This window comes from Aquarana catesbeiana, linkage group LG02 (genome assembly GCF_042186555.1).
Source record: "Aquarana catesbeiana isolate 2022-GZ linkage group LG02, ASM4218655v1, whole genome shotgun sequence".
NCBI classification, from domain to species: Eukaryota; Metazoa; Chordata; class Amphibia; order Anura; family Ranidae; genus Aquarana; species Aquarana catesbeiana.
In genome coordinates, this window is record NC_133325.1 from 472,516,790 (window position 1) to 472,660,968 (window position 144,179).

General features: G+C 44.0%; 1 protein-coding gene across 1 annotated transcript; it reads left to right on the forward strand.

The window, feature by feature from the left end:
* Nucleotides 1-1,022: 1,022 nt before the first annotated feature.
* Nucleotides 1,023-66,991, forward strand: RSBN1 (round spermatid basic protein 1). Its single transcript, XM_073615710.1, has 7 exons — nucleotides 1,023-1,633; nucleotides 27,728-28,407; nucleotides 37,790-37,927; nucleotides 51,338-51,480; nucleotides 51,985-52,152; nucleotides 52,521-52,629; nucleotides 63,457-66,991. The coding sequence occupies exons 1-7, from the start codon at nucleotides 1,210-1,212 to the stop codon at nucleotides 63,820-63,822; spliced, it is 2,028 nt and encodes a 675-aa protein (XP_073471811.1). The 5' UTR covers nucleotides 1,023-1,209; the 3' UTR covers nucleotides 63,823-66,991.
* The last annotated feature ends 77,188 nt before the right edge of the window (nucleotides 66,992-144,179 follow it).

The following is a 144,179-nucleotide window of genomic DNA, read 5'->3' on the forward strand; positions in this document are numbered from 1 at the left end:
TAAACGTTCCTTGAGGAGCAACAGTGTACATGAGGCCTTACTGGACTTCTTTAATACAGAAGAGACCTACTGACAGCTCAAAGATCCGAGCCTGAAAGTATCGGTTTCAGGTATTGGTGCATTTGCATGAGTACCGTTACTTGTGCAAATACTCAATATCAGTACCGATACTAGTATCGGTGCAACCCTAGTATGATTCTGGAGAAAAAAAACAATCATTTTGTTCTGGTCCCATACAAGAAAAAATTGGGAGTTTGCCTCCTTCTGAAGGTTGGAATTGACTGTTGAAAGTTGTGTATGCACAGAAAATCGTTTGATCCTACCTCAGACGAAAATGTTTGCCTGATTTTCTTAAATTGTGTACGAGCCTTTAGAATTTACTAGCCTAAGATTTTTTTTTTTTAATTGTCAAAAAAGAGGGGGAAAAAAATGTTGAAAATGCATAATCAAGAAAAAAAAAAAAAAAAAAAAGCATCTAAATGCACATGCAAAAATGCATCCCCATGCACAAGTCCCTGTAGAAATGGCTGTGTATATAAGTGGGTGAGGAAGCGACCATCGGCTGGGACTGTAAATAGAGCATCACCAGCACGCCATGGATCTCCAGAATGGGTCCAAAGCTTTATTCAGCGATCACATCGTTACGATGAATTGAAATGTTTCGGAGCCACGCAGGAGACCCCTTCATCAGGCATGTGTCACAGGGGTCCTGCATGGCACTGTAACAATGTCATCGCTGAATAAAGCTTTGATTGAGATTGATGTGAACCAGCCCGGTAAATGGTCTTTTTCCTCTGACAGATCAAGCAGTCTATGTAGTCATTGTAGTGTGTACTTTCATTGCCCATACAGACAAGGCTAAGCAATGCCGTCAGAACTGTGAGCACACACACGTTGCAGAGCCCCAACAAGTATCCGGAAACGAAGGCTTTTCTTTGGAATGTAAACAACCGGCTGCTCAATGGTTAATTTAGGGGCGTCAGATGACGTCAGAGGCTCCGTGCACTCAGGCACGATCTCCATCCTCGGACTACAGCTCTCCTCACCCGACAACTACAACTCCCATGAACAGGCGGGGCACTGCGCATGCGCCTCACCTGAGCTCCGCAGCCAGCGATGACAGGAGATACTACACCTCCCACAAGACTTAGCGCCGCGCTCATGCGCTCTGTCACAGGTCGGGCCATTTAAAAGTCGTCGTTAGGGGAAATGGCCGCGCAGCTTGGTACGTTCGCCGAAGAGAGGGACAAAGCCAAGGCAGGCCGTAAGAAGAAGCGGAGGGAAGGTTCGCCTTGTTCGGAGAAGAAGCGGAAGAAGAAGAGCGAGTTGGATGGCGGGGACGGGCCGAATGAGAAGGAGGCCAAGAAGAGGAAGCTGGCCAATGAGTCCCACCACAGCTGTCATCACCACCACCACCATCATCATCACCACAAACACCACCATCACCACCATGGCAAGGAGGAACTACCTCCCCCCGGCCTCACCAACACCACCATTATCCCGGTCCCTGCCATCAGCCCGGCCCTCCTCACCCTCACCCACATGGACAGGCCCCGGGACAAGAGCAAGAAGAAGCACCGCACCAAGAAGGAGAATGGCGGCGGGGAGACCCCCTTAAGGACTGTCAAGAAAGGTGAGAGGGGGAGGGGACGACTGTGCACATGTGTGCTGAGATACACAGGGGGGCGTGTGTTACATTCTTTATATGTATGTGTGTAAACATAGGGTGTTGGGGGGGGGGGGGGGGGGGTGTGTGTGTATATATATATATATATATATATTATTATATTATAGTGTGTGTGTGATATGGCTTGGGTACCAGGTGTGTGTGTGTGTGTGTGTGTGTGTGTGTATATATATATATATATATATATATATATATATATATATATATATATATATATATATTTAATAAATGTGTGTGTTTATGGCTTGGGCACCAGGTGTGTGTGAAGGGGATGTCTATATACCATTGGGGTGCTGTGTGTTTTTTTTTTTTTTTTTCTTTTTTTTATTGATCTGTATAAATTAGGGGTGTGTGTTTTTATATCGTATTTTTGGTGCCAGGGGTGCATATAAAAAGTTGGGGTTCTATGTTTGTATGAAATGTGTGGAGGAGGAATGTGTATATTAATTTTGGGTGCTGTTTTTGAAAAGGGGGTGTGTCTGTCTGAGGGGTACTACATTTGTAGAGAGGGGCAGGATTATTCTGTCAGGCACTGTGTATTACAGGTGTTTCCAGATGTTAGAAGAAATGGTCTTTAACCACTTCAGCTCCAGGCCTTTATTCCCAGTTCACACTGGTACAATGTGTGAAACCCTGCGATTCAGTGCCAGTTCCCGCATCGCACCTGACTCGCACACTGGTTCGCACTGAGATCTGTGAACTGCTCTGGGTGTCAATGTAACATTAATGACACCCCTGGATCACAGTGAGAACTGTCAAATGGTGCAGGAATCGCGTCGCATAGGTGTGAACACCCATGTAATCCGATTCCAGTGTGGACCAAAAAAGGGTCCTGCATCATTTGTACTTGTATGGCTGAAATCGCATCTCCATCATCGCACAAGCGTGAACCCAGCCTTACTGGCACGAACCCCCCCCCCCCCCAAAAAAAAGTGTGTGTATGTGTGTGTGTGTGTGTATATAATATATATATATATATATATATATATATATAATTTTTTTTTTTTTTTAGTGTGTGTGTGTGTGTCACACAGTATCTGCTCAGCATTTTTCAAACGCAATTTTGTTCTTTTGTTTTTTGTTTTTTTGTTTTTTTGTACAAAAAAAAAACACACTTTTTTTTTTTTTCTTTTCTTTTTCTCTTTGTAAAAGATGATGTTGCGTCAAGTAAATAGATATCCAACATGTCATTCTTTAAAATTACGCACACCTGTGCAGCTGTGAAAAAGGATGTCAATTTTACGATCCCTAGGTGACATTTTAACCACTTCGATACCGGGCACCTTCCCCCCCTTCCTGCCCAAGCCAATTTTCAGCTTAAATGAGAATTGCCCAGTCATGCTACACTCTACCCAAACAAGATTTTTATCATTGTGTTCCCACAAATAGAGCTTCCTTTTGGTGGTATTTGATCACCTCCTGGGTTTTTTTATTTTTTGCTAAACAAGTAAAAAAAAGACCAAAAAATTTGAAAAAAAAAAATTAAACATTTTTCTTTGCATTTGTTATAGAAGTTTGTAAATACGCTTTCTCCTTCACTGATGAGGTGGTACTAATATGCAGCACAGATGAGAAGGCAATGGCAGGCATTTTTAATGGACACTGATTGGCATCCCTGGTGGGCATGGGTGGCTACCCCTGGTGGGCTCTAGTGGGCATCCTTGGTGGGTCTGCACTGATAATCAATGCGCTGTTTATCAGCGCAGACCCCCCCCCCGTCAGGAGGGAGAGCAGCTGATCAGCTCTCCTCTACCTGCGTCTTGTCAGTGCGCATAGAGGAAAAAAAACAATAAATGGCACTTCCTGTTTACAATGTGATCAGCTGTTATTGTACACAGCTGATCACATGGTAAAGAGCATACGTCATAGGCTCTTTCCTGAGATCGGTGATGTGGTATGTCAGACTTTTTTTTAAATAGCTCTGCTGACATCTGGGCAAATCAGAAGTGATGTCAGGTCACCGCTTCCAGGTTACCATAGCAGAGAGCCGATCAAAGCCGATCCTGGCTTTGGTCGGCTGTCCAGCCAACTGGTGGAAGTGCCAGCTGGGTCACTCAGGTCTCCCAGGGAGATGGGAGAGCCCAAGACAGCCGCCGGAGGGGGAGAGGACATTCCCTCCCACTGCTTGTAAAAGCAATCCAGCGGCTAGTTAGCCTCTAAAATTGTTTTTGCGAGGAAGCCCACCGCCAGCTCTAAAAAAAAAAAAAAAAAAAAAAAGTGGTACCAGGGTAATGCCTGCAGCTGTGGTTAATGTAACCCTTCAGGCAGACAGCACAAATGGGATGGATAGATGGGTGTGTATGAATGGTGGGGATAATAATAATTTGATCCTCTGCAGATTTTGTAAGTTTGTAACTTTTGTAAGTTTTACAAAGAAATGAGGGGTCTATAATTTTTATCGTGTATTTTAAATGATGGAGACAGAATATCAACCAAAAATACAGAAAAAAAATGTGATACAAATGTTATAAATTGAGCTGCAGTTCAGTGAGTAAAATAAGTATTTGATCCCCCTAACAAAACATGACTTAGTACTTGGTGGAGAAACCCTTGTTGGCAATCACTGAGGTCAAACGTTTCTTGTAGTCGGTGACCAGGTTTGCACACATCTCAGGAGGGATTTTAGTTCACTCTTTACAGATCTTCTCTAAATCCTTAAAGCAGAAGTACAGCCAAAGCTTTTTTGGCTGTACTTCTCCTATGGGTCACAGGAGTGCAGTTCGTTTTGCACTCCTGTGATCCGTCTTCAGCAGAGAGCGGGCTCTCTCTGCTGATGTCAGAATCGGTCCAGGCTCCGGTGTCCTCAAGACCAGAGTTGGGATCCGCCCAGATCCCTGGACCAGCACCCGACTCAGCCTTTCAGTAAGCCGTCCCACCCCTTCCACAGCCCAGAACTCCAGTGAGTGCGGAGGGACAGAGCAGAGAGCTCCACTGACTGGCAGTCAGAAGGTCTCTGCTCATGGAGCTGTGAGAACGAGCGATTGGTTCTCAGTGTTAGAGGTACCGGGGGACAGATTCTGCATCGGATTGATGCTGCATCCACCTAGGCAAGTATTATAACAAAAAACCCCATACATCTCTTAAGGTTTCTTGGCTGTGGCTTGACAACTCAAAATTTCAACTCCCTCCATACATTTTCTATAGATTAAGGTCTGGAGACTGTCTTAGGCCACTTCTTGACCTTAATGTGCAGGAATATTCCTTTATCCCATTGTTTTGCAAATCTATGTACACTAAAAACTGTATAATTGAATCGGTTCTAATAGCACTGTTTTACTAATCTGACAGTTTATTATTCTAATAGGAAACCTTCATTTTGTTTGAAATATTAAAGATTCTAACTACCAGAAAGAATAAGTCCTTACATTTAAAGAGCGCCTGTCATTTCAGATCCATCATGGCAGCGCCTGTTAGCGGGCATCCACTCACCTGCTGCCACCACATCCCTCCGCTTGTTGTGTCACATCACCAGCCGTCCCATTAAAGTGAATGGGACTGTCGGTGAGTCAACAGCGGGTCAGAGGAGGAGCCGATGTGGGACACAGATGACAGTTGCTCTTTAAAAATTATGATTTTTAAATCGAGTTGATGTAAATGAAGCCTCACATGTGTGGTTTAAATGTCATTAGCATATGCAGGTGCGACATGCGTATGCGTTTTCTTCTGTGTGCGAGCTCGCAGGGACGCTTTAAATTTATTAATTTCGTTTAATTTTAATTTTTTTATTTTTACACTTTCCTTTTAAATTATATTATTTATTTTTTATCACTTTTATTTCTATTACAAGTAATGTAAACATCCCTTGTAATGGTAATAGTGCGTGATCGGCCGCTTGTGGAGAGATGTGGGGTCTGGTATAGATTAGGAGGGGACACCCCCACGCCAACATTTTTTTTTAAATAATAGCACGGGTTTCCCCCACTCCCCCTCAAAATCCATACCAGACCCTTATCCGAGCATGCAGCCCTGTAGGTTAGGAAAGGGCAGGGATGAGTGAGCACACCCCTCCCTCCTGATCCATACCAGGTCGCATTCCCCTTAACATGGGGGGGGGGGGGGGTTTGGAGCTCCTGGCTCCCCACCCCAAAGCACCTTGCCCCCATGTTGATGGTGACAAGGGCCTCTTCCTGACAAGATGGCTCTTGTATTTTTTAATAAAGGACTTGTCAAAAACTGGCTCTTGTTTTTCTTTACATTTCACTGCTTTTTTGGCGAATGAGTAGGGGTACGATGTACCGGATACCCATTCCAAATTCCAATAAGCCCCCCTGCCCGCACAACCACCGGCCAGGGTTGTTGGGGAGAGGACCTTGTCCCCATCAACATGAGGGCAAGGTGCTTTGGGGTGGGGGGTGGGGTGCAGTGCCCACCCTGCCCCAAAGCATGCCCTTAACATGGGGGAGAGGTGCTTTGGGGCAGAGCCCATCCTGCCCCAAAGCACCCACTCTCCCATGTTGAGGGCATGCGCTCTGGTATGGTTCGGGGGGGGGGGGCGGGGGGGTGCTCTCTCTCGTCTGCTCCTTTCAGGGCCAGATTAAGGATCATGGATCATGGGCCTGGTGCTGAGGATTATGGTGGGGCTTTTTATTTTAAAAAAATTTAAAAATGCAAACAATTTTTTGTTATAACAAATAAAATTTAAATAGAGAGAGGGAGGGGGAGGCAGGATGAGAGATAGAGGGGGGATTAGAGAGAGAGATGATGTGAATGAGCATGCGTGGAAGTGACAGCAACACAGCCTGGCCAAGGCAAGTGACCGAAGGCACAGAACCCGTAAGGAAGACTGGGTGAAGATGGAAAAAAAGTTGCCCATTCTAGAGCTGGTAACATTGAGGATATTCAATATTTTAAAGAACTGTTTTTGTGTGTAAGAGGCATAGGGGAGGAGTATGGATGGTATAAAAGTGGGAAGTATGTGCAGGTGAGGGAGAGGAATGTGGAGGGTATGCCAGTGGGCAGTATGTACAGGAGAGGAGTGTGGAGGGTATGATGGGGGCAGTATGTACAAGAGAAGGAGTGTGGAAGGTATTCTAAGGGTGGTTTGTACAAGAGAGGAGTGTGGAGAGAAAGATAGTTGGCAGTATGCCCAGGAGAGGAATGTGAGGGTATGACATTGAGCAGTATGCACAGGAGAGGAGTGTGGCTGGTATGACAGTGGGCAGTGTGTACAGGAGAGGAATGTGGAGGGTATGACAGTGAGCAGCATGTACAGGAGAGTAGTGTGGAGTGTATGACTGTGGACAGTATGTACAGGAGATTAATGTGGAGGGTATAACAGTGGGCACTATAGAGGAGAGAAGTGTGGAGGGTATTACAGTGGGCACTATGTATAGGAGAGAAGTATGGAGGGTATGACAGTGGGCACTATGTACAAGTGAGGAGGATGTAGAAATCTGGGAAGGAAGAATGTAAAGGTTTTTGGAAGGATGTTTAGGGACTGTGTAGTGGCTAAGCAGGCCATAGGCCATACATGAATCGAAATTAAGCAGAGACCAGCTATAGTCGATCTACGTATGGGCTAGCTGGTTGTACACAAGTCAATCTATTAATCGACTTAAGTACAACCAGCATGTCAGGTTTTTCCCAAAACAATCAGTGCTGCCAGCTATAGTTAGCAACACTGATCATTGTAATGTGTGGGTAGGGAAGGCTCCCCACTGGCAGAACACAATAACACTGTGGGAGTGATTCCCCCATCCATAGGTCAGCAGGTGAGAGGGTGTGTGGGGACAGGCTGGGGAGAGAGGTCTGTCAGCAGGGGGGAGTGAGGTGGTCATGGAGGGATATCAATCTGCGGGGGGGGGTAAGTGGCTGGGGAGTGGCCTGGTTGGTGGTGAGCGTGAAATGGATGATGTGTTTCAAGGGAGCATCGCAATCTGATTCTTTAACGATTAAGCGTGCAGCTCTACTATGAATTTTGCTTTTGAGCAAGTGCCAGACCCTTTGGTCTGGTATGGATTTGGAAGGGACACCTACACTCCAAAATTATTTAAAAAAAAAAAAAAAGGCGTGGGGTACCCCCCAAAATCCAGACCCTTATCCAAGCAAGCAAGCCTGGCAGGGCCGGTTTAACATAGGGGCTCTATTGGAGCTGCAGGTCCAGGCCCCTTACATTAAGATAGGCCTATTTAAAAGAAAAAAATAAAAGATTGACTTTGAGGGTTGTCGCTCGGTGACCAGGGGTCACATAGTGCCCAAATTTAGGGAGTAGGTAACTGAAGGTCTACCCTACTAGTGGTCAAAATTTGGGGCTCCTATCATCTATGGTCCTGGAGATACGGGGCTCCCTGCGCAGCCTGTCAGAAGCTACATACGGAGCGGCCAGTTTAAATACAAGCTGGCACACTCTGTTTGCAGCAGACAGGATGAGCTCACAGTGCCTCTCCTCACTTCTTGTCAGAGGCACTGAGCTCAATGGACAACTTGGAGACTGCAGAGTTTAACAGGAAGCACCGCCTGTCAAACTCGCCCCCTGCACATCTGTCCCACCCCTGCACCCCCTGCACATCTGCCCCCCCCCCTGCACAGCACATCGGCCCCACCACTGTACCCCCTGCACATCTGCCCCACCACTGTACCCCCTGCACATCTGCCCCACCACTGTACCCCCTGCACATCTGCCCCACCACTGTACCCCCTGCACATCTGCCCCACCACTGTACCCCCTGCACATCTGCCCCACCACTGTACCCCCCTGCTCATCTGCCCCACCACTGTACCCCCTGCACATCTGCCTCACCACTGTACTCCCCCCCCCCCCCCCCCCGCTCACCTGTCCCACCACTGTACACCCCCCCCTTGCTCACCTGTCCCACCACTGTACACCCCCCCTGCTCACCTGTCCCACCACTGTACACACCCCCCCCCTTGCTCACCTGTCCCACCACTGCACACCCCCCCCTTGCTCACCTGTCCCACCACTGTACACCCCCCCCTTGCTCACCTGTCCCACCACTGTACCCCCTCCTTGCTCACCTGTCCCACCACTGTACCCCCTCCTTGCTCACCTGTCCCACCACTGTACCCCCTCCTTGCTCACCTGTCCCACCACTGTACCCCCTCCTTGCTCACCTGTCCCACCACTGTACCCCCTCCTTGCTCACCTGTCCCACCACTGTACCCCCTCCTTGCTCACCTGTCCCACCACTGTACCCCCTCCTTGCTCACCTGTCCCACCTCTGTACCCCCCCCTTGCTCACCTGTCCCACCACTGTACCCCCTCCTTGCTCACCTGTCCCACCACTGTACCCCCTCCTTGCTCACCTGTCCCACCACTGTACCCCCTCCTTGCTCACCTGTCCCACCACTGTACCCCCTCCTTGCTCACCTGTCCCACCACTGTACCCCCTCCTTGCTCACCTGTCCCATCAGTGTACCCCTTTTCTCAACGAGAGAGAAGAGAAGGAGCGCACCAGCCTTGTGCATTATCTTTTATAAAAATATTTATTGAATAAAATGATAAAAAGAAATGACTCACAAGCAATTGTAGAAGAAGGCAGAAAATGCACCGACTGACAGCATGCGGTCAGTAAGATGAGCGATACCTTCCAAGGGCCGTGGAGGAACGCACAAGCATCACTACCAGCTGACGCGTTTCGAAGGGAACATCCCTTCTTCAGAGTGAACCCTCCTTCAGCAATCCCTATTTATGTGTGTCTGAATGTCAGGGTAAATTAGGGGCCCCTCCCTCTTATGCCCTTCAATCATATGGGCGTGAAGATCAATAATAAATGAAGATAGAAAGATAAATGCATAACAAGAGATCAGTACATAAATAATATTAGATGAGTGAATAAGTAAGTAAATGAATAAATGATGTTGATAGGGAACTACCCAGGATGGAGGCAGAAGGGACCATTGATGGTTGATTGTGGCATGCTGCGCACATAGAGCGCAGAGGTGACATTAGCATGAGATGTGTTGCACATAGGTAGGGAAACCCCCCCTCTCATGCTAATGTCACCTCTGCGCTCCATGTGCGCAGCATGCCACGGTGTTCTCTTCGAAACACGTCAGCTGGTAGTGATGCTTGTACACAAGGCTGGTGCGCCCCTTCTCTTCTCTCTCGTTGTCTACTAGGATTCCCCGTCCTTGAGGGCAGCAAGGCCTGTATCGTTGTACTACCTGTCTGGTGAACCACTTGTGCGCAGGAGTCGTTTTTCTTTTTACCCCTTTTCTCATCTGCCCCACCGCTGTACCTCTCGGCACATCTGCCCCACCGCTGTATCCCCATGCTCTTCTGTCTCACTACTGAATCACCTTCTCATCTGTCCTAACACTGAACCTATCTGCTCATCTGCCCCACCAATGTACCTCCTGCACATCTGTCTCGCCTCTGCACCCCCTGCTCTCTTGCCCCACCACTGTAACCCCCTGCTCATCATATATAAATATAATTTATAATTTTTTTTTTTTTTTTAGCAGAGACCTTGGAGTATAAAATGGCGGTTGTTGCAATTTTTTATGTCGCACTGTGTTTGCGCAGCTGTCTTTCAAATGCAATTTTTTGGGAAAAAACGCACTTTAATAAAAAAACAAAACAGTAAAGTTAGCCCAATTTTTTGTATCATGTGAAAGATGATGTTATGCAATGAGAATCGTGATCTTTATTCTAAGCAAAAAAAAATTGAGATTCTCATTTTGGTCAGAATCGTGCAGCTCTAATGCATAAATGTGAATTGAGCCTAAGGCACAAGGAAAGAGAAAGCAGAGGTTGTATTTGCAAAGCTGTCAGCCTCTAAGTTTTTGATCCATTATCCTATAATCAAAGTTTTTTTGTTTTGCGGATCTATCCTCAATTTCAGCTTTTTAAAATTCTAGCTGGAAAACACTCTTCTCTGGGCCTTTCTTATACTAATTTCACTTTGTTATTGGGGTCATAAGACTGAAGTCTACATGCTATGTAAGTCTGCATTGCTTATATGTGAGTGACTGCTGTGAAAACTGACCATCTCTGTAGTAATTTGCGCTTCAACAATGATAGCAGTGATCTTCTGAATCCTGCTGAGTGGCTTCTCCTTTTGAACACCAACCCTGTGTGCTCGCTCAGCACTGCCGCCATTCACAGAACTACCCCTTTTTATTTTATTTTTTTTCAGTTTAGTAAAGTGCATGTAACCCCCCCCCCCCCCACACACACACACACACACACACACCCCCCCCCCCCCCCTCACCTCTCCACCTTGTCTAATCAGAATTATGATACCCAAATTATCAATAGGTACCTTTTACAGCTCCTCAGTTTAGAGTTAACTGTGAATGACGGATTTAAAATGATTGCTCTCTGTGTGCAGCAATGCCCAATATCTACAATCGTTAACATACGCAAGTGTGTCCTAAGTGTGCATTTGTGTGCATGCAGGGCAACAAGGGTGCTTTTTAAAACATATATATTTTTCTTTTTTAACTCCTTGGCCCTGGCACCTCCTGGCCCTTTTAAGGGGTTTCAGATGCCAGGGGGTGGGGCGAGGTTTATGATTATGTAACTGCCCTTATTGGTGGTCACACGAGCTCCCGATCGCAAGCACTGTTTTTACTTAAATTTTTTAATGTCACGAGGTAAAATCAGCCTATGTGGGAGCATTGGGCAGGGCACAGGTCCTCTATATGGAGCCATTATGTGTCTATTACAACCCTAATGTCTCCCCTGCCCTCTACTCCAGTGGAGCACGCATAAGACTGTGCTTGCTTTGCTGTTTACCTGGGTTGAGAGCTCGGAACTGGTAATGCTCAGAGCTGAGCACTTTTGGGTTTCATTGATGGTTTGACAGTTTAGTGAGAGCACAAGCAAATGTGAGAATTCATTCATGACATGCCTTGAATATACCTATATTTTTTTAATTTAACCACTTAAGGACCGAGCCTCTTTCTGAGATTCGGTGTTTACAAGTTAAAAAACTTTTTTTTTTGGCTAGAAAATTACTTAGCACCCCCACACATTATAGATATAGATGTGTGTGTGTATATATATATATATATATATATATATATATATATATATATATATATATATATATATATATATATATATATGATATATCTATCTAATTTTTCTTTTTCTTTCTAACACCGTAGAGAATAAAATGGCGGTCGTTGCAATACTTTGTCACACCGTATTTGCGCAGCAGGCTTACAAGCGCACTTTAAAAAAAAATTTAAAAAATACACTTTTTTAAATTAAAAAATAAGACAACAGTAAAGTTAGCCTTTTTTTTTTTCTTTTTTTTTTAATATTGTGAAAGATAATGTTACGCCAAGTAAATGAATACACAACATGTCGCACTTTAAAATTGCGCCCGCTGGTGACAACCTTTTACCCTTAAATGTCCATAGGCGACGTTTAAAAACTTCTACAGGTTGCATGGGCTATAATTATTGCTCTCGCTCTAACAATTGCGTCAATACCTCACATGTGTGGTTTGAACACAGTTTTAATATGTGGGTGCTGCTCACGTATGTGTTCGCTTCTGCACGCAAATTACTGTTTTTTTTTTTTTTCTTATTTTACCTTTTGTAAACATCACTTGTAATAGAAAAATGCATGACAGGACCTCTTAAATATGAGATCTGGGGTCAAAAAGATCTCCGATCTCATATTTGCACTAAAATGCAATAAAAAAAATAAATAAAAATGAAATGTCATTTGGGGGGGGGGGGGGGAAGGTCTCTTTTAAGAGCTGTCGGTGGAAGTGACATTTTGATGTCGCTTCCGCCCTGCATACCACACACAGAAGAGGACTTGCTGCTACCGACGGCTCCGGTAAGCGTCGGAGGGCACCGGACCACTTTTATCTGAAAGTGGACTGCCCGCTGAAGAAGAGGATACCGGGGTTATGGCAGCTAGCTGTTGCAATAACGACGATACCCCTCTTCAAAGTACCAACGGATAACGACGGCGGGCGGCCTGTAAGTGATTAAACTAATCGATGGCTTTAGTTCTACTTTAAAGGAGTATAGCCAAAGCTTTTTTTGGCTATAATTCTCCTATGGATCACAGGAGTGCACTTCGTTCTGCACTCCTGTGACCTGTTTTCAGCTGACAGCGGACTAAAGCCCGCTGTCAGCTGGCGTCACAGAGACGGTCAAGGCTCTGAAAAGATCCTGCCCATATGGTCGAGATCCAGCCAGAATCTTGGACCGGCAGCTGGCTCAACCTCTGCAGCCTTTAAACTGAGAGCTGAGCGATCAGCAGTGTTTGATCGTTCAGTTCTCAGTCTGGAACCCACAGGGGACAGATGCAGCATTGGACCGATGCTACATCCACCTAGATGAGGACAGGAGTGCATGCCTGCTGGCGGCTGTGTGTGTCCATAAATGCCATGTCTCTGCTCCCTCATCACAGAAGTTTGACAGCAGCTGGAGCCTATGGCTTCTGTGAAAGCCTGGGAACTGCTCTGGATCAAAGACATGAAGCCAGGTAAGTGTTTAGAGATTGGGAGGACAGTTGGGCGTTTTTTTACCTTGATGCATAAACCTTGATGCGGCTTTAAGGAGTGTGCTGCGCTCAGAATGCAGATTTAAGGAGTGTGCTGCGCTCAGAATGCATGGTTCAGGGGGGGTTGATGTGAAGAGTGGTGGAGGACACTGCTCTAGGGGTGACCCTACCCATAACGGTGTTCTCTGCTCCCTTCACATCATGTTTCCTATAGCAGTGATATCTAGCCCCCCCCCCCCTCCCTCCCATAGCAGTGTCCTACCTGCTTCCACAGAGGCGACCGTGAGGCAGCACAGTTCTGGACAGAGGGAGAGAGCTGGCAGAGTGACTTTTCATATTAGCAAGCTGGTGATTGGTTGCTTGGGACCACCTTGTGTAACTGTGAGAAACTCAGTTAACTCTTTGATCGTCCCTGTGGTTAACCCCTTCCCTGCCAGTGTAATTTATACAGTAATCGGTGCATTTTTTTTTTTTTTTTTTTAGCACCAATCACTGTATTGGTGTCACTGGTCCCCAAAAAGTGTCACTTAGGATCAGATTTGTTCACCGCAATGTTGCAGTCCCGCTAAAAAATGCAGATCGCTGCCATTACCAGTAAAAACAATTAAAAAAAATTCAAGTTTTTTTTTTTTTTTTTAAAGTCCATAAATCTATCCCGTATTTTGTAGGCGCTATAACTTTTGCGCAAACCAATCAATATACGCTTCTTGCGATTTTTAACAAAAATATGTAGAATACATATTGGCCTAAACTGATGAATACATTTTGTTTTTTTTTCTTAAAAAAAAAAAAAAAAAAAAATATATATATATATAAAAACAGCCTTTGGAATACAGAGTAAAAATAAATATCAAACTGTTTTAAGTTGTCATACAAATATATATTTGAAATTAAATCTTTATTTTGTGGCAATAACATGGTGTGGGTGGATTTCTGCCAGTCATGGGCTGTCATACCCCTGCAGCCTGTGTCTTAGTATAAGAGGGAGATGAAGCCTCCACCAATCTACATGTAATATCCTGCCCTGTTGTGTTTAGCTGGTTGGTGAGCATGTAGGAGGAGGGAGGGAGGGAGTGGGCTGGCATTTACCACTGTGTATACGCCCACATATGTCTTTATAGTCAGGAGGGCTGCTCGGATGTGATGGGGAGGAAATGCCCAGCATAGAAACTCACTGAAAACTGAGCATTTGCAGATTTGCTGCCACTAGTGCAAAATCTCTAGCTGAATTTGGGACTTAGACAGAAGGTGGAGATAGAGAGCAGCAGGATCAACCAGGTTTTTTGCAGAATGCAGAAAATGAACTGAGTATAAACAGCATGTAACACACCATTTATTGATAGTGGTTGTGTTTTTTTTGTGACCCTTTTTATACCTTCTTGGATTATTCTTATTTGCAAATGGTCAGAGAGTTGAAATGCTAGAACTGTCTGCACTGATAATGGTTACTTTTTATATTCTGTCATATTTTGGTGTATGACATATTCACTTGCTGAGTATGTAACTCTTGACTGTGTATGTCATTTGGCTTTGGTTTTAACAGGACCACACGTTCTTGGTTTGTAAGAATGCCAAATAAAGCATCTTATTTTATTGTATACAGAGATTAGAAGCATTGGCTATGGCTTTCTAGGGTGATAAAAGAGACGAAATAGGCCGTAATGAGATTGAGTTCTGAGCCACCTGGTATAGTGTGTGTGTCCTTCATATTGATCCGATACCCTTGGCTTTCTATTCCGGCAAAGTGTTTAAAAATGTCATGTTTTTCAGCTGTACCTAGATAAATATGAGATAACGACTTTTGGTTGTTCTTGTTTTATTATTGTTTGGTAATGTTTTTCTTTTTCTAACCCAAATGACTGATAATTTCCAGCTCTTTGACTGGATTGCCTTGTTTTTTACTGTGACAATTACACTCTCGGATCCAAGTTCTACGACTAGAATGTGATGTTTACACTCCAAATCCCATCCTACGCAGAAATTTTTCCTGCTCTGGGACAGCCATCTAAACAGCAGATTGAGAGTCACTGGAGCAGGTTAACCCTTTATACACACAGTAGCTTCCACCATGTGTTTTATGGGTAATTTCACCTTTCAGTTCCTGCAGTTCTGACCTTTTTAAAGAAAAGGTCTGTATCACTTGCTGCTGTGCCCAGACAAGGATATAAAGAAGTTTACAATGTGGTAGCTCCCTATTAAAGTGGTGTTCTGCCCCCAAAAAAAAATTAAAAACCAGCAGCTACACATACTGAAGCTGCTGGCTTTTAACAATAGGACACTTATCTGTCGTGAAATCCAGCAATGTTGGCACCGCGGCTGATGTTTCCATCAGCTGTCAGGTCCTGCCGCCGCCATTGCGGGTGCGGGTACTCGGCAGTGTAGCCTTAAGGCTTCACGCCGGGAACCCTACTGTGCATGCGCGAGGCACCCGCTCCTACTGGTCCGGCGACAGGGAGAGGAGGAGGGAGCCTCGCGATGATGTCACGGGCCGCGGCCCGGACTCCCGGAAGTGGGAACAGGATATCCTGCCCCCCCCCTCCCCACCCAAAAGGTGCCAATTGTGGCACCAGAGGGGGAGAGGAGACAAATGAGCGGAAGTTCCACTTTTGGGGAGAATTCTGCTTTAAGGGAAACCTTTTAAGGCCCCTTTCACACGAGGCGGACTCTGCTTCAATGGAGTCCACCTCTGTCCGCCGGCTCAGCGGGAGATCAGTCCGTTGATCTCCGCTGAGCCGAAGGATGACAGGTCCCTCTCCGCTCATTGAGTGGGGAGGGGCTTGTCAGGCGCCGCTGCCGCCTATGGAGGGATCGGATGAAAACGGACAACATGTCCGTTTTCATCAGATCTCACCCGATCCGATCGCGACGGACCTGGACGTAGGGCCATCTGTCTGCTTTTAGCGGATCGGACCGGGTGGGATGTCAGCGGACATGTCTCCGCTGACATCCGTCGCTCCATAGGCTAACATGGAGCGCCCGTTCAGGTCCGCCGCCAAAACTGACAGGCGGACCTGAACGGTCCGATCGTGTGAAAGGGGCCTTAATTTATTATTTTAAAGGGCATTTATAGATTTGTTTAATGATTTTGTAAATATTGTTTCAACACAAAAAAGGAAAATGGGGCAACAAAAGTATTACAAAACTGAAAATGGCAACAGTAAAATAAATAGAATTAAACATGCAAGGTTTGCCTAGACCTCAGTCCTCAAATACGCCCAACAGGCCATGTTTTTGGAATTTCTTTTAGATAAAATAGCTGTCCAAAATACCAAACCGTTGACTGACTTAAAGCACCTGTGCAAGCTAAAGAAAAACCTGCAAACATGGCCTGTTGGGACTACTTAAAGCAGACCTTCAGTCATTTTTCCATCTATTAAATCCTCTGCCCTTTTTTTAACTTTGGATAGTACAATTTTTTTTTTTTTCTGCCAGTAAATACCTTATACAGCCTACTTCGAGTTTCTTGTCTGGTAGAAAGCCTAGGCTTATGACATCATGCACTGCGCTCTCTCTCATGAGAGTTTGCCATTAAGGGAGGGGGGTGAGAGTCATAAGAGGGCCAATGGGAGCAGCAGAGCTGGGAGTGTGCCTCTGTGTGTAAATCCAGGAAATGAACAGGCAGCAGCTTTAGCTGCCTGCAGTTTAAATGGATGCCGTGGAGAAGTGGTGGAGGGAGATTTCTGCAGCATATTTGGCAAGTACAGGATCACTGTATATATGAAATATGCAAAGTGGTTGGAGGGAAGCTTCAGAATGGCAAAGGTGTTTTATTACAAATGTGAGCAGACTGCAGTTCCTCTCTTAACCTTTATGCTGCCAGGCCCTGTGCTCCATTTTGTACACTCAGGTGGCCAGACCATTTTTGCAATTCTTCCTTTCTTTTTTTTATTTTTCACTTATAGCTTTCAGAATTTGTGAAAGACCCCCAACACTATATATTTTCTGAAAACACATGATCAGTAGAATAAAAGGAAGGTGCTACTGATTTTTTTAGACCCCGCGGTATTTGCACAAATGTTTATCAAACCAACATATTTGCAAAAAATACACGAAAACCATTATTAGCAGATAACACAGCAAATTTGACAAAACTCCTACTGAATATAAAAGCTTAACCTGTATTGAGTTAATAACAAATATTTGTTACTTTTAAATTGCGCCTTTTTCTTTAATCGTAGATCACGGGACACAAAGCCATAGTAATCACTAGGTTATAGGCCACCTTCGGGTGCTGGACACTGGCACACCCTAAACAGGAAGTTGCTCTCCATATATAACCCCTCCCATACAGGGAGTACCGCCATTTTTTCACCAGTGTCTTGGTCACGAGTGAAGATGTGCTGTGCTGAGCTCTACTGGAGCAATGCTTGCTGGGGCAAGCTATGCAGCCGGATCCATTCAAAGTGTCTTTTTGGCCGAATTGAATGGTACCCGGGCCTTGTGTCCAAAGAAACGAGGTTTTGCCTGTAACGCTTCTCTTTTTAGAGAGCTGGACCCCGAGATCCAGTGCTTTGGTATTTTCAGCCATAAAGTTTTACTGGCGGGGTGCTATTACGGGTCCAGGAGTGTGGGTTCCCCGAGGGTCCCGGCTCCTGAAGGTTTAACGGAACCCACCGTGAAGGGGGAAGATTGGGTCTGTTGGTTAGTGGTAAGGTAAGTGGAGTTTTTCTAAGGAATCTTAAATTTTCTTATGAAAAAAAAAAGTAAATGTTGTCATGCCTAAGAGTCACCACTGGGTGCTGTATAGAGCACGTACCTTTTCATGCTTTCCTCAGAGATCATGCTGTGTCAGGAAGCAGCAGGCTTTCCTCCGGCAAGCAGGCAGACCTCTGGTAAGTTTAGGGGGGGTGGGGTGTTTCTTCCACCAGACACCCCCCACATGGTCAAAGCTCTCCTCCTCTGCCTGGAAAAAGGAAAGCTAAAAACGATCGGCATGCCGCTCTGTTTTCCTACCACCCCTGCACGGTGGCTTGTCTAGGTCTCCTCCTTGCCATCCCTCCCTCACACACAAGCCGATCCCGTCGGATCAGAGGCCCACGCTCGCAAACTCTTTTGAAAGAGAGAGGGGGCGCGATGCAATGGAGGGGGCAGGGCTTAGCACAGCGTTGGCGTCCTCCAACGTCTGGCGCAGGAGTGTGTTTAAAAAGCTCAATTTTTGCTGCTGCAATTTGTTGGGGGGGACATAAGCAAAAAGGGGCATGTAAGGTTTGGTGACACAGGCATTCCTATTGACACATTTACTGTTCGCATCAGGCTGAGCGTTAATAGCAGCAGAAGTGGCTGGACTATTGCTCAAAGCAGTGGTTGCGATTCTTCTGGGTAGTACCTCTGCATTTATGCATCGGGCTATGGTCAGAAGGGGAGGTAGAAACACCCCAAAAGAGGGCTAAAGGGATCTTCCTCAAGCCTTCAAAGCCTAAAACTCATCTCTACAATGTATATTTTACAGTTACTAAAGCACTGATATGTAAGAAAGTCGTGACCCGGTGTTTACAGTATACAATACACAGTGCATACAGTGAAAAATGAGAAAATCAAATAAATAAGGTAAAAAAATTGATAATTCAAATATGTATCCAAAATTCAAATTAAAAGTGACCGTAGGAAATAACCAAATGATTAAAAGCTGCTCTTATGGGTAAGTGCTCTAATAACCACTCAAAAACAATAAATAATAAATATATTATAAGTGCGCTAATAATCAACTACCTACTAGAAAATGTATATCCGTGAGAATAAAACCAATATGAAGACCCTTAATCAATACAGAGAAATAAGGATAAAATACAATGCCCAAAAATTGAATATCTTGTTGTAGGTGTCCAATGTGAAATAAATTCAAAACGTGAGAAAAAAAAATTTATACCAGCATAAAAAAAACAACAATCTCTTCAAAATTGGAAATGATTATCTTCAGTTAATCACAAAAAATTGCAGATCAGCCCTGTATAACACAGGCTAGCTCTATATTAAGGTGAAGTTCAGCATAAAAAAACAGTCTCTTCAATAAAACACTTGTTTACTAATCAGCAAATGGGAAACGATTATCTTCAGTTAATCACAAGAAAAAGTTGCTGCACAGATCAGCCACGCATCTCACAGGTTAGCTCGATATTAAGGCAAAATACTCCCAGTTCGTATTATGTTATGCAGAGAAAAAAGAAAAGAAGATATCATTGCGCAATTATCATATATATGTACACAGTCCGCATCACCAAATGACTCACATAGTACAGGTTTAAAACAGGCGCTTCAGAAGCAATCAGACCGCAGTATGAGGTTCCGCTCACCAGGGAGGAGCCAGTGACGTCACCTGACACATTGTGTGAACGGTGAGCGGAACCTCATACTGCGGTCTGATTGCTTCTGAAGCGGCTGTTTTAAACCTGTACTATGCGAGTAATTTGGTGATGCGGATGCGAATAAAGTTCGTAACTTTATTCAGGGGGTGACACTGCTTAATCTTCGGTTAGGTCACCCCTGAACCCTTGGGACTTGAATTTAGTTTTGTCTGCATTACAAAAACAGCCTTTTTTTTGAGCCGATACGACATATTCCCTTGGCCCTTTTTGACAAGGAAACTATTTTTTCTGGTAACCATATCTGCTGCATGAAGGGTATCAGAATTGGCTGCTCTTTTTTGTAAAGAGCCATATTATTGTTCACAAGGATAAGGTGAACTTGCATCCTCATCCTAACTTTTTTACCTTCATTTTTTTTTTTTCCCCAGAACCCTGTTCTATGGAAGAAAAATTACCACATTCTCTTGATGTGGTGAGAGCAGTCAAAGTCTACGTAAAGGCAACTGATCAGATTCGGACAACGGATGTTTTGTTCGTATTGCCTGAAGGTCCTAAAAGAGGACAGGCAGTATCGAAATCTACTATTTCTAAATGGATTCGACAAGTAATCGTTCAAGCTTATGGTTTAAAGAGGTAGATTCCACCCTCTCAAATCAAAACGCACTCCTCTAGGGCTGTTAGTACTCCGTGGGCAGTGCATCACTAAGCCTCCATGGCTCAAATCTGCAAGGCCGCAACTTTGTCTTCAGTCCATACATTTTACCAGATTCTATCAGGTAGATGTAAAAAGACATGAGGATATCGCCTTTGGGCGTAGTGTCAGCAGTATAACTCCTCTAGTCTCATGTTGCCCTAATTCTGTTGTGTCTCCCTCCCCTCAGTTGGCATTGCTATGGGACATCCCACATAGTGATTGCTATGGCTCTGTGTCCCGTGATGTACGATTAAAGAAAATAGGATTTTTATAACAGCTTACCTGTACTTCAAAAGAAAAGGATTTTACATCACGGGACACAGAAGTCCTGCTCCTCTTTCTAGTATACACGTGCTTTGCTACAAAACTGAGATACTGCCGGTATGAGGGGGGTTATATATGAAGAGCAACTTCCTGTTTAGGGTGTGCCAGTGTCCAGCACCTAAAGATGGCCTATAACCCACATAGTAATTACTATGGCTCTGTGTCCCGTGATGTACTTCAAAAGAAAAGGATTTTACAGGTAAGCTGTTATAAAAATCCTATTTTTGCAAAATGGTGAAACCTGAACGTACGTAAATATCCAAATTTCTCTAAAAATCTGAATGTTTAAATTTTTCCCTTACAGCTTTCAGAAGTTCTGAAAGGCCCCCAAAACCATATATTTTCTGAAAGCACATGATCAGTAGAATAAAAAGGAAGGTGCTACTGCTTATTATTATTTATTTTTTTTTAAGACCTTGCGGTAGTTGCGCAAATGTTTATCAACCAACATATTCGCAAATAATACACTAAAACCATTATTAGCAGATAAAAATACAGCTAATTTTACAAAATTCCTGCTAAATCCTTACTAAATATAAAAGCTTAACCTGTATGGAGTTAATAGATAACAACAAATATTTGTACATTTTAAATTGCGCCTTTTTACGAAATGGTGAAAAACAAACGTATCCAAAAATTTCTCAAAAAAATCTGGAGGTTTTTCATTTTTCACTTACAGCTTTCAGAATTTGAAAATATCCCTTAAACTAGACATTTTCTAAAAGCACATGACCTGTAGAATAAAAAAAAGTGCTACAGATTTTTTGGGCCCCACAATAATTGCGCAAATGTTCATCATATCGCTATTTTTCACTAAAAATACACTAAAATCATTAATATTGCGCATAAAGACAACGTAACTTACAAAATTCCTAATAAATTAATATGCCACATGTGAACGATGCTTTAGTACTAAAGTGTATGCCCATAGAGGGCCATGTTTACCCGCACAGGGATGCACAGGTGTTCCGTGCAGGCAGTCCCATTTTATGTCAATTGGGATGCAATGGCTGCACAGGCATAGCTGCCGTTCCCAATCTGACATCCGTGTGGGTACATGACCCCAAACGCAGACAGTGTGAGCTCAGGGACATGCATGTGGACCTACATGGATGTAAAATTGGGAGCAACAGCTCAGCTCATGGAATTGCTACATCCCAAATGAGATCAATGGGACTGCCTGCACAGAGAACACGGAACACCTGTATATCCCTGTAAAGGTACTCTGTGTATGCCCTGTGTGAACAAGGCCTTAGGCCCCTTTCACACAAGCACACCAATCGGGTCTGCCTGTCCGTTTTTTCAGACGGGCCCCCATTGTTCTCTATGGAAAGACTGATGTAAATGAACATGTGTCTGTTTACACCTGCCTGAATCTGATCCAGACGGATGGGGATTCCATTCCCCATCCATCTAGCAGACCGGATCAGATGGCATCCAATGGAAATGGACAGGCTGTCTGTTTCCATCTGACCGCCCCATAGAGAACAGCGGGCTGTGTCCGTTTCCGCTCCGTATCAGCGGAGCAGACATAGACCTGTCATCCGCTTGCTCAGTGGGGATCAGCAGACAGATCCCCCGCTGAGCAGGCGGATCTGCTTGACCGAGTCCGCTCCATGTGAATGGAGTCTTACCAGGATTGGCCGGTCCATTAGGGGCGCCACCCCCCTGCAGGGCCCCGGACTCGTATGTTTGTATGAGGTTTTTTTCCCAAGCCACATCACATGATTAGATCCTGAGGCTCTAATTGGCTTGTAAAAGGTTGGGCTTGGGGCGCAGAGAATTGCAGCCCGGACCCACCCACTTGTGACAATAGCGAATTAAAATTCGCTATCGTCTTTCAGCTTCTCCTCCTAGCCAATCAGGACGGATCGGTTTGGCCGGGAGGAGAAGCTGAGGTATCCGTGGAGTGGTGAGTGCAAGGGGGGGCGTCGCCGTGGAGGGGTGAGTGCGGGTGGACCTGGGGGGGGGGGTGGTAAACACATGTTCGCCAAGCCCCCCTAAGCCCAAACATCACCCGCACCGCTCCCCCGCCGTGTTCCCCAGCCTCTCAGTTTATCGTAGCATAAGCTGTGGCAGAGGAAGGAGGGATGCTGCCGGAGCAGTGATGGATCGGTGGTGCGGGGGCCGGTATGGGGGGCTGTCTGGGTGATGGGGGGGGCGTACACCTGGACCACCCAAGCCCCCAGCAGCACCTAAAGCCGGTGGGAGCGGCAGAGGGATGCCAGCTTATGATGGTGGCTGCGGGGATCAAATTGGGGGGGGGGGGGGGCAGTGCTGGGGGGGGGAGAAGGGGATTGAAGGGGATAGGAGAGGAGAGTGGGGGGAGTAGTTTTAGGTGGAAGGGAGGTGGAGAGGCAGGGGACAGAGAAGCGGTGCCATGGATGGATGGGGGGGGGGGGAATGGTCACATTAGGGGTTAATGACTCTGATCAGCGGGTTGTAGGTTGGAGTCTGCTGAACAATTCTGATATAAGCTTATGGTCATTGAAGTGACTATAAGCTAATAGGAGAGGGAGAAAGGAGGTTCGTACTCCGTACTGACCTGGCCACCTGCAGGCCCTTTTGTAGGTGTGTTCGGAAAGGGTTAAGGACCAAGGTTAAGACCCACTGGCCTAGACTATGGTTCTGTGCCGAGTCTAAATCACTGGCTTTCAGAATCCTCAGTCTCGGTATCCTTAAAGTGTTACTAAACCCACAACAGTAAAATCAGTCTGTATATGCAGTAAAGCATGCTTGTTATACTCACTGTGGAACCTAATGGGTTAATCTTCTCCATTGTGTAAAAAGGCTGTTTGATCCTGTCTTCTCTGATCCTCCAATTTTACTGTCCCAATCCATCTGCTGATAGAACAGAGCCCTAGGATGCACTCTGCAAATGCTCAGTTTGGTGTGTATTGCTAGAGAGGGTTTTTTTTTTTTTTTTTTTTTTTTTCTTCTTCTTCGGGAGGGTGCATGTGATCAGCACAGGGTCAGACAGTCTCGTAGGACAGTCAGAGGAGAATGAAAACTCCTACTACAAGCTTTAACCACTGTGTGTGTTTCTGCACTTCCACCTGCAGGGAGCGTGTGTGCTGCTGTGATCATTCACAACTAAGGATGAGCTCAGGCGTGTTCGCAACCCGCACGTGCAGAGCCCGCCAGGAAGTCAGCACTGCACAACGCTAATCACAGGCAGTGAGACATTTCCCGATCTCTGCAGCTGTGATTAAGCTCTGCGCACGTGCGGGTTGCGAACACGCCTGAGATCCTCTTTATTCACAACAAAAGCCGATCTGCAAGACCGGGCACTTGATGTCCTCCAGCACCTGCTGATTGTTGGTAAAACACACAAAACTAAGTTCTGCCTATGTAAACAAGGCAGATCTCAGTTCTGACGCGGGAGGGATGGATTTTGTGCTCCCACAAAGCAGGGAACAAAATCCATTCCTTTCCTTAGTAAAAGCACCTAACACATTACACATAAACATCAGCTAGGCACACTGTTAACCATTTAATCTCCCTAGATGTTTAACTCCTTTCCAGTCAGTGTCATTAATACATTGACCATGCATATCTGTAGCACAAATCACTGTATTAGTTTCACTGGTTTCCACAAAGTATCAAGTGTCAGTGTCCAATTGTTCGCTGCAATATCGCAGTCCCGCTATATGTCGCTGATCGCCACTATTACTAGTACACAATTCCATAAATGTATCCCATAGTTTGTAGACGATTGTGTAAACCAATCAATATACGCTTATTAGGAGTTTGATCTATCAAAAAACACATAGCAGAATACATATTGGCCTAAATTCATGAAGGAATTTGAGGGGTTTTTTTGATAGGTTTTAGAGCAGAAAGTAAAAAAATATTCAAGTTTTTTTTTTTTGTTTATAGCACAAAAAATAGACACAGTGATGATCAAATACCACCAAAGAAAGTTCCTATTTATGGGGGAAGGATTTACAAATTTTATTTGGGTACAGCGTTGCATGACTACACAATTTTGGTTAAAGTAATGCAGTGCTGTATAGCACTAAAATGGCCTGGGGGGTAAATCTTCCAGAGGTCAACTGGTTAACCAATGTTTTGCTGGATACTAATAGAAGTCACAAGACTGCTATTTACTGCTGATGAGTTAATGTTTAGCAGTTTTTATATTTACTAAAAAAAAAAATGCATTTCCGTGTACTGTACGAGACCAGATATAGTAATTGCAGGGTCCTGGGTTTGGTAACAATTTAATAGTTTTGATATCAACTGAGAATTTCCGAGCAGCAAATGCAGCTCTGGTCCTTGGAGAATTCATTACAGAATCAATCCAAATCAGTGTGTTTGGATTGTGTAATGAACTCTCTAAGGGTCTGAGAGATCTGCTGAAGGGGCAGGAATGTTTTATTTTTAACAGCACACCCTTACTGCCAACTATATGTAATACATTATAGCAATCGACATATTGCCTTTTAGGTCCTTTGTTTGATAGCAGGTGGTTGTCGGTTTATTCCAGCAATTTATGGGCTATGACTATGTGTCTGCTTTCTGTAGTCATGAATCTAGTTGCCTGATCCATTGTGCACACCAGAACTACTGGTGTTGCCCAGGTACTGTGGGGTTTATGAATAACATCTATCTGCAGCATCTTTTTGGCCTCCCCTGGTTTCCCTGTGAGACGGTTGGTGTTCCAGAAGCTCAACTTGCCTGTGTGGAAGAGAGGTGTGAATTGATCTTTAGGTCTGCTTTTGAGTGTCCAAAAAACAGCGTCTAATAGTGGGTCTGTCTCTTCCTGTTCAGGCTGGTTGCAAACTGGATTACATGCTGTTATTTTATTGGTATGTTTATAGTGGAAACCTTTGGCGTCTACCATTCTACCAAATAACATCATTCGGGCATGGTTTGTTTGGATAAGACCCCTCTATATGCTTTGTGTAGTTTGCTGTGCCACATAGGAAGTAGAACATACCTCTGACCCATGTTGCACATCAGCCCTCTAGCATTGCAGTCATATCAGCATTTTTGCTTGTCCATTTTTGTTTTTTTTGGTCTTGGAACCTTAGTATGTAATCCCTGACCAAAACCTTAGGACCAGCAGGCTTGCCCTCCAAAGTCTCTCAGATTGGTCTAAAGCTGGCCATTCACTGCTAAACGAGGAGGATGAGGAAATCTTGACCCTTCCCTACCATCAGCGGTTGCAGCTCATTGGCTTCTGTCTCTGAGTAAAATTTTCCAGCACGTCCCATCAATTTCTGCTGCACTTTCCCATGTAGCAGGGACTGCCACACATTGATACTTGACCAGTCCCTCCTGAACCAGTCAAATTTCAGTCTGTGTTATAGCCTAAGCGTCCCCTCACTTTCCTTCTGTATGGGGGTTGAAATGGCGAAATGCTTTTGGGGCACTTCTCTGTAGGCAAATTGCAAAGAAATGTCATTCCCAGTTCTTTGTCATTCCCTTCCTTTCAGCTCCACAAACAACCTCTGGCTTTCCTTTTAGGAGATCTTCTGGATCAGAGTTCTGTTATCTGTATCGGAGCAAGAATTGGGATGAGTTTTTATTCTCCCATGTTGATAGTGAAGACGTAGTCAGGGAAATTTCTTTTAATTCTCGATCTCTCAGTCCGTGATTGTAAAGTCTCCTTGTTTTGAAAAAACAAAAAAGCATGTTATACTTGCCTCCTATGTGCATTGGTTTTGCACAGGGCAGCCTGGATCCTCCTCTTCTTGGGTCCCTCTTTGCTGCTCCTGGCCCCTCCCTCCTGTCGCGTGTTCCTGTTGCGTGCCCCCCACAGGAAGCAGCTTGCTATGGGGGCAGCCGAGCTGCAGCTCTGTGTGTCTATTCAGACATGGAGCTGCTGTTTGGCCACACTGCCTCTCTCCTGATTGGCTAACTGACTTTGTCACCTGCGGGAGCCAGTGACGCTGCTGCTGTCTCTCAGCCAATCAGGAGAGAGGCCGAGGGACTCGTGGACAGAGATGGGGCTCAGGTAAGTATTAGGGAGGCTGCAACACACAAAAGGCTTTATCTTAATGCATTAAAAAAAACAAAACCTTCTGCCTTTACAAATCCTTTAATCACTTAAGGACCGGAAGAATTTCCCCCTTAATGACTAGGCCATTTTTTGCGATGCAGCACTGCATTGCTTTAACTGACGATTGCATGCTCGTGCAACGTTGTGCCCAAACAAAATTGACGTCCTTTTTTTCCAACAAATAGAGCTTTCTTTTGATCACCTCTGCGGTTTTTATTTTTTGCGCTATAAACAAAAAGCGTAAATTTTGGGGAAAAAAAACAATATTTTATACTTTTTGCTATAATATGCAAAAAAAGTAAAAGAAATTTCTTCATCAGTTTAGGCCAATATATGTATTCTACATATTTTTTGGTAAAAAAAATCGCAATATGCATATATTGATTGGTTTGCGCAAAAGTTATTGCGTCTACAAAAAAGGGAATAGATTTATAGCATTTTGATTGTATTTTTTTTTTTTCCTACTAGTAATGATGGCGATCTCCGATTTTTAGCGGGATTGCGACATTGTGACGGACAGATCGGATGCTTTTGACACATTTTTGGGACCATTGGCATTTATACAGTGATCAGTGCTATAAAAATGCACTGATTACTGTGTAAATGTCACTGGTAGGGAAGGCGTTAACACTAAGGGGTGATCAAGGGGTTAAATGTGTTCCCTCATGTGTGTTTCTAACTGTATGGGTATGAAACTGACTAGAGGAGGAGACATATCGCTGTTCCTACTTAGAAGGGGCAGAGGATCTGTCTCCTCTCCTGACAGAATGGGGATTTGTGTGGCCACACACACACACACACACACACACACACACACACACACACACACACACACACGTTCTGGCTTTCCTGGATGGCGGACATCGCGGCCACACGCATCGGGTCCCCTGCGTTGCAGCAGGCGTGCGCCTGCTAGAGCTGTTTAAAGGGCCGACGTACAGCTACGGCGATTCTTGGGATTGTGCCGACCTGCCGCAATATGACGGTGGCTGGTCGGCAAGTGGTTAAGCAACAGACGTCATGTGATTGCTTACAAAACATAAGATAAGGCATTGTGTGTATGTATATATGTATGTAATAATTACACGATGTTGCCAAAAGTATTGGGACGCCTGCCTTTACCTACACATGAACTTTAATGGCATCCCAGTCTTAGCCCGTAGGGTTCAATAATGAGTTGGCCTACCCTCTGCAGCTATAACTGCTTCAACTGTGTGTCTATGGGAAGGTTTGACCATTTTTTGTAAAGTGTTTTAATCACTTTTTACCTCTTTCACAGAAATTCCAGATGAGAATGGCAAATCACAGAAAATACTAAATGACGATAAAGCTTTCCTTCTTAAAAAGCTCAAGAAAAAGAAGAAAAAGAAGCATAGAGATGATTTAAGAGTAAGGCGGCTGAAAATGTACAACAAAGAGGTCCAGACTCTGTGTGCTGGACTGACCCGCATTAATCAGGAAGCCCTAGACCAAGCCAGTGTAGGAGTAGAAACAAACCAGGAGTCCTGCAGATACCTAAAAGATGAACAGCTTTGCCGATCAGACCTTGGAACTGAAGAATACAGAGTTCCTCAGGAGGTCCAGATGCCCTTTGCATCTCATCAAGAGCACTGTATCCGTACCAGTATCTTAAAAACAGAATCTCGGTTCAGCAGACTAATGCATGAAGAGAATCAGTCAAATGGTGGAGCCCCAGTTTTACATGCTTACATGGATGAACTTTCCTTTTTGTCTCCTATGGAGATGGAGAGATTTGCGGAGGAGTTCCTGGAAAAGACTTTTAATGAAAATGACAAGAATGCATCTTACTATGCCTTGGCCATAGTGCACGGCGCAGCTGCTTACTTGCCAGACTTTCTGGACTACTTTGCTTTTAACTTTCCAAATACACCAGTTAAAATGGAGATCCTTGGCAAGAAAGACATCGAAACAACAACAATTGCAAACTTTCATGCACAGGTGTGTTGAGCCTATACTTTAGAAATGTGAAATTGCTGTTGAAAGCTTATTTAAGGGTAAGGTGCATAATTTGAATGGCTTGTGTTGCACATCTTTCTGGTTATTTGGTTAGTCTGCAGGACAGAATAGTTAATGTCCTGGGAGAGTAACCAGTGTGCCGGAAAGCAGCTGGAGCCATTTTAGAGATGTTTCTATTGGTAAAAGCAAGAGGGTTTTGAATCCTGTTCTGATTGGCTCAAAGGGTTTTTTTTTTTTTTTTTTAATTATAGCTGCATAGAGCTACTAAATAAATTAGTTCAGAAATATGCATTGACCAATTGTTAGTGTTCTTAATTGTGATTCTTTAATTGAAGTGACAATAAGGCTTCATGTACACTGCTGCTGCTGGTAAATGGACGTTTAGGAGCAGTTGGACGTTTTTTCCAGCTGCCCCTGAACTCTCCTATGTTCTCTTATCAGTACATAGGGTCCTGTATAGTAGTTTCTAGGCAGTTGAGTTTAGAAGCATTTTTTTGGAAAGCAAAAAAAATGCGTTCTGGAGGGATGTTCAGAGGCATTTGAAATGCCTGTAACAGCTTGTAAACGCAGTAACTCGCATTTCGCCGTGTTTCATTTACAGGCGTTTTTAATTTTTGACTATTTGGAAAAAAAAAAAAAAAAAATGCTTCTAAAAGCAAACGTTGCTAAACGCAGCATGTAAATGCGGCAAAACTGACGTTTTTAAACATTGGTTACTATCTCTCAAGTTAAATCATTCAGGAAAGGTTGGAAAATGTTCCTAGAATAAATTTAGTGATGTTTCTGGTACATTTGTTCTCATATCGGCCCCTAACTCAAATTATAAGGAAAACGTCAAACTCTGCCCTAGGATATGCAGGAGCATTTTTTTTCTTCTTCTTTTTTTTTTTGTTTTGTCATCCTGTTCCTCAACCCTTGTTGTAACTACTTAATAACTTCCTAAAGGAATCGCTGTCACTTGTGAATCCATCCATTGTATCAGTTCGGGCTCATGTACACTGCAGCTCAGAAATGCCTGATTTTATAGAGGTTTGAGCTTTTTATTTATTTTTTTTACCTCCTTCTGCCACCTCTAAACCCTCCTTCATGTTAGCCTACGTGTCTATGCATGTATAGTACTGCAACCACTTGCCGATGCCCCATAGCAGATTTACTGCTACAAAGCGGCCGCGCTGTGCAGGATCACATATGCGACACTTATTTGTAACAGCAGAAGTCGGTCAGCGGGGGCCAGCCAATAGATGTCTGCCAGCACCCGCCGGTCATGTGGAAGTGACACGGGACAGCAGATCTCTATTCTGACAGGGAAGTGATGGACTTTCTTTCCCTGCAAAGGAATGCAGGGAATAAAATCCATCACTTCCATTAGTAAAAACTCCAAGCATAGTACACAAACGCTGGTTGAGGCATACATTTAACCCTTTAACCGTCCTATGTTTAACCCCTTCCTAGCAAGTGGCATTAGTACAGTGACAGTGCTTACTTTTTAGCACTGATCACTGTATTAGTGTCTCTGATTCCCACAAAGTGTCACGTGTCAGAATATCCACTGCAATAGTCAGTTTTGCTATAAGTCGCTGATTTGCCACGATTTTACCACCATTTTACTGTGCGTATGGTGTGTTTCATAGGTCATGTGACTCAAACCGCATCACAAAAAAATGTTAACACCACAACGAAAGCGCAACGGACCATTGTGAAGATACGTTTTGCTTGCGCTAAATGTGCCAATAACGGCTGACAATAAATTAATATTCATTTAAATTTATAATATTAAAAAGTCGAATAAAATACAATTTATATATAAAAATATATATTTTTCTAAACTAATTTTTTAAGTGCATCCTGCCTCTTCGGTTTCGGCACCAAAATTTCCATTCGGTGCACCTCTAATATATACCATAGTTTGTAGACGCTCTCACTTTTGCGCAAACCAATCAATATACGCTTATTGGGAAGTTTACCAAAAATATGTAGTAGAATATACAGTATCTCACAAAAATGAGTACCCCCCCTCACATTTTTGTAAATATTTTATTATATCTTTCATGTGACAACACTGAAGAAATTACACTTTGCTACAATGTAAAGTAGTGAGTGTACAGCTTGTATAACAGTGTAAACAGCGACCCGACTCTCAGAGCTCCCGGCCAGCGCGCACGCAATGGCACGGCGGGGAATTCAAATGGACATACAGGTACGCCCATTTGCCCAGCCGTGCCATTCTACCGACGTACATCGGCATGCGCCGGTCGGGAACCGGTTAAAGAGGAAGTAAACTCTGATGAGTTTTACTTCCTCTTTGTTTCCCTGCAAAAGTAAAGCATAGTGGGCTACTATGCCTCGCTTCGAAGCCTACGATGTCCCCAATTTCCTCGCCTCCATGAAGCTTCCATCTTTCACCCTCTTCCTTTCGGGTATCGCGGCTCCGGCGCTGTGATTGGCTGGAGCCACGATGACGTCTCCAGGCATGGCACGATCTGCTTTAGAAACAGCACGATCGCCGTTTCTAAAGGTTTCTACAGGACGCCTGCACCGTTGTTTACGGCGCATGTGCCGTAGACATCGGTGCCCGTCTCTTTTGCAAATATCTCCTAAACCGTTGAGGTTTAGGAGATATTTCGAGCACCTACAGGTAAGTCTTAATCTAGGCTTACCTGTAGGTAGAGTGGTTGTAAAGGGGTTTACAACCATTTTAACCCTCTTGGGCATGGAGTTCACCAGAACTTCACAGGTTGCCACTGGAGTCCTCTTCCACTCCTCCATGACGACATCACGGAGCTGGTGGATGTTAGAGACTTTGCGCTCCTCCAACTTCCATTTGAGGATGCTCAATAGGGTTTAGGTCTGGAGACATGCTTGGCCAGTCCATCACCTTTACCCTCAGCTTCTTTAGAAAGGCAGTGGTCATCTTGGAGGTGTGTTTGGGGTCGTTATGTTGGAATACTGCCCTGCGGCCCAGTCTCTGTAGGGAAGGGGATCATGCTCTGCTTCAGTATGTCACAGTACATGTTGGCATTCATAGTTCCCTCAATGAACCGTAGCTCGCCAGTACCGGCAGCACTCGTGCAGCCCCGGACCATGACACTCCTACCACCATGCTTGACTGTAGGCAAGACACAATTGTCTTTGTACTCCTCACCTGGTTGCCGCCACACACGCTCGACACCATGTGAACCAAATAAGTTTATCTTAATCTCAGACCACAAATCATGGTTCCAGTAAACCATGTCCTTTGTCTGCTTGTCTTCAGCAAACTGTTTGCGGGCTCTCTTGTGCATCATCTTTAGAAGAGGCTTCCTTCTGGGACGACTCCAATGCAGACCAATTTGATGCAGTGTGCGGTGTATGGTCTGAGCACTGACAGGCTGACCCCCCACCCCTTCAACCTCTGCAGCAATGCCTGAAGCACTCATATGTCTTTTTCCCAAAGACGACTTCTGGATATGACGCTGAGCATGTGTACTCAACTTCTTTGGTCGACCATGGCGAGGCCTGTTCTGAGTGGAACCTGTCCTGTTAAACTGCTGTATGGTCTTGGCCACCATGCTGCAGCTCAGTTTCAGGGTCTTGGCAATTTTCTTATAGCCTAGGCCATCTTTATGTAGAGCAACAATTCTTTTTTTCAGATCCTCAGAGTTTTTTGCCATGGGGTGCCATGTTGAACTTCCAGTGACCAGTGTGAGAGTGAGAGCGATAACACCAAATTAAAAACTCCCCATTCACACATGAGACCTTGTAACACAGAGTCACATGACAACAGCACATTTACACTGTTATACAAGCTGTACACTCACTAATTTACATTGTAGCAAAGTGTAATTTCTTCAGTGTTGTGTCATGAAAAGATATAAAATATTTACAAAAAAATGTGAGCGGTGTACTCACCTTTGTGAGATATTGTATATTGGCCAACATTTCATAAAGTTTTTATATATATATATATATATATATATATATATATATATATATATATATATATATATATATATATATATATATATATATATATATATATATATATATATATATATTTTTCCAAACTTGTCCACCTTTTTTTGTTTATAGTGCAAAAATTGTAAAGAAAAAAAAACAGTGCTGATCAAATACCACTAAATGAAAGCTCTATTTGTGGTTTGTGGGGAAAAAAGTAAAACATTTTATTTGGGTACAGCGTTGCATGACCACGCAATTGTCCTTTAAAGTTAACAGCATGCCGAATCATAAAAAATGGCCTGGTCATGATGCAGGGTAAATTTTCCAGAGGTCAAGTGGATAAAGTTGTGTTCAGGAGAGGAGCTTTTGAGCATAAACCATACACAGGCTGAAGGAGGGAAATACATATATAACAGGCTTCCTGCAATTTATACAAATCTCCCGCTGCAGATATTGTATTCTGACAGCTGGCTGTCAAAATACCATAACTATGCATCATTTTGCCCTGCTCTTTCAGTTCAGTCTAAGGATGTTAAGTGGGAGAGTGCCAACAGGGCTATTCACAAAGCATATTTCAGCTGGTTCCTGATGACCCTGCTCAAACTTGCTTCATGTACTAGTCATTGTAGCCCAGCAGGCATGTGATCAGATTAGTAGGTAATAGAACAGTATAAAATTGCTCTGTATATTGTCTGCGTATAAACTTGGCTTAGTGGTGGGCAGTCCACATGAACAATGCTTAGATTAACTGAATTCTTGACTGCTTGCCAATTTTGGTGCTCATTTATATAATATTCAATAGAGCTGCACGATTCTGGCTAAAATGAGAATCACAATTTTTTTTGCTTAGAATAAAGATCACGATTCTTGCGGTGTAACCTCATCTCTCACATTATACAAAAAAAATTTTATTTACTGTTTTGTGCTTTTGTTTTGTGTTTTTTTTATTATTCATTAAAGTGTATTTTTTTTTCTAAAATTGCATTTAAAAGGCCAATGCGCCAATACAGTGTGACTTAAAATATTGCAACAACCGCCAATTTATTCTCTAGGGTCTCTGCTAAAAAAAATATATATAATGTTTGAGGGTTCTTAATAATTTTCTACCAAAAATACTGATTTTAACTTTTAAGCAACAAGGGTCAGAAAAAGGTTTAGTGTTTTTTTTTTTTAAAAAAACAAAAAATAATTTTTTTAACGCGCCCTGTCCCGCCGTGCTCACGTGCAGAAATTAACGTATACGTGAGTAGCACCCACATATGAAAACAGTGTTCAAACCAGACATGTGAGGTATCGCCGCGATCGCTAAAGTGAGAGCAATAATTCTAGCCCTAGACCTCTCCTCTGTAAACTCAAAACATGCAACCTGTAGAATTTGTAAAACATCGCCTATGGAGATTAAGGGTAAAAGTTTGTCGCCATTCCACGAGCAGGCGCAATTTTGAAGCGCAACATGTTGGGTATCCATTTACTTGGTGTAACAACCTCTTTCACATTATAAAAAAAACTAACTTTACTGTTGTCTTACATTTTTGAATTTAAAAAAAATATTTTTTCCAAAATGCGCTTGTAAGACCAGTGTGACAAAGTATTGCAACAGCCACCATTTTATTCTCTAGGGTGTTAGAACCCCCCAAACATTACATATTGTGTTTTTTTTTTTTTCTAAGTAATTTTCTAGCAAAAAAAAAATTATTTTAACTTGTAAACACCAAATCTCAAAAAGGCTTGGTCCTTAAGTGGTTAAAGGGGAGGTCCGCCCACCCCTGCAAAAATTAAAAGCCAGCAGCTACACATACTGCAGCTGCTGACTTTTAATAATAGGACACTTACCTGTCCTGGTGTCCAGCTGTCGGGTGCTGCCACCACCATTGCGGGTAAGGGAACCCGGCAGTGTAGCATTATGGCTTCACGCCAGGCCTCTACTGCGCATGCGCGAGGCACAGCTGCGCTCTACTACTGGCCCGGCGGCAGGGGGAGAAGGAGGGAGCCGAGCCGCTGACGTAATGCGATGCGGCCCGGACTCGTAGAAGTGGGGACAGGACAGGGGGGAATGAGGGGAAGTTCCACTTTTGGGTGGAACTCCGCTTTAAGTGGTTAAACTGCCCTCATTTACAGACCAAAGTTAATCCCTTTGATCTAAGAACAAAATGTTACTTTGTTTATAGTTCTCTCAGATGTTGAGATAAACTTGGCAGGCTGCCTGGATTTTTTTTTTTTGGACAGCTGTCAGAAGTGAGCATGGAACTCGTGGAAATGCTGTTTTAAGATCCGGAGGGGGGTAGAATCGCAATTTCGATTGGTTAACGATTAATCGTGCAGCTCCAATATTCAAGTTTACTCCCAATTCTTGGAGATTGAAAATTAAACCGCCTTACAATCAGGAAAGAAGTTACTTCTTAGAATCCCCACTGGAACATTATCTGTGGGCATTATATTGTTTCTTTTGCTTGACAAATACTATCCATACACTATAGATTTACCTGCAGGCTAAACATGAGAAATCCCAATAGATTCTTCTTTTCCAGGATAATGGCATGAATAAGGGGAATCTTCCCTGCTGACTATCGTATTCTGACAGCTAGCACCTGTGGTTGTCAGAATGGTTACTGCACCCTAATGATTGCAGTCACTGTTTGGCTGACAATTTCCCTTCTGGTTCCTTTGAAAAGGACAGTTTGAAAAATCTACTTTTGTTGAGTTGGGTGGTACCAATAGGGCCACCCACAGCTTCAATCACTGGCTAACTATTGAATCAGATTTTCTTGTTTGCTTTGTGGTTTGTTCCATTCAAACAGCATACCTAAACAACTGCCCTTTTTTGTAGTTTATTCCTTGGACCAGGATTATACACAAGACTCAGTTTGTTTTGTTTAAAATAACTTGCAAAGAACACTTAAGGAACAGATTGGGGAGAGTCACTAAAACTGGAATACAGTGTCTGGTGCAGCTCTGCATAGAAACCAATGGGCTTCCAGGTTTTATTGTCAGTTTAATTGAAAAAGCTGAAGTCAGAAGCTGAATGGCTACCATGCACAACTGGACCAGATTTGGAGTGCTCCAGTTTTAGTAAATCTCCCCCATTGCTTTAAGGCTTCATTCACACAGGTGCATAGACCAATTCCTCTGTACAGAGTGTTGTATATGTAAAACTGTGTAATGACAACAGGATTTCTGTGCCGGCAGCCTGTCAAAGCCAGACACAGCAGCAGTTCAGGCAGATGTCACTAGAATCACTATAGCTGCTGCATCTCTACGTGTTCATTTTGTCAGACTGGCTGCATGGAACATCTGTCATTCCCAAGTGCACAAATTACAACCCTCCACATGTGAATGAAGTCTAAAAGTGCAATAACATATACTTTACAATGTACAACCCAAGCCTTGCTATGTTTACCGCTTTCAGGCAGACAGTGTGCACATTTGGTTTACAACTGATAATAAACATCTGCCAGTACAGACAGGGTTACTTGTGGTAAACAGGACTTTCCAGCCCCTTTTTTTTTAAATTACTCGGAAGGGGAAAGCTAAGAGATTTCATAGGATTTATCAGTAAATACAGTGTATTCAGCAATTTTTAAATATGTATTCTTGAACATGCGGATGGGGATGTTTCGCATTCGGTGATCAGATGACGGTTAGATGGAAACGGACAGGCAATCCATTTTCATTGGACCGTCCTACAGAGAACGACAGGCTGTGTCGGCTCTGCATCAGCGGAGCAGACACGGACCTGTCATCCGCCTGCTCAGTGGGGATCAGCAGACAGATTCCTCGCTGACCAGGCAGAGCCACTTGATTTGAGTCCATCCCGTGTGAAAGGGACCTAAAGCTGGGTTCACACGTGCTGCTGCAGTTTCAGTGCAGTTCTGTTCACCGGTATAGGTGCAAATTTTTACCTGAAATCGCACCTGAATTGAACCCAGAATCCCACGGGACCCTTTTTAAAACCACACCGCGGCCGCCCCGCACATGTGTGAACCGGCTTTATTGAAAAATCGGTCCAATTCACATGTTATGGGAATTGGATGTGATTAAAAACGCAGCGAATTTGCATATATATGAACCAAGCCTTAGTGATCACACCAGCGCGATTCAGGGAACCAGCACGATTCCAGTGCCAGTTCCCGCATCGCATAGAACTCGCAGGCAGTTCACATTGCCCTATGCAAACCGCTGCAGGTGTCAATAGAAAGTTAATGAAACCCCCAGATTAGTTTGCATATCGCAGTGTGAACTATGAATTTGGACAGGAATCGGATCGCATGGGTGTGATCACCCATGCGATCTGATTCTGTGCAGACAAAAAAAGGGTCCTGCACGATTTTGGTCCGAATGCGCTGCAAATTCAGCCATACAATCTGTTCACACCCATGTGAGTGAGTTCTATGCGATGCAGGAATTTCTCTGTATGGCCAGCATTAGATATCCGTTCCCATCTTTTTGAGTTCATATGTTTTTTGTTTTATGTGTTTTTTTTTTTTGTTTTGTTTTGTTTTTTTAACGAAACTATGCAACTAAAACAGAAGGGAAATTATAATAAATTACCTGCTTTTGTAGCCTCTGTTATTATGTACTTTATGTGCACATCATTTGCAAAGGAGAAGTATGGCCAAAGGTATTTTGGCTCTACTCCTGTAGGTCACAGGAGTGCATTTCGTTCTGCACTCCTGTTACCCATTTTCAGCCGACAGTGAGCTAAAGCCCGCTGACATCACTCAGCCGGTCCGGGCTCGGTAAAGAGTCCGACCATAGGGTTGGGATTCACCCAGATGCTTGGACCAACATCTGGCTCGGCGATCCACTTAAAGGCTGAGCCAGTCACTCCTGCCCTCTCCACAACCCAGTGCTCCAGTGAGCGCTGAAAGGGCAGAGCAGAGAGCCGGTGACTGACAGTCACAGCTCTCTGCTCAGAGTGGAAGGTGGGAAGGGACACCTGAAAAACAGAACATTCCAGAATTTGTTTTCTAGCCTGTTGAGTTCTGTATTCAACGTAATATACATGCAATGTGCAAAAACCCCCTCCTAAGTCATTGTCCTTATCTTAATACAAAATGCCATCTGTACGCTGCTGTCTCAAAAGACCAGGAGGGCTGTTTTTATGAACCATGCAAATCTTCCTATTTTTAATAATGATTCCTAGTGGTTATATACATTTTCTAAAAAGGTGTAAATCTTTCATTTTTATAAGCTGAAATTCTTACCATACAAGAAACCATAAAAGCTACTGCTGGTATGTGTAAGCAACTGATTGAAGCATTATGAAACTTTTAAAGTGGTACTAAAGTCAGTGAATTATTGCTCTGTTATATGGAAACCTCTAGAAGTGTTAATTGTGACTAAGCAATATCCTGAGAACAAAAGTTTTTCTTGACAGATAACCAAATCAATAAACGTCATATAGAATTTTTTTATCAATTCCTCTTAGGTCAGCAGAACCTACTGCTGTGGCACATACAGAGCTGGTCCAATGAGACAAATCAGCCTGGTTGGAGCAGTTGATGAAGAAGTTGGAGATTTTTTCCCAGAGTTCCTAGACATGTTGGAAGAGTCTCCATTTTTAAAGGTTAGTTTGTCATGCACCTCATATCTGACTTAACCGATTGACCTATATTTTTAAAGGGTAACTCCACTTTTGTGGGGAAAAATTAGCAAATAAAGAAAAAAAATAATATAGCGTATACAATTGCGACGCAAGTCATATTATATTGAATGTAAAAATGACCTTTCCTTTTCATTCTGCAGCCACTGTAATTTTCTGAGAATGCATTGCAATATGGATTCCTGGAGTTGTTCTGTACACAGAGGGTGTACTGACCACCCCCAGAAACATTTCCTGCTTGTGTGATTGGCTCACCAATTTTCCCAGAAGTCTGCCTAAGATACAAGTCAGATTTCATGCATCCCCCGCAACAAAAATGTCATTTTTGGTGAGACACCTCCCAGTGTGAACACGTCTAAAGGGATGCAGGCCCAGCAGATTTCCTCATTAGTGCCCTGCAGGTGCACACCTGATAGATGATGATGAAACCACTCCCATTAGACCCGCTCATCACTGAGGCTCAGAGCAACATACAGGGATTACTTCAGAATAACAAAAGGTTGGAATCTGCAACAAAGGTTGTTATAATCTCTGCAATCTACATAGATCACCCAGGGGGGAATGTTTTTTTTTTCTCAACAGAAGTTAAGAAAAAAAAACATTCCCCCCTGGGTGATCTATGTAGATTGCAAGGATTATAACAACCTTTGTTGCAGATTCCAACCTTTTGTTGTTCTGGTTTTCCACATGCTTTTATTTGATTCTTGCTGGAGATGGGAAAGCGAAAAAAATACAAAACGGAAAAGTTGGAAAAAGTTTTTTGTTTTGAGTTTCTTTGGAAAAATTGTAAAAAAAGTGTGTGGAATATGTTCTTTTACAATGATAAATATTATATCTGTATATATCATGAAAAATTTCTGAGACTTTATGTAAAGTCTTAAATTGCATGTTATCTCAGCTGAAGACACACAATTCCTGGAATACAATTCAAGTTACACTAGTTCTCAATGCAGTTCTCAGACAAGAGAAATATGATTTTCTGCCATTAGGGGGCACTGCAGGGGAAATGGTCCAGTTTAGTTTGCTTGTGAGTTCCATCTTGTACCTCCTACAGTTGAGTGATTTTTGGTATACAGTGGCTGATAGTTTCTGTCCTCTCAGGCTTTAATTGATGGGCGAGAGGGCGAATTTGTCTGACAAATTATTTTATCTTTATAACCTTTAAGTAATTCCAGTTAATGTTTTCTACCATCACCACATAATTTTGTACCTATAGTCTGGTCAGTAAATTGGTTTTGATTTTTCTCCTCTCTGCTGCAATTTGCAAATATTGTTAGAAGAAATATTTTCCAAATGCTGCAAGGATGACAAAACAAATCCTTGCATGCCAGCAGTGACCGAGATACACATACCCGAGAGTCCTCGGCTTTTCTCGGCGCTGCTTACAGTCCCGCCCATTGGGCGGGACTGTAAGCGGCGCCGAGGACTCTCGGGTATGTGTATCTCGGCTCCGCCGAGTCCCTGCAGTCTCGGCGCCATATTTGAATTTACACACGGTTGTGTATGTCGGCAGGGATCGCGAAGATCCCACAAAGCTGCACTGGGGCAAAGCTGCACTGACAAGGCTGCAATGGACACTGGGGCAAGGCTGCACTGACAATTCTGCACTGGGTCAAAGCTGCACTGACAAGGCTGCAATGGACACTGGGGCAAGGCTGCACTGACAATTCTGCACTGGGGCAAAGCTGCACTGACAAGGCTGCAATAGACACTGGAGCAAGGCTGCACTGACACTGAAAAGGCTGCAGATGGACACCGATAACGCTGCATTGATGGGCATTTTAATGTAAGTTTTTCTTCCTTAAAGCGGGGGTCCACCTATCTATCGTTTTTTTTTTTTTTTTTTTTTTTTTTTTTTAGTTCATTCACAAACTTTTCTTCTCAGCATTACATACTCACATATTGTGTGTAATATGTCCGCCTGTGTCAGATTTCGTCGGAAAGAATAACTTATATTATTCACTGCAGGCGGTTTCCATCTTCATTGTGGGCATTTGAAGCCCACAAGCATTTATTTCCTGGATGTGGTGAATGCTCCCAGCATTCACCGTTCATTCCCGCACATGCTCAGTGGCATCCTGGGAAGCCTGAGACTAGCTCCCAGGAGTCTGGGAGAGGCTAGAAACACGCCTACTCCCATGGGAGGAGAACCAGGAAGTGCAAAGAAGAATAGAAAAATAAAAGGTAATTACGGCGATTTAAATTTTTTTAAACGGCATGTCAGCATCTAGGCAAGGAAGAGAATACATACAGATATTGTTCAAAATTTGGGTGGAACCCCGCTTTAAACTTTACTCCTAAAAGTTTTTTTTCCTTAAAATTCCCTCCTAAACTTGGGGTGCGTGTTATACGCCGATAAATACGGTACTTTATGCAATTAAATGAAGGGGACCAGAATGAAAATGTGAGTAGCTTTTCCCTCCAGAGTTCTCATTCCAGAAACACTTTCTGCTGCTTCTGGATCATCACAAAGTGTTTATTCACCAGTAGCATCTTCAAGTAAGGAAGTGTTTTAAACCATAAAGCTACGGCACACTAAATTTTTTTTTTTTTTTTTTTCCGCAGGGCAAAAAACTGCAAACAATGTGTGGGCGCCCCCCCCCCCCATGGTTTTAAAATTTCTGCAAAGTTTACATCTCTAGTTATTGTTACTTTGAATGTGGCTTATTTTACCATAATTTGTCCTCAACTATGCTGCTTTTCAGTTGCATGCTGTCCTGTGTTGCCAGTATTGTAAATAGGGCTGTTAATAGACCAACAAGTTTCTAGGGACCTTGCTAGCAAACCATTATTAACCACTTGCCAACTGGGCACTTGTACCCCCTCCCTAACCAGACCAATTTTCAGCTTTCAGTGCTCTCACATTTTTAATGACAATGACTCAGTCACACTGTACCTATATGAAATTTCTGTCCCTTTTTCACACAAATAGAGCTTTCTTTTGGTGGTATTTAATCACCACTGGGTTTTTTATTTTTTGCGCTATAAATTAAAATGACAGAAAATGTAGTTTCTGTTAAAATTTATCAAATTAGGATGAGCTCTGAGTTGGCACGGATGAGCACTAAACATCCAGCCCACAGCGCTGGTGTACAGATCAGTGCGAGGAAAAGGGAGGATCTGAACCAGACATGCTCCGGTTTGTTGACGAGTGATCGCTCCGTAATTGGACGTAGCGATCACGTGATAAAGGGCCGCTCTCATTGGCCCTTTACCCTGATCCATGATGCACCGGGTCCGGAAGAAACTGGCCATCGCGGACACTCCCGGGTGCGTGTAATTTCAGGACGACGTCCCTGGACTTTTTTTTTTTTTTTTTTTTTTTTTCCCAAATCACCGCCATAGTCGGTTCGAATCTCAACCCACAGTGTAACTCCTAATGCATGCAATGCAAAATGCTCATTAGTCGGTGACCCCATTGAGCAATGACAAGCCTCTTTGAAGCTCCTTTATTCTGGGACGGTGTCCCAGAACAAAGATTCTAATTTGGTCCACAAGACCGCGGCGTTGTATGGTGATGTTATTATTATTACACAGGATTTATATAGCGCCAACAGTTTACGTAGTGCTTTACAACTTGAGGGTAGACAGTACAAATACAATACACATTAATACAATAGGAATCAGAGGGCCCTGCTCCTCAGAGCTTTCAATCTAAGAGGGAAGGTCAAGAGGTAATAACTGTGGGTGATGTGCTGATTGAGAAGATAAATGTACAGTTGTTAGGTGGGGGCCAGATAGGCTTCTCTGAAGAGATGAGTTTTCAGGGATCGTCTGAAAGTGGATAAAGTAGGAGAAAATCGGACAGATTGGGGAAGAGCATTCCAGAGGATGGGAGAAGCTCTGGAGAAGTCCTGAAGGTGAGCATGGGATGAGGTGACAAGGGAGTTTGAGAGCAGGAGGTCTTGGGAGGAGCGAAGGGAACGATTAGGTTGGTATTTTGAGACTAAGTTAGAGATGTAGCTGGGGGCCAGGTTGTGGATGGCTTTGCAAGTTAGTATCTTTAATTCGGTGACTGAGTTGCAGCCAATGGAGGGATTGACAGAGGGGTATAGCAGAGGCTGACTGGTTTGTGTAGTGGATGAGCCTGGCAGCAGCGTTCATGATGGACTGAAGTGGGGAAAGCCTATTTAGAGGTAAGCCAATGAGGAGGGAGTTGCAGTAGTCAGGGTGGGAGATGACCAGGGAGTGGCTTAGAAGCTTTGTGGTGACATTGGTTTGGAAGGGGTGTATCTTGGAGATGTTGCGGAGGTTGAGGTGGCAAATTTTGGATAGCGATAGGATGTGGGGCCGAAAGGTTAGTTCAGAGTCCAGGATTACACTTAGGACCTTGGTGTGCGGGAACACGTTGATAGTTGAGCCGTTGATATTGACAGAGAAATCAGGGGAAGTGGCACCTGAGGGAGGTGATATCATTAGTTCAGTTTTGGATAGGTTAAGTTTGAGGAAGTGATGTGACATCCAGGCTGATATGTCTGCTCGTAAGTTGGTAATGTGTGAGGAGACAGATGGAGAGATCTGGGGGGTGGAGAGATAGATTTGGGTGTCATCAGCATAGAGATGATATTTAAAGCCGTGGGAGGCAATCAACTGACTCAGAGGGGTGGTATAGATTGAGAAAAGAAGAGGTCCAAGAACAGAACCTTGGGGGACCCCAACGGAGAAAGGAAGAGCAGAGGAGGAAGTAGAGTTGTAAGTGACACTGAAGCAGTGGTGGGATAGGTAGGATGAGAACCAGTGAAGAGTACAGTCACGGAGACCAAAGGAGTGGAGTTTGAGGAGGAGGGGGTGGTCCACTATGCCAAAGGCAGTAGAGAGATCCAGGAAAAGTAGTGCAGAATAGTGTCCACTGGTTTTAGCCGTTAGTAGGTCATTTGAGAGTTTATGGAGAGCAGTTTCCATGGAGTGTTGAGGGCGAAATCCGGACTGAAGGGGATCAAGAAGTTTATTCATGGTCAGATGGACGCTTAGTCGGTTGTAGACCAGTCTTTCAAGAAGTTTGGAGGAGAAGGCGAGTAAGGAGATGGGACATAGGTTGTTAAGATTGGTGGGGACAAGTGAGGGCTTTTTAAGTATGGTGGTGACTAGCGCATGTTTTAGAGTGTTTGGGAAGATGCCACAAGAGAGGGAGAGGTTGAAAATGTGAGTTAGAGAGTGTATAATTGAGTCAGGGTGAGTGTAGCATTTGCGAGGGAGCAGGATCCAGGGGGCAGGTGGTTAGATGAGTGTTAGATAAAAGTTTAGCAACCTCATTAATATTAGCAGGGTTGAATGAGGGAAGTAATGTTTGTATCTGTGGACATGGAGTTGTTGCATGGTGGAGGTTTTTGCACATGGGAGATCTCCTCATGAATTGTATCAATCTTTTTTTTTTTTTTTTTTTTTTTTTCTTTTTTTTTTTCCCTTTTCTTTTTTTTTTTTCAACCACTCAGTTACCTTGATCCAGAGACATCTTTCAGATTGATGGTCATATTTGTCTCTTGCTAAGTCTCATCATTGTGGCCTTTTTGACTTTTCTCTTGCTATATACATTCCATATATAAGTGATTACTATTATACCAAAGTGTAACATAACAAAAAAAAAAAAAAAAAAAGCACCCGCTGTATACGTCCCGTCCAGCCGGCCACACAGTCTCTTGTAGTTTCAATACGTGGTTGTATATTGTTGCTTTTCAATCTAATAAGGCCCCCACCCCACAATAACCCACCCTAATTGTTCCAAGGCACACCTTATATCAAGCTATTGTTCTTTTCATTATTCTCTCTTAGTTTCAAAACTCTAGACTATGCTTAGTACATCATCTCTGCCCTGATAGAAAGATAGTTGCCCTCGGCACTAAGGTAACACTAGTAAGGGGCATGGCACTGCTTGGACCCACGGGTTCCAAACTTTCACGAACGTGTTACGATTGCCTAGCCTTGTATAGAATGTCCTTTCACTCCATATTGTGGAGTTGACCGTTCCGACCCAAGTTTCCGGAGTTGGGGGTGTTCTTGATTGCCAGGCTTGTGCAATCAATTTTCTAGCCTGGAACAAGCATCTTGCTATTGCTACGGCTGTACTCCTATCGCTCATCCCGTTGTTGACGTAGCCCAGCACACAGGTCTTAGGATCAAGCTCTAGGTTAACTCTAAACGTGGCGTTTATTTTCTTTAGAATCTCGGTCCAATACCTGACTAATTTTGGACACCTCCAAAACATGTGGATTAAGTCGCCTGTTCCTCTACATTTAGGGCACTCATCGTTGATTCTACAGCCAAACATAAACAGCTTTTTTGGTGTATAGTAGGATCTGTGCAGCAACATCAAGTGGGAGGCTTTTTGTGAGGGAGAAACCGACACCTCTGATCCAAATTCAAGAATCCTCTCCCATTGTTCGTCCGTTATCTCCCCCACATCGGTCGCCCATCTGCCCCTTACCCCTGATAGACTCGCCCTTGTATTTCTTCTCTTTGTTAGTTGGATATATATCTCTGAGATTAAACCCTTGGTGGTCTCTGATTTGATTATTGTTTGTAGTAGTGGGGTTCTACACCATATTGGGGGTTGTCTACTGAATTGCTTGCTTAAGGCATGCCTAATCTGTAAATAACTATAGAATACCTGGTTTGGCATCCCATACTCTTGCCTCAGATCCTCAAAAGATTTCAGTGTCCCCTTCGTATAGTTGTATCAGCCGGCTTACCCCGCAACTTTCCCACATCCTGTTCTTGTCGACTGTTAATAGTTCGTGCAATTGCTTGTTGTTCCAGATTGGCGCGTATTCTGAGATTCCTTTATACCCCATTATTTTCTTAGCTGCCTGCCAAACCCTGGTGATCATTTTAAGTGTCGGGATTTCCCCTTGCAATGAGTCTGCCTCCAGAGCTCCCACTAATGAGCTGTGTGGATTCCCCTGTAGAACAGTTTTAACATTATTACTTCCCCCTGTCTCAGTGTCGCATCCACCCAGTTGTTGTAGCTGGGCTGCCAGATAGTAGAAAAACGGTTGAGGAACCCCCAGTCCCCCCTCCGTGTCGGGGCGCTGCAGTTTTTGTAGGCCAATCCTGGCCTGTCCTTTTTTCCATATTAATTCCCTAAATAGGGATTGAATCTTTTGGAACCACTTCTCTCCGATCCAAACTGGTGAGTTGTGGAGTAAATATAACAACTGCGGCATCCAAACCATTTTTATCAGGTTGGCTCGGCCCGCCACAGACAGAGGGAGTTTTCTCCAAATGTCACATTTTCTCTTAAATTTTGATAAGAGAGGGAGCAGGAAAAATATAACATCGTCTGCGAAAAGCGCTATTCTCTCTTCCCTCCCTTTTCTTTGAAATCCCTGTATTTCAGTTGACGATCTCACCGCTTCCGCCAATGGCTCCATAGCCAAAACAAACAGCAAAGGAGATAAGGGGCACCCCTGTCTTGTCCCTCTTTCGAGGGGAAAACTATCCGAGTATTCGCCGTTTATCTTGAGCCTTGCCCTTGGGTGGTTGTATAGGATTTTTAGCCAGCTAATAAATACGGGGCCAAATCCAAACTTCTCTAGCACCCTCCAGAGATATTCCCACTCCAGGCTGTCGAAGGCCTTGGCAGCATCCAAGGACAATATAGCTCTGGATCCCGCATTATCTGTTGGTACCTGAAGGTTCAGATAGGCCCTTCTGATGTTTATGCTAGTGGACCGACCGGGGATAAACCCCGATTGGTCCGGGTGCACGAGTTTCGCGGTACATTTGTTTAGTCTGGATGCCAGCACCCTTGCAATGATCTTGACATCTGTACACAGCAGTGATATCGGTCTGTATGAAGAGACTTCCGATTGATCTTTCCCCTCCTTTGGGATCACTACTATGTCGGCCTCTGACATTGATAGGGGCAGCCTTCCATCCCTGGTCGTCTGCTCTAGCACTTTTAGGAGCTCCGGGAGCAGGACCTCCCCATATTTCCTATAAATCTCCAGTGGCAGCCCATCCGGGCCCGGAGATTTCTGGCCTGACAACTCTGCGACTGCCTTCTGTAGCTCCTCCAGGGCCAGAGGAGAATCCATCTCGCTCCTGTCTCTCTCCGAGAGTACGGGCAGATCTACCCCTTCTAAGAACCCGTCCATCTCGCGCTGGCTCAAACCCCGGCGCGATCTATACAGGTCTCTATAGAATATAGCGAAAGTTTCTAGGACCTCGGCGGGATCAGATGTAATCTTTCCAGCCGATGTTTTAATTGAGGAGATGGCCGGTGAGAATAAGTTAGACCTGGTTAAGAGAGCCAGCATCCGGCCTACTCTCTCTCCCTCACCAAAATAATTTTGTTTCTGAAAAAGTCTCTTGTTCTCTACTCTTCTGTTGATTACTTCTTTATGCTCTTGTTGTTTATTGAGCCAAGTCTTCTGTTTTTCCGGGGTTGGATCCAACACATATTGTGCTTCCGCTTCCATGGCTTCCCTGCTGGCCCTCATCTCCCAGTCCCTTGATGTTTTCTTTACTATAGCAACCTGCTGGTGTAGTAGCCCCCTAAGGTATGCTTTTAGGGTATCCCACACTACCCCTACTGGTGCTGTACCTGAGTTGAATGTTACAAACTCTTTTAGCTTGAAGGCTACTTCTGCTGGGCTGCTAATCAGGTCCAACCATAGTGGATTTATTGTCCACCTTTTCTGGCTAGATCTGGTGCTTAAATTAAAGGTCAAGGTCAGGGGTGAGTGGTCCGATATTCCCCTCGGTCTATACTCTATATTTCCTATTAGTCGCAGGGCTTCACTGTTGCCCACTGCCATATCTATGCGCAAGAGAGTAGAGTGTGTCCCTGAGTAGCAGGAATACTGCCGAGTATTTGGATTGTGAGATCTCCACAAATCGCACCATCCAATCTCTTTGAGAAGTTGGCCTAGTCGTCCCTCTGGTACCCTTTCCGTGCGGATTACGGGCGGGAACTGATCCATGTTGTTATCTAGGACTGCGTTAAAGTCCCCCACTACTAATTATTGGAATATCCACCATACTATCAACAAACTCCAACAAATCCAGCATGACCTCTGTTTTGAACGGAGGAGGGATATAAACATTTGCTATCACCAGAGGTTTACTCTCCACAACGCAGCTCAGGAAGACATACCTTCCCAGCGTGTCTATCCTGGCTTCTCTGCAGGAAAATGAAATACCTCTCTTAACCAAGATACTCACCCCTCTTGAATAAGAGGTATGAATTGAGTGGTACTGTTCTTGAAATTTATTACTCCGAACATGTAGTTTAGTTTCATTAGTGAGATGGGTTTCCTGCAGACAAGCCAGTTCAACACCATAGTCTTCCATCACCGAAAACACCGCTGCCCTCTTAGCAGGGACACCCATACACCTTATGTTCCATGAGCCTATTTTTAGAGTTTTAAAAGGCATCTAAGAAAACAAAAACAAAAGAAAAAAAAAAAAGAAAAACAGAAACACGAGAGAAAAAAAAAAGAAAAGGAAAAAACCCCCCCCAAAAAGTAGGGGCATTTCGTTTGTGCAATTATATCTGTAGAACTTGCCGTCCTCTCTGTGGTTGTGATAATAAGAAAGAGATAAAATAGATAAACAAAAAGGGTGAAGGGGCGAGGTCCCCCACATCCAGGGACTGCTCCACCCCCCCCCCTAGTGTCACTTAGCTGCAACCATAAACAGTATGTGCACATGTGCTTTATTTTTATAAACTCCCTCCTCCTAAATACGTGTACCTTTCGTTTTCGTTTTCGTTTTCCCCAGTAACTAACCCTATAATTCACTGCAAACCTCCCTCCCCCCAACTACTACCTGACCCATCCCCCTTTTCCCCACACCTTTTTTTTTTTTATCCCCCCTCCTGCCTAGCTAGGCTTGCCCTTGGGGCTGTGCTTGTGACCTTTTTCCTCCCTCCCAACCATTCAAGAAAAGACTCCCTATTCATATACTGACCAAATACTTTGTGACATACTTCCAAACTCCGCCCCCCCTCCCATGGCCCAACTCCAAAACACCAAAACAATACTTAAAGCATATATACCTAGTGAGGCCACATCCTTCATCCGTGCTTCCAACCAACACACCCCCCCCTACCCCCCCTCCCCCGTGCCATCCGCTGTATACTACAAAAAGAAAAAAAAAGAAAAAAAGAAAAAGAAACATAATAATTCAACCGGCCTTATGCCACCCCTAGCTCTGCAGGTTCACTTTGTTGTCTTTGAGCCATTTTGTTGCCCCTGTCTTTGTATCAAAAAAATGAGTAGCCCCTAGGGCAGTGATGCGCAAACGTGCTGGATACAACAGGGCATATTCAATTTTATAGTCTCGTAACTTGCGCTTAATGTCCCTAAATTCGGCTCTTTGTTTCTGCAGGTCTGGAGAGTAGTCGGGAAAAAATAATATTTTTGCCCCGTTGTGCAGGATTTCCCCCTTCTCTCTAGCCCTGCGCATCAGTGTTACCTTGTCTCTGTAATTTAAAAATTTAATAATTATTGATCTGGGATACCCCCCTGATGGCGGGGCTCTAGTTGGCACTCTATGGGCCCTTTCAATAGAGAAGAGGTAAGAAAAGGTTTCCGTCCCAAATATTCCCTTAAACCATTCCTCCATGAACTCTTCGGGGTGGGGACCCTCACTCCGCTCCGGTAGGCCCACCACCCGCACGTTGTTCCTTCGAGACCTATTTTCTATTTCCTCCATTTTAGCTTTATGCAGGTCAATCTGTGTTTTCATTGCTTTAAGCTCTTGCTTCCATGGAGTCAAATCATCCTCAACCTGACTCAACCTCTCCTCTAATGTGGTTGTTCTAACAACAGTCCTTTGCAGTTCCTGGCTTACTGTAATTAGCTCCTCCTTTAACCCCTTCAGTTGGTCGCACAAATCGCTTAGGGAGGCTTTACAAGAATTGACAGCGCATAGAACATCTTTCAGTGTGGGTTCCACTGTTAGTGATGTATTGTGCTCGGCGACGTTACTGCTCGCAGTTTTTGTTATGTTTGTTGCCGTCGGCCCCTTTCCTACACTCTTCCTATCCCCAGTGCCCCCCACATGGGATTTCTCCTGCTGCTGAGGGATGCTTCTAGATGGTGATGATGTAGAGGGGTGCGCAAATTTTTCCAGTTTGGCCGCTGCTGCTGCCTGGCTCCCCTTTTCTTTAGATGTACGAGTCATTTGAGAGCTAGTATTCTCCTGCTGCTGCAGCTCCTCTCCCTTTTTTCTAGTCATGGCTTTGTTATATAGTCTGGGGGGGAGCACTTACAGGGGTCTAACAGCTCGTCGAGTTGACCTTTCCCTTCCTTTTCTCAGGTCAAATATTAACACTGTCCCAACAATATCTTTCTGGTGTTCAGCTGCTACTAGGGCTAACACCCAGCCTGATGTACCAGGTAGTTCAACTTTATTAGGTTGTTATATACTTTGCCATAAATCAGCATCTACTTTAGTTACACATCCCACCTCCAACAAGCAGGATGTCCCTCTCCCCCACTGGGATAAGCCTCCGTTCAGTCACAAGTTAATGCTGCCTGAGCCTGAGCCCCTCCACTTCAGGCAGCAGTACAGCCCCCAGAGGGAGAGGGAGAACAGTCCACCTCTCAGATAGCCAAAATGGTTAATACCTTGGTGCTGCCGGACTACCTGGGCAGTACAGGGACGCTCCCAGTGCTCGCTCCTTCTGCTGTCTATCGCCGCCGCACGCGTCGGAGCCGTTACCCTGGCAAACCTCTCAAGCACGGCCAGTCCCCACGCTCCTCCTCACCGAGGGGGGTCGCCGGCGCCGCTATCTAAGCCGCAGCGTCGATGTTCCGGCGGCACACACCGATACAGGCGGGGTTGAAGGGAGTCAGGCAGCCGAGCAGTCCATAGGCTTTACCGCGGGAAGGAGCGCATCTAGCTGGGCTTGATACACAGGCTAGTGCGGATGGTCACGGAGGCGTCGGGCCAGGGAGAGATCTCTAACACCACCTCTCACTCCCACATCCGGTCACGCCCCCGAATTGTATCAATCTTAGTTTTTAAGTAATTGGCGATCTCTTGGGCAGTAAGTGAGTTGGTGGGTGGAGGCAGTGGAGGACAGAGTAGAGTGTTGAAGGTAGAGACGTGGACTGGATGAGAAGGTGTTATTGAGTGTGATAAAGTAGGTCTGTTTGGCAGTGTGAAGGCAGGAATAGTATTTTAGGAGGGCAGATTTATTATGTGTGAAGTCTTCCTGGAACTTAGTCTTATGCCACAGATGCTCAAGAGCGCGGCTATGTTTTCTGAGACTTTCTGCTGTCATCTGTTTGCCAGGGTTGTAGCATTTGGGTCCTAATTCTGCGTGTAGTGAGGGGGGCAAGCTTGTCTAGGGAGGAAGACCGTGAGCTGTTGTAGATGAAAGTGGCTAGGTTGGGGCAGGACAGGGGTGAGATTTTGTCATAGAGGTGATCAGTAGCAGAGTAGAGAAGAGATGGGTTGAAATGCTGAAGGTTTCTACGTGTAACTGTTAGGCGGTTGGAGGGAGAGGAGGTGGAAGACGGAGAGAGCAAAACTAATAGGGTAGTGATCAGAGTGGGAGAGGATTGTTGGAAAGGTTGCACGGAGTGCACAGATAGGAGAAGACAAGTTCAAGGGTGTTGCTGTTGGAGTGAGTAGGAGCCTGTATCCATTGCTTCAGGTCAATCAATGAGTTTAGACTGAGAAGTTTAGAAGTAATAGTAGTGATAATGTTAACAGGGATGTTGAAGTCAGACAATAATTGTGGGGATTTCAGGGGAGAGAAAGTAGGGTAGCCAGGCAGAGAAGTCATCAAGGAAGGCTGGTTCAGGGGGCTGGTAGATGCTTTTAAAGTGCTGGACTGTTCTACTGGATGGAGAGAATGGCAGGAGATTGGGACCAGGGGGGTGGGTGAGTTGACCTTTTAATTTTGTGAAAAGGTAAACTAACGCTTCAACTATATACTGTTTTTGCTATTAGACCACCACGTATGGCAGACTTTGCTGTTGTCATTTTGTTGTGTGTTTTTGTTGGCTGCCAGCAGCCAATTGGCAACCTTTGCCTGTGTAGTAGAAGAGAAATAATTTATGACATGCCTGGGAATTCACAGCAAGGAGATGATCATGTGCAGAAGAGTACGTTTCAATAAAAGAATCAAAATGAGAAAAATGTATTGCTGGCAATTAAATGACTGAACTAGGTGTACTTCTGGTGCCTGGGTAACCTGGGCTGAAATCTTGCATGAAACAGAGGATGAGATTTTATTTGGTGCAAATGTTATATTTAGGCATCCCCACACAGTATTTTAAACTACTGTGTGATGAATCATTTACATGGTAGAAAACGTCAAAGCTTTTTAAAATGTCTCATGTAGTGACACCACTGTTTTTAATTTTAAAGCTGCTTGTGAGAATTCACTATTTTGTAATGTCATCTTTGTGTTTACAGATGACTTTGCCATGGGGAACAATGTCTACACTTAAACTTCAGTGCAGATCACAAAGTGATGATGGCCCAATTCTGTGGGTGAGGCCAGGAGAGCAAATGATCCCCACAGCAGACATGCCAAAATCCCCATTTAAACGTCGAAGGTAAGGGGGTGCGTGTTTTGTGATCATCCATTCTGTTATTTGAAGGGCTTTCTAGATTGAATGTAGAATTAATAAATTATTTAGGCAACTGTCACACTGGGGCGGGGGTGCGTTAGCGGCAAAGCGCAGTTAGTTTTAGCGGCGCTCTACCATTGTTTTAGCGGCCTCTAGCGGGGCGCTTTTAACCCCCGCTAGCTCCCAAAGAAAGGGTTAAATGCACCCGTGTTGCGGTGCTGCCGAAATGCTTTTTATTTATATAAAGCATGAAATAGTCTAAAGACTGAGGGAAAATGCTACTGCTCCTGGCAAATGTTTTTCCATTTAAATCCCCTAGCCTGTATTTGATTGTGTAAAAGGGGAAAGTTCATTACACATAGCAACTGTGGTGTGTGTGTGTTTGGTTTTCTTTTTTTTTCTTATTTAATTCAGAGCCCTACATTCAGTTTATAGGTAAGTAGGTTCCATTTAACTTATGTCCTTTTTTTTGTTTCCTTTTTGTTGCAGATCGATGAATGAGATAAAGAACTTGCAATATCTGCCTCGCACTAGTGAGCCTAGAGAGGTCCTCTTTGAAGACAGAACAAGAGCACATGCAGATCATGTTGGCCAAGGTTTTGACTGGGAGAGTACAGCAGCTGTAGGGGTTTTGAAGGCCGTGCAGTTTGGAGAATGGTAAGATCATTTTGACCTTGAAAGCTGCATATTTTGATATTATGCATATTCTGTCAATATCCAAAAAAAGTATCAACTGTTCTTCCAACACAGCATTTGAGTTGTATAAAACAGGGGCTCAAAGCTCAATAACAGGCCGTTATGCTGCATAAATGGTTATAAAAAAATAAACACTTTGAAGAATCTGCATGAACGTATTCAGTTTGAATAAGTAAAGACTTCTTTATACCCATTCTGTATTTTATTAACTTGAACAGAAACAATGGTATGTGTCTGATATGGACTCTGCTACATCATAGTAAAAAAAACAAACAAACTTGCAGAACAGTCTTGGTGACTTTTTTTTTTTTTTCCCCATTTACTGTCAGGAGTGATCAACCCCGCATAACCAAAGATGTGATCTGCTTTCATGCAGAAGACTTCTCTCAAGTTGTGCAGAGGCTACAGCTAGATCTCCATGAGCCTCCTGTGTCCCAGGTAAAGTTTTAACTCTATATGATGCTTTTCCATGGATAGTATTATTATCTAAAAGTGGTTTGTTTCCTTAAAATTGCAGGGAGAACATTTTAGACATGATGTGTAAGCTGGACAATGGTGACCATGCAAATTAAGGAAACCTCATGGATGTTCATTCTCTGGATATCAGTCAGTTGGTTTCTTTCCCTGACTTAGACCGGGTTCACACTACAACGGCCTGCGGATCGCACAGGAGCGCTGTGCGTCCCTGTTGCCCGTTTCAGGGACGAATCAGGGCCGATTCTATGCCTGAATTCGGCCCTGAAACGGAGCCAAAGACGCACAGCGTTTTTGTGCAGTGCGCTCCGCAGCCGCCCTGGAGATATGTGAACCGGCTCCATAGGGAGCCAGTCACATTCTCCTGCTATGCGAATTAGATGTGCGGAAACGCACATCTAATTCGCATAGGTGTGAACCCGGGCTGATTATCGCTGCTGCTGCTTTTCCTGCTTCCCAGGGGTGGTGGTGATTTTAGGGATATAGATGTTCACAAACTTGATGTAAAATATAAAGTGGAAATGCAGGCAAAACCTTTTTTCTTAATCTTTCATAAAGGTTCAGAAGGAATTCCAAGTCAAGTGAGTTAGGTTTTGACATACAGGAGATTGGGCACTGGCTGACAAAAGTTGTTAGTCAACCTGATATAACCCATTCCCATCATGCTTTTTAGATTCTTGCTAATCCTAAGTGAATGGCATGTCTTGTCTCCTTTTGAGCAAAGCAAACCCATTTTACTAGATATTTATTTGGTTTTATTTTTTGTTTTTTGCAGTGTAGTATGTAGGCCACAGAGTGCTTTACAGGTCTGCCAGCATATCCTGTCCCTGAAGACTCCCTGAGGAATATGTACAACTGCGGGAAAAGACTCTGAATTCTAATATACATTACGGAGTCCTGTACTGACACTCTTCTGTAGTTGCTGTTTTGCTGCCACATGGTACTCTCCAGACCACCACTGCAGCAAGTTATTGGGCCTTGTTCCACCTTTTAATGGAGCTGGGCCTGTGTTTATTGCTCCTGCTATTTCCCCTTTAGTGGTTAATGCTTGGAGACTAGTACTTTGACTCTTCCTTGTTACAGACACTCTGTTACAGGGCTGGTACTGTTTTTTTTTTTTTTTTTTTTTTTTAACTTCTGTTGCATACAACTAGCCTAGTTCTACCTTGCAGCTGTTGGGAGCATGCTCAGTGTAATGCCACTGCGTCACTTAGGCCTATGTGCACATGCTCAGCCTACTGCCACTTGAGGCGTTCTGGTGCTTGCACAATAGCTATTCTTGTACTATTCTGACCTAGGCCTCACAATCTGTAGCAGTTGCCAGGGCTTGCATGATTATGCAGATTCCCACATCCTTAGCTTGAAGTGCCTCCTATCCACAGCACTCCCAGCAAGAACCTTGCGATAGGTTTTTCCTTGCTACTGCTTTATAGTGCGAGTCAGTCGTAAAACCAGCCCAACCAATAGTTGGGTTTTAATACCCATTTAGTGAGCATTTGAACTGTTTACATACTGCAGTATGTCAGATCATAAGCACACAGTAAATGGTTCTGAGGGCTCTTTCCAGGTCACAATCCACTGATCGCTTTGGAATGGTTTGCTGTGTCCCTGATGAAGGACCTAATGCCGACAGCCTGGATCATTATCTCCTGATTGAGTCTTCAGGCTCCTCCAGCCTGATTCCTACCCCTGCATTGTCCAGGGAGGAATTGTCTGTGGTCATGTCTGACTTTATGCAAAAGATCACTGCAATGATTGCAGACTCAGATGTAAGGTACTTCTATGCCATCTCCTCCAAGAGCCTGTATGAAACAAAAAAGCCACTCCAGGTTAATCTCCACACCCATTTGTCAGGTGCTAGCCCAGCTCACCTCACATGCTGTGTAATATATGGAAATGATTCCGGACGGCTGCACATCCAGTAATCCTTTTATTGAAGCTTTCATATGACAAGTGGTTGACAGATGGAGCAGGAGACAGAGGTAGCATTTCGCACAAAAGTTAGCGCTTAGGCTTCATGTACATGGGACATTTTTACAACCTTTCCTGAACGATTTAATGTGACAGTAACCCATGTTTAAAACGTCTGTTTTGCAGCATTTACATGCTGCGTCTGCATTTTAGAAGCATTTTTTTTCTTTATCAAAAATGAAAAATGCCTGTAAAAGAAACACGGCTAAATGCGAGTTACTGCGTTTAGAAGTTTTTGGCGCTTGAAATGCCTCTAAACTCAGCCTCTGAACCCATTTTTTGCATTCCCAAAAAAAGCCTCTAAACTCAACTTGCCTATAAACGACCCTGTGTACATGTACTGATAAGATAACATAGAGGAGAGTTCAGGAGCAGTTAAAAAAATAAAAATTAAAAAAAATGTCCAACAGCAGCAGTGTACATGATGCCGTCATCCTTCTCTGAAACTACTCCCTCTGCTTGTTGGGATCAAGATTGTGAGCATTCTAGTGATTTCATACCACACTGTACTAGCCAAGGTAGATGTGATACTTGGACCTCAGACTCCTAGCAGAATTGCGGGCTGTGCCATATTGCGCAAATATTTTGTCCAAGGAACGGTTTCCCACCCTTGCTGACTTTAGCAGCGTGGTTGTGGAAACCTGGAGCCTATCTTTATCTATCTTTATTGTACATCATGGGACACAGAGCCACAGTAATTACTGTATGGGTTATATGGCATCTTCAGGTGAAGGACACTGGCACACCCTAGACAGGAAGTTCAGTTCCCCATTTAACCCCTCCCCTTACCGGGAGTACCTCAGTTTTTTCGCCAGTGTCTTAGGTGTTGGTCACGAGTAAAGATGTGCTGTGCTAAGCTCCACTGAAATATTCCTTGCTGGGGCAAGCTATGCAACTGGATCCATTCAAAGTGTCTTTTTCAGGCCGAATTGAATGGTATGGAAAAGGAAGTGTAGCGCTTAAAAATAAAAATCAATGATAAAATTCATCAAAAAACGTTTGATCAGCATAAAGTCCCTTTTAAGGTGTCTTCATATAGGAAAGATAGACCATCACCCAATAGTACTGACTCTTACCATCAGTGTATGGGGTATACACTTTTAAATATACTGAATAACGGCACGATCGATCCTTCCTACAAACACTGTTCCACTCCACATGCAGTTAAAGCTGCTCCACCTCATGTAAGACCATAAGGGTAAGGGAATCAACCCACATCCAGAAAAGACCTACTGCAGGCAAGCTCCAGTGTGTATATATATATATATATATATATATATATATATATATATATATATATATATATATATATATATATATATATATATATATATATAATATAAAGGAAAGCTCATTGCGCAATGATCAATACAAACCAATTTATTGAAGATAAAAATGTATCTACTCACATTTAATGTAGGTAAAACAGGCATGTAGAAACGTCCAGTGTTTCAAACCACTAAGATGGCTGCCACATCACCGCCCACGATCTGCATCACACGTCCCAGACTTTACCTAACGTTTCGTCACCAAAAGTGCATCATCAGGGGCGTGTGAGACTTCTATTTATATAGTATTGGCAGGTGAAAAGGGCGGAAACATAAAACGAGCAAAATACCAGGAAATTAATGTAAAACTCAATATGACCCAGAAGTGCTCAATACAACCCAGAAGTGGGTTTGTATTTGGCGCAACAAATCCCTGTACGAATTGAATGGTACCTGGGCCTCGTGTCTGAAGAAACTAGGTTTTACCTGTAACAATTCTCTTTTTAGAGAGCTGGACCCCGGGATCCAGTATTTGTTTTTTTTCAGCCGTATTCCTGGTGGGGTGCTTTACAGGCCCAGGGCTGTGGATCCCCCTATAAAAAGGGGGCCCGGTCCCTGAAGGTTTTTTAACGGAGCCCACTGTGAGTGGTGTGTCAAGAACAAGGGATCCACTTGCATGTGGAACAGATGCGTTAGTGACCCCGTGGGATCAGTTCTCACTGATTTATGCATTCCCTCCTATTCTGCTGCTACCTCGACTTCTTCGCCGGATCAAACGGGAAAGGAAGTCGGTAGTTCTTGTGGCCCAGAAGATCTTGGCATGCAGAACCAGTGTTCCATCCTACTTTACAAACGCTAAATTTAACGGTTTGGCTATTGAAACCCACATTCTGAAGAATCGTGGGCTTTCAGGCTCAGTGATATCTACCTTGATTAATGCAAGGAAGCCAGCTTCCAGAGTCATTTATTATAGAGTCTGGAAGGCATATGTTTCCTGGTGTGAATCCAGGGGTTGGCATCCTAGGAAGTATGTCATAGGTAGAATTCTTGCCTTTCTGCAAATGGGGCTAGAGATGAAACTGGCCTTGAGTACTATCAAGGGCCAGGTCTCTGCCTTATCGGTATTGTTTCAACGTCCGCTTACTTCGCATTCTTTGGTCCGAAGCTTTATACAGGGGGTAACGTGGCTTAATCCACCGGTTAGAGCACCCCTGAACCCTTGGAACTTGAATTTAGTTCTGTCGTCATTACAGAAATAGACTTTTGAGCCGATACGACATTTGGTCCCTTTGACAAGGAAGCTAGTTTTTCTAGTAGCCATTTCTTCTGTAAGAAGGGTAACCGAGTTGGCGGCTCTTTCTTTTAAAGAGCCATATTTAATCATTCACAAGGATAGAGTAGTATTGCGTCCTCATCCTAGCTTTCTGCTAAAGGTGGTTTTAGGTTTTCACCTAATCCAAGATATTGTTTTACCTTCATTTTTTCCAGAACCCTGTTCTAAGGAAGAATTGTCACTACATTCTTTGGATGTAGTGAGAGCAGTCAAAATCTATTTGAAGGCGACTGTTCAGATTCGGAAAACAGAGTTTTGTTTGTCTTGCCTGAAGGTCCTAGGAAAGGACAGGCAGTGTTGAAATCCACTATTGCCAAATGGATTCGGCAAGTAATTATTCAAGCTTATGGCTTGAAGAGGAAGGTTCCACCTTTTCAAATCAAAGAAAGGAGCGGGGGGAGGGAATTAAAAAATACTGCCTGTGTCTTAGGCTGTCACTCACAGCAATGGGGAGTATAGTTTTTCGAAGTTTGTCAAGTTTTTTTCTCACTGAACAATAAGAGGATTGCTCAGAGATGGATTAACTCTGTGTGGCAAGACTGGGCTCAAATGATAGGAAATCTGCAGTATGATATAAAAAAAAAAAAAAAAAATTCGTGTTTACATCCACGTTAAGCTATCTGGCCTTATTCATATCCAACCATATGACGCTGGGGTTGCAGAACAGTAATTACTGTGGCTCTGTGTCCCGTGATGTACTCCAAGAAAAGGATTTTACAGGTAAGCTGTTATAAAAATCATATTTATACTACATTCTTACAAACTAAAAACTAGCTATTTGGGCCCCTCATGCTCTAAGCAGCTGGTTCTGAAGTACCCAATGTTTTTAGCTAGTGTTCTCAAATAAAAAAAAGTGAAACTTCATGGGAGAAATTAAAGAAATGGGCAAACAGGCAGAATTTTTAATGCATCTGTCTCTTCTGCATTACTGTTGCCTGCCTATCCACCCTTGTACAGTGAGCTGTGCGTGTACAAATTTGGCAATGCTAAGCTCACTGAACTCCTGGGCATGCACAGGAATGATGTCATCTTGGCCCAGCCAATAAAACTGGCCAATAATTGATACCTTAAAGCAGGCTGCCTGAACATGTCGGCAGCTGGCGGGGGGGTTTTGGGATGCTGCATCGCAGGACTGAAAAATTGGCTTCCCTATGCACACAAGCAAGCAAGATGGAGGAATCCTCGCTGGGACATTGTACTAAGACGGGGGACTCCTCCACTGTCAGAATAAACTGATCAGAGGCTACAGCCACTAATGTGAGTTTTCCTGGTGGACTTCTGTTGAACGTGGATGTTCATACACTGATCAAAATTTGGCCTATCCCTACTGAATCACCCAAATTTCGATCCATCTATGCCCAAGGGAAGCCATCCCCATGTATCAAGTCTCTCTAGTTCAATATCCACTAACACCTGCAGTGTCACTCCTCCTCATGGACCTGTTACCAACAGCTTGGACAGTTGCCCTGTGCTTAAGTGCTTGATACACTCCTTAGATTTTTCCTTAGCTCTGTTGACTGTGGCCCCCTCCTCAGTCTTATCTAGGAATAAAATATCTAGGAATAAACTATTTGCTCCTGCAAATGTTTTACAGACTCATTGAGGAGGTCTTTATCAATAAGTTGGCTATACCCACTGTTCCAGCAGTGTCACGCTTTAGTGTAAAGCACTAACTATTCCTGTTGCGGATGCACCAGTGTTTAAACATTCTATTGACAAACGTTTGGTAAACTTTCCAGATCCTCGTTTCTTTATCAGGCCCTACATTGCAACCTGCAATGAATGTAATTACTGTCAGACTTCAGGAGAATGGATTAGACGCGTATTAAAGGATCTGGCTTCTCTTCATACTTTTTTTTATTTTTATTTTTTTTATAGAGAGCTTGGACCATATGCTGACAGCCCACAATATTAAGTTGATGGATTATTTGATATTGCCAGATTTCCCAGTTTAGTCAACCTGTGCATTTGTGGAGAGCTATTTGGTTTTAAATGCTGTTCTGCAGAATGCCAATGAGCGTTTACCTTTTAGGAGTGAGCATCTCTTTGGAGACACCCTCATTAAAAACAAATTGTTGGGAATAACATACTCATTTGTTCTAGCTGAGGAAGCCCAAGGTCTGGTTTACTCTGATGCTATTTCAGATGTGACTTGAGTAGCACTAAATCGCATGACAATGATCAGAATATTGCTTTGAATGGTGCCTGTTCACATCAAGGCAGTGGAGCTGGGATGTGATTTGGCAAAGGGTCCTGTGCTACTTTGGTGTGATTTGGCCGCATTAAATATATGCAGACCACACACAAAACCCAACCAAATTTACAATACATAATCAAATTGCATTAGTGTGAACTGAGCCCAAGTCTAGTACTAAAAATATTAGAGCCTATCATTTGGTCTGTCTTCTGCACGCAGCGTTCCAAGAGGAGACCAAGTTCAGCTACAGACCTCTAAAACTCAATGTTCTCACAGAGAACCAAGTTATCTTTGTCTGGTAGCTCAGGAATCCAGCTCTGGGGTTGGGGAAAATCCTTCCAATGCCTTGGAAGATCCTGTAGGGCTGAAGAGGAGTGCCTTTGTCTTGGGACTTGGACGTCATGCTAATCCTGTCTTCTGATCAACACTCTGGAACTCTGGTCATCTCTACAGTGACGGGGGTTTACCTCATTCAGACTTGGTTGGATTACACCATGGTAATGGCGTATATCAACCATCAGGGAGGCACCAGAAATCTTGTTTGGCAAAAGATGGCGAAAATGTTCTGTTTCGTCAACTTCGCATTCAAATCTTGTCGGCTGTTCACATACCAGGCATGGATAGTTGGCTGACAAGTTGCCTCAGCCAGTAATGTTTGGACCCATGATCAAACTGCTCGAAAATGTCCTGTGGGCTACCATTGCACGTGAAAAGCATACTTTGCCTTGTGCAAAGAAAGGAATATTTTTTTTTTTTTTTTCTTTTTTTTTTTTTTTTTTAGAATCGGCCTGAACCATCAAAGGGCAAATCTTGGCGTTTGAGATTCTATTCCAAAGACCGTTCATCTGCTATTGCTTGGTTAAGACGTTCTGTACATTGTCTCGTGTAGCTCCTCTATGCACCCACTGGTGGCATTTGGATTTGGTTTTGGTTCTGTTGGCTCTTCAAAGAATGCCTTTTGAACCTTTCAGGGACATTCTTCTTTCCACACTTATTTATAAAATAAGTTGCATTCTTTGTTGCCATCACCTCTGCAAGGCATTTTTCTAATCTGGCAGCCTTTTCTTGTAATTTGTCTTTGTATTAACAAACACATGGTGGTAAGACCTAAGATCTCCTTCCGTCAGAAGGTAGTTTTATCTTTTAACCTCATCTCAATCAGGACAGTGTCTTCCTGTCTCCTGCCCCCTGCCTAGCTTCACTACATCAGAAAGTAATGAAAGAAAAAAAAAATACTGTATTGCCAGCTTAAAGTGGTTCTATTAGCTCAAGGTTTTTTACCTTCATGCATCATACAGTACCTGACCGCGAGATTGTGTTTCCAGCGCGATACCATCACGCTGGTTCTCAGCGACCGGGTACTGTGCATGTCGCGCTGGCTCGCTCATCGGAAAGGAAAACTTTTTTTCCTTTCGCGATGAGTGACAGGCAGTGCTGACAGCTGTCTGGTATGAATCCTGAGGGGAAAACGCTGCGCCAAATTTTAAATAAAAAACCGGCGTGGGTTTCATACCAGGCCCTTATGTCTGGTATGGATTGTAAGGGGAACCCCTGCGCTGAAAAATCGGTGTGGGGGCCCCCCCAAAATCCATACCAGACCCTCATCCGAGCACGCAGCCCGGCCGGCCAGGAAAGGGGGTGGGGACGAGCGAGCGCCCCCCCCCCCCCCGAGCCGTACCAGGCCTCATGTCCTCAACATGGGGGGTGAGTGCCTTGGGGAAGGGGGCGCCCTGCGGCCCTCCCACCCCAAAGCACCTTGTCCCCATGTTGATGAGGACAAGGGCCTCTTCCCGACAACCCTGGCCGTTGGTTGTCGGGGTCTGCGGGCGGGGGGCTTATCGGAATCCGGGAGCGTGACCCCAGAGTCCCTGCGCATGCTGGGACCGTGACGTCACAAGGGGGCGGGGTCACCGCCTATATAAATGGCTCCGCAGCTCGCACACAGCATTCCAGCTGGAGAGAGCGTCGTGTCAACATCGGAAGAAGAGAAGAAGCGCGACAAGACAGCGGCAGCAGACCGGGCCCCTCGCTGGCAAAAGAGCTGGAAGAAGATAGCGGAGGGGCCCGGGAGAAGAAGCGATGAGACAGCGGAGTGGAGGGGCCCAGGAGAAGTCGGAAGGAGACCCCAGAGCTGCCTAATAAATTATTCTTAAAATCTGTGTACTGTGTGGTTTTTTTTTTTTTTTTTTTTTTTTTTATTGACACTTTTTTTTTCCCTAGGTGAATGGGTAGGGGTACCATGTACCCCATACTCATTCACATAGGGTGGGGGACCGGGATCGGTGGGCCCCCTTATTAAAGGGGGCTCCCGGAATTCCGATAAGCCCCCCGCCTGCAGACCCCGACAACCAACGGCCAGGGTTGTTGGGAAGAGGCCCTTGTCCTCATCAACATGGGGACAAGGTGCTTTGGGGTGGGGGGCCGCAGGTCGCCCCCCAAGGCACTCACCCCCCATGTTGAGGGCATGCGGCCTGGTACAGCTCAGGAGGGGGGGAGCGCTCGCTCGTCCCCAACCCCTTTCCTGGCCGGCCGGGCTGCGTGCTCGGATAAGGGTCTGGTATGGATTTTGGGGGGGACCCCCACGACGATTTTTCGGCGTAGGGGGTTCCCCTTACAATCTATACCAGACCTAAGGGCCTGGTATGCCCCTGGGGGGAACCCACGCCGGTTTTTTATTTAAAATTTGGCGCGGCGTTCCCCCCTCAGGATTCATACCAGACAGCTGTCAGCACTGCCTGTCACTCATCGTGAAAGGAAAAAAGTTCCTTTCCCGATGAGTGAGCCATCTCGGCGCTGGCTCCCGCGACGGGGCTCACAGGTGCCAAATCTCGCGGTCACCTACTGTATGCATGAAGGTAAAAAAACCCTCTGGGTGCAGGCCCAACCAACCCCCCAAGATTACCTGAGCCCCATCTTGATCCAGCAATGTACATGAAAGCAGTGGCTGTCCTAGGTCTGTCTCTGCTTAATGGCTTACACAACAATGGGAGCCATTGGCTACTGCTGCGGTCAATCACAGCCAGTGAGGCAAGAGCGGGGGTGAGCTTTGATCTGTGTGTGAACGGACACAACACAAGAGGCTTGCTATGGGGCACTCTGCAAGGGGGGAGGGGCCAGGACCACTGGCAGGGGGACCCAACAAAGAGGATTGGGGCAGCTCTGTGCAAGATTATTGCACAGAGCAGGTAAGCATAACGTGTGTGTGTTTTTCTTTTTGCGTGGGGAAAGATTGGGCTGTTGGTCAGGGTTTTATTGCCATTTGCGTTAGATTTTACTATTTACTCCACTTCTTGTCAGGAGTGCTTTTAATTTGTTTTTTGTTTTTTTTTTTATCTCCATGTATACAAATGAGGGTCTATTCACACACGTTTTCCCTCTGACATGTTTTCCTATAAGGCCCCTTCCACGGAGTCCGCCGGCTCAGCGGGAGATCTCTCCGTTGATCTCCGCTGGGCCGGCGGATGACAGGTCCCTCTCCGCTCACTGAGCGGGGAGGGGCTTGTCAGGCGCCGCTGCCGCCTATGGAGGGATCGGATGAAAACAAACAGCATGTCCGTTTTCATCAGATCTCACCCGATCCCATCCGCCAGCGACGGACCTGGACGTAGGGCCATCCGTCTGCTTTTAGCGGATCGGACCGGGTGGGATGTCAGCGGGCATGTCTCCGCTGACATCCGTCGCTCCATAGGATAACATGGAGCGCCTGTTCAGGTCCGCCGTCAAAACTGACAGGTGGACCTGAACGGTCCGATCGTGTGAAAGGGGCCTAAAAACAGTTGAAGCACATCAAAATACTTGCTGATGTGTACTTTGCATTATTGTGACCGTTGCAGTGCACTTTGTATTAACTATCAGCATGTGTTAATGTGTTTTAATGTGTTTCTATGGTTTTTAATGGAAAACGCATCATATGAATCCAGCTTTAGACTGTTGTGTGTGTGTTTTTGTTTTTGTTTTTTCTTTTCTTTGATATTGTTTTTTTAATAAAACTTTTTCTTTTTTCTCTGCCCCCCCTTTTTTAGTGTGTTCAGTGGGTGGATGAAGCAAAGCTAAATCAAATGCGGCGAGAGGGAATCCGGTATGCACGCATTCAGTTGTGTGACAACGACATCTACTTCATCCCTCGCAATGTTATTCACCAGTTCAAAACCGTATCGGCAGTGTGCAGTTTGGCATGGCACATAAGGCTGAAGCAGTACAGCTACAATAAGGAAGGGGGACAGCCTGCAGAAGCAGACCACAACTCCACTGAGGCTCTTCCAGAAACTCAATCCACCAGTATAAAAATAGAGCCAGAGGAGACTCCCCTCTCTCTAACAACACAAGGACCTTTTGTAGCACCAACTCCTTCCACACAAACCCTTAACACTCACCAGTCAGATTTGTAGATATGATATTTGGAAAATTTTATTTTGTATTCTATTTTGTTTCTTAAGCCTATTTTTTAAATTTTGATGTGAAGTTATAGTTTTATAACGGACTGACTTCATTCCTGTAATTTCCAAATACTCCATACCAGTTTCATAACTTTCAATACGAACAGCAGCAAACCATAAGTGAGAAGGCTTGATGTTAAGAAGAGCAATTTTACCTTTGTAAAGGTTATAACCTTGGAGAGTCGCAATGGCAGATCTTTCAATCTTGTGATCCTTTTCAAAGGCATGGGCTTAAATGAGAAGCACTTTTACCTATCATTTATTCTATGGCTATATTACTTTTATAACAGACTTGGATGTACATGGTTTCCTTCCAAATTTGCGGTGGGACTGAATTCATGACTTGTGAGAAGATGGACTATTGATTGAGCACTTGTTTCCTATGTGTTTTTTGTTTTTTTTGGTTTTTTTTTCCTTCTTTGTAAATGGCACAACTCGTTTGAATTTCCATGAACTATGACTGATCTAATTTTGTACACCGGCAACATCCACTAGACTGCTTGCTTTGTATATGTTTATTTTTTATGCAGATTTTATTTGGTACTATAGTTTCCAACACATGTAACTGTCCTAGCTTTTTTTTGTTCCCCCTCTAGGAAAATACTGGTTGGCACAAAGCCATAATCCTGTATTTTACTTTTTATTTTTGTATGTATTTATTTTTATATGCCTGCCGTTTTTAATTTATGATGATCATCAAATGAATCAAGGACACACTAGCAGATTTCCAGCACTTAAGGCATTCACCCCTTTTTTCTCTTGTTTAATTTGAATGAATATTTTCAAACCAGGATTTACTTAATCCTGCTTCAGGCAACAATTTGCTCAGTGCAGTGTATTTCATTCAAAGTCAGGTAAATCCGTTCATGTGCTGAAGTTTAAATAGGAGATTTATCAGATTTTTTTTACTATATTGATGTAAATTTTAATAGTTATTTAATAGTCATTAGTGACATGATGACTGTAGCCAAGATAGAAATGGTTTTTGGACTTGCTTTAATGTTATGCTTCTTAATTGACAAAATTATTCCATAATATTTTAAGCATTTTTCTTTAATTAAAAGATTGTTGTATGGTAAGTGTGAATGTGTGCAAATTAGTGGCTAAGAAGAAATTGTCTACTTGATGGCCAAAATTTCCATGTATTTAGAATTGGCAATGTCTACTAACCAATAAAATGTGATGTCTGCAGTTTTACACAGTCCTCAGGAAATGGGTAGTTTGAATCACACAAATTTTATTTCAATTTGGGTCCTATATGGTTCTTGGGGCTTGTTCGCACTTGACTAAATTTTTAACACTCAACAAGCGTTCTTATGGCGTTCACATGGGTGTCAGGCAGGCGTCAATGAGCTTTAGTATGGGCGTTAGACAGGCATTAAAGTGGAGTTAAAAATGCTCCCCAAATGCCCTATGGGCAGTTTGGAAGCGTTTGACGAGCATTACCATAGACTTGAATGGGAGGTGTTGAAAGGCTTCAAATGCCTCCTGACTCAACATGGGGCTTCAATTTTTAAACGACAAAAACGCTTAGTGTGAACCGCACTATGTGCAATCTATTGTAACTTGTGCATAGGCGTTTGAGGGACCTTTTTTAATGACTCTCAAATGCCTGCTCTTAATGCCAGTGTGAACTCAGCCTTACTGAGGCCATATTGCTTGAGAAATTCAAATAGAAGGTCTGAGTAATGGGAGACCATGAGGCAAAATTCTAGTCCTCTAGACCATTCTGAACAATCCCTGATCTCCCCAAAACTGAAATTAGGCCCATATGTATAAAAGTGAAGGAGGTGTAAGTATTGCCTTATACATAGGAAGTCGCTTTTAATTTTAAACCTTGTCTAGAAAAGTAAAGGAGTGATTAGTTACTTTGAGTAACATGTTGACAAACTGTCCTTCATTTTATTTACATATGGGGCAACCTTTAAAATTCAGAATGAATGCTTGGTAAACTTGGAGAGAGATTTTATTTTTAATGCTAGAATGTCAGCACCCCTGCTTGTGAATACACTGCAGTTGTGATATTGCTTGTTCATAATCTGGTTAGCTATGAAGAGTTTACAGTGCACCGATATGAAAGTAAAACCGAGTGGTGTGTATGAAAAGACACTTGGGTACCGCTATTACCAGATACCACTATTACTATCTGCTAGTAGTCTATAATTACTCTGTATTTTTACAGAGTTTGTATTGGCAATATGTAATACAGTGGTCAACTCTGTGGCATTATGTAAGCAGTGCCATCCGTTTGGCTCTAGAGTCATCGGCATGGCATTATGTAATGTGGAGGGGACTTTAGCTTCACTGAGTCATTTGTATTGTTATCATGTAATGCAGTGGGTCCACTTTGGTTCCATTTAGTCACCTGTGTGACATTATGTAATGCGGTGGGGTAATGTTATCTCTCTAGGTTTCTGAAATCTGCCAGATCTAAATCTGGGTTTGGGTTAGTCTCCTTATACACGCAGTGCAGAGGAATTTCAAGTTGGTAACAGGTTTATTTTAAATGATGTAATGAATATTGTTTGACCTTGTCAGGTTTTGGGAGATTAAACCAACAGGATTGCCTCAAATGGGGAGGAATTTTAAATCTGTTAACAGACACTCCGTTGAAAACAAGCACAGATTAATGTCTCTATACAGAAAGACCTTGCAGGATGTTAAAAAGAAACAAACTACTTGTATTGCATAAATACAAACTAAAAAATGCAATAAAAAGTGCAAGAAATACCCAGATTTTGTTTTTTTTTGTTTTTTGTTTTTTTTTTAAATGACTCCCACTTCTGTTTCACTGCTTAAGAACTATGAACCATAACAAATACCATGATCTTAATGATAAATTAGCCTGCTGTATGCACTTAAAAGTCTAAATGCTTAGGAATCTTGAATCAAACTTCCAGCTGTTTTGGAAGGGCTGAGAAACTCAGAATTGTAAGCATACATGTCAAAAACCTCTTGCAATACAATGCGAGTCAAGTGAGCTGTAGCATTTTAAGTTGCCAGTGGCATTCGCTGGAAAGTTGATATGATTGTATACAAGATAAAGCCAAATAGATTTTAAGCATATGGGTCTTAAATGATCTTTATTTTCATTTTCAAATTAAATGGATTATTGTAAATACTTTTGGTGTCTGGCTTTTTGTTTTCTCCTATGCATGTGCTGTTCATAAACAGACCTTTTATTACTTGATTGGCTGCAAACAGAGTGCAGACTTAAAACCCATCTCCAGGCTAAATGGAGGTTTAAAAAGCAGCTCTGCAATACTTGTCTTGAATCCTGGGCTGCCCTGTGCAGTACTTCTTTCCCACAAGACGGTCCTCAGTCTTGTGGGAAAGAAGGAAAAAAAAGAGAAAAAGAACATTCCACCTGGGTGATGTACATTGCAAGGACTTTAATAACCTTTGCTGCAGATTACTACCTTTTGTTATTCTGAAGAAATCCATGTGTGTTTGTGCCAAGTGGGTCTAATGGGAGTGGTTTCATAATTATCAGTCAGCTGTGGCAGCTGCAGGGCACTAATGAGGAAAGCTGCTTGGGCTGCATCCCTTTAGATGTGATCTCCTATTGGCAGTATCTTGCCAAAAATTACATTTTTGTTGCAGGGGATGCCTGATATCTTAGGCAGACTTCTTGGAAAATTGGTGAGCCAATCACACAAGCAGGAAATTATGTTTCTGGGGAGTGGTCAGTACACATTCTGTGTACAGAACAACTCCAGGTAGCCATATTGCATTTATAGAAAATGACCTGCTGCAGATTAAAAAGGAAAGGTAATTTTTTAATATTCAATTACAATATGACTTGTATCACAACTGTAAACGTTATATTTTTTTCTTTGTGCTATTTTTTTACTCTTCAACTTTGCAAAGAATACTCCTTCACATGCAAGTTAAATAAAAACAGCATTTTTGCTTGTACATGATTGGATGATAGAAATCAGCAGAGCTTCCCCTCATTTAAAAGCTTCCTCTCAGATCTTGAGAAAATGCTCTTGTAGTGCACAGTATATATCAACCTCCCCATGGTTTTCACACAACTTTCACTCAGGATTCACACATTTAACAATGTATCTATCCTATTAGAAAAATGTAAATCCTGGGTGAACAGTGCATGAAAACCTCTATGAATAGAATCTTTTTTTTTTTTTTTCTAAGTATGTGTGTTGCTACATGCAAAAATGCAAAATTAAAAAAAAAATATAGGGGTGGAATAAAACTCTGGTTAATTTTTTTTTTTTTATGTGTTCTGCTGGCAAGATTTCCTTTTTACTTGCTTTCCTAGGAACTGCTGCAGGAGGAGAGAGAAAATCCATCTAAAAAGCAACTCCAGTCTTAGGCAGTTGCCACCTGAAAAGATGTCTCATTGGAGGATTTTGCCATGGCTCCTGTGACCGCTCTAACATTTTGGATTTCCTATAACCTTCTTTTTCACTGTTAGGCTCTATACCTCTTTCCCAGTGGAAGTTAAAAATACATTTCTTAATCCTACAGGACACAGGCCAAGTAATCGTATACCTTGGGTTTTTGGTGCCTTCAGACGATTGGACACTGACAAGGCTTTTGAGGACATGCCCTCCCCTATATACCCCACTCCCCGAGTCAGTTTTCTTTTAGTGTCCTTAAGGGAGGAGAGGTCATCACCTTAAAGAGAAATCACTCTTTGCTTAACTAGTTTATTTTATCTTCAGATTCTTCAATCAACTTCATTTTCTTCTAAAACAATAGAAGCAGTGCACTTTCTGTAAAATTTTCTGGTCCCCATGCAGTGGGGACAGCCTGGAATGTTACTATGGGCACTCACCTGGGCACTTTGTGCAACTTGTGTAGTAAGCTACGGGGTCCAGTCTGTGGTCTATCCCTATGGAATCCTGCCCCTGAAGGCTCTACAGGGGTATTCCCACCCCTTATAGGAACCAGCAACATGGGCAGGTAAGACCAGGTCGTCCTGTATCTGATCATTACTGTAAAAACTGGGGCTGTGCTAGGCATGTATTCACCACAGGTGTGAATGCACTCTGCCAGTGATTACAGGAGAGAACCCCAATGGGGGGGTTCCTGCAAGTAGGATGTCCCATTGAAAGCAGTGGGAGGCTGTCAGCATTCACAGCTAATAGTGCCCATTCCAGGGACTCTACTGTGTAACCAAAAGCTTTTGAACTACATTCTCCAGAGAGAGATTGCCGGGAGGAGGGGAAAGAGCTGCATTTTCTCAGGCTGTACAGAACATAACTTTTCTTGCCATGAGGGAGACCAGAGAGTGCACATCACTGTCCCAGTGTGTACCATCACTACTGCATATCAGTGCCCTGAGGGAGATTTAGAGTGCTGAGTTTAGGGATGCCAACAGATCATCACCTGGGTGCAGAGTAGGGAGTGGACTAATCGCTGTGTGTGACTGGATGGTGAGCTGGTGCTGTGGGGATTTATTATTTGCTGCTAGAGCTACTAATCCCTTTTAGGAGCTGATAATACAGCCATCTAGTAGCCTTATTGCTGCCTGCAGGCTCGACTGGGACTGTTTTTATGTGCACCACAACTGGGCCCCAACGCTAACCAGCTGAAGTGTTAGTACTAAAGGCTACTTTATAGCTGCTACACAGAGACCTTTACCTATTGCTTATGATTAGAGGTACCTTTCAGCGGACATTACACCATATCCTAGCCATTCTAAAGCTCTCTCTCAACTATTTATGACGATGTTCACATTGTAGTTAATGCTTATATGCACTGTTGCTGATTGCAGATTTTTGGGTTGATTCTGGGTCAGTGGTATAAAACTCTATTATAAGTTATGGTACTTAGGCATAGTGATTATACTGTCTAGGAGACTGTGTTAGAACCTACCTTCTGTATGCTCATTTATGGTAAAACCTCCATTCCTTCTGACCCCTACCAATACATTGAATTAATTTACCACTAAACAGTCTTGTTTCTATTTCCTGGTGTTATTTCATGGCTAGGTTAAAGGTATATTTACCCATATTCATATACGTGCTTGTAGTAATTTTTATGCAATCCATTGTATGAGGGGCTGAGGTTGTTCTTGGAGCCGTGGTGCAGAAGTGAGCCCAAATTACCAAGCGGTTCTTTTTAAAAATAGCACTGCACATGGGGGTTTCTTGTCTGGGATATCTCTGTTCTGCAAGCAAGTTACCAGGACAACAAGCCAGAGACTGCCACCATCAACCCTACCACAGCCACTGAGATCAGATCCGCCAAGCAGTGATGGCATTCATTCCTGATCAGAGTGTTTAGTAGGACGCAAGTGGTTCATTGATCTGGTTTTAACCACTTCCATACCTGACCTATTCTGGCACTCCTCTCCTACATGTAAAAAATCATAATTTTTTTGCTGGAAAATTATTCAGAACCCCCAAACATTATATATTTAGCAGACACCCTAGGGAATAAAATGGCAGTAGTTGCAACTTTTTATCTCACACGGTATTTGCGCAACAATTTTTCAAACACGTTTCATGATTTAAAAAATTACAAAACAGTAAAGTTAGCCCAATTTGTTTTGTATAATGTGAAAGATGCTGTTACGTCAAGTAAATAGATACCCAACATGTCACGCTTTAAAATTGCGCCCACTCATGGAATGACGCCAAACTTCGGTACTCAAAAATCTCCATAGGCAACGCTTTCAAATTTTTTACAGGTTACATGTTTAGAATTACAGAGGAGGTCTAGTGTTAGAATTGTTGCTCACGGTCTCTAATACACGCAGTGATACCTCACGTGTGGTTTGAACAGTGTTTACATATGTGGGCGGGACTAACATGTGCGTTCGCTTCTGAGCGTGAGCTACCAGGGACAGGGGCGTTTTTACATTTTTTTTTTTTTTTTTTTTTTTTTTTTTTTACACTTTCTTTTACATTTTTTTTTTTTTTATCACTTTTATTCCTATTACAAGGAATGTAAACATCCCTTGTAATAGGAATCATTTGTGACAGGTCCTCTTTATGGGGAGATGCACGGTCAATAAGACCCTACATCTCTTCTCCAGGCTGGAAAGCATGAGATAGGGAAAAAGAATCCACAATCTCAAGCTTACCAGCTGCGGCCCAGACGTGACGTCATAATGTCGTGCCCGGGCCTCCGATGGTCATAGAGATGACTGGTGACCATCTGGTCACCAGAAGTCTCTATGGTCGTCATCCGGCGGCGGCCGAACCTTTCTTCAGGTCCCCGATGTCACGGGAGAGCCCGGGTGGCGGCGGGAGGGGGGAAATGTCCCCTCCCGGCGCCTGTAAGAACGATCAAGCGGCAGTATCATTCAGATATTCCCACTGAAAGTCAAAGACGTCATATGACGTTTTTGGGCGGGAAGTGGTTAAGTCCAGTAGGGAGAAAGGGAATCTCTGCCTGCTTCCAAGGGGCTAGTCTGCAGCTCACTAACAAGTTGGGCAACTCAGACAGAAGGAGCCTCTCTGCCAGCAGGTTTAGCCATAATAGGACCTGAACTAATTACTGCTTTGGGAGACTTTATGCTCGACAAATAACCCAGCATACACTGGGTCTGGGTACCAGAAATTGAGTCGTTTCAGGGAAACAGCCAGTGCCTGCCACTGGAGAGAGTTTTGAGAAATTGAGCAAGCCATGCAAACCTTGAATAAATGGGACAGTCCCAAGGCCCATAAAAAACAGAGGATCTCTGAGAGCTTAAGGGGGCCTGCCTCAGAAGCTATTTGCAACCTGAAACTTTCAAACAGGACTCTGCTACCTATGACTTCTTAAGTATCCTGCAAGATGTATTTGAGCAAACAGAAAAGGCCTCCAACCTCACCAGTTTGAACATACCTACTAGAATGAGGTGGAGAAGCTGTCCTATCATGATCCAGTTAAACTTTTGGGAGATGGTGGAATTCTGAAGTACACTGAATTAATCAGGATTGTGCGAGCAGAGGAAGCCATGCTGGAGAAGAGAAGCTCAATAACAGAACCTGTTGCTGAAATCAGAGTAATCAGCTAGTGGCAACCCAGCAATAGAGCTCTTGAAAGCACAGATGGTCCCGCTAATGGTAAAGATGACTCTACTGGCTACCAAGGTGGTCATATCGCCTGGTGATTGTTCCAGGACCCAACCAGTCTTTGAACGCTATGGCTCGTCAGGTTGAGAACCAGTAAATGAAGGGTTTGCTTCAACTGTGGAGGAGTGGGACATTACCGACCCAACTGTCTAAGCCCGCCAAACTCAGCCAGTGCCCACAATGGCAAGAAACTTCAGAGGGCCCTGGGGTGAAGGAGCCAGCTGGGTTCAAACTTAAATGCAAGGAAACCACAACGGAGGTCCAAAGACTCAGAGGGCCCCCCCTGCTGTTTCTGAGCAACCGCTCAACTCTCTCTCTCCTTGATCTCTGACATGCAGCTTTGGAGCGTTGGTGCACAGCAGCCTCCTGTAACTCGACCAGGACTCCAACAAAAACGGCAGCTAAATAAGATGGGGGCACAAATACAGATAGCAGGACCAGCTGCCCAAGCTGCTCCAAGCAAAACCCCTGACAATTTAGTAGGACCTTCTCCCATTATACCAGTCCAATTAAAAGGCATCTATACAAAGACCCTTATGGATACAGGAGCACAGGTGACCCTGCTATACCAGCATATTTACGACAAACCCCTTGAACACCTTTTCCTACATAAGTTGGAAGAGCTAGGAATATGGGCTCTCAGAACTTCCCATGTGATGAGTATCTGTTGATCAAGTTGACCTTTTGACCCCTCCATGCTTGGGCAATCAGACATTTGATACATTAGCTGTTTGTGTGTCCTTGCCTGCCTGCAGCCAACAAGAGTTCACTAATAGTAGGAACCAACACTATTCTTGTCAGGAGACTACTCGCTCCTCTTCTCTCAAAGCATGACACGCCAACCAAGAGTGTACACCCCATGCTACAGCAAGTGTATCAGTGCCTGGTTCAGGAACAGAAAGCCCCATCTGAAGAAGTTGTGGTGACTAGACAGGGATGAGAAGATACTGCAGCCAGGGGAAGTGGGACTGTGACAGACCTAGCCGGGACAGAGGCTGTTGGAGAGGACTGAATGCAAGCCTGTTGCCTTTTGATTATGGGCCCTGGATTTTCAATGGAACAATACTCTTTGTGAGGTGAATGAGAAATCCAGTCTGAACTGTACTAATTGGACTCAGTGGTGTATATATGTATATATTGTATATTGTTTGATTCTGTTGGGGACTCCTTGCTGTGGATTTGTGTCCCTGAAGAGGGAGGGGGGATTCCTCCAGCAGCCCCCTGCTGATAAGACTGATTCATTCTGTTGGGACACATCCTGTGAGGAGATGCTGGTGTCATCAACTCCAACTACCTGTGTTTATGTTAATTGAATGAGCTGATCACATTGTCCTCTATACAGTGTAGGAGACGGGACGACTCCTATTGGAGCTGCTGCTATTGTGAGAAGATGTCCTGTGATAATTAACTCAGTCCGGGCAATAGGTCATGTCTCAGTCACCTAGGCTGTATAAAGGATTAATTAATTAGCTCATGTTAATTATGTTAGGTTACAGTTGTATTGTTAGAGGAGGTTCCAACGGCATATAAAGTCTTGTAATTTTGATTCTAAATAAAACAGTTCATGTTAGCAACAAGTAAGTGTCGCCTTGTTTTGTGCTCAGAGAGGCTGGGATATCTGTATACAGACTGGGAGGAAGTGGTATATGACGGAAGCACTCAAGCGGAGTGTTGGACGTTCCGTGACAGGTATGTTTTTAAGTTTTAGTCAGGTTCAATTGGGATCAGCCAGGACCCTTTGACCCCATACACACTATTAGATTTTCTGCAGATTTTTGTCTTCAGATTTACCAAAGCCATATAATATGAGGTCTAACCTTAAGAGTTTAAATTTGTATGCAATCAGGCACGCCCTTGCACTACATGGTTTTGGTAAATCTGAAGATAAAAATCTGCATAAAATCTAAGTGTGTATGGGGCTTTAGTTTGTCCTTGAAGCCGTTTCTTTGGGAAAAGACACAGGGTTAGGTGATCCCTGAAGCAGTGTTGACTAGGGTCTTACTTCCAAGTCATGGGAAGATTCCAGTCTGTGACTCACCAGTGAAAATACGCCTAAATGCTTTTAAGACAAGTAAATCCAGCTACCCCAGTCTCGTCCTCTGATTTGGTGGAATAAGCAGAAGATGAAATTCCTGTAGGGAGGTTCTACCTGCAGAACACCCCACTCTCACCTGAGTGGAAGGAGTCAGACCCCAGCTTCTGAGATAGAGCGAAATGTCTTTTGAAGAGTGATTTTGATTTGAGGTGTGCAAAGAGTGCCAAGCACCGAATTTGCCTTCATGAGACCAAGCCATTCAGAGAGAGTCTGACAGGTTAAACTGGGTGATCTGGAAGATCTTCATGAGCAACTGGCAGAGTTGAAGAGGATGGGCATCATTCAAGAGTCACAGAGGCCTGATGCCTCCCCCATAGTGGTAATACAAAATAAGACTGGTTCCCTGAGGAAGTGTATCAGCTACCACACCCTCAACAGGATGTAATATAAGTATTTAAAAGATATTGATTTACAAGAAACTTGGTAATAATTCGATACACTTGATTTGAGTATTCATAAAATTTTCTTGGTGAACTGTTTTTCAGGTTTTTCCTTCAATCCTCCCAACTGCTTGGTTTTGGGACTGGCATGCAGAGTATGGTGACCCGTATGCATAGGCAGTTTATACGTGCATACTGGAGCCAGTTAGCCTATCACAATGTCTTTAGAGTGTGGGAGGGGACTGGAGTAAACAGAAGAAATACATGTAAAGTAGTTCTTTGTCAGGGCTGGGCTCAGCCCTTCCTTCTTAGAGTTCTGTGTTCAGCTGACGGTTAATTGCCAAAGACTCTTCCTTCCACAGTGATTCACCTGGTCTTTGTTTCCTGCTCTTCAGCTGGAGCTGCTGGTTATATAAACCCCCTGGATCAGATCTTATGTGCCTTTGCCTTGGTCAACATATCCAGACTCTCTGCTGTGTTTTCCTGTAAAAGACTTTTTGCTTGGCTGACTTCCCTTCTGGTTCCTGATCCTGTTTGCTGCACCCGACTTCACTGGTCTCTGGACTCCTATTTCTCTGGCTTGTTCTGACTACCCGTCCTGGTTACCAAACTCTGGCTATGTTTTGGCTACATTTGCTCTGTTTATACCATTTTATTAAATAGTGTGACTTTTGCTGCACTGCTGTCTGTCTGATTCATGGTTCCTGACAGTCTTACAGTGATTACAATCCTGTATTATATGAATAGTTTGTTTTATATTGTTATACAACTAAGTTTGGTCTAGATGTAGAACAATGTAGCATTCATGTGATAAGTAATGGACCTTAAAAAAATATTTTACCTAGTAACGTAGAAATATGAGTTTTTCTTTTAGTAATAGGCCAGGCCACTAGTGACCATTGATTTGCCTGTTCATAAATCTGCAATGGGCTGTGGGCACTGTTGTTAATTTTGAAATGTTGGACTGACAGTCTGAGTAACACCTGTCCTGACGTTAACCATAAGCATGTTGGAAGAGGAGACAAACGCTTTTGACAGCAGCAACCGTCTATAAAGACTTTGCACCATAGCAGGAGCTGAACTGTTTGTGCAAGTTCCATCTGTCTGTTGCGGGTGAAGTGGTTTAGTATATTAGACCGGAAGAATGGGTACTACCAGATCCCTAAGACAGAGAAAAGATGGCCTACATCTGTCTGCTATTGTTCTTCGTATTCGATAAAATGCCCCAAGGTCTGTTGGTACAATTTTGTATTTGTAATATGCAAGAAGATTCCATGAAGAATCGTTCTTGCCAAACCAATCTATTAACCTTCTATGAGGAGGTGAGTTGCCATCTAGATAAAGGAAGGCCTGTAGACATGATGTATCTGGATTTTGCAAAAGCATTTGACACAGTTCCCCATAAATGATTATGCCCCGTACACACGGTCGGATTTTCTGATGGAAAATGTCCGATCGGAGCATGTTGTCGGAAATTCCGACGGTGTGTGGGCTCCATCGGACATTTTCCATCGGATTTTCCGACACACAAAGTTGGAGAGCAGGAGATAAAATTTTCCGACAACAAAATCCGATCGCGTCAATTCCGACCGTGTGTGGCCTGTTCCGACGCACAAAGTGCCACGCATGCTCAGAAGAAATTCCGACACTGAACAGCTCGGTCTGGTAAACTTAGCGTTCGCAATGGATACAGCACTTTCGTCACGCTGCAATGTTAAAAATGTTTTAATACAGCGCACTCTCTTTTTCTTTAAAATGTGACAAGAATGAAGTAGTTTTGCTGCTCATATTCACACACACTTCTCACAAACATTTTTTTTTTGTTTTTTTATTGTGATTCCCTGAATATATTGTTATTTGTCACATCTGACAGAATGTTTTTTTTTTTTTTTTTTAAGCCATTTTTGGTTTAGATTTTAAGGCTGATCTTTGTTTAATGTTGTTTTGAGTTTGACTCCAGAATATTTTTGTGTGTGTTTTGTGTGTCAAGTTACCACAACACCATTGATATCTTTTATTATTTAATCTCAAGGAGATTGTTTGTTGTTGGTGTCCCTTGTTAATTTCACATTGTATTTTGGAAATGTACCTGAATCCTCAACAACAAACTGTCCTTTTTGAAGTAAAACACACATAGGCAAGTATAATTCCAACAAAAATTCCTTTATTAAGGGCTCAGAACCAAACAAAGAGGGAGGCAACGCTGGATCAACATGAGAAATTAGCGAAGCCTGGGACCCCCAGGGCAGACATCAATTCTTGAACATCAAAATTGGTGGCCTGAGGAGTACATATGTAAGGGAGGGCAGTCTGGACCAGAAGTCCCAGAGATCCGGAAAGCAGCAGATGACATCTGTGTCCCCAGGCTGTGGTACCACAAGAGGCTGCATCTTTTGGCCGACCAGACTGGATCCAGGGTCCTCACTTTCTGGTCTTCCTTCCACACTTCATTCTGGGCTGTGGCTGTGCTGTTGGAGATGTGGCAGGAGGAGGAGTAGGACCTGGAGCAGGAGGAGGACTGGGAGGACCTGGAGGAGGAGGAGGAGGAGAAGGAGGAGGAGGAGGACCATCTGTGAGTTCGCAAAGGTGTGTCTGAGATGTAATTTGGCCCCTCATACCTTTATTAAGCGCCTCCAATATGAGCGACTCACACATGAATCCCTCCTCCATCCTCTGCATTTTAGAGGCAATGAGGGCAGCAATGTCCTCCTCCACTGTGTGTGGTGCTCCCAGGGCCTCTGTAGCCCTCCAAAAGAGACCTATGGCAGCCTCCTCTAGGGCACTCCTCCTCCTGCCACTTTCTCTTTCCAGGTGTTGGGGAGGGACTGGCATATCAGGCAGCCGGCCCGGCCACCTCCTGGCTGAGACTTCCCTGTGTATGAAAAAGGGACATGGTTTTAGTTTTTGCATCATCAATCACAATCCTAAATTAGTACTCCAAACTAACATCTAGTTAACATCATTGATTGGACAACCAGCAATATTTAGAGGAATGCTATACCTGGCTCAATCTGGGCTCCTCCACATGTTGCCTGGAAGGCCCAGGTTGGGCGTCAGAAGCCTCAGCTGGAGGGGAAGGAAACGTGGAAGGAAGACTGGAGAGGGATGACCTGGTTTCAGTCTGGCCTGCCAGAAAATGCAGCCTGTCATAGTACCACATCCTGGGGACATAGATGTCATCTGCTGCTCCGGATCTCTGCGAATCCTGGACTTTCTGGCGCTCCCTTACATAAGTGCTCCTCAGGCCACCAATTAAGATCTTCAAAAATGTGATGTCTGCCGTGGGGATCACCTGCTTCACAATTTCCAACAATTGATCCAGCGCTGCCTTCCTCTTTGTTTGGTTCTTGTAATGTGGGTTGTTGATCTCCCACAGACATGGCAGCTCCCTTAACATATCAATGAATAGTGACATGAAGTCTTTATCTTTTAATAAGATATCCATGTTCACTGCAAGACACAACACAAGACAAAGCCTAATATCAGACAAAACTCTCCTAATCTTGTTACAATATAGGCCTCAATCTAGAAGCAGTGTAGGCACAAGTTTGTCTCTTACCTTCGTTCTTATGATCGGCGCGTCCAATGCTCCTTCGTCCGCTCACAGATCGTACGTACTACGCACGCGTGTTACGCTTTATACGCACTGCGCATGCGTGTAACTCCGCCCGCCCCTGACGTTCTTTCTAGTCTATTCCCCGCCCCTTTTCGTTCGGCGCAGTGGGTGAAAAGCACATGGCGGAGTCAGAGCAGGTGCGTGCTAATTATAGCAACGAGGAGGAGGAGGAGGAAAGCCCGGATCTGGACACGTCCCGATCCAGAAGGAGACGATTTAAGGCCACAAATATGTCCTTTGGGGAGATGTTGGAGATGGTGGACATCATGAAGAAGGCCGACTATGACAGGAAGTATGGGCCTTACCCCAACCCCAATATCAGAAAGGCCAAGATCATAGCGAAAGTGATCAAAAGTCTGTACAGGAATTTCGGGGTACGACGACCTAAAGATCAGCTCAGGAAGCGGTGGTCGGGCCTAAAATTAAGAGAGCACGAGCAGTACCGAAAGATCCGCAGAGTACTGCAAAAAAGTAAGTAGTTGTGCTATGTTCCTATTCTTTTTGTCTTTATTACGTTCATGCTGCTCCATATGCTTTTCTTAATTGTACAGTTTTAAATGTCAATTTTAATGTTCATGGGCCCATTATTCGTTCGTATCAAACATTTTTTTTTTTCGCCCTCTAAAACACCATTGTTTAGGCCATATGCATTTTCCTACATTTTTTAGGGCCTACTTGGATGCAAAATATTTGGTTGTGTAGATGGGTTTGTTACTAGAATGAAATGCAAACTAGATTCTGTGTAAGGAGAGGTCACTCAGCAGCTGTTTTCACATCTGGACACTGGAGCACTAGTGTGGGACACAAGAACACCATTTTTATTAGGGGGGGCACACAGGTGCTCCAGTGTATACTATAGGGGGTCTCCATCTGTGAAGCTTGTACTAAACAGGTAAAGTATTGCAGGTTGACAAAGGACAATAAAAAAGCGACATCTTTGAACTCTGCTAAAATTGTCAATTGTACCCCACTTCCAAGCAATGTTTCCTATTTATAGTTCTGCCATCAAATCACTGTGTGCTAATTATACCCTTTTTGTTTTTGTTTTACATAGGGGAGAAAAGACTCGGAGGACACCCCTCATCCGAGGAGACCAGAGACCCCCCACCTGTGGAAGAAGGTGAAATACCCCCAACCCAAGTGGAGCAGGAGGAGGAAGAAGATGTGGTTGAAATTGGCACCACAACAGGTGAGTGTCTGCGACCACAGACTCAGGTAAGAGATGGATGCTGGCAGATTTTTGATACCTGTTTTTGTTTGTTTTCTCTCTTTTTAGGTGATCGTGTTGTTAGGGATCGAGATCCGTTCACATCAGAAAGTGCCCAGATGCTGATCGGGGAGATCATGGGGTGTAATTTAGAATTGGAGAACCTCAAGTCAAAAATCAATGATGTGATTAAAAAAAATAATCACATCATTGAATTTTTGGGGCGAATTTAATACCCCACAAAATCACTTTTGTTTGGTACAATGTTTAAAATATTTTTGAAATGTTTCGAAAAGCCAAATTTGGAGGATGCATACAGTGTGCCAACATGTGCTATCTGCCATCACGGGAGATCAATGGACGCGTTTTGGGGGTGCAACCCCTTCCTCAATAATAAAGTAGCGGTGAGGAAGGGCTTGCTCCCCCAAAACACGTCCCTTGATCCCCTGTGATGGCAGGTCGCACATGTTGACATTCGTAAATTGGTGTGCATCTTCCAAATTTGGCTTTTCAAGGGGTGATTTGACCCCATCTGAACGCAATATCAAACACAGTTCCTAAATACTCATGTCTGATATTGCCTTCAGGTTTTACCATATGTGAACTTTGTAAGTTCAAGTTTTTTGTCTTTCTTGTTGGTTTTACACAGGCCTGTTTTATCATAAATGGACATTTCTATTTTTGATAATGCCACCCCAAAAATTGTTATACAACAAACATGTTGGTTTGTTCTAAAAACTGTTTCAAAATGCACTTGTGATTGTGCAGGTATTAAAAAGTTTGTTAATCAAGAATGTGTGGATTATTGTCTCAACGCGACAACATTTTGTGGTGAAGTAATTGCTGTTTTCGTAAAAAATGGTGGTTATTTCCTAAGGGCAAATCCTTTTTGCACTACAAGAGCATTTTCATTGCAGTTTCAAGAGCACTTGTAGTATAAAAATACGCCTTTAGTAAATAACAGCCAACAGTGCTTTGTATAAGGTTACACAATCACACCATTTTCAGGACTCCACACATTGCTGTCAGGGTCAGCTAAAACAAACACAAGCAGTAAATGTCCACAAAGAATTTCTTTTTTTTTTTATTGGAAAAAGGCTTCACAAATTTGAAGGCATATTGATGGCCCCCCTACCCGCAAAGAACTCCAGGTATCGTAACCGGACATCACGGGCACTCAGGGAGGGCAAGCCAGGACGGTCGCTTTCAAGCGCCGTCAGTGTTTCAGGTATCACTCTGGCCTCAGGCCCAACTGAGCCAGCATAGTTGGCCGAATGTTTCCTTATAAAGTTATGGAGAATACAGCACGCCAGTATAATATGGTTCAGTTTATACTCCGCCATATGGATAGGTGTCAGAAATAGGCGGAACCGGCTGGCCAGGATTCCAAATGTGTTCTCCCCCACTCTTCGGGCTCTGGCCAGCCGGTAATTAAAAACCCTCTGTTCCGGGGTGAGGGTCCTCATCGGGAATGGCCGCATCAGGTGGTCCCCCAGCGCAAACGCTTCATCAGCAACGAACACGAATGGGAGTCCTTCCACATTGTCCTCTGGAGCTGGCAAGTCCAAGCTACCATTCTGGAGACGCCTGTAGAACTCCGTCTGGGCGATGACTCCACCATCGGACATCCGGCCATTCTTCCCCACGTCCACATACAAGAAGTCGTAATTAGCCGACACCACCGCCAACATCACAATACTATTGAACCCCTTATAGTTGAAATAGTACGACCCCGAGTTGGGTGGTGGGATGATGTGGACATGTTTCCCATCAACTGCCCCTCTGCAGTTAGGAAAGTCCCACCGCTGGGCAAAGTGGGAGGCCACAGTCTGCCATTCCTGTGGCGTGGAAGGAAATTGTTGAGGAAAACAAAAATAAATTAATATTTTTGCACAGAAACATGGCAAGCAGATTAGGCACAAACATTCTGGGGCAACCTCCAGATAGCATTTATTAAGGAGAATTTAACAACACCAAAGTATAAGGTACACTTATCATATCCCCCCCCCCCTCATGGGCCATTTCGAACATTATGGGGGTGTGGAAATCTTGGACAAGTAACCCTCTTCACTTCATTGAGAGATGAATGCCTAAATACAGGGTATTACTTGGAACAGCCCCTCAGTTACACTATTGGCAGCCCACTGGACAGGTAAGAAGTGTCCGAATACAAAGATATAAATACACATTGTACACATTTGAGCACATTTGAACATTCTGCTATTACCTGACTCAAGATAATAATAGTATCTTAAAAATTCAAACAGTACCATTGGAAAGTATACAGGCAGGCCCTTGCACTACATGCTTTGGGGAATTCATCCATAAATCAGAGCAAAAAAAAGAGATGGGTATAGTGTGTATGGGTTTGGCAAAGTCAGCAGATAGATGATTGAGGATAGATAGAGAATTGGGATCAGCTGACTTAGCAGTTGGGGGAGGGAGGGTTACTAAAAATGATTTGGGGACACCACAAAAAATAAGCCTCTGCCACTCTGCCAGAATTTAAAGCTAAAATAACATTTCTAAACATTTTAGGGGGTGTTTGGGGTAAAGCACTACTATGGAGCTGATAAAATACATTGTTAAGTGACTACATGAGGTAAATATAGGGCCAGGAGAGACCATGCTGGGGAGGTTAGTGAAGGACAATCTGTATGAAGGACCTAAAAAATTATTTACATAAAAATCCAGCATGCATGAGGACAAAGGGGACATTCACAGCATATTCCAATCATGGTAGTTAGGGAACGAGGAAAGAAATACAATATATTAGCAAACATTAAATACAATAAAATGTGATATTAAAGGATTAAAATCTTACCTTCATATACTCCTTCTGCAGGACCTGTATGATGGCAGAACAGGTCTCTGGGATGATGATACCCAGAGCCTGGGGGGAGATGCCTGTTGAGAACTTCAAGTCCTGCAGACTTCTCCCTGTCGCCAAATACCGCAGGGTAGCGACCAACCTCTGCTCCGGAGTGATGGCTTGCCTCATGCAGGTATTCTGCCTGCTAATATAAGGGGTCAGCGAAGCCAACAGATGGTGATGAAATATGAGTGGTGTATCCGCGCAACGGAACAGAAAATTAAAAAAGTGGAGAAAATGGAAAAAAAATGGAAAAAAATGGAAACAATGGAAGAAATCGCATAAAGGACTGCTGCCTCCACAGATGTGATTTCCACCTAGGTGGAAAAAACAGAAGGTAAGTGAAGGGTTAGTGTGTGGGTGTGGCGCTGTCCTAATTTATAGGAATACTTGGTAAATTGTGTGTAGCCAAATCCCATATGTAAAGTCGCATAAACCAAAATTGCAAATAAAAAATTCAACGAAAATAAAACCAAACATAAAACAGCAAAGTGACCCCCTTTGGAGTGTGTAGGTGTAACGTTGTTCTAGTGGAGAAAAAAGTGGAGAAAATGAAAAAAAATGGAAACAATGGAAGAAATCGCATAAAGGACTGCTGCCTCCACAAATGTGATTTCCACCAAGGTGGAAAAAACAGAAGGTATGTGAAGGGTTAGTGTGTGGGTGTGGCGCAGTTCTAATTCATAGAAATACTTGGTAAATCGTGTGTAGCCAAATCCCATATGTAAAGTCGCATATAAAGTATAAACCAAAATTGCAAATAAAAAATTCAATGAAAATAAAACCAAACATAAGACAGCAAAGTGACCCCCTTTGGAGTGTGTAGGTGTAACGTTGTCCTAGTTTAAAAAATACTTTGTAAATCGTGTGTAGCCAGATCCCACATGTAAAATCGCATGTAAATTATAAACAAAATATAAACAAAATCGCATATAGCAAATATAACGGCTAGGTTGGCCCCCTTTGAATTGGGGGAGGGGGAAGGGGAACAGGGGATGAAATCAAAAAATGACTTTAGCCAAAGCTATTCCATCCGCATAAAAACCCCATATAGTGATTGACAAACATAACATTGCTGAATAATTACATAGGTTAAATCGTGACTAGTGCTCAGTGCAGTTTAAGTGAAAAACTTGACATCTTTGTAAAACAAGGCAGGTATTTGTATTGATCTTGGTGACCAGGTGCTCGTGTCTTGTGATCATGTGGACACTCACCAGCTTCTTTAACCCCCTCGGGGGTAATGTGCAGTCACAGTGTATGCCACTGTGCGGCAATCCACAGGCTGTTTCTGGGTCACGGTGACGTTTTAGGCAGCTTCTTTAACCCCTGCGGGGGTAATGCGCAGTCACAGTGTATGCCACTGTGCAGCAATCCACAGGCTGTTTCTGGGTCACGGTGACGTTTTAGGCATAAGAGAAGAAAGAGGAGATTCCAGTTGACGCTCCAGTTGACATCCCTATGACGAAACGCGTAGGGTGTGGCCTATTCTGACGCTTTTGCATCATCTCCCAGAGGATCACCAACTTAAATCTGACGCTCTCCTGTTTTGATGACATTTGGTTGCCTATTATAAACTGCTTAAATGTGAGTACCATTCTGTCATCTGCGTTCAATAAAGAGTGTTTTATGGTTTTACGCTATGGAATCTCCTCTTTCTTCTCTTATGCCTAAAACGTCACCGTGACCCAGAAACAGCCTGTGGATTGCCGCACAGTGGCATACACTGTGACTGCACATTACCCCCGCAGGGGTTAAAGAAGCTGCCTAAAACGTCACGTGACCCAGAAACAGCCTGTGGATTGCTGCACAGTGACATACACTGTGACTGCGCATTACCCCCGCAGGGGTTAAAGAAGCTGGTGAGTGTCCACATGATCACAAGACACGAGCACCTGGTCACCAAGATCAATACAAATACCTGCCTTGTTTTACAAAGATGTCAAGTTTTTCACTTAAACTGCACTGAGCACTAGTCACGATTTAACCTATGTAATTATTCAGCAATGTTATGTTTGTCAATCACTATATGGGGTTTTTATGCGGATGGAATAGCTTTGGCTAAAGTCATTTTTTGATTTCATCCCCTGTTCCCCTTCCCCCTCCCCCAATTCAAAGGGGGCCAACCTAGCCGTTATATTTGCTATATGCGATTTTGTTTATATTTTGTTTATAATTTACATGCGATTTTACATGTGGGATCTGGCTACACACGATTTACAAAGTATTTTTTAAACTAGGACAACGTTACACCTACACACTCCAAAGGGGGTCACTTTGCTGTCTTATGTTTGGTTTTATTTTCATTGAATTTTTTATTTGCAATTTTGGTTTATACTTTATATGCGACTTTACATATGGGATTTGGCTACACACGATTTACCAGGTATTTCTATGAATTAGGACTGCGCCACACCCACACACTAACCCTTCACTTACCTTCTGTTTTTTTCACCTTGGTGGAAATCACATTTGTGGAGGCAGCAGTCCTTTATGCGATTTCTTCCATTGTTTTCCTTTTTTTTTCATTTTCTCCACTTTTTTCTCCACTAGAACAACGTTACACCTACACACTCCACAGGGGGTCACTTTGCTGTTTTATGTTTGGTTTTATTTTCGTTGAATTTTTTATTTGCAACAGATGGTGAAACACGGGGTCCGTCATCCTGAGAAAGTTCCTGAAATCATCAGGATTATTCTCACGGATCTCACGGAGCAAAGGCATATGAGAGAACTGGTCACGCTGAAGCAACCAATTCTTGGTCCATGAACTCCTCCCCACCCTGTTCATGGACTGGACTTGTGTCAAGGTCAGGACCCCAACACCAAGCCCCCACACAGCACGAACTCTACGAGGAGTACGCATACGCAACATGGCTAGAAAACGGTCGACTGCTCAGAACGAAGTAACAGAACGCACTGAAGAACAGCAAGGCCTGTGAAGAGCGACCTGAAAAACAGTAACGAACGAACAAGAACACAATGACTAATTAAAGTCACGCGGAACTTGCTTGCACGCACTGAAGAGCAGATACAAACCCACAAGCACAAACTGAACCGCAGAAAACGATCTGAAAGCCACGAGTCTGAAAAAGCGCGAATCGTCTCTCACCAAACTTTTACTAACACGAGATTAGCAAAAGGAGCCCAAAGGGTGCCGCGCTTGGTTCTGAACTGGCCTTTTCTAGTCTCGTCGTACGCGCTTGAAGTCACCGCGTTCTTGGCGATCGGAAATTCCGACAACTTTGTGCGACCGTGTGTACGCAAAACAAGTTTGAGCCAACATCCATCGGAAAAAATCCTAGGATTTTGTTGTCGGAATGTCCGAACAAAGTCCGACCGTGTGTACGGGGCATTACTGTGCAAAATAAGGTCCGTTAGCATGGACCATAGGGTGAGTACATGGATTGAAAACTGGCTACAAGGGCGAGTTCAGAGGGTGGTGATAAATGGGGAGTACTCAGAATGGTCAGGGGTGGGTAGTGGGGTCCCCCAGGGTTCTATGCTGGGACCAATCCTTTTTAATTTGTTCATAAACAACCTGGAGGATTGGGTAAACAGTTCAATCTCTGCATTTGCGGATGATACTAAGCTAAGCAGGGCAATAACTTCTCCGCAGGATGTGGAAACCTTGCAAAAAGATCTGAACAAACTATTGGGGTGGGCAACTACATGGCAAATGAGGTTCAATGTAGAAAAATGTAAAATAATGCATTTGGGTGGCAAAAATATAAATGCAATCTATACGCTGGGGGGAGAACCTCTGGGAGTAATCTAGGATTGAAAAGGACCTGGGGGTCCTAGTAGATGATAGGCTCAGCAATGGCATGCAATGCCAAGCTGCTGCTAACAAAACAAACAGAATATTGGCATGCATTAAAAAGGGGATTAATTCCAGAGATAAAACAATAATTCTTCCGCTCTACAAGACTCTGGTCCGGCCGCACCTAGAGTATGCTGTCCAGTTCTGGGCACCGGTCCTCAGGAAGGATGTACTGGAAATGGAGCGAGTACAAAGAAGGGCAACAAAGCTAATAAAGGGTCTGGAGGATATTAGTTATGAGAAATAGTTGCGAGCACTGAACTTATTCTTTCTGGAGAAGAGATGCTTGAGAGGGGATATGATTTCAATATACAAATACCATACTGGTGACCCCACAATAGGGATAAAACTTTTTTGCAGAAGGGAGTTTAAGAAGACTCGTGGTCACTCATTAAAATTAGAAGAAAAAGAGGTTTAACCTTAAACTACGTAGAGGGTTCTTTACTGTAAGAGCGGCAAGGATGTGGTCTCAGTGTGGGGGATTGATAGTCTCAAGAAACTATTAGATAAGCACCTGAACGACCGCAACATACAGGGATATACAATATAATACTGACATATAATCACACACATAGGTTGGACTTTTGTCTTTTTTCAACCTCACCTACTATGTAACTATGTAACCTTTCAAAGACTGATGGAGAAGACAGTAGAGGACACTAACCTAATCAAAATGCTGGTGTACCTAGATTATTGTCTTTAGCATGTCTTTGAAGTGCATGAAGAGCGCTTGGAGAAGGTCCTGAAGAGACTTTATGAAGTTGTCCCTAGAGAAATGTCAGTTCTACCAGCCTTCTGTTGCTTACCTCAGACATGTCTCAGCTGAGAGAGTGACCACTGACCCCAAGAACTGGAAGCTGTCACCTCCTGGCCAAGACCTACTAATGTGACTGAGCTTAGGTCATTCATTTGTGCAGCCGTGCCAGCCTGCTGCAGTATGACGGTGGCTGGTCGGCAAGCAGTTAAGTTTGATTTTAAAACAAAACATACACACAATTTTTAAGATAAGAATACATTTTTTATTGGACTTTACAGTAAAAGACATTTAAAAGTATCAAGATAACTGCAATGTGGTCCCCCTGTTTGGTTCACGGCAGAACTTTCAAACATCGCAAAAGTTCGGAACCGAATAATGAACCCCATTGAAGTCTGTGCGACCCGAACTGCAAAAATCAAAAGTGCCCATTTTAAAGGTTTATATGCAAGTTATTGGGCATACAGGGTATAGGGATCCGGGTACAGGCAGTCCCCGAGTTACGAACGACTCCTACTTACGAACAGCCTCAAACGCCTGCCACTTGTGCTCCACGCGGGTCCTGGATACCTTTCAAGCACTTCCAAATACATCCCACACTGCCGTACTATGCCCCAGATAACATAACAAGCGCCCGGAACATCCCACATCCATGCACAGGTGGCAGTTACACTTACGGACGCAGTGTTCCGACCTGAAGGTACACTTACAAATGCAGTGTTGCAACTTACAAACAACTTCAACTTACGAACTAACCTATAGTCCCTATTGTGTTCGTAACCCGGGGACTGCCTGTACTGCCCTGGGGAAGATGTATCAATGAAAAAAAAGTTTGTAAAAAAACATCATTTTTAAAGTGAGCAGTGACTTACTAATGCTTAAAGGGAAAACAAAAATATGAAATATTCTTTTAAATATAGTGCCTGGGGGGGCCACTTAGTCTGCCTGTAAAGTGGCACATCTGTACCCTGTATAGAACCTGCTGCAGCATTAATGACATTTATAAAGCCAAAAAAATGACATTTTCCCTGCAAACTTTATTTTATAAACAACGGCTTAGGAAGCCAATCTGTATGATGAGGCCCCAATTTATTTGCACTGAGAACAAGATTAGAGATTTTTTTGGGATAAATTCTGGTGTCTCTTTTGCAGACTTTGGATAGAAGTAACAGGTGTGGAAAAATTGTGCATTGGGAGTTGATGTTGCCTCCACACCGAAACACTATAAAGGTACTCTAATGAATCAAGTAATGGCTGTGCATTGTCAAGAGGCAAGTGGCTGACACTGTTTTCAATTAACTCAGCTGACTCCTCCATACCTGAAGCTGGGACTTTGGCAGGGGTAGCTGTGGACAAGGAGGCAGAATAAGTCACCCTGGCAGTTGTGGTGGACTGCACACTAGTCTCTGCTTGCTGTGGATGGATAGCACGGACAACATCACTAAACAGAGGAAATTATCGAGTTTGGAGGCTCAGTCCCCTCTGGATCTCCACACTGGAAATTCATGATTCCATTTCGACTGATATGGCTAATTACTTTTCCTCTAACGCTGACTCTACTGCTTGGATGGTCTTCCTTCCGAGTGGTATCAGGCATATATAGAAGAATTAGCTCCTAAACTCCTCAAAACCTTCTGGGAGTCTCTTGAGCATGGCACACCTTCTGACTCAATGAACGAAGCGCTTATAGTCGTTATACCCAAACCTGACAAAGATAAGCTATTGTGCGGGTCCTATAGTCCCATATTTCTCCTAAATAATGATGCCAAAATACTAGCCAAGATTCTTGCGCTCAGATTTGAGAAGGTTATTCTCTCTTATACCACCTGACCAATCAGGATTCATGCCTGGCAGGAGCACTTTTGACGCATGCCAGAGCGCGGGGTCCCTCCCCCTTTCCTTCCCCCTCTCTCGTTTTTCTCTCTCCTTTCTTATTTGAGTGTTTGAAATATTCTGCATATGCAATTCCAGTAATAGAAAATAGAACATCCCCTCCCCTTACAGGAGGGAACCTTCTCTTTCAAAAGTGGAGGGCTAATCCTGAACTCCATCAATCCAAATTGATTTTATGCCACCGATTTGCCATATTGAGTTGACTGGGTATTTGTAGGCTCTTTGTAAGATATAATTATTTGACCAATAATGCTCGAGAAATATTCATATACCCGGTACAAACAATATCAAACTGCTTAATAACAAGGTACTGAAAAAATCTGCTAAATTAAAAAAATATACGAAGGGAAATAATTAGAAAAAGGGGTCCATAAAGTTAATCCTAGGTGGCTATCACACTGTGGGGGTTATTTATGAAAGGCAAATCCACTTTGCACTGCAAGTGCGCTTGAAAGTGCACTTGGAAGTGCAGTCTCTCTAAATCTAAGGGGTAGATCTGAAATGAGTGGAAGCTCTGCTGATTTTATCATCCAATCATGTGCAAGCTAAAATGCTGTTTTTTATTTTCCTTGCATGTCCCCCTCGGATCTACAGCGACTTTACTTCCACGTGCACTTTCAGTGCACTTTCAAATGCACTTGCAGTGCAAAGTGTCCATTTCCCAACATTATTATATAATAATATTATATTATTATACACATAAGTTGGCTTTTTGGTATTCCTCCTAACCATTTGGGATGGTGCCTGTGGTTATCCCACATTGGCTTGATAAATGGGTATTTTCAATATGGCAATGTCACGTTGCGCATGTGCGTGACATCATTTCCGGTGGATATATATCCATGGATGTCTTATCATCTGGACACCACCAGGGGTCTCTGTGGTTTACCACCGCCTGTGGTTATCCTACGGGTGACATCATTTCAGGGCGGGAGGGGAAAAATTGGCGGTACGTGAGTCAGTAATTTTGCTGCAGCACGCGCCATGAGAGTTGCCATCCCTCCTATTCGACACAATTATATCAATTGCTGGTAAGTGCGGTCCTCTTGTGAATGGACACACATTGGGATAGCTACCTAGGATTAAGTGTTAATCTAAAGATATATACATTATATGCCATTGAACTTTGCCCCTTCTTTGGGGAACAAATACTTTTGGTGGGGGGAGTGTGTAGCCAGGTGCTTGGCTAAGAATGAGAGTGGGAGAAACACTGGCTGCAGCTGCTCTCTGAAGCTGCTTCTCTGCAATGCTGAACTGGTTAAGAGCTATTTCAGCAAAAGGAGGAAGCTGCTGCGCAGGAAGAGTTCAATAGACTGAGTCAGGCAGCAATGCACTGTGGAATTTGAATCCCTGGCAAGAGACTCTACTATGTAATCAAGAGGTTTTGAACTACATTCCCCAGAATGGATATGGTCAAGAGGAGGGGAAAGAGGTGCAGTTTCCCAGGCTGTACAGGACAGAGCTTCCTCTTGCAATGAGGGAGACTTGAGAGTGAACGTCGCTGTCTGAGGTCCACCATCACTGCTGCATATCCCTGGCCTGAGCAGGATTCAGAGTGCTGAGTTTGGGGGTGCCGACAGAGTCACCTGTGTGCAGAGCAAAGAGTGGACTAATCACTGTGTGTAACCGAATAGTGAGCTGCAATATCACTGGGATGGGGGAGCTGCTGCTGTGGGGATTTACAATTTGCTGCTAAATGAAGAGCCTGAACCCTTTAGGAACTGACCATATAGCCAGCTAGTAGCCTTATTTACTGCCTACGGTGTGGCTGGGACTGCACTTATGTGTACCAAAGGTACAACTGGGCCCCAATGCTTGGCTAGAGAGTTAAAATGAAAGACTTCCCCTTTACAACTGCTACAGCGACCTTTACCTATTGCTTATGCTAAGAGGTACCTCTCAGGGGGCATTACACTATATCCTTGCCAGAGTGCACGCTAAACTAGTTATAGTACTATTATTTACATTTCAGTTAAGGCATTTATGCACTGTTTATTGCTGACTTTGCTGATTATTAATTCCAGCCCAGTACAGAACACTTTTCTAAGTTACCACAGCATAGTGAATATACTGTCTAGTGAACTGTGTCTGAACTTACCTTCTGTGTGCTCATTTATGCCTAAATCACCATTTATTCTAACCCTGACCTTATTGAGTTCATTTACCACTAAAAGGTCTTGTGTTTATTTCCTGACACTAATTCACAACCAAGTTAAAGGTATCTATGCTTGTGTTCTTATAAGTGCTTGCAGTAATTTTTATTGAACCAGGTGTGTCAGAGGAGCTAGGGTTGTTCTTTGAGTCGAGGCACAGAACAGAGAACCTCCAATTACCAAGCAGGTCCTGTTGGGGTATCGCTATACGGTTATGGTTGTAAAGGATATGAATTGTTCAGAGATTTATGTACATTTCCAAGTCTGCAATGATAAGGTGACAGTTGCCTAGGTCCTGCTACTTTTTGTTTAAATCACTTTTGAATTACTCCTCTATCAAGCAGAGCAGTTTTTGGACTAAGCCATCTCTTTATTCTGGCCCTGCTAGAAATTTGACAGATCAGTCTATGTCTATGGAAGTGTTCTGGAATTCTTTTATCCCAATTAGCAAAGCATTCCTGTTTCCTTTAAAGAGAAAAAAAGGATCCCCACCCCCCCAATCATACTTACCACGGTGGATGCAGCATTGGTCCAATGCTGCATCTATTCCCCGGTGCCTCCACCCTGAGAACCGAGCAATCGAACACCACCGATCACCCAGTTTTCAGAGCTCCATGAGCAGAGAACTGCAGACTGTCAGTCACAGCTCTCTGCTCTTCTCCCTCCTCGCTCATTGGAGCGCTGAGCTGTGGAGGGACGGAGGGGCCATCTCAAGCTCTCAGCGGCTCACTGAGAGGCTGAGACGGGTGTTAGTCCAGGCACCTGGTGGATCCAGACTCCATGGTCGTGATGACATGAAGCCTGGACTGACATTGGTGACGTCAGCAGAGTACGGACTTCAGTCCACTCTCTGCTGAAAACAGTTCACAGGAGTGCAAAACGAATTGCACTCCTGTGATCCATAGGAGAAGTACAACCAAACAAGCTTTGGCTGGACTTCTCCTTTCATTTATTTATTTATTCAAATCATTTTTTTAACAACACAGAACATTGCAGTTACACAAGTACAGTATTACCAATGTATTATGATACACAGTTAACCCTCTTTGGCAGTTACAGCAGACACTAAACCTCTTGCAAATAAGCTCAGAAAGCACTAGGTAGCCCCGGAAACTGGGAGACCAAGGTCCTTCATTTATTTTTGTTTTTCCAGGAACCAAGCCAATTTCACATTATACTGTATGCTGGTGCTTTCCGAAATTAGGTAATTGTGTTTTTTTTTTAATTAGGCTCTAAATTTGATTATCCTACTATTTTTGGACTAATATGGCTGCAAGTGTACACTTTGCTTTGTCAACTGGACCTCTGACAACATATTAGCATTGGGGCTTCTTTTTACCATGAATATCTTCACAAGTTCTCTCCTGTAAGTCCTGTTTGCTTAGCAGGTACTATGATTAGGGATTTTCTAATCCTTTCGTGATATGCCTCTAATAGGAAAAGGAAAACCTGTTCACATCCTGCATCCTGTTTGTTGCACACATCTCCAATTGTATCTGGTACGGTACCCACAAGAAAAGGTCAAAAAGACCAAAAGGCGAAACAAACTTGTCCACAATGTGTTAGTTTGGGTTCCATATCTGCTGGGCACAAAGACAGTGTAAAGCCTCGTACACACGATCAGATTGTTGGCCAACAAAGCGTCAGACGTTTGTCTAAAGGGCGTGTGCCGTGAACTTGTCTTGCATACAAACGGTACAGAATTGTCGGCCAACAAACACGAACCTGAGCAGGATTCAGAGTGCTGAGTTTGGGGGTGCTGACAGAGCCACCTGTGTGCAGAGCAGAGAGTGGACTAATCACTGTGTGTGACTGAATGGTGAGCTGCAATATCACTGGTATGGGGGAGCTGCTGCTGTGGGGATTTACAATCTGCTGCTAAATGAAGAGCCTGAACCCTTTAGGAACTGACCATACAGCCATCTAGTAGCTTTATTTACTGCCTACGGTGTGGCTGGGACTGCACTTATGTGTACCAATGGTACAACTGGGCCCCAATGCTTGCCGGCCAAAGAGTTAAAATGAAAGACTTCCCCTTTACAGCTGCTACAGCGACCTTTACCTATTGCTTATGCTAAGAGGTACCTCTCAGGGGGCATTACGCTATATCCTTGCCAGAGTGCATGCTAAACTAGTTATAGTACTATTATTTACATTTCAGTTAAGGCATTTATGCACTGTTTATTGCTGACTTTACTGATTATTAATTCCAGCCCAGTACAGAACACTTTTCTAAGTTACCACAGCATAGTGAATATACTGTCTAGTGAACTGTGTCTGAACTTACCTTCTGTGTGCTCATTTATGCCTAAATCACCATTTATTCTAACCCTGACCTTATTGAGTTCATTTACCACTAAAAGGTCTTGTGTTTATTTCCTGACACTAATTCACAACCAAGTTAAAGGTATCTATGCTTGTGTTCTTATAAGTGCTTGCAGTAATTTTTATTAAACCAGGTGTGTCAGAGGGGCTAGAATTGTTCTTCGAGTCGAGGCACAGAACAGAGAACCCCCAATTACCAAGCAGGTCCTGTGGGGGTATCGTTATACGGTTATGGTTGTAAAGCATATGAATTGTTCAGAGATTTATGTACATTTCCAAGTCTGCAATGATAAGGTGACAGTTGCCTAGGTCCTGCTACTTTTTGTTTAAATCACTTTGGATTACTCCTCTATCAAGCAGAGCAGTTTTTGGACTAAGCCATCTCTTTATTCTGGCCCTGCTAGAAATTTCACAGATCAGTCTATGTCTATGGAATGTAAGTGTTCTGGAATTCTTTTATCCCAATTAGCAAAGCATTCCTGTTTCCTTTAAAGAGAAATAAAGGATTCCCCCCCCAATCATACTTACCACAGTGGATGCAGCATTGGTCCGATGCTGCATCTATTCCCTGGTGCCTCCACCCTGAGAACCGAGCGATCGAACACCACCGATCGCTCAGTTTTCAGAGCTCCATGAGCAGAGAGCTGCAGACTGTCAGTCACAGCTCTCTGCTCTTCTCCCTCCTCGCTCATTGGAGTGCTGAGCTGTGGAGGGATGGAGGGGCCATCTCAAGCTCTCAGTGGCTTGCTGAGTGGCTGAGATGGGTGTTAGTCCAGGCACCAGATGGATCCAGACTCCGTGGACGTGATGACACGAAGCCTGGACTGACGTTGGTAATGTCAGCAGAGCACGGACTTCAGTCCACTATCTGCTGAAAACGGGTCACAGGAGTGTAAAGCGGATTGCACTCCTATGATCCATAGGAGAAGTACAACCAAACGAGCTTTGGCTGGACTTCTCCTTTTATTTATTTATTTATTCAAATCATTTTTTTTTAACAACACAGAACATTGCAGTTACACAAGTACAGTATTACCAATGTATTGTGATACACAGTTAACCCCCTTTGGCAGTTACAGCAGACACTAAACCTCTTGCTTATAGGCTCAGAAAGCACTAGGTAGCCCCAGAAACTGTGAGGCCAAGGTCCTTCATTTATTTTTGTTATTCAAGGAACCAAGCCAATTTCACATTATACTGTATGCTGTTGCTTTCTGAAATTAGGTAATTGTGTGTTTTTTTTTTTTTTAGTTAGGCTCTAAATTTGATTATCCTACTATTTTTGGACTAAAATGGCTGCAAGTGTACACTTGCTTTGTCAACTGGACCTCTGACAACATATTAGCATTGGGGCTTCTTTTTACCATGAATATCTTCACAAGTTCTCTCCTGTAAGTTCTGTTTGTTTGGCAGGTACTATGATTAGGGATTTTCTAATCCTTTTGTGGTATACCTCTAGTAGGAAGAGGAAAACCTGTTCACATCCTGCATCCTGTTTGTTGCACACATCTCCAATTGTATCTGGTACCCACAAGAAAAGGCCAAAAAGACCAAAAGGCGAAACAAACTTGTGCACAATTGGGTTCCATATCTGCTGGGCACAAAGACAGTGTAAAGCCTCGTACACACGATTGGATTGTTGGCCAACAAAGCATCAGACATTTGTCCAAAGGGTGTGTGCCGTGAACTTGTCTTTCATACAAACGGTACATAATTGTCGGCCAACAAACACAAACATAGTGACATACTAGACATACTACAAGCCGATAAAGAGGAAGTTCAATTGTCAAGTGCCACCCTTTGTGCTCCTTCTGCTAATTTCATGTTAGTAGAAGTTTGGTGAGTGTTGATTCGCGCTTTTCAGTTCGTGCTTTTCAGTTTGTTTCTGACCGGCCGTTCGTCAACCAGCCATGTTGCGGAATCGGAGGAGAGAACGTTCTATTATTGGGCTTGGAGTTATTGCTTTGACCCAAGTACAGTCCAAGAACAGGAGGAGGAGGAGTTCTTGGACCAAACCACTTAAAGACCAGCCTCGTTTTGGATTTTAGGTGTTTACAAGTTTAAAACAGGTTTTTTTGCTAGAAAATTACTTAGAACCCCCAAACATTATATATTGTTTTTTTTCTAACATCCTAGAGAATACAATAGCGGTCATTGCAATACTTTTTTTTGCACTGTATTTGCGCAGCGGTCTTCTAAGCGCACTTTTTTTGGAAAAAATTCACTTTTTTGAAAAAAAAAATAAGACAACAGTAAAGTTAGCCCAATTTTTTTTTATATTGTGAAATATAATGTTACGCCAAGTAAATTGATACCCAACATGTCACGCTTCAAAATTGCGCCCGCTCGTGGAATAGCGTCAAACTTTTACCCTTAAAAATCTCCATAGGCGACGTTTAAAAAATTCTACAGATTGCATGTTTTGCGTTACAGAGGAGGTCTAGGGCTAGAATTATTGCTCTCACTCTACCGGTCGCGGCGATACCTCACATGTGTGGTTTGACCACCGTTTTCATATGCGGGCGCTACTCACGTATGCGTTCGCTTCTGCGTGCGAGCTCGTCGGGACAGGGCGCTTTAAAAAAATTTTTTTTTTTTTTTATTATTTATTTTATTTTATTTTATTTATTTTTTCACTGTTTTTAAAAAAAATAAAATTTGGATCACTTTTATTCCTATTACAAGGAATGTAAACATCCCTTGTAATAGAAAAAAGCATGACAGGTCCTCTTAAATATGAGATCTGGGGTCAAAAAGTCCTCAGATCTCATATTTAGACTAAAATGCAAAAAAAAAAAGTCGTTTAAAAAAATGACACTAAAAAAATTTGTGCCTCCGGCCGTCACATGGTATGGAGACGGGTAGGCGCCATCTTGGCCTCACTTGTCTCCATACCTCAGCAGGGAAAGGACCCGATCGCCTCCGCCGCTACCGACGGCTCCGGTAAGCGGCGGAGGGTGCGGGAGAGCGGCGGGAGGGGGGTGGCACCTCTCCCGCCGCCGATAACGGTGATCTTGCGGCGAACCCGCCGCTGAGACCACCATTATCGTGTACAGAATCGCTCACTGAAAAGATGGATATCTCGGTTGTGGCAGCAGCTGCTGCCGTTACCGAGATATCCATCTTCAAAAAAATTACGTATATATACAGTGAGCGGGGCTGAAGTGGTTAACTGTGACTAATAATGTCATATACCTTTGCTGCGGGAGCTTCAGGAGAATAATCCGGGTGATTTTCTAAATTATCTCCGGACGACGGACCCCTGCTTTCACCAACTTTTGGCACTGGTGACCCCCTATATTAAGAAGCAAGACACGTGCATGAGGCTTGCCATCACTCCAGAGCAAAGGCTCATAGCCACCTTGCGTTAGTTGGCGATGGGGAGAAGTCTCCAAGACCTCAAGTTTACCACTGGGATCTCCCCCCAGGCTCTGGGACTCATTATTTCAGGCACCTGCTCAGCCATTATTCAAATACTGCAGAAGGACTATATTCGGGTAAGTTTTTACTTTTATGATCGCATTCTATGTATTAATGTTTGTTAATGTATTGTCTTAATTTGTTGATTACATAATTATCAATATTTTAATATGCTGTGAATGTCCTCTTTGTCCTCATGCATGCTGTAAGCATTTCCTGCTCCTTTGTTGGCCTACATGCATATTTTCCTTAACTAACTCTGATGGAGGAGTGAATATGCAGACACAGTTCTACAAGCGGCTCCAGAATGGCACCTTAAACTGGCCACCTGCTGAGGAGAATGTTGAGGGCCTCGATTTTGTTTTTGTTGCAGATGAGGCCTTTGCTCTGGGGGAACATGTGATGAGGAACCTCACTCCAGAGCAGAGAATCTTCAATTACAAGCTCTCTCGTGCCAGAAGGGTGGTCGAAAACTCCTTTGGCATCCTATTGAGTCGTTTCAGGATTTTTTTGACCCCAATCAGCCTGGCACTCTACAAAATCAACCATGTGGTCCTGTGCTGTTGTATTTTACAGAATTTTTTAAGCAAAAATGCAACTAGCTACCTTGCCTCACTGCCAAGTAACGTGGACCCTGCAGTGGCAGGCCCAGCTGAAGAGGCTGCAGCTCGGCCGTCTGTGGGCGTGCTGACGGCTCTTGAAAATGCCAGTGCTGGATTGCACTCACAAATTGCCAGAGTTGTACAGCAGAAATACCTAGATTAATTTGTGGGTAGAGGAGCAGTGGCTTGGCAGTAAATTGTAGCTGATTATGCCAAATATATTTTTGAGATCATATACTCATATTTCATTTGAACTACTGTTGTCTGTGTTTCTTATCTGTCTAATATGTTCACAAATGGGCTTTATTTTGGCCACTTGCTCCAATAGTGCAAATGTACCTTATTTGCTACATGAGGTGACAATATCTTCTTCAGCTAACTATTATGGTTTGCTGTGGGTCTGCTACACACACACAATATTTTTGTTCTTAATGGATCGAATGCATGAAGTTCAAAAACATTATGGATTTTCAACTCTCTTAATTTTTGGGAGGACTAAAAATCGCAGGAGTTAGAGCACATTGTCACTGTAACTACAACAACTTAACAAATACACTGGTATTGAGCTTTGAAATAACAAGCCATACATTGTTTAGTAAAAAAAAAAACATTACTCCAAGCACATTCACATGTACATTTTAAGGTTTTAAAACAAACCAACATCTTGGCGTATAACATGTATGTTTTGCATTATTTCCCCTTTTTGGGGCTAAACAGGCATGTTCCAAAACATTAGATACACATCCCAAACTCAGGAACTTACAAAGTTAGATTTTGGTAAAGTGAAGGCCAAATGAGACACTAGTATGCCAAGACTGTGTGGATGTTGCCTTCCTCATATGGGGTCATCTCACCCCTTTTAAAAGCCAAAATTTTAAGCCACGTACACGTAGAGGCATAGCAATTAAATTACCCTTATGATCCCATGCCACAAATGTGTGTAGTTACAAACCAATTTTTTCTTAAACCCACAAAACACACAGTGTGTCAACATGTGCTAGCTACCATCACGGGGTATCAATGGACATGTTTCGGGGGTGCAACCCCTTCCTCTGAGCTTCTATAGTTATGAGGAAGTGGTTGCACCCCCAAAACGCTTTCATTGATACCCAGTGATGGTAGATAGCACATGTTGACACACTGTGTGTGTGATGTTTTGTGGATTTGGCAAACTATATGTATGAAAATACACACATTTTAGGCATGGGATCATGAGTGAAACAAGAATGTCAAAGCACAATTTGTGTGCATCTTCAAATTTTGGCTTTGCTATTCTTCAAAACACAGAAAGATTACAATTCACATTACTTAGGGCAGTGTTTCTCAACTCTCCTTCTCAAGATGCAAACCCAGGTCATATTTTCTATATTTGTTGAATTTGGCACAGGTGATGTTGTCATTTCAATGTTAGTAATTCACACAGAGTACGGACACTAAACTTTCTCATTTAAAAGTCCGAAAAACATGGTAAATATGAAAAGTGCAAACAGGAGCCAACAAGTGGAACAAGAAAATTCTGAACAGGCAAGAGGAAATTATAATTTTGCAAGCATGTCTACAAAATCTCTGAATTTTCGCTGTAAAGCAGTGGCAGCCTCCTTTATTTGCTCCAGATCCTTCAAACAATGCAAAATACAGTCAGGTCCATAAATATTGGGACATCAACACAATTCTAATATTTTTGGCTCTATACACCACCAAAATGGATTTGAAATGAAACAAACAAGATATGCTTTAACTGCAGACTTTCAGCTTTAATTTGAGGGCATTTACATCCAAATCAGGTGAGCGGTGTAGGAATTACAACAGTTTGTATATGTGCCTCCCACTTTTTAAGGGACCAAAAGTAATGGGACAATTGGCTGCTCAGCTGTTCCATGGCCAGGTGTGTGCTATTCCCTCATTATCCCATTTACAAGGAGCAGATAAAAGGTCCAGAGTTCATTTCAAGTGTGCTATTGCATTTGGAATCTGTTGCTGTCAACTCTCAATATGAGATCCAAAGAGCTGTCACTATCAGTGAAGAAAGCCATCATTAGACTGAAAAAACAAAAAAAACCCATCGGAGAGATAGCAGAAACATTAGGTGTGGCCAAATCAACTGTTTGGAACATCCTTAAAAAGAAAGAACGCGCCGGTGAGCTCAGCAACACCAAAAGACCAGGAAGACCACGGAAAACAACTGTGGTTGATGACCGAAGAATTCTTTCCCTGGTGAAGAAAACACCCTTCACAACAGTTGGCCAGATCAAGAACACTCTCCAGAAGGTAGGTGTATGTGTGTCAAAGTCAACAATCAAGAGAAGACTTCACCAGAGTGAATACAGAGGGCTCACCACAAGATGTAAACCATTGGTGAGCCTCAAAAACAGGAAGGCCAGATTAGAGTTTGCCAAACAACATCTAAAAAAGCCTTCACAGTTCTGGAACAACATCCTATGGACAGATGAGACCAAGATCAACTTGTACCAGAGTGATGGGAAGAGAAGAGTATGGAGAAGGAAAGGAACTGCTCATGATCCAAAGCATACCACCTCATCAGTGAAGCCATGTATGGCTGCCAATGGAACTGGTTCTCTTGTATTTATTGATGATGTGACTGCTTACAAAAGCAGCAGGATGAATTCTGAAGTGTTTCGGGCAATATTATCTGCTCATATTCAGCAAAATGCTTCAGAACTCATTAGACGGCGCTTCACAGTGCAGATGGACAGTGACACGAAGCATACTGCGAAAGCAACCAAAGAGTTTTTTAACGGAAAGAAGTGGAATGTTATGCAATGGCTAAGTCAATCACCTGACCTGAATCTAATTGAGCATGCATTTCACTTGCTGAAGACAAAACTGAAGGGAAAATGCCCCAAGAACAAGCAGGAACTGAAGACAGTTGCAGTAGAGGCCTGGCAGAGCATCACCAGGAATGAAGCCCAGTGTCTGGTGATGTCTATGCATTCCAGACTCCAGGCTGTAATTGACTGCAAAGGATTTGCAACCAAGTATTAAAAAGTGAAAGTTTGATGGATGATTATTAATTTGTCCCATTACTTTTGGTCCCTTAAAAAGTGGGAGGCACGTATACAAACTGTTGTAATTCCTACACCGTTCACCTGATTTGGATGTAAATACCCTCAAATTAAAGCTGAAAGTCTGCAGTTAAAGCACATCTTGTTTGTTTCATTTCAAATCCATTGTGGTGGTGTTTAGAGCCAAAAAGATTAGAATTGTGTCGATGTCCCAATATTTATGAATCTGACTGTATCTGCACTCATTCAGCCAATTGTGCATCTTGGAAGATCATGACCTAGTAAGAAGACAAAAAAGGATTAAGGGAACGGTGGTCAAGTGGCTGAGGCTCTACATAGTGAGCTATGGTCAAGTTCCTATTCAAATTCAGGAAATACTTACCTACCCAGTCTATTGTTGCTTGCAACCTGCTTGCCCTTCAGACACCTACACTACTAGAAATGCCCTCTGGCATTTTTTGACATAGCCTATGGGACTTTTTTGAATTAATCTCAAAGTGGACACTGCTGGGGAGACATCCATGAAGCTGCTTTTAATGATATGGATACTTATGCATTGTTAGTATATTGGAAGTAAGTGATCTCCATGTTCCTTGGTCTGCTCTAGGGGTGTTTATACTTAATATTAATCATCTTTTTTACTCTGTAATCCCCTAGATGCTAATTCTCACTCAATGAACCCTGATGAAGGATTCTCTGAAACGCGTCGGTTCATTGAGACCTACCCACTTCCATTAACGGTCCTTTTTCCATTGTATTCCTATTTGTATCCATATTTACATTTATTCCATTATATGTGTACATTCTATGTTTTTGTTTTGATTTGTATATATTTTTCTTTGTCATGTAATAAAATTATTCTTTTTACTTATATTGTACCAATTGTGTGGTAGCGCCTTTAAAATCCCGGAAAAAATTAAGATGACTCGCGCTGTGTAAATTGGTGAGTGTGTGACCAGATTCACCATACAAAAACACTAAATACAACCAGTATCAGTGGATGCATAAACCGTCTGTGTGGCAATGTATCACGATCAGTGCAAACAAATAACAAAAATATAAATCGTCTGTGCAATAATATATCGCAATCAGTGCACACAAATCACAAAAATAAAGTCCAAACAAAATAGATATATTGAAGAAACTATTATAAAGGGTAAAAAATGTCCAAAAAAGAAGAAACCCGAGAAAAAGTGAATTAGCAATCACGGGTCCTTCAACCGCATGGAACCTCAAATGTGCAGGACCACCACCAACAGTAAGAGCCTGGCCGCTTACCAGAACCCCATGACCCCCCGTTACAGAGGGTCTAAAATGGCTTTTTAAGATCCTAGTAGTCCGGACTTCCCAGGAGCAGAGATGGAGCAGAGATGGGAATGGAAACTGGAAAAGGGCGTCAGGTGCTGGGATGGAGATGGATGGATCCACAGGAGGGGGGCTCAGCCCTCAGCATAATGGTGTCATCATAGGAGAAAAGAAAGGGAGGGCTCCTGTATCACGCAGGACACGAGGCATGGTAGGTCCGGACCTACCATGCCTCGTGTCCTGCGTGATACAGGAGTTTCTTCTTTTTTGGACATTTTTTACCCTTTATAATAGTTTCTTCAATATATCTATTTTGTTTGGACTTTATTTTTGTGATTTGTGTGCACTGATTGCGATATATTATTGCACAGACGATTTATATTTTTGTTATTTGTTTGCACTGATCGTGATACATTGCCACACAGACGGTTTATGCATCCACTGATACTGGTTGTATTTAGTGTTTTTGTACGGTGAATCTGGTCACACACTCACCAATTTACACAGCGCGAGTCATCTTAATTTTTTCCTTGTTCATGTTATGTGTTTGTGTCACATTTAGACATCGCTGCTTTCTTTATCATAATTTAGACACTTTGAAGCGCAATTTTTTTTTTTTATATTTTTTTCTGCCTTTAAAATCCCGCCCTAGGGGTATCATTGTTCTTTTCTATGTATTTGGGATGTGGCACACCCATAGAACCTACTTCCTGTCAGATTCCTCTTTTCTACACACTACTAGAAATGTACATACTGCAACTACTCAGTAATCTTGGCCCTGGTGCCTGGGTCTCCAAAATTCGGGTACCTAGCAAAAATGACAGCTCCCTCCACCTCTTCATTTTCCATGCTAATGTTAAGGCACTACATACTTTGCTAATGTGTGGAGTGGGTTTTTTTTCTTTGTTCACATTTGAAGCTAGATTCCAGGAATACTTACTTTCACAAACAAGAGGCTCCCGAATACTTTCTTCCTCTTCAGGGTTGGCCCTGAGTGTGACTTGCGTCAGGGGATTTGCCATCCACAATGGACAGGTCTGTGCTGGGTCCAGGAGTCGGATCCCATGCCTCCAAACCAACATCCTGGGTGAGATGACACCATTCACTTTCCTCTAAAAAGAAACAAAACACCATTCATTAAGCCACCCTAGCCCCATCTGTTTCTAGCATCTTGCACTTGGTCTGATGACATTTTTTGCTCCTGACTAGTGGACTCCACCATGCTGCACTGTGTTTTTTTTACAGTGAAAAATGCATAGAAAAGGGAAGGTGGTGTAATTTTTAAGGAGGGCATACACTGGACAAGTGCCAACATTGAAAAAGTCCTGCAGTTTCCCCCCACCCCTCTTGTCTCTTATGAGATAGGGGATATACAGTGGGGACGGAAAGTATTCAGACCCCCTTAAATGTTTCACTCTTTGTTATATTGCAGCCATTTGCTAAAATCATTTAAGTTCATTTTTTCCTTCATTAATGTACACACAGCACCCCATATTGACAGAAAAACACAGAATTGTTGACATTTGATGATCATTCTAGCAGGCATGACTCTGTGTGACTGTGATCCCAGGGCCTCTCCTCTAGCCATGTCTACACTGGCAAGGCTGCATTAATGGGCACTGATGAGCCAGGCAGCAGACAGAAAGTGTTCTTTACCCCTTAAGTTCTGCCCTAAGCCCGTGGCCTTTGGCCCACCTAGAATCACCCCTGTTGGTGGCTAAATTAGTGTGTTTGAAGTTGTCACTTACGTTTTTGGTGGGAAGATTGCCTTGTTGCCTCCCCTGTTGGAGCCCGAGCGAGGGTAGCCTCCCTTTGCCCCTTCTGGTGGCTTAGCTGTTGCCTCATTTTTTGGTGCCTCCCTGTTGAAAGAAGAGAAAAATTAGGTCCAAAAATAAAGAAATGTCCAAAACAGAAACAAATAAGAATGTTTGTATCTGCTTTCTATTTTACTTCATCTTTAAAATAACAATTCAGACAAAGATTATGGAAAACATTATATATAATTCTCTTGAGCTACTTGGAGAAAGCACATATGCAGACAGCTAATTTACACATAACCATATTGGTTAGATACAAATATTGCTTACTATTTTGATGATCTTATGTATGGACTCCATCTGGTCTTGCTCACGGTGTTTGAGATCAGACCATCGTTTTCTGATTTGGTCCTTTGTTGCACCGAAAAATCACCCTGCAAAACGGCGATGACCTTCTCCAAAATGCTGTCCTTTCGGCTGTTGGGCCTTTTGTAATTGCGCAGCTTGCAGTCGTAGTCATGCTTCTCGAGGAAGCGCACCATCTCCACCATCCCATCCTTGCTCATGTGGGTTGCTTTGTGCCTCCTATGAGCTTCACCACAGCGGGGCTGCCTGGAATCCGCCTAATCCGCCATGTTGTCCTTCCCGAATGTTCCACTGTGTGTGTTGCATGCAGAAGAGAGTTGGTCACGCCCCAGCGTCATGACGCGCTGAGAGCGGAGTTTCATGCATGTGCAGTGTATATAAAGCCATAACGCACAGTCGATGGAACGGCCGTAAGAACGATCTTGGAGTGGAGGATGAATGATCCCATCGGCCAACACACGAAAGGAGACAGAAAACGAAGGAGGCGTGCAACAGATACTGTGACTGAGCCCGGGGTAGGCTCCAAAGTGTAGGTTTTTATTTTTTGCGCTATAAACAAAAAAAGAGCGACAATTTTGAAAAAAAAGCATTATTTTTAACTTTTTTCTATAATAAATATCCCCCAAAAATATATAAAAAAAACAATTTTTTTCCTTAGTTTAGGCCGATATGTATTCTTCTACATATTTTTGGTAAAAAAAATTGCAATAAGCGTATATTGATTGGTTTGTGCAAAAGTTATAGCGTTTACAAAATTGGGGATAGATGTATAGCATTTTTATTATTATTATTTTTTTTACTAGTAATGGTGGCGATCTGCGATTTTTATCATGACTGCAACATTATGGCAGACACATTGAACAATTTTGACACATTTTTGGGACCATTGGCATTAATACAGCGATCAATGCCATAAAAATGCATTGATTACTGTAAAAATGTCACTGGCAGTGTAGGGGTTAACACTAGGGGGCGATCAAGGGGTTAACTGTGTTCCCTAGTGTGTGTTCTAACTGAAGGGGGGAGGGGACTGACTAGGGGAGATGACAGATCGCTGTTCATACTTTGTATGAACAGACGATCTGTCACTTCTCCCGCCAGAGAACCAGGATCTCTGCGTTTACACACAGAGATCCTGGTTCTCGCCATGTTACGAGCAATCACAGGAGCCCGGCTGTCATCGAGATTGCCGGGCACTGGCACCGGCACCGGGGGCAAGCTGCGGGCTGGCGCGCACACCCCCCCTAGTGGCTGCCAGAGGGAGTGACGTAACATAACGGCGATTCGCGCAGCCGAGCCATGTTGCCATAGTACAACTGCGACGGCTGGTCAGCAAGCGGTTAAGCCAGACATTATGTTTTGTCTTGTGTTTCGTCTTGCAGGCATCTAATCATTTATCATGACGGATACATTTACTGTGTCTGATTTTTTACCCTAATTCATTGACCTGTGCAGGGAGCTGCCCTGTCTCTGGAAGGTCAAGAGTCGAGACTACTCAAATAAAATCTTGAGGAAGGCAGCGTTGGAGAAACTGCTCGAGTTCGTGAAGCCAGTGTACCCCAGGGCAAACATCAACTATGTCAAGACAAAAATATCAAACCTGAGGAGCAGGGCTTTTTTTCTCAGAGAGTAGGTGCAGGAACTCCCCCCTTCTGAGTCACCCCTTGTCTCAGCAACCAACCCACCTCCGAGCACTGTTACTTGATTCCACCCCCTACCCACCTCCCAGTACTGCCCATTTTAGAAAATACAGAGATAAGTATCATTTTGTAATTGTTCCATACAAGTAATTTGTATGGAACAAGAAAGGCAGTAAAATAGATCGCCTGCAGCTAGCAACAATAGACACCACAACAGATCCCCTACACAACAATAAACCCCCCTCCGCAACAATTGACCCCCTTGCAACAAAATACCACCCCAGCAGCTATAGACCCCTGCAGCTACAACTGATCTCCCAGCAGCCAGAATCAATGAACCCTCTGGCAGCCAGCAAAAATATACCTCTCCCTCAAAAGTAAATCCCTCCCAGCAACAATTGACCCCCCAGCAACATAAGACCCCCCCTATTAACAGACCCCCCCCATGCAAAAAATATAATTCCAGCAACAATAGATCCCCCAGCAGCCATCAATCAATAAGACCCTCCAGTACTCCTTGTTATTACATACTGTACACTCAGTGGTGGAGGTGCCGGAACTGTGTTCTCCCACGTTCCCACTGAAAAAAAGCCCTGCTGAAGAGTACTTTTAAAGGGGAGCTTAACAAGGTGATGGACTCACAGAGATCTGGAGCATCAGCAGATGACATATATGTCCCCAGGCTGTGGTATTACTTATTATTATCGGTTTTTGTCCGACCAGATAGAACCCAGACCATCGCTGTCTACACTCCCTTCGACATCTGCTGAGGCCACAGCTTCAGAGGTCCACCCAGGTCCTGCTGCACAGGATGAAGATGTGGAGAAGCCCAGCTTGACCCAGGTATAGCATTGATGAACATACAGTATTTGTATCCAAAAATACAATGATGATAATTAGACGTTATTGTTAAAATATTTATGCCTTAACAAAGTGATTTCCATATCAATAGACAGTAGTGACCAAAAATGACCAAAAAATACAAGAATTAAACATGCTGGGGTCAGAATGATAGTCTTTTCTATTTGTCCACATTCAATTTGCAACAGTGAGTAGATCAAAATTGTGTGTGACTGATGACCAAACCCTAAAAAAAGATTCTAATTATGTCTCATTTTCATACACAGGAAAGTGGCAGTCAGGAGGAGCCCGTGGCCAGCAGTCAGACAGAGTTCCAGATCCCAATCCCTCCCCTACGCCCTCCTGCTAAAAAGGGCCAGGAAGAGCAGGAATCTGGACTAGGCCACAGCTGCCTTCTTCAGCCAGGCCATTACTGCCCTCAGGACAAACCCAGATGAGGTTGAGGGATTTGCCATGCTGACTGCCAATAAATGAAGGCAGATGGATGGTGAGCAAAGGAGCAGGTGTGAGGAACTCATCCTGCAGCTCCTCAACAAGGGGGTGTGGGTCAACCACCTGTGTGATTATATGGCCCCACATCCGCCACAGCCACCCCCCCCATCCCACCACCACAGCCACCCCACCCACCACAGCAGCAGGGCGGACAGTGGCAATACCAGCCACAAGACCCCCAACAGGGCCGCTGGACTGGGGATTTTCAGCACTTCACCAATTACTAGCCTTTTGTTTTGGAATAATGATTTTATTTGTTATATTTTCTATATTTTTGCATGCATAGAATGCACTTTTTGTTAAGGTCTTTATATTTGGAAGGCAGAGAGCATCTCTAATTAATTTTTTTTTTTTGCTTTTTTTAATGCACAATAAAAAAAATGTTTAGAATAATACTTGGCTATGTGTTTTACTTCAAAAGACAGTTTGGGAGTAGGCAGTTACATTTAAAAAAATACTATGTGAAATTAACAAGGAACACCAACATAGTTGTATCTTTGATCTTAAAAACTACGGGATAATAGTGTTGTGGTAACTTGCACAAAGAAAAAAACAACAAGCATAATAATATTATTCTTGATATCACTGGAAAAAAAAAGCCTTTGAAAATACGTTTGGCAGAACTCCATCAGTATCACCAGCAAAGCAGCTTCATTAATATCCCATTAAAGAAGAAGAGAATTGTGCGCTGCATTTTGAGATCTCATAATTTGCCGCGACGCAAATGTTAATTCTCCATTACGAACGCCAGTTTACAAGACCGACCGGTTCCGGCTCGTTCTTGCTGTCGAGCATGCGTGTTTGTACATTGGACTTTTGTGTGACCGACTTGTGTACACACAAGACGAAAATCTGACAACAGACATTTGTCCGCCGAAAATTAACTAGCCTGCCATCCATTTGTTGGCGGAAAGTTGGACACTTGTGTGATGGAACATACTAACAGTCGGATTTTAGGCAGTCTGTCATCGCACAATTCCCAGATGAAAATCCGATCCTGTGTTCAAGCCTTAAGAGGAGAAAAAGAGTGCCAAATAAAAATAAAATGTATAAGGTGTGTTTTTTCACAGCTACCATAAAAAAAAAATGTAAAGAATAAAAATATATTAACCAGTTGCCAACCAGCCTATAGCCAAATGACGGCTGCAGGGCGGTTGGATAACTCTGGGATCACGTCATATGACGTGATTCCAGAAAACTGTTTCTGATTCCAGAAAAACGCGCGCACACGGGAACATCCCTGACCACGGGGTCCAGAGGACCTGGCGCATCACGGATCACGGCCTGATCGCGGCCGTTTACCATGTGATCGCTCCGTCAAATGACGGAGCGATCACATGTAAACAAACCGGCGTCATGTCATGACGCCGGTTCCTCCCGATCGGTACAGAGGGGGAGAGATCGGATGGGAGCCGCGCTGTAGGCTGGATGTGTAGTGCCCACAGCGCTGCTCAGTGACATGTGCAGTCACATCCATCCCTCCAGGGGCGGACTGACCATTCGGTCATTCGGACGCCGACCGAGGGCCCGCAGCCAGTAGGGGGCCCGTGAGACATGCTCGTCGGATCTAGGGGTATGCTGCTAGGCGTGCTGCGGTGGAGCCGTTCTGCCGACTGCCGCTGTGCGGGGGGGCAAGACCCGGCATCTCCCCCTGCACCTGTGGCTTTCAGTTTGGGATGCAGTGGGGGGAGTGGGAGGCGGCGATCAGCAGCTCTATGGTGCTCGCAGCATCTCCCTGGGACTTGTATTTCTCCTCCAGAGTGTATAGAGTGGAAAGGGGAGGGGCCTCTGACCCGGGCAGCTACAAGTTTCACTCTCTGCTTGTACACTGTTGCCGACTGCTGCCCGGGTCAGAGGCCCCTCCCCTATCCACTGTACAGGATCAGAAGGAGAACTACAAGCCCCAGTGAGATCCACAGGCACCATAGAACTGCCGATCGCCACCTCCCACCTCCCCCTGTGCTGGGGGTTGGAGGTGCACAGCCAGGTACAGGGGAACCTCTGGGGGGGTTACGTCTGGGGACCCTGATGTATGGGGGGAGGCTCTCTGGGGACCCTGGTTTAAGGGGGAGCTCTCTGGGAACCCTGATGTATGGGGAGCTCTCTGGGGACCCTAATGTATTGGGGGGCTCTCTGGGGACCCTGATGTATGGGGGGCTCTCTGGGGACCCTGATGTATGGGGGGGAGCTCTCTGGGGACCCTGATGTATGGGGGGGCTCTCTGGGGACCCTGATGTATGGGGGAGCTCTCTGGGGACCCTGATGTATGGGGGGGCTCTCTGGGGACCCAGATCTTTGGGGGGGCTCTCTGGGGACCCAGATCTTTGGGGGGGGCTCTCTGGGGACCCAGATCTATGGGGGGCACTCTGGGACCCTGATGTATGGGGGGGGCACTCTGGGGAGTGGACCCTGATGTATGTGGGGCTCTCTGGAGACCTTGCTGTCAGGCAGGGCTCTCTGGGGACCCTGATGTATGGGGGGCTCTCTGGGGACCTTGATTTAAGGGGGGGCTCTCTGAAGACCTTGATGTAAGGGGGGCTCTCTGGGGAACCTGATGTAAGGAGGAGGCTCTCTGGGGACCCTGATGTATGGGGGGGCTCCCTGGGGACCCAGATCTATTGGGGGCTCTCTGGGGACCCAGATCTTTGGGGGGGCTCTCTGGGGACCCAGATCTATGCGGGGCTCTCTGGGACCCTAATGTATGGGGGGGCTCTCTGGGGAGTGGACCCTGATGTATGTGGGGCTCTCTGGAGACCTTGATGTAAGGTGGGGCTCTCTGGGTACCCTGATGTATGGGGGGCTCTCTGGGGACCTTGATGTAAGGGGGGCTCTCTGAAGACCTTGATGTAAGGGGGGTTCTCTGGGGACCCTGATGTATGGGGGGGCTCTCTGGGGACCCAGATCTATGGGGGGCTCTCTGGGGACCCAGATCTATGGGGGGCTCTCTGGGGACCCAGATCTATGGGGGGGCTCTCTGGGGACCCAGATCTATGGGGGGGCTCTCTGGGGACCCAGATCTATGGGGGGCTCTCTGGGGAGTAGACCCTGATGTATGTGGGGCTCTCTGGAGACCTTGATGTAAGGCGGAGCTCTCTGGGGACCCTGATGTATGGGGGGCTCTCTGCAGACCCTGATGTATGGGGGGTTCTCTGGAGACCTTGATGTAAGGGGGAGCTCTCTGGGCACCCTTATGTAAGGGGGGGGCTCTCTGGGGACCCTGATGTAAGGGGGGGCTCTCTGGGGACCCTGATGTAAGGGGGGGTCTCTGGGGACCCTGATGTAAGGGGGGGGTCTCTGGGGACCCTGATGTAAGGAAGGGGCTCTCTGGGGACCCTGATGTAAGGAAGGGGCTCTCTGGGGACCCCGATGTAAGGAGGGGGCTCTCTGGGGACCCTGATGTAAGGAGGAGGCTCTCTGGGGACCCTGATATAAGGAGGGGGCTCTCTGGGGACCCTGATATAAGGAGGGGGCTCTCTGGGTACCCTGATGTAAGGAGGAGGCTCTCTGGGGACCCTGATGTAAGGGGAGGTTCTCTGGGGACCCTGATGTAAGGAGGAGGTTCTCTGGGGACCCTGATGTAAGGGGGGGCTCTCTGGAGACCCTGATGTAAGGGGAGGCTCTCTGGGGACCCTGATGTAAGTGGGGGAGGCTCTCTGGGGACCCTGATGTAAGGAGGGGGCTCTCTGGGGACCCTGATGTAAGGAGGGGGCTCTCTGGGGACCCTGATGTAAGGAGGGGGCTCTCTGGATACCCTGATGTAAGGAGGGGGCTCTCTGGGGACCCTGATGTAAGGGGAGGTTCTCTGGGGACCCTGATGTAAGGAGGAGGTTCTCTGGGGACCCTGATGTAAGGGGGGGCTCTCTGGGGACCCTGATGTAAGGAGAGGCTCTCTGGGGACCCTGATGTAAGTGGGGGAGGCTCTCTGGGGACCCTGATGTAAGGGGAGGCTCTCTGGGGACTTGTTTACATAGGCAGACCACAGTTCTGCCTCTGTTGGAAACGATCGTCTGGGCCTGGCGGACATCGGGTCCTCCGGACCCGCTGGTTAGCTCTCGGTGTGTCCAATCACAGCGGCAGCAGGTCAAACAGCATGCAGACCCGCAAGTGCAGAATCAAGTTCCTGTACGTGATTCTGCTCACAGGAGACGCAGCCCTGCAGTAAATGTACATGGTTAAAGTGAGTTTATTTTTCTTTATTTTCTTAAATCTTTAAACATTTATTTTGAACATGAAGTAGAGAAATTCTGTGACCAATGCATGTAATGTAGCAGTGCAATATATACGTGGGGCTTTGTGAGGGTGTGGCTTGTGTGTGGGTGGGTGGGGACAAAGGGGGCCCTATGAGCCCCTATTGCCCGGGGGCCCCATGAGTTGTCAGTCCGCCCCTGCATCCCTCCATGCTCAGCCATCCCCCCCATGCTCTGCAATTCCCTGTGCAATACTCTGCAATGTCCCGCAATACTCTGCAATACCCCGCAATACTCTGCAATGACCCGCAATACTCTGCAATGACCCGCAATACTCTGCAATACCCCGCAATGACCCGCAATACTCTGCAATGACCCGCAATACTCTGCAATGCCCCGCAATACTCTGCAATGCCCCGCAATACTCTGCAATGAATGACATGTCTCATTATATCAATGTTCATAAAAAAGATCATGAAGGAAAATGACTCCAAGTGAACAGTATCACTATACTGTACGGTATAGATAATGTGCAAAATCAATGCTAAGAATTCATATATATTGATTACAATAAAATTACAAAAAATTCAAAGAATAAAAATAAAAAAACATTCAATTCATAACACTAAATATAAAGAAAAGTGCAGAGAATAGTATTCAGGCTCAGTCCAACCCAAGGTGAAAAATTGAAGATTTGGAATTGCATAAAAAAATCCAAAATCGCACAGGTAGAAAAACGCATATCCACAGTTCATTCAATACATCCCATATGAGTGGGGGGAAAAGTAGAAGGACGTGAAGAGACTTCCAGCCACCAGTGGATCCAAGGGGTAATAAAAGATGTACCCTTACCAGACAAGTTGGACCTCCTTTATAGCAAGGTCGTATGGGCATGCAGATATGGCCCTCTGCGGGGACAGATGGATGACGAATCAGCCGGAATGCAACGCATACAGCAGGGAATAATTCCGGTACTTCAGCATTGAAAAAGGGACTCACTCCTTCCTGACCAGAGCACTTTTTGCAATTCGGCACTGCGTCGATTTAAGTGACAATTGCGCGGTCGTGCGACGTTGCACCCAAACAAAATTGACGTCCTTTTCTTTCCCACTATCAGAGATAGCCATATTGCACTGCATTTGCAAAAAATTGCAGTGGCTGTAGATTGAAAAGGAAAGCACAAAAAATAAAAACCGCAGAGGCGATCAAATACCACCAAAAGAAAGCTCTATTTGTGGGAAAGAAAAGGACGTCAATTTTGTTTGGGTGCAACGTCGCACGACCGCGCAATTGTCAGTTAAATCTACGCAGTGCCGAATCGCAAAAAGTGCTCTCTGTGGGCGCATACGTAAGTTGCGCCCACATCTGAAAATGGTGTTCAAACCACACATGTGAGGTATTGCTGCGATCGGTAGAGCGAGAGCAATGATTTTGGCCCTAGACCTCCTCTGTAACTCATAACATGTAACCAGTAAAGAATTTTAAAGCGTCTCCTATGGGGATTTTTAAGTAGCGAAGTTTGGCGCCATTCCACGAGCGTGTGCAATTTTGAAGGATGACATGTTAGGTATCTATTTACTCTGCGTAACTTCATCTTTCACATTATGCAAAAACATTGGGCTAACTTTACTGTTTTGTTTTTTTTTAAACCACAAAACTGTTTTTTTTTTTTTTAAAAAACACGTTCGAAAAATTGCTGCGCAAATACCGTGCGAGATAAAAAGTTGCAAGGACCGCCATTGTATTCTCTAGGGTCTTTGCTAAAAAAATATATATAATGTTTTGGGGTTCTATGTAATTTTCTAGCAAATATGATTTTTACATGTAGGAGGGAAATGTCAGAATTGGCCTGGGTACTCCTAGAATGCCTGATGGTGCTCCCTCCATGTTGGGCCTCTGTATGTGGCCAAGCTGTGTAAAAGTCTAACACATGTGGTATCACCGTACTCGGGAATAATAGTAGAATGTGTTTTGGGGTGTAATTTGTGGTATGCATATGCTGTGTGTGAGAAATAACCTGCTAATATGACAATTTTGTGAAAAAAAAAAAAAGAAAAAAAAAAATCTTGATTTTGCAAAGAATTGTGGGAAAAAAATGACAACTTCAAAAAACTCATCATGCATCTTTCTAAATACCTTGGAATGTCTTCTTTCCAAAAAGGGGTCATTTGGGGGGTATTTGTACTTTTCTGGCATGTTAGGGTCTCAAGAAATGAGATAGGCCATCAGTAATTCAGGTGTGATCAATTTTCAGTGATTGGCACCATAGCTTGTGGACTCTATAACTTTCACAAAGACCAAATAATATACACTGATTTGGGTTATTTTTACCAAAGATAAGTAGCGGTATAAATTTTGGCCAAAATATATGAAGAAAAAATTACTAATTTGCAAAATTTTATAACAAACAAAGAAAAATGCATTTTTTTACAGAATTTTCGGTCTTTTTTCTTTTATAGCGCAAAAAATAAAGAACCCAGCGGTGATTAAATACCACCAAAAGAAAGCTCTATTTGTGTGAAAAAAGGACAAAAATTTCATATGGGTACAGTGTTGCATGACTGAGTAATTGTCATTCAAAGTGTGAGAGCACCGAAAGCTGAAAATTGGTCTGGTTATTAAGGGGGTTTAAGTGCCCAGTGGTTAAGTGGTTAAATAGAAAAAAGAAGAAAAAAAAACAAGGGCAGAGGACACCTTCACACTTTCTGTGCTCTCTAAAAAGAGATCCATGTTTGGATTGCGCTTTAGAGAGCATTAAACGGTTTTAACCTCCTAAATGCTTTACTACCTCACCGCAACCTTGTGCGTAGTTGCGATGCATTTGCAGTGAGGCCCTGTGCAGCTAGTCACAGTGTCCTTGAATACCGCCACACAGTCCCAGAGTCACCATATTGCCTATTTCACAGAGGACATATTAATGTGTAACCTGTGCAAGGTCCATGTTTACCCACATAGGGATGTGCAGTTGTTCCATGCATTCCCATGCAGGCAGCTCCATTCTTGTCTATTGGAACACAGTGGCTGTATGGACACGGCCACTGCTCACAATCTGACATCTGTTGGGGTGCAAGACCCAAACATAGACAGATTGTGAACAGCAGCTCTGTTTTTGCAGCTGCTGCTGCGTAACAGTAGAAATAAATCAGACTGCATGCATGGGGATGCACAGAACATCAGTGCATTCCCGTCTGAGTAAACATGGCCTCACATGGGGTATGCTTTGATACACCCCCCAGTGAACGTGGAATAATAGCACAGCCAGCCAGTGCCAATGTCACCAGACCAATACAGCCAGCAATAGTGTCCCTGATCTTTGCTACATCAGTACAATCTCACCAGAGCCAGTGAAGCCAGCAAAAGTGTCCCTGATCACCGCCACACCAGTGCAGTGTTGCCTTTGCCTGCTGCCTTTACTAGCCTTGGCCTTGACCACATTTCTGCCTGCTGTCTGGACCGATCCTTTGCTTGTTTATTGACCATGTCACTGCCTGCCACCCAAACTAACCCTTCTGCACGTCCTGCTGATTACGTTTGTGCAAGACTCCAGTCCCAGCCATCCCCTGTGGACAACTGCACTCCTGGAACCAAAAGAACTCTTTTGTTCTTCCTTTCTTCAGCCTCCTGTATGAGACCATTACAGTACATTGCTGGTTGATCTTTGTGATACACAAGGTATACATAATCAGTCCAAACATTAAAAAAGTCTCACGCATGTGGTATCCCCATACTCGGGAAGAGTAGCAGAATGTACTTTGGGGTGTAATTATAAGTATGCCTATGTTGTGTGTGAGAAATAACCTATTAAAATTACAACTTTGTGAAAAAATGGATTTCATTTCTTAATTTTCAAAAAAATTGTGGCAAAAAATGACAACTTCAAAAATTAACATTACTTCTGACTAAATACCTTAAACAGGCTACTTCTTATAAAGGGGGGCATTTTGGCGGTATTTGTACTGTTCTGGCATTTTAGGGCCTCAATAAATGAGATAGACAGTCAGTACATCAGAATTTATCAGTTTTCAGATATATACCATATACGCTATATTACCAAAAGTATTGAGACACCTGCATTTACTCGCACATGAACTTTAAAGGCACCCCAGTCTTAGTCCAAAGGGTTCAATATTGAGTTGGCCCGAGCCATCCTGCCAGCCCGGCCACCATCCACAACCATCCTTCAGCTCATTAACCTCCCAGGACTCCAGAGCACCTCTGATCATGGTGAAATACGGTCCGGCCATGGAGGAAACCTCGAGACTCGGTCCGCCATCACAGCCATGCCCGCCGCAGCAAAATGGCGCTGGCCGGCTCCACGCTCAGAAGCAAGGTCAGCCATCCACCTCTTTGATAATCCAGCAGCATCGAGGGAAGGGTGAGTCACAATATATCCCTGGCAGCAGCCCTGAAGACCCCCTGCTATCCCCCTCCCCAGAGGACAGAGACTCAGTGTCTGATCCTAATGCTGATACGGCTGCAGGCCCTGCAGAACCCTCTCTCTCACAAATCATGGAGGCCATACAGCACAGCCATGCTTCCCTTACCACACAGATGGACTCAATTAAAACTGATCTATCATTCCTGAAACATGATGTACAAAACCTGAGACATAGAGTGCACAATGCGGAACAGCGCATAGGAGATTTAGAGGATGACACGCGCCCTTTGCAGGGATCTGTAAGGGAGTTGCGCCAGGCCCAAGATTATATGGCTGATAAGCTTACAGATATGGAAGACCGTCTAAGACGCAACAACCTCCGCTTCCTAGGCTTTCCAGAAGGGGCAGAGGGCAAGGCCCCAGAAAAGTTTATGGAGCAATGGCTGATGTCAGTATTTGGCGCCAATGTATTTTCCACCATGTTTGCCATCGAGAGGGCCCATAGGGTTCCACTGCGCCCCTTACCCCCTGGGGCCCCCCCACGCGCTATGCTCATTAAGATGCTGCATTTCAGGGATAGAGAAGCCATCATCAGAGCGGCCAGGGAGAAGGGGAGTATACTCTTCAACGGTAACGGCATCACCATCTTCCCTGACTTCTCGGTAGCCACACAGAAACAGCGTGCCACTTTCCTAGCGGTCAAGAAGCGTTTACGTGATCTACAACTACCATACAGCATGCTGTATCCTGCACGCCTTCGGGTCATTCATCAGGGCAAAGCCCATTTCTTCACTGATCCGAAAGAAGCGGCTCACTGGGCAGACGCACTGGGACCTTTTGAACAAAAGAACCTGCCGCGGAGATCACCCCCCCGATGACCAATACATCCCCCTATTGTTCAATGACAGCAGAGCTCTTTGTTCATTGACATCCTTTGAGCTACTAATCTTTAATATTCACAATGAAGATTACAAATAAACCCCAGGACATTGACATTCCCATACTAACACTTATCCACCTGAAGGAAGACAACTGTTCAATGCTGTACGTCCCATGATGGAACTATTAGTATCCTTCTACAGGCTGACCAATCTGGTTACAGTTAGGCGGGCCGGAACTGAAACATTTCTATCATTATCCAAAGGAATATTTTGTTAAGACCGGGCTGACGAATATTCTGCCCGGGAAGTTTGCACGGGTGGTAGCTCGTGTTCACAATCTCCCCCTGATTAGTGCTATCCCGGGAGGGTGACCACGAGACTGTTCTAAACACCCCCTGCTACGCAGTTTCAATTTAGGGTACAAAGCTCTCATGAGTTGGGATATGGGAGCCGGGAGGGTTAGGGTGGGATGGGAGGGTTGGAAAACCTTTTGGGTGTTGGCGTCGTTTATGCCATGGTTACATGCTTATTACTACTCTATGATACATGTTTGCAGGTTTATGGATCAGACAAATTATCAAGGTGCTCAGGTATACGTACTGAATAATATGCAAATTTTTCAAACAAGCTTTCGGAATTGCGCCCCCGCCTCTCGGGGAGCCTGGAGTCCCACACGATGGGTGGCTCTGGGGTGCCTCGGGAGGTGGTCGCGCAATCTTATGTATTACACTCAGAAATGAATACTCTACGTCTGATATCATGGAATGTTCGGGGGCTTAATTCTAAGATAAAGCGTTCAGTGATGTTTGATTACTTGGCACGCCACAGGCCGCATGTGATCCTTCTCCAGGAAACCCATCTCCAGGGCTCCAGAGGTATGGCCCTTAAAAGAGCTAAAATAGCTTATGCTCTACACTCCACCTATTCTTCCTTTGCCAGGGGGACGTCTATTCTCATTGCCAAATCAGCACCAATCTCCATTAAACGCATTAAAATTGACCCAAATGGCTGCTTTGTCATCTTGGTAATGGAATTTCTAGGTAAACCATATACGGTGATAAATATCTATATCCCGCCACCCTTTACGAGGAAATTTTTTGAAAAGGTGATGGGAACAATACTCGAAATTGCTGAAGGCCCACTAATCATAGCGGGGGATTATAATACAGTGCTAGATAACTCTATGGACAGATTCCGATGTTCTACAATGCCCCCAACGCCCTTAGGATCCTATCTAACTCAATTTGACCTGGTGGAGGCCTGGAGATGGAAGCATGCTGGTGTGAGGGAGTATTCGTGTCAATCTGATTCCCATAATACCCTATCACGAATTGATCTATGTCTGGTTTCTTCTAATATACTTCATTTAATAACAGGAATTAAGTATCTACCTAGGGCATTGTCGGACCATTCACCTTTGATGGTGGACCTGGCCTTTGACGCACCCTCCTCGTACAGAGTGTGGAGACTAAGCCCGCTCTGGTTGGAGGACCAGGCCGTGGTGGACCAGAGTACAGCCGACATGAAAATTTACTGGGTAAATAACAAACATAGTGCAGACACCCTGATGGTCTGGGATTCCTTTAAGGCCACCACTCGTGGTTCCTTTGCAGCTGCGATTGGGCAGGCCCGCAGGGCATCACAATCCAGACTAGTGGACGCGGAGGGTGGGCTCAGGGACGCGGAGATTGCGTACTCTGATAACCCTACCTCTGCGACATACGCCACTTGGCGACACAGGGCTAGAGAGCTGGACTTGGTATTAGTGGAACGTACACAAAAAAAACTCCTATACCAGAGCCAACGTATATTCGAATTCGGAGATAAAAATAGTCGGTTATTAGCATACCTAGCCAGACCAGAATACCAATCATGCAATATTCCCAGAATTAAAAATTCAGCGGGCATAGTGGTGGAACAGAGCAAAGATATTATGGAAGCGTTTGTCGAGTTCTATTCCACCCTATACACAACTAGAGCTCACTATACAATAGTGGAACTAGACGATTACCTCTCGGAAATTTCACTCCCCAAATTAACAGAGCTTCAGACAGTCACACTTGACGCCCCATTGACGGTAGATGAAATAGGAGATGCAATACAATCCTTTGCTAGACACAAAACTCCAGGCCTTGATGGGTTTCCTATTGAGTGGTACATGCACTTTAGGGACCTACTAATACCTCATTTGTTAAGGATGTATAATTTTGCCATTAAAACAGGTCGATTGCCACCCTCCATGTCAGAAGCACTGATAGTATTAATCCCCAAGCCACATAAAGACCACCTCTTATGCGAATCATACCGACCAATCTCACTTATTAACACTGACGTAAAAATTTTAGCTAAAGTACTTGCTAAACGATTGAATGCGGTGATTACAACCATTGTGGGGGCGGATCAAACAGGATTCATACCTGGAAGGTCAACCTCTATCAATATACGTAGACTGTATACTAATCTGCAAGCAATCCACGATAAAACTGGTACCCGAGCTGTTCTGGCCTTAGATGCTCACAAGGCCTTTGATTCAGTTGAATGGCCATATCTTTTTGAAGTTCTAGCCAAATTTGGGTTTGGCTCTACTTTTATAAAGTGGGTGCGCCTCCTTTACTCCGAGCCTATTGCTAGACTGAGAGTAAATGCATCCGTATCAAAAGCTTTTCAGATAAAGAGAGGTACAAGACAAGGGTGTCCACTGTCACCACTCCTGTTCGCAATAGCAATAGAACCCCTGGCAGCATTGGTGAGATCCAGTGGGGAAGTTAAGGGACTGACGACTGGGGGCCTAGAAGAAAAAGTGTCCTTGTATGCGGACGATATGTTGATATATTTGGAGGACCCCCAGTCGTCACTCCCAACCCTGCTGGAAATCATCCGGCGGTTTGGCCTTTTCTCAGGCTTTCAGGTCAACTGGGATAAATCCTTATTGTTCCAGATCGATCGAGAGACTCCAGTAAGACTACCTCACGATTGCCCAGTACAAATAGTCCACAGCTTTAGATATTTAGGGGTCCTGATTGAACAACCTATCTCTTCCTATGCCAAGACTAATCTAGATCCCCTTATTAGTAGATTAAAAAACATATTAAAAACCTGGAATAATCTTCCACTGACGCTCCTAGGAAGAATAAATATCTTTAAAATGATTTACCTCCCGAGATTCCTTTACGTTCTAGGCAACTCACCAATCTATATAACAAAAACCAAATTTAAGGAAATAGACTCTATAATCACCCAATTTATATGGAGGGGCGGTGTGGTGAGGATTGCCAAACATACCCTACAATTGCCCACCCTAGAGGGGGGATTGGCGCTACCATGTCTCCAAACTTATTATATTGCCTCACAATTGGCACATGCCCATTGGTGGTTCTTCCCAGAGGCCAACAATGCGGCTACTGCCCTTGAGGCAGCCATCCTCACTTCATATGAATCCCTTCAAAATCTAATACATCGCATGTCACTAAGGGGGAGAGAAGGAGTAAAGGTTCTAGCCATGACGCTACAGATATTTAAAATATCTAAACTACTACCCCCTAGCTCTAGAGCTGTCTTGTCTCCTAACGCTCCATTATGGGGAAATCCAAGTTTACCAGAATTTAACCAGAGAACTGACGGGGGATATTGGGCGAAGAAAGGGGTTAAAACTATAGCACACCTGTTTTTAGATAACACATTCCGATCCTTTGTGGAATTTCAGAGGGATTTTGGGCTCCCACACACGGCATATTTCCATTATTTACAGATCAGACATACTGCAGCGGCACAATTTGGGCTTCGCAATACGGAGATGCAACCCTCACAACTTGAGCTTCTACTGACCGACCCTTCTCATGACAAACTTATATCGTCCTATTATAAGACTTTGCTGCACTCCACTACTGCCAGACTTAATGCTACTCAACATAAGTGGAAATTGGACATACCTGAGCTGACGGAGGAGATTTGGGGGGAAATTTTACCCGTACAGGTCCCCTCTGTCATCTCTTCTAGAGATAAAGTAATCCAGACCAAGTTATTATACAGAGCTTACTTCACTCCACAAATATTATTTAAACTGAAGAGAGCACCCATCTCCTTATGCCCTCGATGCGGGGCGGCTGAGGGCACGTTCTTCCATTTAATATGGAAATGCGCGCCGATACGGCAATTTTGGTCAGAGGTTACGGCCTTTATCAGCACTATAGCCAATATACCAAACATCTGTAATCCTCTTAGATGTCTGTTGGGATATATTGATGATGAAGAGTTATCCAAACATGTTCAATCATTCATACGTATAGTGATGTTCTATGCTAAAAAAACAATAACTATGCATTGGAAATCTAGTGTGGTCCCGACCGTGAAACTCTGGCTCACTATTGTCAACCAAGCTATACCATTATATAAGCTGACATATGAGGCAAGGGGATGTCCCAAAAAATTCACTAAAATCTGGAACTCATGGGTGAGTTCAGAGAGTACCATACCCCCTGCTTAATGAGAGAACACAATACTGGTTGTGATAATGTAATTCCCAGCACCTAACATTTGATACCGACAATGTAATGTATTGTGAAATGTGTTATATGTACTACTGCATGATGTCAGTTTATGTGCTTGTCCACTGTATTGAACCTTGAATAATGCAACATTTGCTGTGCTCTGTAAACCTGCATAACAATTATTGTTACTGTTTATAAAAACAATAAAAAAGTTACCTTTAAATATTGAGTTGGCCCATCCTTTGCAGCTACTGTATAACAGCTTCAACTCTTCTGGGAAGGCTGTCCACAAGGTTTAGGAGTGTGTTTATGGGAATGTTTGACCATTCTTTCAGAAGTGCATTTGTGAGGTCAGACACTTATGTGGACGAGAAGGCCTGGCTCGCAATCTCTGCTCTAATTCACACCAAAGGTGTTCTATCAGGTTGAGGTCAGGACTCTGTGCAGGCCAGTCAAGTTCCTTCACCCCAAACTCGCTCATCCATGGCCTTATGGATCTTGCTTTGTGCACTGGTCCAAATCATTTGGTGGATGGTTGATTATAGCGTGTGTTTTTCAGGGGTTGGGCTTAGCCCCTTAGTTCCAGTGAAGGTAACTCTTAAGGCATCAGCATACCAAGACATTTTGGACAATTTCATGCTCCCAACTTTGTGGGAACAGTTTGGAGATGGCCCCTTCCTGTTCCAAAATTGAATGAGCACCAGTGCACAGACAAGGTCCATAAAGACATGGATGAGCGAGTTTGGGGGGGGTCATGACTGGCCTGCACCTCAACCCGATAGAACACCTTTGGGATGAATTAGAGCGGTGACTGTGAGCCAAGCCTTCTTGTCCACATCAGTGCCTGACCTCACAAATGTTCTTCTGGAAGAATAGTCGAAAAATTCCCATAGACACACTCCTAAACCTTGTGGACGGCCTTCCCAGAAGAGTTGAAGCTGTTATATTTGCAAAGGATGGGCCAACTCAATATTGAACCCCACGGACTAAGGCTGGGATGTCATTACATTTTATGCGCGGCAGGCGTCCCAATACTTCTGGCAATATAGTGTATATATTTGTAGACTCTATGACTTTCACAAAGACTAAATAATATAGTGATTTGGGGTATTGCTACCAAGGAAATGTAGAATACAGTGTGGCCTAAATTTATGAAAAAACATAATTTATTTGCAAAATGTTATTTTTCCGACCTTTATTTTTCAAAATGTTTGTTTTTTTCCCTTTATATAGCAAAACAAAAAAAAAACACAGTGGTGATTAAATACCACCACAAGAAACCTCTATCTGTCTCCAAAAAAATGATAACAATTGTATTTGGGTACAGTGTTACAAGACTGAGTAATTGTCATTCAAAGTGTTATTGCACTGAAAACTGAAAAATGGCCTGGGCAGTAAGGGGCGAGAGTCCAGTCTTGAATTTCTTAATGCTGTGATTCAACTCCATGTTAGAGGGCTTTAGCCCTCTGTTGGTTGAATCTCCATCATAGAGGTGCAAAACTAAGTGCACTCCTGTGACCCACAAAGCTCTTTTGGCCATACTGTAAAGAGGAGCTCCAGTCAAATTTTTAAAAATGAAAAGTCAGCAGCTGCAAAGACTGTAACTGCTGACTTTTAATAAACAGATACTCACTCACCTGTCCCAGGATCCAGTGCTGTGCTCACCTGAGCCGTATGTTCACCGGTCTTCGGAGCCCGGCGGTGGCATCTTAACTGTGGCACGCAGCTGCCCACTGCACGTGCGCAAGCCATATTGTGCATTGTGTACGGACCCTCAGATTTCTGGGACCTTTGGCATGTCCTAGAAGACTGGGGGGGGGGGAGTGAAAGTGTTTACCTGTCAAAACCAGGTACCTGCTCCCCCACCAAAAAAGTGCTATTTAATAAAGAGGAGTTGGCGAGGGGACCTTAAAGCAGAACTTCCTCTTTTGGGTGAAGCTCTGCTTTGAGTAGTGGATGTGTATGGATTGTTTTTCGAGAATAAGGATATGGTTTAGTGTCCCTTTAGCCAACAGGGTTGTAAACTCTAAAACAAATGCATTTTTTACTTTCATTTAAACACTGTAACCTTTTTAATAAATTACTTTGGGGACCCCTGTTTTTCAACCGCCACTAAATACAGCTTAAAGTAGAACTATAGGCAAAACTTTTTTTTATTTTGGATAGCGCCAGGGAGGTTTATAATTACAGTCAGTTTTTTCCCATCTGTGTCCTTATGGGCAAAGCAAGAGAGGAGACTGACTCTCACACTGATTTCCGGGCTCTGGCTGTGTCACTGAAGCACGGACTGCAAACTTAGTGAGATTGCCGAGGCTGTGCGTGAGTGTCCAGCAGCCAGCGACTCTCTCATGGTTAGGCTGACACTGGACTCGGGGCTATGGGCCCTAGATTCAGGGCTCCAGCCTCAATAGCCACCCCTTAACGACGCCACTGTGTGTCCCATTGGGGAGATTTACCTTCACTTTTTGTCCAATAGGCAAAACAGGAAGCGAGAGGAAATCCCTGCAAATTAAGGGAATCCATTGGGGTCACCAGAACTAGTGTCCTCATTGAAAGATTTACCCTCTATTTCTGTTCTGGGGACAACCCAAATTTGGGATTTTCTTTCACTGTTGATGATAATGGTAAACCAGACAAATAGGGTGGATTTCCATAATGTTGGCAGAGGTAGCAATAAAAAACAGGTGTTGTAATTCATCTCCACTCTGTCCAAAACTAAAAAAAAAAAAGCTTTGCCTTTAGTTAAACTTTAACTACTTTGACAATGATCATTTAAAGACTGTCTTCCTGCTAGCGCATATACTAATAAAAAAAAACAAAAAACATTTGTACAGCAGATACATTACACCTTCAAATAAATCCTAAGGCCTGTGTAGCCTTAAAAAAGGTGGAGATATATTTTTTTTTTGCCCTATTTATGGCATATTCTTTTCCCAGCACTATAGGTTCACTTATAACTGACTTATTATAAGCCTCTCCAATACGCACTTCAGTTACCTCTCAATGACACACCTTGTTTTCCTTCTGGGTGTGCTGAACAAAACAAGGCAAATATAGAAAGACATACAGTAGGTTGATGAGAGGGTACAGTAAAAACTTTATATGAAGGAAACATAGGTCTTCTACCTAGAATGAATAAAGCTGCTGTCTCTTTTGAAGATAAGGACATGCAGGAATCTTAACATTGCCTATTGCTTATCAAGAGTCCTACATTTCATATCTCTGTTAGGGTCTTGTTGAAAGAACATGAAGGAGGTACTGTCCACATTAACCAGGCAGATTCCAACTGTCAATGTTTTAGTATGTTCCTAAATGGACAAATTGTGTTACCTGAAGAAGGAATGTAGTTTAATCATAGCAAACCATCACCTAATACTAAAGAGCAACTCTATACCCAAAAAGATTTCTCTGTTTTGAGTGCATGGGGACAAGTTGAAAACTTCTTAGACTTTGTTGCCATTTAGTAGATTTCTCCACTCCCCTGTTACAGTTCAGCCAAGCTACCCTTGTTACTGCTCATATACACTCAATGGCCACTTTATTAGGTACACTTTGCTAGTATCGGGTTGGACGGAGGAAGATACAAAATTCCCTTGTATCGACACATGTAGGGGAAGGGGACAGGACGGCACGCTTAGCAGATCAGCTGTTAGGAACGATCAGCAAACCATTTGTTTTTTGTTTGATGTAGAATGGCACACTGAAGCGCCTGGATATTGTGAGTACCCTGTGTGGGACCTGTTTATTTTTGGTTCAATAAATTGCATAAGCATACTACACTATGAGATCCTTTTTTCATTGATTTACTGAGGCACGTTGGCGATTGATCCAGGATCCCGGACGCACTGTTGAACCCTGTAGTTCCAAAGCGTGTATTGACCAAGCTTAACAGCAAGGTCACACACCTTAAGGTGAGCCTTCATTACATGAGGGGAGCACCTGAGAGAGAACATAGCGTCTGATTATCGCATCACTTTCACAGCATACTGAATCGCATGGAGTATGGAGCACCTGTAAATTGGATCAATTTGAACTTTGCGCAGTGCACTTAAGCACTTTTTTTATAATTCCAGTATTTGGATCTATTTAGATTTCCACTGACTTATTTGCTTTAATATTTTTTATCACTATATGAATGCACATTGTCACCTTATTATTTGGCTATTAAGCAGGTGTCATTTTATATATTTTTCATCATATATTTTATACATTATTATTACCACGGTGTAGAGGATATATTTTTACCAGTCCAAAAGCTTTTTGCTTATACCTTTGATAGCGCAGCGTTTTTAATGCGATTTTAGTACTTTTACATGGTTTATGAGACATGTTTACTGCTTGCAGCTGATTCAAAGAGGATTTATTGGTTTATTATTGTTAATGGAGGCTCATAGGACTTTCTATATAATTATTCTGCTGGATGTAGCCATCAGAAGATGAGTACACTGTAGTCATAAAGGAATGGACATGGTCAGCAACACTACTCAGGTAGGCCGTGACATATAAACAAAGCTCAATTGGTACTAAGGGGCCCAAAGTGTGCCATTCTCTGTAAACCCTAGAGATGGTTTTGTGTCAAAATCTCAGTAGATCAGCAGTTTTTTAAATACTCAGACCAGCACATCTGGTACCAACAACCATGCCATGTTCAAAGTCACTTAAATCCACTTTCTTCCCCATTCCGATGCTCGGTTTGAACTATAGTAAGATGTCTTCACCATGTCTAGATGTCTAAATGCATTGAGTTGCTGCCATGTAATTAGCAATTTGTGTTAAGAAGCAATTGAACAGGTGTACCTAATAAAGGGCCGTGATATGGGAAAAAAAGTGGCCGGTGACTGTAATTTTATATATTATGATGAATCCACAAGAGTACGGGGCTCAGACATGTTGTATAATCTACTCTCCAGTGGATTATACGCGGCAATATATAGAGAACTCCTATAGGTAGGTGACATATATAGAAGTTCTGGGCAGTGTTTCTGAATACAGATTTCCTTGTATTTGCCTGACAAACAAGTGAAATGCTTCAATGGTGGTCATGAAAACTCTATATTAGACACTAATGAATGTGTTCAATACAATTTAGCTGTCAGAGGCCATGCTAAATAGGCCAACATGATCTTACCATTACAGCAGTAGCTCAGGGAACACATTAAGCAGCAGTTCCAAAATGACTGCTGTTTTATTTGTTGATGTCCAGAGGCTTCAGTATAAGCTACATATGCGAATGAATTTCTAAAGGCCTCCATAATTTTGTTTATTGGTTACATATTTCAAGCTGACTACTTTCCATAGTAAGATAAAAATGGAAAAAGGCTTCCTAGTTATTAAAATTGTCCTTTCCCAGTGTATATCTAAGATAACATGTATGTGATTCAGTTCATAAAACCTTGTAGGACTAAATATAAATACATTTAAATTCCCAGGTTCTGATGGTCTAATATAGCTAAAAGAAAAGTAAAGCTAGATAGAGGTCATATGCTGTCATGGAGATATGCCAGGAAAATAAAAAATACTGTTTTAGCAGAGTGCCCCTTTACTCAGGAGCAGTGTGGGCTCCTTTGCCCAAATTCTCTAGGTTCCCATAATTTCCACGTTTCCCACTTTCAGTAGCTCGCAGATATCATCTGATAAGTTAGTAGAGACTGACATTTCACCTGAAGCCAGATGCATGGTCCTCTACTCTTAGTCCTGGTGTGTGGGCAAGATCCCAATAGTACACAGCTTATATGGGAGACCCAGACACTGTGGGGAGCACTGCTCCTGGTACTGCAAAACAATGAAAACAAGAGAAGGGTGCACCAACCTAGTGCAATGCCATTAGAAAAATGTATTAAAAGGTAAAAATCAACACACATTATACTCACAAATGCATGATGTGTACATGCATATCAATGCAAGTGGAAAAAAGGTCGACTCCAGGACTACTGGAATACACCAATAATGCAAGGAGATCGGGGGGCATCCGTGATGGCTTGGCTAACATGTTTCAAGAGAGAACCCTCTGTGATGGTGGATGTGATTGGAAACAGAAATCTGCTGCCAGTCTGATCCAGGCAATCACCTGGTTTCAATCTGCTGCTCTGGCTGACATTTCCAGTTTCATTGCCAATTCATGAGCTTTCAGACTGGTCTTTGGATTGTTGCAGGAAGCCACTGGTGGAAAAACATATACAGTATCTCACAAAAGTGAGTACACCCCTCACATTTTTGTAAATATTTTATTATATCTTTTCATGTGACAACATTGTAAAAATGACACTTTTCTGCAATGTAAAGTAGTGAGTGTACAGCTTGTATAACAGTGTAAATTTTCTGTCCCCTCAAAATAACTCAACACACAGCCATTAATGTCTAAACCGCTGGCAACAAAAGTGAGTACACCCCTAAGTGAAAATGTCCAAATTGGGCCCAATTAGCCATTTTCCCTCCCCGATGTCATGTGCCTCGTTACTGTCACAAGGTCTCAGGTGTGAATGGGGAGCAGGAATGTTAAATTTGGTGTTATCATGCTCAATCTCTCATACTAGTCACTGGAAGTTCAACATGGCAGGCACCTCGTGGCAAAGAACTCTCTGAGGATCTGAAAAAGAATTGTTACTCTACATAAAGATGGCCTGGGCTATAAGACAATTGCCAAGACCCTGAAACCAAGCTGCAGCATGGTGGCCAAGACCATACAGAAGTTTACAAGGACAGGTCTCACTCAGAACAGGCCTCGCCATGGTCGACCAAAGAAGTGAAGTGCACATGCTCAGCGTCATATCCAGAGGTTGTCTTTGGGAAATAGACATATGAGTCCAGCCAGCATTGCTGCAGAGGTTGGGGTGGGGGGTCAGCCTGTCAGTGCTCAGACCATACACCGCATACTGCATCAAACTGTTCTGCATGGCTGTCATCCCAGAAGGAAGCCTCTTCTAAAGATGATGCACAAGAAAGCCCGCAGTTTCTGAAGACAAGCAGACTAAGAACATGGATTACTGGAACTTGTCCTGTGGTCTGAGCTCAAGATAAACTTATTTGGTTCAGATGGTGTCAAGCGTGTGTGGCGGCAACCAGGTGAGGAGTACAAAGACAAGTGTGTCTTGCCTACAGTCAAGCATGGTGGTGGGAGTGTCATGGTCTGGGGTTGCATGAGTGTTGCCGGCACTGGGGAGCTACAGTTCATTGAGGGAACCATGAATGCCAACATGTACTGTGACATACTGAAGCAGAGCATGATCCCCTCCCTTCAGAGACTGGGCTGCAGGGCAGTATTCCAACATGATAATGACCCCAAACACACCTCCAAGACGACCACTGCCTTGCTAAAGAAGCTGATGGCAAAGGTGATGTACTGGCCAAGCATGTCTCCAGACCTAAACCCTATTGAGTATCTGTGGGGCATCGTCAAATGGAATGTGGAGGAGCGCAAGGTCTCTAACATCCACCAGCTCCGTGATGTCATCATAGAGGAGTGGAAGATGACTCCAGTGGCAACCTGTGAAGCACTGGTGAACTCCATGCCCAAAAGTGATAAGTCAGTGCTGGAAAATAATGGTGGCCACACAAAATATTGACATATTGGGTCCAATTTGGTAATTTTCACTTTTGTTGCCAGCGGTTTAGACATTAATGTCTGTGTGTTACGTTATTTTGAGGGGACAGCAAATTTACACTTACATAGTAGGTCAGGTTGAAAAAAGACAAGTCCATCAAGTCCAACCTGTGTGTGTGATTAGTATTACATTGTAATACTGTGTGTGTGGTCAGTATATCCCTGTATGTTGCGGTCATTCAGGTGCTTATCTAATAGTTTCTTGAAACTATCGATGCCCCCCGCTGAGACCACCACCTGTGGAAGGGAATTCCACATCCTTGCCACTCTTACAGTAAAGAACCCTCTACATAGTTTAAGGTTAAAACTTTTTTCTTCTAATTTTAATGAGTGGCCACGAGTCTTGTTAAACTCCCTTCTGCGAAAAAGTTTTATCCCTATTGTGGGGTCACCAGTATGGTATTTGTATATTGAAATCATATCCCCTCTCAAGCATCTCTTCTCCAGAGAAAATAAGTTCAGTGCTCGCAACCTTTCCTCATAACTAATATCATCCAGACCCTTTATTAGCTTTGTTGCTCTTCTTTGTACTTGCTCCATTTCCAGTACATCCTTCCTGAGGACTGGTGCCCAGAACAGGACAGCATACTCTAGGTGCGGCCGGACCAGAATCTGAATCTTGTAGAGCGGGAGATCGTTTTATCTCTGGAGTGGATCCCCTATTTAATGCATCCCAATATTCTGTTTGCTTTGTTAGCAGCAGCTTGGCATCACATGCCATTGCTGAGCCTATCATCTACTAGGACCCCTGGGTCCTTTTCCATCCTAGATACACTGTTATACAAGCTGTACACTCACTACTTTACATTGTAGCAAAGTGTAATTTCTTTAGTGTTGTCACATGAAAAGATATAATAAAATATTTACAAAAATGTGAGGGGTGTACTCACTTTTGTGAGATACTGTAAGTACCGAAAGGATAAGACTTGACACTGTTTGTATTGTTAACCTCTTTGCACTTGTGTAAGTTCATCTTAAACCTACCCTTTATTAGTTTGGCCAATTTCTCTTATGCCGCATACACATGACCGGACTTTACGGCATACTTGGTTCGGCGGACCGGAGTCTGTCAGACAATTCGATTGTGTGTGGGCTCCAGCGGACTTTTTTCCCCAAAAGTTCGACGGACCTAGAAATGAAACACATTTCAAATCTTTTCGACGGACTCGAGTCCGGTCGAAAAGTCCGCTTGTCTGTATGCTAGTCCAACGGACAAAAAACGACACTAGGGCAGCTGTTGGCTACTGGCTATGAACTTCCTTGTTTTAGTCCGGTCTGACGTCATCACGTACAAATCCATCGGACTTTGATCGTGTGTAGGCAAATCCGTTCATTCGGAAAGTCTGTCGTAAAGTCCGTTGAAAAGTCCGCAGGACAAAGTCTGCCATAAAGTCCGCTCGTGTGTATGCGGCATTACTGTTGCACTTGGTATCTATGAATAGGCTTAGCAATGTCTGACGGGAGTCAGCAGCACCCAGCAGTAATACTCCAGAGGAAGGCAACCTACTGTTCCTAAAATAATGACACCCCCTCTTGTTAATGGCAGGGTTCCTGCCACAAAAACTCAACAGCTACCCAAGTACATAGGCTGAGATCAGGAGTTGGATGACTGGGTCAAGAGATTACAGGGCCTGATTTGATCATATGGAATCTTGCCCACTCAGTAGGCAGAACTGGGCATTACTATCTTTGAAAGAGAAGCAGAAAGCTTAATCCTGCACCTTCAGCAGAAGACCATGATTCTCTTCACAAGATAGATAACCACTTAGAAGTGGTGTATAGGTGAGCAGTAGCATTAGGGGAGCTTTGGCCGCACTTTTTTATATTCTTTATTTTTCATTTATGTCAATACAAAACCCAAAGTATCACAAAGAAAGGGAGCCAAAAAGCTCCGAGCAAGCCTTTTAAAAGATTCAAATATTATTTTTCTCCCACCCTCATCCCCATAACAAAAAAAAAAAAAAAATCACACATAAAGCCCCCCAGTCCCCCTCTCTCTCTCCTGCCTCTACGTCTCCATAAATATCATACATCTCTCTGTTTTCCTGATTTCCAACCATTTCTGCCAAGTCCTATGGTATTTCTCCCGTAAACCTTCCATCGAGTGTATTGACTCTTCCATAGATCTTACCCACTCCACCCTTGTTATCCACTCCTTTAACCTTGGGGCTTCCGGGCTTTTCCAGAAGCGTGGAATCAGCGCCTTAGCAGCATTCAGGAGGTGTGGGACTAATGACTTGCTATATTGGGATACCTCTTTCTCAGTATCGTGGAACAAACACGTCCATGGGTTTTTTTAACCCATTCTCCTGTTATCTGCAAAATTTCTTCCAAGATTCCCTCCCAATAGAGCTGTACTTTAGGGCACTCCCACCATAGATGCGCAAAAGTTCCTAAGGCCCCGCACCCCCCCCAACAAGTTGGGGGGTTCTCTGACCCGTACTCATGCGCCCTCTGGGGGGTCGCATACCACCTTGCCATTAGTAAGCCATTTCATACGTTTGGGTATCTCTTGCCAATAAGTAAGCCATTTGTAATATCTTAAGCCTATGTTCCTTGTCTCTCAGGCACCCTATTTCTCTTTCCCACTTCTCCAGATAGGCGGGGAGCCCGTTGTTTGCTTCCCCCTTGAGTAATCTGTAGAATTTAGATATACTACCAATCACACTCGAGGGGGAGCTTAATAATTTTTCTATTGCTCTAAGTTGGCCTCTTCCCCTCAATGGTTGTGGAAGTGATTGTGAAAAGTGCTGTATCTGAGCATACCTCCATTTATCCAGTAGTTTATTTCCCCATTCCCGTGTGATTTCTGTGTAAGTGCAAAGTTTACTTCCCCTCATCACATCCTGCAATTGTATCACGTCTTTTTTAGCCCACCTTGTAAAATATAAGTGCTCCTCCTTCCCAGGTTTGAAATAATTAGTGTTAATTAATGATATTAGTGATGAATTGTAATCCCAGTGGAATCTCTTACTTAATCCATCCCAAATCTTAAATGTGTTCCTCATCAAAAAATTAATGCTGTGTCCTAACTCACGAAATTGTGGTGGAATCCATATCATCTTTTCTATGTCAACTCTACCTTGTGCAATTTCTATATTCACCCAACTTTTCTCTTTTTTACTATATAACCAATTTGCGATTCTAGAAATAGAAATAGCTTGGTGGTACTTTTTAAAGCCTGGGGCTCCCAGCCCTCCCTGTTTTTTTCCCTTAACCAGAGTATTGTACGCTATCCTAATGCGTTTACGTGCCCAGATAAACCCCAGGGTCATGGACTGCAGTTTTCAAAAGAAATCGGGGGGAAGAGCAATTGGAATCATTTGGAAAGTATACATTAGCATTGGCAAAACAAACATTTTTACAGCGTTTATCCTGCCAATCCACGATAAAGATCTATGCCTCATCCTATTTAGTTGGTCCTTGATCTTATTAAGTAAGGGGATGTAGTTAGCATTAAACAGATCACTCAGGGTTGATGTCAATTTTATGCCCAGGTACCCTAACTCCTTCCTGCACCAAGAAAGAGGGAACCTAGGTTGAATTGCCTTCTGCTCTCTCATAGGGAGTGTTATGTTTAAGAGCTCTGATTTACCCATATTTATTTTAAAATTTGTCAATTCTCCATAGCGCTCAAACTCCTTAAGCGCTATAGAAATTGTTGTTCTGTGGTAGGAGATATAGCAAAGCAAATCATCAGCAAATGCCGCTACTTTATGTTCCCTTTCTCCCACCTGGATTCCTTTAATGTCTGGGTTCTTGCGAATCGCAGCCAGTAGGGGTTCCAGAGTTATTATGAACAAAATTGGAGACAGGGGGCAACCCTGTCTTGTCCCGTTAAATAATTCAAGGGGAGAAGACAGGGCTCCATTTACTCTAATTCTAGCCTTTGGATGTCGGTAGAGGGAGGCAATCCATCTCATCATCCTCTCCTCGACTCCCAAATGCTTCAAACCCCCAGTCAACTCTATCAAAAGCCTTTTCGGCATCAATTGACGTAAGGGCCGCCAGGGTGTCTCTCCTAGTTGCTTCCTGTATCAATAAAATGGATTTCAGGGAGTTGTTTCTCCCCTCCCTTCCAGGGACGAACCCCACCTGATCATTATGTACCCACCTAGGTAACCAGACTTTCAGCCTATCTGCAAGTATTTTGGCAAAAAATGTTATGTCTGCATTTAATAACGAGATTGGCCTAATAACTATGCTGGGTCCTTCCCTTTTTTCAAGATGAGAGTGATATGAGCCAAAAGGGACTCCTCTCGGAACATATCTCCCTCTCCCAGAGCATTCAGGTAATTGCACAATTCAGGTGCTAAAAGTTTAGAGAATTTTTTTTAATATGATATGGAGTATCTGTCGGGGCCCGGGCTCTTTCCCAGGGCAGTATTACTTATCGCTCTTTCTACCTCCTCCTGTGAAATAGGGATCTCAAGGAGCTCTACCTCCTTCTTCTCTGCTCTGGGAAGGTCTAGGTCCCACAGATACTCCCTCATAGCCTCCTTCCTCCTCTCTCCCTCTTCCTCTTTCCGACCCACCTTATATAAAGCACTATAGTAGGAGTGGAATATTTTAGCAATGTTATGGGAGGAGAATTCTAGCCCACCCCCCTCATCCCTAATCTTGGGTATGAAGGTCCTATTCTTTTTTTCCTTAACCTTTCTCGCCATCCACTTTCCTGATTTATTGCCCCCCGATACTTATCCTTGTTAATGGTATGAAAAGCACATTTCCTTTCCTGTTCTAGCAGTTCATCTAATTCTCTTCTTTTTTCTATTAGTTCTTTCCTTTCAGGTATCCCCCTTGGTCACGTGTCCTGCTCAAGTTTCTGGATCTCCCTATAAAGGAGTGACACATTTTTCCCCCTTTCTTTCTGTTTTCCTGCTCCAATACCAATCAGAATCCCTCTTATATAAGTCTTGTGTGCCTCCCAAACAGAGGCCTTGGATATTTCTATTGTATCATTTATCTCAAAATAATCCTTCCGGGTCTTGGATGACAGAGTCATTCAGTTTCCAATTCGTCCCGGTCCGAGCAACCCCAGTAATCTCCAATTGGGCTTTCACTGGGGCATGGTCGGACAGGGTGATTGCTTTGATTTCTGCGGCCTTAAGACATGGAATTAACTGATGTTCTATTGGGATATAATCAATCCTTGAGAATGATTTATGAGCAGGGGAATAATAAGTATAGTCCCGTTTCTTTGGGTTACTGATCCTCCATGCATCAAATAACTGAAGATTCATAAGCATTTTTTTTAATGCCTCGCATTTATGGGCTATAAGTTTAGAAGCACCCCCCGAAGTATCCAACCCTGGGTCCATACTCCAGTTTAGATCCCCTGCAATAATTAGTTTACCTTCCTTAAACGTCTTGAGTTTTTTCAATACTTTCCTTAGAAATTAATCAGGGTTTCTATTTGGGGAATAAATATTTGCTATTGTACACATCATGTTAAATAATTTCCCTTCACAAAGAGATACCTTCGCTCTGGGTCGGCCAGGCGTTCTCCCTCTACAAACAACGTCGTCCTGCCCCCCTGTCATCCATCAACCCAATAGCCACACCCCTTGTATGTGTTGATCCTGCGTCCCCATAGAACCACTTTGGGAACTGATGTGATGCCAAACCACCTCCTGATGAATGTGTGATATAAGTCTCCTGGAGACACACCACATTTGCTCCCAAAAACTGCAGTTCCCTATTTATTTTGTACCTTTTTTTGCTGTGTTAAGTCCCCTTGCATTATACGTGACCAAGTTTACAACTCATATATTTCAACCCAATAAAAGCGTCTGGCCAATCCAGTGAGGCACTCCGAGGAAAGAGAGAGAGGGAAGGAAAAAAAAACAAAACAAAAAACAAAAAACCATGCAACCCCCACACCAAACCCCGACCCTCCCTCCCCCACCCTCACCAGCCCCCCAAATCCCCCCTCCCCCCACCTCCCCCCTTGTCTGGAACAACTCGCCTAGGAAGGTTGGACAGACCCCTTTTTCTGTTCAATATATGGACCTGATAGGCACCAACCTGGTGCTCCTTGTCACCACATTCCCTAATGGGCTCACGTCACGGGCTCCTCCAAGCCCCCCCGGTCCCCCCTGCCCCCCTATCCCACTCTACTCGTGCTGATGCTAACCCACACCCTTGAACACTAAATCTTTCTACTAATTAGAACTAATTAAAACTTCTTCCCCCACCACCCCCCTTGCTCCATCCCAGTGTCTTTCGAGGAGATGGTACTCTCTCCTCCTCTCCCCAACCTGGAATAGGGGGGGGGTAGGATGTCCAGTTTACTACAGAAGTCCCCCAAATCTTTAGGGAATCTCAGAACTGCAGTTCGACCACTTTTTTTCCCAATCAAGCAGGCTGGGAACCCCCATTGGTAGCATATCTCCGATGACTTCAAAAGCTCAATGAGAGGTTTCCAAAGTCTCCTTCTTGGTAGGGTCTCAGCCGACAAGTCTGAGTAGACCTGTAATTCTACTCCTTCATAACGTATTCCTGGAAGCTTCCGCATTTTTTCCATAATTTTTGATTTTTCTTCTGCATAATGAAACCTTACTATCACATCTCTCGGGCTCTCTGACCTATGTATGGAGTATCGTGCGATCCTGTGGGCTCTGTCTAATTTCAGAGGTTCTGATATTTCTCTTTCAAATAAGGGATTGAACAGCTGCTGTATTATTAACATCAGCTCCTCATTCTTATATTTCTCGGGGAGACCTGTAGTTCATAAATTTTTGCGTCAGCTGCGATTCTCCTGATCTTCTATTTTGTAAGGGAGGCTTCTATTTGTACTTTGTAGATGTTTTAATTGCTTACTAATGTCCTCTAATCTTCGCTCGTGATCTTCTAGTCTGCCCTCCGTCTCTTCTACCCTTCCAAGCACTTGCCCAATGTCTGTTCTTACTGCAGCTATGTCCACTTTCAGTGATGCCTTCATTTTTAAGAGCATCTCTGCTAGCATTTCTTTGATTTGCGGGACTTCCTCCTGCGTTATCTGCTATATTGGTCTTTTTCCTGCTAATTCATCCTCTCCACCACTCCTCCTCTGTGTCCCCTCATGGGCCTTAGAGCTACCCTGGGGGTGACTCCAGTTACTTCTTGGCCTCGTAGTTTTGCCCTCCTGTGTTTTCCCTGCCCTGTTCTCTTCTTCTGCCCCCTTCTGTCTGCTTGTTCCTGGGCGTGTTGGGGCCCCCATCCTAGGGCTACCCTGCGCCTCTTCCGCGATGCTGGAATCCGCGGACATATAGCGTTGAATACCTCCAGGGCTTAATGCAGCCATGGCGCCTCTATTTGCTTTAGTTGATTTCCCCCTCATTTCTATGGCTCGTGCCCCCCGGGCAGAGAGATCAGGAAACAACATAGATATAGAGAAGCTCTCACCTCCTCCACCACCGCGAGCCACAGAATCCTGTAATGGGACTCCCCCTTCCTGCTGCAGCGTTCACACCGTCCGGCCAGCCGAGTAAGGGAGCTTCGGTAAAACCCCACTCCAGCTATCGCCGTTGTTTAGGTTTCCACTGGAGGGCAGACAGATGGCATCTGAGGGCTTGTAGAAGTGGGGGGGGAGACATACACAACCCCCTGATGCTTGCTGTAGGATAGCAGTGGCTTATCAGAAGCTCATCAGGTAGGACAAGCTCCAGCTTTCAGTGCCACGCTCACGTGTCTCATCATGCCGGCAATGAGCGGAGCAGAGATGCGGACTGGACAGGGGTTTCCAGAGCACGCTCAGAGCGTGCCTACGTATTGGGCCTCCGCCCCATTCCTCCTTTTCGCTTTGGCCACACTTCTTGTCAGAAAGCAGAGAGAGTGGTAGAATTTTTGCTGAGCAAAATGTAGGAAACTATAAGATGAGGGAGGATGTCCCTGCTGGAGTGATGCAGATGGATGGCTGAGGGAACAACTGGTACATGGGCTGCTGTCTAAAAACATTTGCAAGAGAAAGAAGCAACCCCAATTTCAAGTTCCAAGAACTGTTAGAATCAGAATAGTCATGGCCATCATATGCAGCAAACTAATAGGTCTGCAACTGAGCAGACAGTTCCTTAGGAGATGGTCATCTGGAAACTGACAGAAGGAATTACAGAGCAACATACAGAGCTATCCATATTCGTGCAGATACAGGAATACTTTGAGGGGCGAGGAGGGAACTCTCTCTCATGAAAAAGGTGAGCACTGCCTCGGAGGTGGCCAAGGCAGTCAAGGTCACCATCTCCATGCTGGAGCTATCGCAGGGATGGCTCCAGACAATTTTTTAGGGGGTGCTGTAAGTATGAGTGGGGGTGCTAATGCGGAAAAACACACAAGTCCATCTAGTTCAACTAATAAAAGGGGAAGAAGAAAAAATTATACAATGCTATACCCAGAGTTGATCCAGAGGAAGGCAAAAAAACCCCAGCAAAGCATGATCCAATTTGCTCCAGCAGGGGAAAAAAATTCCTTCCTGATCCCCCAAAAGGCAATCGGATATTCCCTGGATCAACTTTACCTATAAATGTTAGTATTCAGTTATATTTTGTAGTTAGGAAATAATCCAGTTATTTTATAAAGCAATCTATTGAGCTGGAAAGTACCAGCTCTTGAGGGAGTCTATTCCACAGTTTCACAGCTCTTACTGTGAAGAAACCTTTACACTAAGTTTACTATATGGACCACTTACTGTATGTATTTATGCATGTTGATCATATTCCCCCCTATTCTCCTCTTCTCAAGAGACAATAAATTCAGCTCCTTTAATCTTTCCTCATAGTTGAGCTCCTCCATGCCTCTTATCACTTTGGTTGCCCTTCTCTGCACTTTCTCCAGTTCCCTAATATCCTTTTTGTGATTTGGTGCCCAAAACTGAGCTGCATATTCCAGATGAGGTCTTACTAATGATTTGTACAGAGGTAAAATTATCTCTCTCTCTTGAGTTTATACCTCGCTTAATACAAGAAAGGATTTTGGTCGCTTTGGAAACCGCTGCTTGGCTTTGCATGCCATTATTAACCCTTTCGCTGCCAGGTCCTGTGCTCCATTTTTAACACTTAGGTGGCCATTTTTGCAATTTTTCCTTTGCTTTTTTATTTTTCACTTATAGCTTTCAGAGTTTGTGAAAAACCCCAAACCATATATTTCTGAAAGCACATGACCAGTAGAATAAAAAGGTGCTACAGATTTTTTAAGGTCCCACGATATTTGTGCAAATGTTTATCAAAACAATATTTTTGCTAAAAATCCAATAAAATCATTATTCGCAGATAAAAACATAGCAAATTTAACAAATTTCCTACTAAATATAAAAGTTTAAACTGTATTGAGTTAATAAATAACAAATATTTGTAACTTTTAAATTGCGCCTTTTTGCGAAATGGTGAAAATCGAACAGATGCAAAAGTGTAAATATCCAAATTTCTCTAAAAATCTGAAGGTTTTCATTGTTTATCAAAACAATATATTCGCAAAAAATACACTAAAAGCATTATTAGCAGATAAAAACACAGCTAATTTGACAAAATTCCTGCTAAATCCCTACTAAATATAAAAAGTTAACCTGTATGGAGTTATTAATAAATAACCAAAAATATTTTAATTTTTTCATTTTGCAAAATGGCGAAAATCAAAGATACACAAAAATTCTAAAAATCTTTAGTTTTTCATTTTTCCCTTATAGCTTTCAGAATTTGTGAAAGAGCCCCAAAACCATATATTTTCTGATAGCATATGAACTCTGGAATAAAAAATAAAAAGAAAGTACTACAGATTTTTTTAGGCCCCGCGGTAAATTGCGCAAATGTGTACCAAATGACTATTTTCACAAAACAAATCACTAAATACCTTATTTGCACAAATAAACATAATATAACTTATGTAATTCCTACTAAATTCCTACTAAGGCCTCGTTCAGTGGGGTGTGCTAAAGCGTACACCCATGGAGGGCCGTGTTTACCTGCACAGAGATGCACAGGTATTCTGTGCATCCCTGTGCAGGCAGTCCTATTCATATCAAATGGGACACAGCAGCTGCAAGGACAGATCTGACATCTCATGTGGGTGTAGATGCATGAACCCAAACGCAGACAGTGTGAGTTCAGGGACATGCACCCACATGGATGTCAAGTTGGGAGCAGTGGCTGTGTCCTTGCAGCTGCAGCATCCCAATTGACATGAATGGGACTGCCTGAACAGGAATGCACAGAACACCTGTGCATTCCCGTGCAGCTGCTGTGTCCGAATTGACATCAATGGTACTGCCTGCATGGGGATGCACAGAACACCTGTGCATCCCTCTGTAGCTAAACACGGCCCTGTAGTGGTATGCCTTGCGTGAACAAGGCCTTAGGTTTGTTTAGACTTACAGTTGGGGAGGCCAGCATGCAGTTGCGGCGCATTTGTTGGCAAAAATGGGGTTAAAACAGGTGTTGAGGAGGCATAGCATCGCTCCCTCACCGCCTGTCAGTAGCCTCTGGAGGGTAGCCTTGGGCTTTAGAGGCAAGGGTGATTTAGACGGATGTCTAAATTTACCCTTAGGGCCCTTTCACACCGGCTGTCCAATCAGGTCCACCTGTCAAATTTTCAGGCAGACCTGATCGAACCCTCCAGTCTCCCCTAAGGAGCGGTGGATGTTAGCGGTGAGATGTCAGTTGACATCCGCCACTATCCGATCCTGCCTTCAAAAATGGAGGTCCTATCTGCCATCTGTCTGACGGATCGGATATGATCAGATGAAAATGGACAGGCGGTCCATTTTCACCTGATCTCCCCATAGAGAAGAGTCGGACTGTGTTCGTCTCTGCTCTGCACAGCGGATTAGAGACAGACCTGTCATCCACGGGGGATTAGCAGGCTGATCACCCGCTGAACAAGCGGATTCTGCCCCATGGAGGTGCCTGTGTGAAAGGGGCCTTGCTATGATTTTTATTTTATTTTTACATTTAAAAAAAAAAAAACATTTCTGTACACTTTTTTTTTTTAATGGGGGGGATCTTTGGAGAGACATCAGGGGTATAAACAAACCTCTAATGTCTCTTTTTTTTTTTTACAGAGAAAGGGACTGAAGAGTTCAGTCCCTTTCTCTGCAGGCTCAGCTGCGATACTTACGAGTGGATGGAAGCCTCTGAATAGCGTCTCTCATTCATTCATAAACGGTGGCATAGTAAACATTGTTTACTATGCCACAGTGACAGCTGAACATATGAGCGGTCAGTACCGAATGCTCACTATGTTCACCTAGGAAAGGAAGAGGGCTGGTAAACACGTTTACTAACCCCTCCCCCCCCCCCCCCACTCTCCATCCTGACACTGCACTCGCCGATCTCCCGGGCAGCAGCTGTGGGGAATGCCGCTTGCAGAGCTGCATGGAGGGGCCACCGGAGATCGGTGAGCGAGGGGGGGGGCACTGAAGGGGGTGCCAGCGGGGGACATCATTTAGGGAAAAAAAAAGTTTAGCTCTGCAATTGCCGGCGGGAGTGGCAGCGGAGGGAGGTAGCAATTGCAACAGATCCATGGTGATCTGTGCTGGCGGCGGGGTGGGGGGACACTGAAGCTGGGGGGACAGATGTAGTGGGCAGAGGACAGTGTGGCGGAACAGAGCAGGCATTTTAGGCAGTGCAGGAGAGGAGGAAGTAGCGGGTGACAGGTAGAGAGATGACGGGGGTGTCATTTTAGCAGAATAACTCTGATCAGTAGCTTGTTAGCCGCTAATCAGAGCTATTTTTTTTGTTCAGCAGACTCTGTAGGAATGTAGGCCTGTACGGCGTACGGACTTGGCCACCTGCAGACACTTCTGTAGGTCTGTACGGCATATGAACCTGGCAGTGAAAGGGTTAAAGTAGAACTATGGGTAAGGGAGGTTATAACCGCTGTCAGATTTTTATTTTCGCCATCTGTATCCCATTGTGGAGATTTTCCTTCACTTCCTGTCCCACAGCCAAACAGGAAGTGAGATGATAACTCTGCAAATTAAAGGAATTTTTTGGGGACCCCCCAGTTCACCAGAACTAGTGTCCCCATTGTAAGATTTCTCATCTATTACTTCTCTGGGGACAACCCAAAAATTTTGGTTTTCTTTTTACTTTCACTTTCAATGATAATGGTAAACAGGACAAATAGAGCGGGTGAATCTTCTTAACAGGGGCACAGAATGCAATAAAAACTGACACGGGCTCTAATCGCTCTCCACTCTGTCCAAAACACACAAAAAAAAGTTTGCCTTTAGTTATACTTTAAAGCGGAGTTCCACCCAAAAGTGGAACTTCCGCTTGTTGTACTCCCCCCCCTCCGGTGCCACATTTGGAACCTTTTGGGGGGGGGATACCTGTATCCTATTCCCACTTAAATGAGCCTCAACCGCGCGTATTGTCGTCACCACCTGGGCGCCCTCCTCCTTCCCCGGCCGCTGGACCAGTAGGAGAGAGGAGCGGAGCCTCGCACATTGGCAGTAGGGTTCCTGCCGTGAAGCTGTAAGGCTTCACTGCCGGGTTCCCTTACTCGCAATGGAGGCGGCATGCACCCGACAGCTGATGGAAACATCAGCTGTGGTGCTGACATCGCTGGACTCCAGGACAGGTAAGTGTCCGATTATTAAAAGTCAGCAGCTGCAGTATGTGCAGCTGCTGGCTTTTAATTTTTGCAGCAGTAGGCAGACCTCCGCTTTAGTTATACTTTAAAGCGGAGTTCCACCCAAAAGTGGAACTTCCGCTTGTTGTACTCCTCCCCCCCTCCGGTGCCACATTTGGAACTTTTTGGGGTGGGGATACCTGTCTAATACAGTTATCCTATTCACACTTCTGTGAGCCTCAGCCGCGGGTATTGACGTAACCACCTGGGCGCCCTCCTCCTTCCCCGGCCGCCGGGCCAGTAGGAGAGAGGAGCGGAGCCTCGCACATTGGCAGTAGGTTTCCCGCCGTAAAGCCGTAAGGCTTCACTGCCGGGTTCCCTTACTCGCAATGGAGGCGGCATGCACCCGACAGCTGATGGAAACATCAGCTGTGGTGCTGACATCACTGGACTCCAGGACAGGTAAGTGTCCGATTATTAAAAGTCAGCAGCTGCAGTATGTGCAGCTGCTGGCTTTTAATTTTTGCAGCAGTAGGCAGACCTCCGCTTTAGTTATACTTTAAAGCGGAGTTCCACCCAAAAGTGGAACTTCCGCTTGTTATACTCCTCCCCCCCTCCGGTGCCACATTTGGAACCTTTTGGGGTGGGGATACCTGTCTAATACAGTTATCCTTTTCCCACTTCTGTGAGCCTCAGCCGCGGGTATTGACGTAACCACCTGGGCGCCCTCCTCCTTCCCCGGCTGCCGGGCCAGTAGGAGAGAGGAGCGGAGCCTCGCACATTGGCAGTAGGTTTCACTGCCGGGTTCCCTTACTCGCAATGGAGGCGGCATGCACCCGACAGCTGATGGAAACATCAGCTGTGGTGCCGACATGGCTGGACTCCAGGACAGGTAAGTGTCTGATTATTAAAAGTCAGCAGCTGCAGTATGTGCAGCTGCTGGCTTTTAATTTTTGCAGCGGTGGGCAGACCTCCGCTTTAAGCTTATGATTAGCGTTGTCCCGATACCAATTTTTTAAGACCGAGTACAAGTACCGATACTTTTTTCAAGTACTCGCCGATACCGATTACCGATACTTTTTTTAAATGTCATGTGACAGTGGCACGTGTGTCAGTAGTTTTTTGTTTTTACAATTTTATTTTTTACAATTTTTTACAATTAATTTTTTGTATTATTTTTTACAATTTATTTTGTTATTTTTTTTACAATGCTTTCTTTTTTTTTAAGGGGGGGGGGGAGTGGACAGTGTCAGTGTGTTTTTTTATTTTATTTTTTATTATTTTTTACAATTAATTTATTTTTATTATTTATTGCAATTCTTTTTTTTTTAATTATTATTAGCCCTGCTGGGGGGCTTTGGTAAGATATCAGGGGTCTTAATAGACCCCTGACATCTTCCCTTTGAGACAGGGAAAGGGACTGAGGACACATGTTTTCCAGTCCCCTTCTCAGCAGCCTCAGCTGCACTGAAAATGAATGGAGAGGAGACAGAGGCTCCTCTCCATTCATAAACTGAAGCATCGTAAACACAGGTTACGATGTTTCAGTTATGTGAATGGATAGAGTCAGTTATCACTGACTGTTCATTCGGAAAAGGAAGGAGCCAGATTTATTGGCTCCTACCTCTGCTCTCCATTCTGAAATCGAGGGGGCAGAGGAGGAGAACGGAGGGGGACAGCAGCACGGAGGGGGCAGAGGAGGAGAATGGAGGGGGACAGCAGCACGGAGGGGGCAGAGGAGGAGAACGGAGGGGGACAGCAGCACAGAGGGGGCAGAGGAGGAGAATGGAGGGGGACAGCAGCACGGAGGAGAACGGAGGGGGCAGAGGAGAAGAACAGAGGGGGACAGCAGCACGGAGGAGAACAGAGGGGGCAGAGGAGGAGAACGGAGGAGGACAGCAGCACGGAGGGGGCAGAGGAGGAGAATGGAGGGGGACAGCAGCACGGAGGGGGCAGAGGAGGAAAACGGAGGGGGCCAGCAGCACGAAGGGGGCAGCGGAGGAGAATGGAGGGGGACAGCAGCACGGAGGAGAACGGAGGGGGCAGAGGAGAAGAACAGAGAGGGACAGCAGCATGGAGGAGAACAGAGGGGGCAGAGGAGGAGAACGGAGGGGGACAGCAGAATGGAGAGGGCAGAGGAGGAGAATGGAGGAGAACTGAGGGGGACAGCAGAACGGAGGGGGAGGGGGACACGAAGGAGAACGGAGGGGGACAGCAGCACGGAGGGGGACATTGAGGGAGACAGCAGCAGAACAGAGGGGGACTGAAGGAGGATACAGAGACAGTCAGCAGTGATCGGTTCGGCTTTGGGGGCAGTTACAAGCACTGATCACTGCTGTGTAGATTTCACTAAAGCAGCTGATAGGGGGGGGGTGGACAGAAGTGGAGAAATGGCTATCAGGCTTTATTGAAATCGGTGCTTATAACTTCCCCTCCGCACCGATCACCCTGACTGTCCAGGTATCGGGTAAAGTACTCGAGCAAATGCTCTGTATCGGTACCGATACTAGTATCGGTATCGGGACAACCCTACTTATGATCTACCAGAACACCCAGATCCTTCTCCACCATTGATCCCCCCAATTATACTCCCCCTGGTATGTATGATACATACATATTTGTAGCCCCCAAGTGCATAACTTTACATTTATCAACATTAAACCTCATTTGCCACACAGTTGCCCAATTAAACTGCACACTGAGGTCGGCTTGTAAGTTGGAGACATCCTGTAAGGATGTTATTTCACTGCATAGCTTGGTGTCATCTGCAAAGACTGAAATAGTACTTTTAATTCCCTAACCTATATAATTTTTAAATATATAATAAAAAGTAAGGGTCCCAGCACTGAACCTTGGAGTACACCACTTACAACCCTAAACCATTCAGAGTATGAATCATTAACCACTTCTCTCTGAATGCGGTCTTTTAGCCAGTTTTCTATTCATTCATAAATTAATTTTTCGAAGCCTGTAGACTTTACCTTGCACATTAGCCGTGTGTGGGGAAGCTTTTGCAAAATCCAAGTATACTACATCCACAGCCACTCCTTTGTCTAAGGTTTTACTTACCTCCTCATTAAAAAAAATCAGATTTGTCTGACAATTTCTGTCTTTCATGAATCCATGTTGTCACCCATGCATAGGTGTTTCTTCATGGTTTATGGCTGGTAGTGTGACACTTTTAACACTTAATATAGACCAGGGGTAGGCAACCTTTTGAGCACAGTGTGCCGAAAAATGTTTTCAAAGAAATCGAGAGTGCCAGTTATATAAAAAAATATCAACTTCACATCCTCAATCACGAAAATATAATTTTTATAAAGCAAATGCTGTAAACTACTTGAATATTAGTAAGAAATTAACATTTATTTCTTAAGAATATTGACCTTCACCCCTAAATTCACCCCAATTTCTGCACCTTCACCCCTCAGATGACCCAAATTCCTGCACCTTCACCCCTCAGATTAACCCAATACCTGCACCTTCACCTCTCAGATCACCCCAATTCCTGCCTCTTCACACCTCAGATCACCCCAATTCCTGCATCTTCACACCTCAGATTACCCCATCTCCTGCATGTTCACGCCTCAGATCACCCCAACTCCTGCATCTTCAC

Bases quoted from the DNA above. Each gene is read 5' to 3' on its own strand.
- RSBN1 (XM_073615710.1), top strand. From the start codon at position 1,210: ATGGCCGCGCAGCTTGGTACGTTCGCCGAAGAGAGGGACAAAGCCAAG. The intron at 28,408-37,789 runs GTGTGTTGAGCC...AATTCCTCTTAG, and splicing joins TTGCAAACTTTCATGCACAG to GTCAGCAGAACCTACTGCTG. The intron at 37,928-51,337 runs GTTAGTTTGTCA...TTGTGTTTACAG, and splicing joins AAGAGTCTCCATTTTTAAAG to ATGACTTTGCCATGGGGAAC.